Source organism: Mobula birostris, chromosome 6, assembly GCF_030028105.1.
Source record: "Mobula birostris isolate sMobBir1 chromosome 6, sMobBir1.hap1, whole genome shotgun sequence".
Taxonomy (NCBI): Eukaryota; Metazoa; Chordata; class Chondrichthyes; order Myliobatiformes; family Myliobatidae; genus Mobula; species Mobula birostris.
In genome coordinates this window covers 158382123-158523952 of record NC_092375.1, presented here as the reverse complement: position 1 = coordinate 158523952, position 141830 = coordinate 158382123, and the positions used below count along the sequence as shown (strand labels likewise).

The 141830-nt window shown below is 41.1% G+C and overlaps 1 protein-coding gene across 3 annotated transcripts; it reads right to left on the bottom strand.

Annotated features, from left to right (window-relative positions):
- Positions 1–39953: 39953 nt before the first annotated feature.
- Positions 39954–86783, bottom strand: LOC140199508 (carboxypeptidase inhibitor SmCI-like). 3 transcript variants are annotated; one of them, XM_072261715.1, is made up of 7 exons: positions 86410–86783; positions 83278–83382; positions 74834–75034; positions 56011–56190; positions 46285–46470; positions 42857–42940; positions 39954–40993 (listed from the first exon to the last, which is right to left on the bottom strand). In XM_072261715.1, exons 1-6 carry the CDS (start codon positions 86471–86473, stop codon positions 42903–42905), a joined length of 774 nt encoding a protein of 257 aa, XP_072117816.1. In that variant the 5' UTR covers positions 86474–86783; the 3' UTR covers positions 39954–40993; positions 42857–42902. The 3 variants fall into 3 exon arrangements, with proteins under 3 accessions (XP_072117816.1, XP_072117817.1, XP_072117818.1); XM_072261716.1 differs by lacking the exon at positions 42857–42940 and having other exon boundaries at positions 86410–86760; XM_072261717.1 differs by lacking the exon at positions 83278–83382 and having other exon boundaries at positions 86410–86751.
- Between the last annotated feature and the right edge of the window lie 55047 nt (positions 86784–141830).

The window sequence follows — 141830 nt, the reverse complement described above, 5'->3', positions numbered from 1 at the left end:
TACCATTAACATTATATTCTGTCTTCAAATTTGACCAACAGAAATGAACTACTTCACACTTATTTGGGTTGATCTCCATCCGTCACTTCTCAGCCCAGTTCTGCACCTTATCGATGTCACACTATAACCTCTGACAACCTTTCAAACTATCCACAGCTTCCCCAACTTTTATATCCTCAGCAGACTTACTAACCCACCCTTCTACTTCCTCATCCAGGTCACTTATAAACATCACAAAGAGGAGGGGTCCCATAACAGATCCCAGTGGAACAGGTCACCGTTCTCTATGCAAAATAAGAACCATGCTCAACCACCCTTTGACCTTCTGTGGACAAGTCAATTCTGGATCCACAAAGCAAGGTCTCCTTAGATCCCATGCCTCATTACTCACATGGGGACCTTCTCAAATGCCTTACTGAAATCCATATACGTTATGTTCACTGCCATTCAATCAGATTTTCAATCTCGCTCCTATATGCTGATTCATCACTACTCTTGTTTCAGCCAAGAACAGTGGTGTTGTCAGCAAACTTAAATATAGCATTGGCGCTGTATTTACGCACACAATCATAGGTATAAAGCAGGGGTCTAAGGACACAGCCCTGTAGTGTACCTATGTTGAAGGCAGGTATGGAAGAGATGTTGCACCGATCTATACTGACTGGGCCTACATGTGAGGAAATTCAGGATCCAGTTGCACTGGGTTGAGTCATGTAAATTTCTTACAGAAATGATAGTATCACAAATAGAACATTAGCCATTCTTATGGTGCACCATACTAGCCTTCAGTGACTTTTATATATGCATAAAATTTGTGGGTATCTTTGATTACCAAGCCAACAAACAGGGATTATGTAGAGCACATCAGGCTATAATGAGACTTACTAAACTGAGTATTTGCATGAAATGTTCCCCTCTACCAGGTGTCATGTTGAAATTCACCCAAATTGGAATGGCATAAATCTATAAATCTGTATCTGAATAATTCTCATTCTGAATCTATACCAGCATTTTGCAGTTGATTGTTTTGCATTATATAAAAGGTAGAAACTGATCCATCATTGCCTTACCATAATTTGTTTAATGAACACTTCTTATTCAGTGTGAATTTGTTAAAGTGGGAAAACTTATTAGAGAGTGCCCTCTGGTGTACAATTACACACAGAACACCAGCAGCTAATGCAGTGGATCACCATATTATGCTAATCCCAGTTTTCATAATGTGCATGCATATAGATGTTAACTAACTTTAAAAGCCCTCAAATGTAAAATGCATTTCACTAATAATAGGTGTCCTATTTCATAAACACTAATACTTCTTCTTCGGCTGCCTATCGACTTCGATGTTGGCTGTGCTGCGAGTTTAGTCTCTGCAGGCATGTTTATGGGCCACAAGACCAGCATTGGACTGGCACTGTCTCCCACATTGGTTGCATTTGTGATTTGACTGGTCTAGCACCGAATGTCTGCGTTCATGACCTGCTTCATATTTCTTCTGCCTTTTCTTCTCGATAGCTGGGATTGACTACTTGACAATGCAGTGCCAACTTCTTCTGTCCAAAGCATCTTTCTCCCAGGTGTTGACATTCATGTCAGTGTTCTTCATCTGGTGTTTGAGCACATCTTTGTAGGGCAGCTTCTGTCCACCGTTCTTCCTCGTTCCTTCATGTAGCTCGCCAGAGAAAACAGCTTTGGGTAAACGATCATCGCTCATTCTTGTGACATGACCAGTCTAACGCAGCTGAGAAGCTGCAATGAGCGATTCTACGCTGACTGTCACAGCACGTTTGAGCACCTCCACATCTGATACCCTCTCTTGCCACTTGATGGGTAATATTTGGCGTAAATTCCTGTGTTGCGTTTTGGTCAATTTCTTGATGTGCTTCCGATACAATGTCATCGTTTCAGTTGAATAAAGCAGAGATGGTAAAATAGCTGTGTTATACACTTTGACCTTGGTTGCCATTTTAATGTCGTGGCAAGACCAAAGTCGCTTCTGCAAAGCACCAAAGACTTTTGTAGCTGATTGAATTCCCCTTTCAATTTCCAGATCTGATGAGTTGGTGTTGGTCATAGCGCTTCCTAAGTATCTAAAAGAGTCAGAACATTTCAGCACTACCCCATTGATCGATATAACTGGTGGTTGGGTCTCACTGGGACTACACAGAAGAGGAGGCTGGTACAGAAGTTCGGATTTGGAGACATTGATTCTTAGGCCAAAAAGAGTGGCAGCAAACGAGAAGCGGTCTACAATTTCTTGCATCATATTAACATCAGTAGCAACCAGGGCTGAGTCGTCTGCATACAGAAGCTCTCTGACACATATCTCTCTTGATTTGAGTCTTGACAAGTTGAACAATTTTCCATCTGAGCCAGTCCTGATGCACACACCTTTGCCCAAATTATGGTTCATTATTTCCAAAACTGCAGCAAGATATAGTGTGAACAAAGTTGGAGCAAGAACGTATCCCTGTTTCACCCCAGGGTTGATGGTGAAGGCTTTGTTGACGTCTCCTCCGATAGATACTTTGCCAGATATGTTCTCATGAAGCAACTTGATCATCATAGCCAGACTATCTGGACAGCCATAAGTTTTGAGCACTTCCCAAAGTGTTTCTCTGTCCGCCATATTAAATGCTTGTGAGAAATCAACAAAGACAATGTACAATGGTTGCTGCTGTTCTACTGCCTTCTCCTGGAGTTGCCTCAAAGCAAAGATCATGTCAGTGGTTGCTCTCCCAGCCCTAAAGCCACATTGGCTTTCAGGAAGCACATCTTCTGATACGATCTTGAGCCAGTTGAGCAGTATCTTTGCCATAATCTTGCCAGCTGTGGACAGAAGGGAGATTCCTCGGTGGTTTCCACAAACACTATGGTCACCTTTCTTCTTGTAGATGGTGACTATCAGCGCATCTTTGAAGCCCTGAGGGAGACATTGACTCTGTCAACAAGCAATATATAAGTTCAACAGTTCAGTCTTCAGAGCAGGACCTTGCTTCAGTACATCTGATGGAATGCTGTTTTGCCCGGGTGCTTTACCACTTCTGGTATCTTTTAAAGCCTTATTAAGTTCTGTCACAGTGATGAGCACACATAGCTCTTCTCTTACCAGTCTAGTTGTGAGCCTTTCACATGCATTGTGGTCAGCCGCACCTTGCTGGTTTAGAAGGTTACAGAAGTGTTCCCTCCATCGCTCAGTGATGTCTTTCCCATCAGTGTATAGCTTGCTCCCATCTGCAGTTTTTACTGGGGCCACTGTACTGCTTCTTGGGCCATAGATAGCTTTCAGTCCTGAGAAGAGCCCATGGTAATCATTCCTTTCTGACATTGCTTGCAGTTCTTCTGTTTTCTTATTCCACCAGTTGTTCTTCATAGCCCTGATCTCCCTTTGAACTTTGACTTTCATGGCCTTAAATGCTCCTTTGCTTCTTTCAGAGTTCTCTTTCAAGTGACGCATATAAAGCCTTTGTTTCATCTCCAACAGTTCTTGAATTGAATCATTTTGTTCTTGAAACCATTCAGGAGTTTTTCTCTTAGGGTGACCAAGTACCACACTTGCAGTTGAATGGATAGTTTTCTTGAGCTGCTTCCAACATTCTTCAATATTGGATGGGTCATTGAGAGGGTCTTTGTCTTCTTGGAGAGATAATGTCAATGCTGTGACAAGTCTCCTCTGATGTTCCTCACTGGCCAACTTGTTGACATCCAATTTCCTGGGTGTGGGTGTTTTTTGCCTTGGCAACAGCAGTTTTAAGTCTAAGTTATGATCGTACCATGTAATGATCAGATGAGCACTCTGTTCCACGCATTGCTTTTGTCGATAGAACCTCCAGCATGTCTGCTCTGCGAGTCACAACGTAGTCAAGCAAATGGAGATACTTTGACCTTGGGTGCATCCAGGTGAAGTAGTTCTTCTCGGGTTGACAAAAGAAAGTGTTCGTAACACACAATTCCCTCTGAGCGCAAAAGTTTAGCATAAGGTCACCATTGGTGTTCTTTTTGCCTTTACCAAATTTGCCAATGACACCTTCATAGGTACTGTCATCCTTGCTTACCCTGACATTGAAATCACCCGAGATGAGCAACTTGTCTGCCCTAGGGACATTATCAGTTACTTCAGCCAGTTCCTGAGAGAAGGACTCCTTGTCTTCATCGGAATATGCCATGGTTGGTGCAGACACATTGATCAAACTCAGGAAACGATCCTTTCGGATGGGAACACGTAGTCGCATGATCCTTTTAGATACCCCTATCAGAAGTGTTGGCAATTTTCTAGCATTCTTGTTGGAAATAGCAAAGGCCACACCTGTACCTCTTCTTTCGTTGGTTTTCCCAATCCAAAAGAAAGTATGAATATTTTCTTGGATCTGGCCTTGTCCTTCAATCCTTGTCTCTTGGAGCGCAGAAATATCAATGTTGTATCTTGCCAATTCCTTAGCTAGCAAAGCAGCTCTCCTTCCGGTCTTGAGTCGTTATCCATCATTGTTCGCACATTCCATGTGGCAACAATCAGTTTCATCATCTTACCGCAGTGGTGAAGACCCGCTGGCCGCGGTGAGCCAGCCAGGTGAAATCTGAGCAAGCTTTATTTACCCCACCTTTTCGAGGGTCTTCCCCTTCCAGGGCAGGCAGTGCTATCCCTAAAAAGGGCTGCCCCGGACACTCACATAGCTGCCTCAACCCAGTTGTTGCTCAGAAAACTCAACGACCATCTTATGTGTGCCACCTACGTGCAGAGTTCATGCTAGCAGCTTCCAGCTCCTCAAGCCTGTTGCCGTCACATGACCTCATCGCCACAGGGCTTCCCACACCATCCAGAAACTCTACTCCAACACGCCTTGCACAGTAATAAGACAGACGGTGCCGTGCCCCCACCATACAGTCTCTCTGGGCTTCCAAATCTGATGCTGAGTGGTACACAGGAGTGTAACACACTTAGCGGATAAGGAAGCTACCCCGTAGTGACAACTAACTAGTCCAGTGATGGCATCCGTTGACCAGCACTCTGGTTCCTCCGCATGCCACCAAGGTGGCTGTACCATTGACCCTTTTGGATTCACCTGCCACAGACACCATCGGACGCCCTGCTGCCGGCGTCTTCGTTGGGCGCAGCCTTTGCCTGAAGAGGCATAACCTACAAAGTAGCAAAGGCAAGCTTACCTCCTTGACTTAGCCAGCCACGATCCTACTGCTAGATCTAGTCTCGTGGTATACCAATGGAACATCACCCTCACGGCTAGGTTAGACCTACCAGAGACCGAATCTCCGCCACACTTCACTGATGTTCAGCCAGTGTAACTCCTATGCCAAGGTAGGATTTTGTAGGAGACACTAATACTTATAATCTATAGAAACATAGTATTGGAAAAGACACAGATCAGACACAGAACAGACTGTTCAGATGAAAAGCCTTTGACCTGCAATATTAATGCCGTCTAACATTCCATAGATCTGCCTGGCCTGCTGTGTGTTTTCAGCAGTTTCTGTTTTAAATTTATTCAGTTTTAAGTCAAAGCATCTTGTCCAATGCACAAGTATGTGTATGCACAGGTGCAACAAAAAATGTATTTGCAGCAGTTTCACAGACATTGCATCATATAAGCAGCATTCTCATGAAAGGCAATATAATCATAAGTTATACATAATTTTGACAAAAAAAGAGCACAATGAGAACAAAACAGCCATTTAATTGCAAAGTGATAAAAGTGGGCATAGTGTTGGTAAACTATAGTGATTATGGTTTTACCAGTTGGATCAAGAACTGAATATCTGAAGGAAAGTAGCTATTTTTGAAACTGATGGTGACTTCAAGCTTCTGTACCTCTTGCATAATGGTAGCTGCAAAATAAAGTGGCATAGCCTGGATGGTGAGGATCTTTGATGATGGATGTTGCCTTCTTAAGGCAGTGCCTCCTGTAGATAATACCACTGGTGTGGAGGGAGGTGCCCATGATGCATTGGGCAGAGTTCGCTGATCTCTGCAGCTTCTTGATTTATTGTGCATTCAAATTTTTGCACCAAGCTATGATTCTACAAGTCAGGGTACTTTCTAAAGTATATCTGTAGAAGTTTATTAGAGTGGTTGGTGACAAGCCAATCCTCTTTAACCTCCTAAGAAGTAAAGACACTGGAGCAGTTTCCTTATGTTTACATCTATATGTTGGGCCCATGATATGTCACCTCATAGGTCAACACCCAGGAAATTAAACCACTGCTGATCCCCCATTGTAGACAGGTACATGTCGGTCCTCATTCCCTTCCTGAAGTTAACAATCTTTAGTTTTGCTAATATTAAGCAGGAGGTTATAGTTGCAGAACCACTCAACCGGGTGGCCTGCCTTGCTCTGCTAAGCTGATTCATGACCAGCCCTGAATCATCCAACGGTGGTGTCATTGGTGAATTTGAAGATGGCATTGGAGCTGTGCTTAGCAACATAGTGATGTGTGTACAGAGAGTAGAACAGGGAGATAAGCACACAGAAAATGAGGTGTGCCTGTGTTGATAATCAGCAAGGAGAAGATGTTGTTACCAAAGCTCAAAGACTGAGATCTACTGATGAATAATTTAAATATCCAATTGCAGAGGGAGGCACAGTGGGAAGTTTAATAATAAATTTGGAATCGATGATTGTGTTGTAAGTCAAGCTGTACTCAATGAACAGCAGCCTGACATATCAGTACTAGTTGTCTAGATGGTCCAGAACGGAGTGAAGAGCCTGAATAATCACACCTGCTGTTGATCTGCTGTGGTGGTAGGCAAATTGGAGCAGATCCAGGTCATCTCTGAGGCAGGTGTTGATTCGCACCATAACCAACCTCTCAAAGAGCTTCATTATAGTTGATGTACAGTATGTGTCACCAGTTTGTCATCATTGAGGCAGGTCACCGCTGGGAAATGGTAAAATAGATGTTTTTTTGAAGTACCAGTGTGAAACTGAATGTGATTGTAAACACTCCAGCCATTGTTCCATACGGATCTTTAGTACTTGGCAAGGTTCGCCAATAACATTATTTCTTTCTAACCATTTGACTAGATTTGAATAATTAGTGTGCAAGCAAATGAGCACATTTTAAAGCTTGACAGAAAGATAAAAGAATTTGGTGTTAGCCTTATCCAAAACAACTCAATAAATTGATACGCAATTAAAAGGCATCATTGTTCAACTACTAAAACCCTTCAATTCGTCTGACCTTTTTGATTTACAGGAGGGTCAATCGGGCTGGTGAATATTCTTTCTTTAAAACTTGCTTGATCCAGAGTCTAACTTCAGATGTGATGTGGAACCTAACCAGTTGAATCATTACTGAAGGAATTAGCCAATCATACTTAATAAATGATAGCTCCCCTTAAAATCAAGGCACTATTACTGAAAAAAGGAAAAGTATAGCTAATATAGGAATTGAAATAACTTCAGCGCAATATCTTGTTCCTGCAACATTTTCGAATAGAACCGGTTACCTATTCTGTTACTAACAAGGCTACTAGCAACACGCATATTAGAAGATAATATACACAAAGGCAGTACAGCGTAGCTGTGGCCATGCTATTGCTTTGCAGAAGTAGGACCAACTTAAATAAGTTTCATCTTTTCACATGACTGAAAAGAAAGACAGCTTTCCTCTCAGAATAGGGATTTGTGGTTAAGAGAGTGGCCTTCAATGTGGTTATTCATACAGGGCTGATTTCTGTGAGGCATAACTAAATTTGGAACTCTCATCAGTCATTATATTGGCAAATGCCTACAAAGCTTAAACAATGCTAAGGGAAAATATGCAGTTAGTGGTAGGACCCTTAACAGTATTAATGAACAGAGAAATCCTGGGGTCCATATCCGTAGCTCCCTGAAAGTGGCCGCACAAATCCAAAGGGTGGTAAAGAAGACATATAGCATGCATCCAATTATAAGTCAAGGCATTGGGTTCAAGAGTCAGCAAGATATGTTGCAGATTTTAAAAATTCTGGTTAGACCACATCTGGAGTATTTCATTCAATTCTGGTTGGCCCATTAAAGACCATAAGACCATAAGATATAGGGGCAGAATTAGGCCATTTGACACATCAAGTCTGCTCCACCATTTTATCATGGCTGATACATTTCCCTCTCTGTCCGAGTCTCCTTCCTTCTCTCCGTATTTCTTCATGCCCTGACTAATCAAGAGTCTATGAGCTGCTGCCTAAAATATACCCAACGACTTCACCTCCTCAGCTGCCTGCAGCAATGAATTCCACAGATTCACCACTTCTCCACATCCACTCTAAAGGTTCAAAAGTTCATTTATTATCAGAGTATATATGCAGTATACAACTCTGAGATTGTTCTTCTCCAGACAGAGGCCTTTCAACATTCGATAGGTTTCAATGACATTCCCCCCTCATTTTTCTAAATTTCAGTGAGTACAGACCCAGTGCCATCAAGTGTTCCTCACATGATAAGCCTTTCAATCCCAGTATCATTTTCGTGAACTCCTTTGAACCCTCTACAGGGTCAGCATATCCTTTTTTAGGAATTGCTCACAATAATCCAAGTGAGGCTTCACCAGTCCCTTATAAAGCCTCGACATTACATCTTTGCATTTATATTCTAGTCCTCTCGAAATGAATGCTAACATCACATTTGCCTTCCTCACCACTGACTCAACTTGCAAATTAACCTTTAGGGAATCCTGCATGAGGACTCCCAAGTCCCTTTGTACCTCAGATTTTTGAATTTTCTCTCCATTTAGAAAATTGTCTACCCTTTTATTTCTTCTACCAAAGTGCATGACCATACAGTTCTCGACACTGTATTCCATCTGCCACTTCTTTGTCCATTCTCCTAATCTATTTAAGTCCTCCTATAGCCTCTCTGCTTCCACAACACGACCTGCCCCTTCACCTATTATGGGAAAGATGTGGAAGCGTTGGAGAGAGACTACAGAAAATGTTTACAAGGGTGCTGCCAGGATCGGAGGGCATGTGTTATAAGGACAGGTTGAACAATCTAGGGTAACTTTCTCTGGATTGTCTGAGGCTGAGGGGAGATCTGATGGCATTATCAAATTATGAGGGGCATAGATAAGGTAGACAGTTAGAATCTGATTCAGGATAGAAACGTCAAATATTACAGGACAAGCGTTTAAAGAGAAAGGGGAGGATGTTCAAAGGATTAATATTTTAAGCAGAGATTGGTGGGTGATGGTGGAGGACAATACGATAGAGGCACTTAAGTTCTTAGATAGGCACTTGAATTTGCAGAGAATGGCGGAACATGGACCAAAGGCAAGTAAAATGGATTAGTGCAATTAAGCATCATTAGCTTAATTGCTTCAGTGTAATGTCATGGACAAAAGGGCCAGTTCCTGTGCTGTACTGTTCTATGTGTGTTGTTCTACGGCAAACAAACAGAAATGTCCTGTGTAGCTAAAGCTGACTGGAATTGTAAAAGTACTAACAACTTCAATAAGTATTTTTAAAAGTTTAAGCAATATAAGCATTGGTTCAATAGAAAGTTAGCCCGGGGAATTAATAATGAAAAGCAAGAAGCATTATTCTTCATGGTCGATGATATGAGCAATATTCCAGAAACAGCTGTTAACCAAGAATTGGCAGGAAGAGAAGAATTCAGAAAAACTACAATATCCAGGGAACTGATACTCAACAAATTCTTGGAGAGTTTCAGGCTGATAAATTACTGTGTCCTGAGGGATTTCATCCTAGAGTATTAACAGATATTGATACATTGATTTTAGTTTTCTTAAATTCCCTAAAATTCATAGAGGTTTCATTAGATGTTAAAAAAAAGCAAAAGTAAGCTTTTCATTCATATAGGGAGGGAGGCAAAAAACAAAAACTACATGCTGTTAACTAAACATTTGTCATGGAAGAATATCAGAAGCTATTATTAGCAGGGCAATAAAAGAAATAGCTAATCGGGCAATCAAAATTATTCTATGAAAGGGAAATTATTCTATGAAAGTGAAATTATGTTTAACCAATTTATTGCCATTCAGAAGCAAAACTTTCTGAATATACTAAATTTAGATATCCAGAAGATAAGGTGCTGCATCAGAAAATAAAAATTTCACGATGTTGAAGATTACTTGGCTCACTGGAAGCAAAGAGAAGACAAAAAGATCTTTTTTATGGGTGGCAAGATGAACAAGTCAGATATATCAGTATTACAATGCAGCAAAGGGAATTAGCGAGGCATGAGAGAGGACCTGGCGAAAATTGATTGGAAAAGAACACTGGCAGGGATGACGGCTGAGCAGCAATGGCTGCAATTTCTGGAAACAATTCAGAAGGCACAGGATATATACAATCCAAAGAGGAATTAGTACTGTAAAGATGGGATGACATAACTGTGACTGATAAGAGAAGTCAATCAAATCCAACATAAAAGCCAAAGAGAGAGCATATAATAAAGCAAAAAAAAGGAAATGTTAGAGGATTGGGAAGATTTTAAAAACCACAGAATGCAACTAAAAAAGTAATTAAGAATGAAAAGATGGAAAGTGAAGGTAAGTTAGACAATAATATTAAAGAGGATACCAAAAGTTTCTTCAGATACATAAAGTGTGAAAGAGAGGCAAGAGTGGGTACAGACCACTGGAAAACAATGGTGGAGAGGTAGTAATGGGGAACAAGGAAATGGTGGATGAACTGTATAGGTATTTTGCATCAGTCTTCACTGTGAAAGACATTAGCAGTATGCAAGAAGTTCAGGAGTGTCAGGGAGCAGAAGTATGTGAAGTTGCCATTACTAGGGAGAAAGTTCTTGGGAAACTGAATGGTCAGAAGTCACCTGCACCAGGGTTCTGAAAGGGGCGACTGAAGAGATTTTGGAGGCATTAGTAATGAACTTTCAAGAATCAACTTATTCTGGCATGGTTCCAGAGGAAAAGAAAATTGCAAGTGTCACTCTACTCTTAGAGAAGGGAGAGAAACAAAAGAAAGAAAATTATAGGCCTGTTAGTCTGACCTCAGTGGTTGGGAAGATGTTGGAGTACATTAGATTTCATGAGATGTAGAGTGGCCTGTTTGTTGTAATGCATGATTCACAAAAGCTAATATGCTATAATTAATTATCAATAGAATATTTGTTCACTACTAAAAGGATTCAAATGCAAAAGTAGAGAAAACTATTTTATTTTTAATAAAGGTATGATGAGAAATAATCTGAAAATGTGTCTTTTGATTTAAAGAAGGATGTAAATGTACTGATAACAGTTGAGAGGTTTACTAGTCCTGGAATCGGCCGGTTGTCTCATGAGGATAAGTTGGACAGGCTAGGTTTCTATATTCTGGAGTTCAGAAGAGTGAGAGATTACTTGAAAGAACATAAATGATCTTGAGGGCCTTATCAAGGTGGTTGTGGAAAGGAGGTTTCCTCATGTAAAATTATATAAAACTGTGAGTCATTGTTAAAAAGGTAGGTAGATCGACATGGTAACCTACCTCAATTGCTATCATCCAGTTGCACTTACATCCACAGTGATTAAGTGTTTTGAGAGGTTGGTGATGAAATACACCAACTCCTGCCTGAGAAGTGACTTGGATCTGCTCCAATTTGCCTACTGGAGCAACACAGCTGATGCCACCTCATTGGCTCTTCACCAACCCTGGAACATCTGGACAGCAAAGAGGCAAACATCAGGATGCTCTTTATTGACCACAGCTCAGTATTCAATACTATAAATCCAAAACTAATCAATAAGCTTCACGACCTTGGCCTCAATACCTCCTTGTGCAATTAGATCCTCGATTTTCTCGCTTGCAGACCACAATCAGCAGATTGGCAACATCTCCTCCATTAGTACAAGTCCACCACAAGGCTGTATACTTAGTCCTCTGCTCTACTCCCTTTACACTTATGATTCTGTGCCTAAGCATAGCTCCAGTGTAATATTCAAGTTTGCTGATGACATCACTGTCATAGGCCGAATCAAAGGTAGAGTTGAATCAACATATAGGAGACAGATTGAAATTTGGCTGAGTGGTGCCATAACGACAATCTCTCACCAATGGCAGCAAGAACAAGGAGCTGATCATTGACTTCAACAGGAGGAAACGAGAGGTCCAGGAGCCTGTCCTTGTTGGAGGATCAGAGATGGAGAGGGTCAGCAAATATAAATTCCTCGCTGTTAGTATTTCAGAGGACCTGTCCTGGGTTCAGCATGCAACTACAATTACAAAGAAAGCATGGCAGTGTCTCTATTTCCTCAAGTGTTTGTGATAATTTGGCATGAGATCTGAAACTTTGCTTTCTTTTCTTTTCAAATCTTTTTATTATTCAAAAAAATAACATGAGTACGTCGAATTAACAGCACTTACAATGTCTCAAGGAAAAAAAACATTATCTTAAAGATTGAAAAATTTTGTGGTAATAAAAAAACCCTACTAAGCAGAAAAATTGTGGGGGGGGGGGACTCCATTAGGTGTACAACCCTGGAGCCATGCATCATGCAAAAAGCTTCTAAAAATAAACATCAAATCGCCAGCAAGAAAGAAAAATATACCAAAAAATTTACAATTAGATCATGGAGAAAATCAATCCATTAGCTCAAATGATAATAACGAGCAAATGAGCCCCATCTTTCTCAAAATCAAAATAAGGTTCAAAGGTTCGACTTCTAATTTTCTCCAAACTAAGACATAGCATCACTTGAGAGAACCATTGTGACAAAGTGGGAGCTGATGTATCCTTCCACCTCAACAAAATGGCCCTCCTAGCTATCAATGTAACAAATGCAATAACATGTTAGTCAGACACAGAAATACCATGGATATGTTGAGGAATTATTCCAAGAAGCACAGTTAATTTGTTAGGTTGTAGATTAATTTTAAGTGCTTTAGAAATTGTCAAAAAAAACTGACTTCCAGAACTGTTCCAGTATAGAACAAGACCAAAACATATGTGTCAGTATAGCTGTCTCAGTTTTACATCTATCACAATAGCTATCAACATTAGGAAATATTTTAGACAGTCTCTCCTTCGTCAAATGGTAACGATGTACAATTTTAAATTGAAACAGTGAATGACTAGCACAGATCGAAGAAGAGTTAACCAGCTTCAGAATCCGCGTCCAATCCTCCATCATAAAAGTCAAATTGAGTTCCTGTTCCCAATCCTGTTTAATCTTAAATAAAGGATGCTTATCCCATTGTAATAATAAATTATACATTATAAATTCTTCCAATAGAACCCTTCGTCGAAGAGTTCATACTCAAAATAGTATCTAACAGGTCAGCATCCAATAAGTAAGGAAAATTACTTAAATATTTTTGTAAGAAATGTCTAACTTGAAGATATTGTAAAAATTGTGAGTATGAAAGAGAATATTTATCAACTAATTGTTCAAAAGACATCAATCTATCTTCTTTAAATAAATCCAAAAAAGAATTAATACCTTTATTTTTCCAAAGTAAAAAAAATTGGATCACTCAATGAAGGCTTAAAATAGTAATTTCGATAAATTAAACTACAAAGTTTAAATTTTTTAAGATTAAATAATTGCGGAACTGGAGCCAAATTTGTAAAGAATGCTTAATCACATGGTATGGGTTTAAATTAGCAACTTTAGCTAATTGTATAGGTAAAGCAACTCCCAATAACGAGGTTAAATAAAACTGTTTCACAGCTTTCAGTTCCAGGTCTAGCCAAATTGGCTGATTGTTCTTATCAACCCAATATAATCAAAAGGACATGTATCACACATTAACAGCCCAGTAATACATTCTTAGATTAAGCAAAGCAAGACCGCCATCCTTTTTCAACTTTTGTAAGTGACATTTACTAATCCTTGGTCTTTTATTATTCTAAATAAAAGATAAAATAATGGACTCAATCCAATCAAAAGTCTTATTAGTCCAAAAAAACAGGGATATTCTGAAAAAAATATTTAAAGCTTTGGTAAAGTCATCATTTTAACTATATGAATACGACCAACAAGTGAAAATGTAAGTGGACTCCATCTACTAAGTAAATACTTTATAGAGTCTACTAAGGGAAAAAAATTGACTTTATAAAGATCCTTATATTTTTAGTAATTATAACACCTAAATATCTAAAAGAATCCGTGACTTTAAAAAGAGTACTATCATATATAGAGACAGATTCATTTAAAGGAAACAATTCATTTTTACTAAAATTTATTTTATATCCTGAAAAATCTCCAAATTCGTTGAATAACCTTAGCAAGACAGGAATAGATTCGTCAGGATTAGATATATAAACCAATAGATCGTCAGCATAAAGAGAGATCTTATGCATGGTCTCATTTGCAAAAATTCCATGAATATTTTTAGCTTCATGAAAAGCAATAGCAAGGGGTTCTAATATTAATAACAAAGGACTTAATGGACAGCCTTGTCTTGTCCCCCGTGAAAGCTGAAAAAAAGGAGACCTACAGTTGTTAGTGACAACAGTAGCAATAGGAGCTTAATATATCATTTTAATCCAATTATTAAAATTAACACCAAAGCCAAATTTCTCTAAAACATTAAATAAATATTTCCATTCGACTCGATCGAACACTTTTTCAGCATCCAAAGATATGACGCCTTGTGGAGTTTCAAAAGAGGACAAATATATAATGTTAAATAGTCTCCAAACATTTGAAAAAGAATAATGACCTTTTATAAAGCCTGTTTGATCTTTAAAAAATAATTTTACCCAAAATATTCTCCAACCGATTGGCCATTATCTTTGACAAGAATCTTAGCATCGACATTCAGTAATGAAATAGGTCTGTATGAGGCACAGTCAGTAGGATCTTTATCCTTTTTAAGAACTAAAGAAATAGAAGCCTCATAAAAAGTGGAGGGTAAATCACCTTTCACAAAAGAATCCTTAAACATTTCCAACATATACGGAGAAAGCAATTTTCCAAATTTTTTATAAAATTCTACAGGATAACCATCAAGTCCAGGGGCCTTACCAGACTGCATTGAAAAATAGCTTTATGAATTTCGGCTTCAGTAATTTGGGCATCAAAAGTTTTTTGATCCTCAACAGAAATTTTAGGAAAAGCAATCTTTCATAAAAAAGCATTCATTTCAGAAGAATCTGCTGGACATTGAGATTTATAAAGTTCAGTATAAAAATCTAATTAATTTCTTCATATTCCCGAGCCAAGGTACCATCTTTCCTACAAATTTTCAAAATTTGCCTTTTGGCTCCAGCCGTTTTTAATTGAGATGCGAGCAGTTTATTGTTTTTATCTCCAAACATATAAAATTGGCTTTTTAACTTAAGCAAATAGCCTTCAATGGGATGAGTTAATAATAGGTTTTATTGTGATTGAAGTTCCACCCTTTGTTTGAATAAATCAATATTAGGGGAAATTGCATAGATATTATCTAAATCTTTAATTTGTTTTGAAATTTTATCTAATTCTACTTTAGTCTGTTTTTTAAGTTTAGCTGAATAAGAAATAATCTGACTACGTAAAAATGCTTTAAATGTATCCCATATAATTAATTTGGATGTACCCCCTATATCATTAAAAAGAAAAAAATCTTTTATCTGGTTTTCAATAAAACTGACAAAGTCAGAGTTTTGCAATAATGTCTGAGACATGCGCCATGGAGGATGGGCAAGAATGACATCATCAAATTCAAAGGACAAACTCAGAGACGCACGATCAGATATAGCAATAACGTCATATTCACAATTTTTAACATTAGGCAAAAAGCAGGGATCAATTATAATATAATCAATCCATGAATATTTTTATAGACATGTGAAAGAAGGAATATTCTCTGTTATTGGGCTGCAGATGCCTCCACAATTTGATCAACCCAAAATCGATCAAAAAGGAGTTAATAAGTGACACTGAACGATTTGGAAGTCACTGATTGGTTGAGCTCTTGTCAATCATAGGATTTAAACAACAGTTAAAATCCCTGCCCATTATCAACATATATTCATTTAAATCAGACAGTAAAGCAAATACCTTTTTTAAAAAATAAGGATCATCTAAGTTAGGACCATACAGATTAACCAAAACGACTTTTCTGTTACAGATCACTCCTTTAACAATTAAAAATCTACCATTAGAATCTGATTCAATATCCTCTTGAATAAATATATTGGATTTAATAAGGATAGACATGCCTTTAGTCTTACTCTGAGAGGTGGAGTGGAATTGCAAGCCTCTCCACCATCCAAAAAATCTATTTTGATCTCCCGCCCTGATACGTGTCTCCTGAGCAAAAATTATATCAGGCTGGAATCGATTAATAATTTTAAAAGTCTTTTTCCATTTGATAGGATGATTCCAACCACGTACATCCCAACTTGCTATATTAATCTGTTTAAGTACCATACTATAATTTTATTCTACTTTATACATGTGCAGAGCACATACCAATACGGGATGATCAAAAATGGCAGCGATGAAGAATACAACCACACAAAAAACACGCATGCTCCAGAACCACCCAATGGGAAAAAACTCCTAGCTCTAAGCCCCCCCACCCCCCGGAAGCCCAAAAAAAAGGCAAGCAATCTATGATAGAATACAAAGCCAAGGACCGCTCTGTCTGTATTTTCTTTCCCTCCCCCAGTTAATAAAAAAGTAGAGTGACCTTGTAAGAAAGACGATAAAGTCTCAGCAAAGGAAAGTGTTTACATTCCATCATCTATTAAACAAGATAGAACCAAAATAATGTTAAAACTAGTGCCATCTTTAAGTTTAGTATTGAATCCCTAAAAAAAACTTTAAATTCAGCTATAAGACATTATAATAAAGCAGAAAAAAAGTTAATAGTATATTTAACCCAGCTAAATTTTCAAAAATACTAATTAATAATATCATAAGTAATTAAACCCTCCTATATATATACATATATATAGAAGCCCTATTAGTAGGAAAAAAACTACCAATTAGTTAATTAAGAAATAAACAAAAAAAACATCAAATCAGGTATTAGGTTAAAGGAACAAATCCCTTTATCTTCTTTTCTCAGAAAAATGTCCGAATAACCATTTAAACAGTCATACTTGAACCATAAATCTTCTTTCCCAAAGAAAACCAATAATATGCAATAATGAACAAATCCTCTTATCTTCTTTTATTAGTCTCTCAATGGAATATCCAAGTAACCTTCATAAATCTTCTTTCCAAAATGGGAATAATACACAGATAACCAAACAACCTTTCAGATAGTTCATTCGGTAGCGGTGTCAGTAGCGGCAGCAGGTATGGACTGAACGAAGTCCAGTGCAGCTTTTGGATCAAAAAATGTACGAGGAGGAGGACGAGTTAGGAGGAAAAACTTTAATTCTTGTCTGGTAACGCAATGAAGGAAACAATTTCTTATCATGTGCCTGTTTCATTACCAGAGCAAATCCTGATCTTTGTTCCATTACCTCCTTCGGATAATCTTCATAAAAATGGTGCTCAGACTGTTTAAATCTTAAAAACTCTCTGTTTTCTTGCCTGTCGCATTATTTGATCTTTAAATTTAAAGTGATGAAAACATACCAGAACAGATCTTGGTTTACTTGAATCCTCAAATTTAGAATAAACGCTCTGTGTGCTCTTTCAAAAGCAGGCGGCTGTGATAAAATGGTATGAAATAAAGTATGAAAAAGCTTACCAAAGTAAGCAGTTAAGTCTCCATCTTCAGCTCCTTCTTGCAGCCCAACAATTCATATATTCTTTCAGAGACACCTAGTTTCCAGATCTATAATCTTATTTTGATATCTTTCCAAACCGGTTGTAACTTCAAACAATTTTTGCTTAGTTATCTTCAATTCCTCTTCATGTGTAATAACTTGAGTTTCCAAGTCTTTAAGTTTTCCCAGAAATTACTTCATTTCATTATTATTCTTTTCCAGTTGGTCTTTAATTGACCCATTCTGATCTTTAGTTGAATTCAGTGTCCGAACGATATCTTCAGCCCATGGTGGCATTTCATCAGATCTTTCCTTTGACATCTTTCCTTTTCCATTACCTTTGTCACTAGGTTCAAACAGGTTCTTCCCACTCCTCGTAGACATAGACATATTATTCCCCCTCAAGAATCAGCAAATAAAAATTTTAAAATTGAAGTTTAAACTAGGGGGAGAGAAAGAAAACTAAGAGCAGCACAAAACTGCTGCTACTCCATTTGCAGACAGGGTCTCAGGACTTTGACAGACTTCTATAGATGTGTAGAGGAGTGTATTGTGGTGAGCATTTAGTCCATAATGACCAACGAGGAAGCTCTTTCAGTCAACAATGGTTTTATTGTGATAGACACAAAACAGACAGGGCACCATGATCCGGAAAATGAATCCAATCAGTCTCTCACAGACGGGGAGGTGACCATCACACACACCAGTTACAGTCAGGGTGACCCGCAAATGACTGTATAACCCAAGCTAAAATGTAACAATAAATAAACTGGAACTTCCCATCATAATTCCACAAAAGCATTTTAAAACACAACAGTAAACAGTGTTAGTCATTCGAAATGCAAGGGCAGGCTGTTGACCATGCCCCTCTCTCTCCCCCCCCCCGCCCCCCCCCCCCCAGAACGTCACAGTATCTTGATTGGCTGCATCACAGCCTGGTATGGAAATGCCAATACTCTTAAATAGAAAATCCTACAAAAAGTAATTGATACAGCCCAGTCCACCACAGGCAAAGCTCTCCCCATCATTGAGCACACCCACATGAACCATTGTTGCAGGAAAGCAGCATCCATCATCAAGATCCCAGGACACGCTGTCTTCTCATGGCTGCCAGCAGGAAGAAGGTACAGGAGCCTCAGGACTCACACCGCCAGCTTCAGGAACAGCTATTACCCATCAAACATCAGGCTTTTGAATCAAAGCGGATAACTTCACTCAACTTCACTTGCCCCTTCATAAGTCCACAACCTATGGATGCATTATCAAGTACTCTTCATCTCATGTTGTCGGTATTTATTGTTTATTTATTTATAATTATCATTTTCTTTGTATTTGCTCACTGGTTAAACACCCACGTTGGTGCAGTCTTCTATTGAGTATGCCCACAAGAAAATGAACTACCAGGGTTGTATATGGCAACATATAAGTATATAGAAAATAAATTTACTTCGAAGTTTGAAGACAGAAATGAGATGATTTTTTTTTATCTTGGGGTTTGTTGCAAATTATCTTCTTTAAATGGGGGAGGTGAGTTGGTGAATGCCGCACTTTTGAACTGGTTTAATGAAGATCAACAAAGAGTGAAAGGGTTACTGGGATAGGAACAAAAATGGAGTTGAGATTCTTAATTTGTGTGCTCATTATATTAATTTCTCTGGACTTTTAAATAGAGACTCACTATCATCACGTGCCTGATACACTCCAGCACACTCTATGGAGAACTTGTATTGTTTGTGAGGAAGATTCTTCAGCTTTCAGATTAAAGAGTCCCCACAGAAATATGCAGAATCTTAAAATGGTAGGAAAATCACGAATTTTAACTTTGAGCTGTCAGAGAAGATATTAGGGATGAAAAATGGGGAAGTTTAGATGAACAATGATTCTTTTTAAAGATCTCATATCAGTTTTGCAGTTATTATTTATAGCATCCAAAGATAATTACAATGGGTCCGTGGTATGTGGAAGGAAATTGTGGCGCACCAGACCCTGGTAAGCAGATGGGGAACATGGCAAAAATTATCTGGTGAGCCAGATGCTCAACCATTGAGATTTGCAAATAGTTGGTTATTGGAGTTTTAGTGTATTTGCACCTGAAAACACTAATGCTTACCATCCCAGCTGTACTTAGTTATTGAGTACTTCTACATCCGGTAAAGTACAGTTCCATGCTAAATATATTATGATAAGGCTCTTGGAAAATTAAAACAATGCTAGAAATACTTAACTAATGTCAAAAAAGAAGTAAACTTAACTTTTCAGCTCAAAGACCCCTCTTCAAACTAGCATTTTCAACCAGTGTTTTCAGCTTGTTGTTGGGCAAATCATAGATGGTGATGAGTCAGTGTACTGAAGCAAGATGGGATACCTGGTTGAAGTAGTGCCATAACAACAACCTCTCACTCACTGTCGATAAAACTAAAGAGCTGATTGGTCACTTCAGAAAGGAAGCGAACATGCAGCAGTCAACATTGGGATTCGGCAGCAGAGAGCATGAGAAGTTTTAAATTCCTGGGTGTTAACATATCAGATGACTTTCCTGGGCCAAGCTCATAGATGCAATCAAAAGGAAAATGCACCAGCGTTTCTTAGGATTCAGGCAGTTCAGATTGGCAACAACATCTCTTCCACAATCTCCATCAGCACAGGTGTACCACAAGTCTGTGTGCCTAGCCCCCTGCTCTATTCACTTTATATTTAAGGCTGTGAGGCTCAGCATAGTTCCAATGCTGTATTTAAGTTTGCTGACAGCACCACTGTCGTAGGCCAAAACAAAGGTGGTGACGAATCAGCATTTTAGAGGGAAATTGAAAATCTGGCTGAATGGTGTCACAGTAACAACCTCACACTCAATGTCAGCAAGACCCATGAACTGATTATTGACTTCAGGAGGAGGAAACCAGAAATCCATGAACCCATCCTCACTGGGGGAATCAAAGGTGGAGAGGGTCAATGACTTCAAATTCCTCGGTGTTATCATTTCATCAGAGGAGTGCTCCTGGGCCTAGCATCTAAATGCAATTATGAAGAAAGCACGGCAGTGCCTCTACTTCCTTATAAGTTTCTGATGATTTGGCATGACATCTAAAACTTTGACAAACTTCAGTAGATGTGTGATGGAGAGTAAATTATTTGGTTGCATCATGGCTTGGTATCAAAATACAATTGCCCTTAAATGGAAAATCCCATAAAATGTAGTGAATCCAGCCAGTCCATCATGGATTAAAACCTTCCCCACCATTGAGCACATCTACACAAAATGTTGTTGCAGGAAAGCAGCATCTATCATCAGGGACTCCCCACCACCCAGGTCATGTTCTCTTCTCGCTGCTGCCATCATGAAGAAGGTACAGGAGCCTCATGCCTCACATCACCAGATTCAGGAACGGTTATTATCCCTCAACCATCAAGGCTCTTGAACCAGAGGAGATAACTTTGCTTGCCCCATTGCTGAAATGTTCCCACAATTTAAGACTCACTCTCAAGGATTCTCCATCTCACCTTCTCGATTTGTTCTTATTTATTTATTATTACATTTTTATCTTTTACATTTGCACGTTTTGTTGTCACTTGCACCTTAGTTGTTTGTCCTATTGGGTACGGTCTTTCATTGATCTTGTTTGTGTTTCTTGGATTTACAGTGTATGCCCACAAGAAAAGGTATTTCAGGGTTGTATATGATGACACATATATACTTCAGTAATAAATTTACTTTGTACTTTGAGATTAAGGAAGTTCAGCTTATCAGCACACACCAATGAATTTCTACAAAGTGAATGTTGAAGGTACCCTGAGTGGTTGTACCTGTGTCTGGTACAGCAATTTGAATGTGCAGGAACGTACGAAGTTCAAGAAGTAGTGGACTCTGCCCGAAACATCACAGACACTTCCCTCCCCATCAGTGGCAGTATCTACCGGAGATGCTGCCTCAAGAATGAAACATCTATCATCAAGGACCCACCATTCAGGCCAGGTCATCTTCTCACAGCTACCATCAGGCTGGAGTTACAGCTGGAAGTGTCACGCCACCAAGTTCAAGAGCAGCTACTTCCCTCCAATTTGTTCTCGAAAGAACCTGCACAATCTTAATTGCTACAATTAACCAACTCAATCACCAGTTGGATAACCACAAGATATTCTGCAGAAATTCAGAGCAACCAATAAAAAATGCTAGATGAACTCAATAAATCAGACAGAATCTATGGAAGGGAATAAGCAGCTGTTAGTTCATTCCAACACCCTTCATCAGGACTGGAAAGGAAGGGGCAGAAGCCAGGATTAAAAGGTTCCAAATCTCCAATGGGCTCCTACCACTGAGCACATCTTTTCCTTCCCCCCTTCACTGCAAACATGACAAGTGTTTTGTCTGGCCCTCCTACACTACCTACCTGACCACCAATCATGGCCACTCAAAGGCCTTCCAGATGAGATGACTCATCACCTGAGAGTCTTTCGGGGTTATCTTTTGTATCCGGTACGCACTGTGTGTCCTCCTCAACATTGATGAGACCTGACACAGATTGTGAGACTGCTTTGTTGAACATCTTCACTCTGCCTCCTGGTGGTTACCCATTTCAGCTTCACATTCCTATTCTCACATGTCTGTCCTTGGCCTCCTGTAATGCCATGATGAGGCCAAACTCAGGTTGGAGGAGTAACACCTTGTATTCTATCTGGGTCACCTCCAAACTGATAGCATAGAACATTGATTTTTTCAACTTCTGGTAACTTATCACCTCTCCTCCTTCTCTCTTTATCCATTTCACAGTCTGGCTACACTCTCACCCCTTCTCATCTCTTCACCTCCCTCTGGTTCCCTTCCTCCTTCCTTGTCTTCCATGGTCCACTATTAGACTTCTTATTCTTCAGTACTTTACTTTTCCACCTATCACCTCCCAGCTTAGTATCCTGCCCACCTTCATCTTCACCTATCACCTGTTCGTACTCCTTACTCTCTATCCTCCTTATTCTTAGGCCTCAGTCCAAAACATTCACTCATTATTTTCCTCCATAGATATTACCTTATCATTTTGTGGGCCATGAACCACTCTAATCTCTTTGTCCTAAGATGGCTATTTTTTGTTTCTAATTATGTTCTTTCTTGTAAAAGTTGCATCTAATTTATTTATGAATGTGTGCCTTCAAGAACATACAGGACATATCCAAACCAAAAGCCATGGATGAACCAGGAGATCTGGTGTTCACTGGTGTCTGTGGCATTCAAGACCGGTGATCCAGAACTACACAAGAAATCCAGATATGAACTTCAGAAGGCTGTTTAAGAGTGTAAGAACAATCTTGTTTGAGGTTAGAGACAGAATTGGATGCATGTCAGCTCTGGCAGGGTTCACCAGCTATTACGTCCTACAAAATGAAACCTAACATCATGAATGGCTTTGATGCTTCACAACCAGATGAGCTCAATGCCTTTAATGCTCACTTTTAAAGGGAGAGTAAAACTATACTGGTACAAATCCCGGGGATCTCTGTCTCGGAAGGTAACTTCAGAACACATTTCAAGAGGGTGAACCTTCTCAAGGCATCAGGAGCTAGTGGTATACTTGGTAGGGCTCAAGGAAATGTTTGTGGCCCACTATTCTACTCTCTGTACATCCACGACTATGTGGCTAAGCACAGCTCCAATGCAATCTAAAAATCTACTGATGTCACAACTATTGTTGGCAGAATTTCAGATGGTAACAAGCAGATGTACAGGAATAAGCCAGATCAGTTGGTGGAGTGGTGTCACAACAACAACTTTATACTCAATGTCAGTAGGACCAAGGAATTGATTGTTGACTTCGGTGTGGGGAAGTTGAGGGAACACACACCAGTCATCATTAAGGGATCAGAATTGGAAAGGCTGAGCAGCTTCAAGTTGCTGGCTCAACATCTCTGGAGGTCCATCCTGGGCCCAACATATTGAGGCAGGAAGCCAAGGAGCAGGACCTCAAGGGTAGTGATCTCAGAATTGTTGCCTGGACCATGCAACAGTGAGGATAGGAATAGAATGAGGTGACAGAAGAATTGGAGCAGGGAGCAGGGATTCAGATTTCTGGATAATTGGGATCTCTTCCAGGGCAGGTATGACGGGTATAAAAAGGGACGTGTCGCATTGCACTTGAATCCAAGGGAGACCAGTATTCTTCTGGGCAGGTTTACTAGAGCTGTTGGGAGTGGTTTAAATTAATGTGGCTGGGGGATGGGAACAAGTATGATTGAGCTAAGGGTAAGCTAGCAGGTTTACAAGTAGATAATGGGTGTAACATGAATGTAAGGAAGGACAAGCCAATGACTGGGTACAAATGCAGTTAAATTGTACCACAGAGGCAAAATTCAAAAGAGTGAAGAATGCAAAAGGGTGAAGAATGCAGGACTGAAGATGCTGCTTTTAAATGCATGTAGCGTTTGGAATAAAGAGGAACTTGTGGTGCAATTAGAGATTGGTTGGTATGACATTGTGGACATCTCTGAGTCATGGCTGAAAGAAGGCCATACTTGCGAGCTTAACATCAAAGGATATACTTCATATCAAAAGAACATACAGGAAGGCATAGGCAGTGGTGTGGCTTTGTTGGTAAGAGACAGAATTAAATCTTTAGAAAGAGGTGACATAGGGTCAGAGAATGTTGAATCTTTGTAGGTGGTGTTAAGAACTTGCAAGGGTAAAAAAAATTATAGGAATCATATAGGCCTCCAATAGTAGCTAGGATCTGGGCTTGAAATTGCAAACAGAGCTGGAAAAGGCATGTAATAAGGTTAATGACACAATTGTAATGGAAGACTTCAATATGCAAGGGTATTGGAAAAATCAGGTTGGTGTCAGATTGCAAGAGAGGGATTTTGTTGAATGCCTATGAGATGGCTTTTTAGAGCAGCTTGTGCTTGAGCCTACTCGGGGGAAGGTTATCTTAGATTGGGTGTTATGTAATAACCCAGATCTTATTAGCGAGCTCAATGTAAAGGGACCCTTAGGAGGCAGTGATCATAATATGATTGAATTCATACTGCAATTTGAGAGGGAGAAGCATAAGCCAGATGTATGAGTTTCACAATGAAATAAAGGAAATTACAGAGGCATGAGAGAGGAGCTTGCCCAGATGGATTGGAGGAGGATTCTGGCGAGGATGGTAGCAGAAAAGAGGTGGCTGAAGTTTCTGGGAATAGTTCACAAGGTGTAGGATAGACATGTCCCAAAGAAGAGGTTGTTCTCAAATGGCAGGGGTAGGCAATTGTGGCTGACAAGGGAAGTAAAGGACTGCATAAAAACCAAGGAAGAGGAGGAGGAGAGTCAATGGCCCCTAACAGCGACTGCTTTGCTTGCATCTTCATTTCTATCTTTAATATCTCTATTTTTCCCTTTCAGGGTTCTTTTGAAGACCCTGACCTGGAGTTACATACTGACTACGGTTCTTTGTGGGAATGGGACCCACTCTCGGGGTTTCATGACTGGCTGTTATTTGACATGCCAAGGGCGCAGCCTAAGAGCCTAAGGTGTCCTGGCAGGAGATTGGTGTGTAGTGGGAGTTGGAAAATCTAAGGCTGTGTGCCCGGAGATCTGAGATCTTTGGGCACAGAGCTCAGAAAAAGCGATACAACCAGCGAGTTGTTTGTTATGTCTCCCCTCTCGCTGTGAAACAGAGACATCTCTTTCTCCTTTATTAGGGAGAGAGAGAGAGAGAGAGAGAGCCTGTGGTATATCGAATACCGGATAAACAAGTAGTCCTTGGGTATTGCAAGCCTGTGTCTTTGCTGAACACTTGAGTGCTCGGTGGTGGGTGCTGGTGCTTTTTGTTTGCTGGTGGGGGGAGGGGGGATCGTTGCTTGCTGCTGCTTATGAGCAGGAGGGAGGGGAGCTGTGGGGGACTTTGGGGTTCTAACATTTAACTGTATTTCATTCTTTGGGGGCACTCCTTTTTTTGTGGGTGGTTGCAAAGAAAAAACATTTCTGGATGTATATTGCATACATTTCTCTGACATTAAATGTACCCTTGAAACTCCTTGAAAGGGCATATAAGGCAGCAAAAGTGAGTGAGAAGTTGGATGATTGGGAAGCTTTTAAAATCCAACAGAAGGTGACTTAAAAAGCAATAAGAAGGGAAAAGATGAAACGTGAAGGCAAACTAGCCAATAATATAAAGCACGATACTAAAAGAATTCTCAGTTATATAAAGAGTAAAAAGGAGGTGAGAGTTGATAATGGACCACTGGAAAATTATGCTGGTGAGGTAGTAATAGGGGACAAAGAATTGTCAGATGAACTTAATGAGTACTTTGTATCAATATTCACTGTGGAAGTCACAAGCAGTGTGCCAGAGGTCCATGACTGTCAGGGAGCAGGAGTGAGTGCCATTGCTATTTACAAAGGAAAAAGTGCTAGGGAAGCTGAAAGCTCTTAAGGTGCATTAAGTCACCTGGACCCAAATGGGCTACATCCCAGAGTCCTGAGAGAGGTTGCTGAAGAGATAATGGATGCATTGGTCATGATCTTTCAAGAATTACTTGATTCTGGCATGGTCCAGGAGTACTGGAAAATTGCAAATATCATTCCACTCTTTAAAAGGGGGAAGGCAAAAGAAAGGAAAATACAGGCCATTTAGCCTAATCTCAGTGGTTGGTAAATTGTTGGAGTTTTGGGGCGCTTGGAGACTAATGATCAAATAAGTCAAAGTCAGCATGGTTTTCTTAAAGGTAAATCTTACCTGACAAATCTGCTAGAGATCATCGAAGAAGTAACAAGCAGGGTGGACAAAGGAGAGGAATAAAAGAGGCCTTTTCTGGTTGTCTGCCAGCGACTAGTGATGTTCCTCGAGGGTCAGTATTGGCACAGCTACTTTTCACATTGTTAATGATTTGGATGATGGAATTGATGGCTTTGTGGCAAAGTTTGCTGATGATACAAAGATATGTGGAGGGGTAGGGAGTTTTGAGGAAGCAGTGCAATTACAGCATGACTTGGACAAATTGGAATAACGGCCAAAAATATGGCAGATGGAATACAGAGTTAGGAATTGTATGGTAATGCATCTTAGTAGATCAGAATCATATTTAAAAGGAACAATAGTGTAGACTATTACCTAAATGGGGAGAAAGTTCAAATATCAGGTCAGAGGGACTTGGGAGTCCTCGTGCAAGACTCCCAGAAGTTTAATTTGTAGGTTGAGTCTGAGATAAAGAAGGCAAATGCAATGTTGGCATTTATTTCAAGGAAAATAGAATATAAAAGCAAGGAAATGATGCTGATTCTTTATAAGACACTAGTCAGGCTGCTCTTAGAGTATTGTCAAACAGTTTGGGGCCCCATATCGTAGAAAGAACGTGTTGCGTTGGAGAGAGTCCAGAGAAGGTTCACAAGGATGGTTCCAGGAATGAAGGGGTTAACATGAGATGCGTTTGGCAGATTTGGGCCCGTACTCACTACTGGAACTTAGAAGGATGCCGGCGGGGGGGGTGGGGGTGGGGGTCACTACTGGAACTTAGAAGGATACCGGTGGGGGGGAGGAGGCAGTAGATCTCATTGAAAACTACCAAATGTTGAAAGGACTAGATAGGGGTGGACGTGGAGAAGATAGAAGATATTTCCTGTGGTGGGAGTATCCAGAGGGCACAGCTTCAAAACTGAGGGGTGACTTTTTAGAACAGAGTAAGGAGGAGATTGTTTAGCCAGAGAGTAGTGAATCGGTGGAATGCTCTGCACAGACTGTGGTGGAGGCCAAGTCCATTGGGTATATTTAAAGTGGAAGTTGAGTTTCCTGATTGGTCAGGGCATGAAAGGATATGGTGAGAAGGCAGGTTATGGGGTTGAGTGGGATCCGGGATCAGTCATGATCAAATGGCGGAGCAGCCTCGATAGGTTGAATGGCCTAATTCTGCTCCTTTGTCTTATGGTCTCATGGTCTTTTTGAAGCTGTAGGTTTGAAAGAGAAGCCAAGATTTTCACACTTGTAAAATATGTAAGCCCCTGCACAGACTGATTATAGAATATATTGTGCATTTTCAAGATACCCTTCTCAAACCCAATTAGGTCACTTTTGAATAAATAGGAAGAAATACAAACTGATCCAAACAATGTAGAAAGGTTTGTGATGATAGTTATAATTTCCTTATTCCATGCCTTCTAGATGTTATGATTTTTGTGGGGCATATGCTGAATAGGTGGATGACTGAGATGAAAAGGTTTGGCATATGTAATGAATCAATTGACATATTACCATAGAGTTATTAATAGCTAACAGTTGTTCCTACCCAAATATTCATCATTAGTTGTCGTCACATCTTCACATGTTAAATGGCATTTCAGTCGTATCCTCAGTGTGTTTGAAGTTTGCATTTTGGCATCAGCCTGAGCTGATACAAAAAGGCAAGTTCTGTCAAGAGCAGATGTATAGTGTCATTCAGGTTCAAGGAATAATTCACTGTTAAAATTTAGTTACAGGATTAAAGTTTAGTTAAAGGATTAAAACTACCCCTGAGATTATTTTCAGTATTGATGCTGCAGTACAAGTGATCACCCAACATTGACGCTCAAGGATCAGGACAGAGTCAGGGTGCTGCCAGCTGATTGGCATCTTGCCTCAATAGCAGTGGCTGCAAGGTGCAGTTTTGAACAGAGCCCAGCATTACTAGGAAGGTGATTTTGATGCCCATGGAATGGAGTGATGAGTGATCTGGCTCCTACCTACAGGAAGAGCTTCTGTGCACACAAAACATTTACATATTACATTGCCAGATGAGTTGGTGAGACTAAAAGAATGTGTTTCATTTATTTTTGACTAATTTTACTGAGGGATCTTATAAATAATCCTTCAGTTCACTTAAATAAGTTCCTTCGTCCCCTCATTAATATTTCCAAGGTACCTTAAAGCCTGAATTCAGAGTCCAATTGGAATGCCTGCAGTGGGGCCCACAAGCTTAGGAGTGGGGATAAGGCCTGACTCTTTGGCATTGAAACAGACTTTATAAAGGGAGCAATGCTGGAAAATAAACTTTGCTTCAGTCCCTTACGTTGCTTTCTCTCCTTGTTTTAGTGACGCGTTAAATTGTTGATTTGGTTTACTTTCAACTGTCTCTGACGATAGTTTTGTTTCCAAATTCTGTTTCATTTAAGTGCAGAAAAGTGAATAGGTTTATATATTTATTTGGTATTTGGGGATGGGGGGAATGTGGTTAATGGTATTATGTCTGTAAAAGAGGGAAGAACAGTAATTGAAAGGACAAGATATGCATCACTTACTTACCCATCCCAAAATTTCCACGTATTTGTTCGAGCAATCCTGCCTGAGTTTACCCGTAAAATCGAATTACCTCACACATTCTCCAGAACCCAGCCTGAACTTTTCACATTGGGTAGGTTTCCAGTGTATTTCCATGATGCATGCATCCAAACCACCACTGATGATGCATGCTTCCCAGACAAAGGCAAAAGCATTGCTTCCAGAATGAAAGTCTTCATCACTTCTACCACTGCAGTAAGAGAGTGTCTCAGAGGAGTCTGCTTTCCGTGAGAAAGCAAGAGAGCAGAACACTATAAATAGCAGTAAAGTACCATGCAAACAGTTCAACTTGACCACCATTTCCCAACAAGTATGGTACTTTTAAGAGGTTTAACCAATGCAACGATATTTCGTGCTTCCAGTTTCAATTTACTTTCATTTTTATTTTTGCCATTTCAGTTTTGGCAAATATGTAAAAGTAACATCTGTGTTTGTAGAATGTGCTTTTAAAGGTGACATACAAGTACTCCTATAAAATGACCTTCTGTTGAAGTACTGTACGTTATCTGTTAGACGATCAGAAAATGAAAAACCAGAGTGTATTTGGGGTTTGCTAACTATTCAGGATAGCTGACTACCAGAACATTTGTGCTTATCTGCATAGTGGAGTTTCAACAATCTGGTCAGTAGCTATGTGCAAGCTCCACACAGATAACATTGGAGATTAGGGCTGTGAGATCGTAGTGACTCAGTGCCGATATTTTCATCCTCCACTAGAAGTTGTGTTTTAGGCTTAAAATGTTACAGGTCCAGTATTGACTGTGATGTGCCATGTGATTCAAAGATATCATTTACAATTCATGACAGGTTGTGTGTTATTTAAAGCAAAATTACTGCTGATTTGTAGATCCATTGATTCATACAACAAGGAAACCGGCCCTTTGCCTGACTCATTCATGCTGACCGAAATGTGTATTTAATCTAATTCCATTTGACTGCTTTCGGCCCATATTCCCCTATAGTTTCAGATCTGTTTCATTCACAAAGCATTGGACATAAATTTCATAGGATGAATAGTCACAGAAGGAAACCAATCAGCACCCCCCCCATGTCAAAGCATCTCTCTAGTTCCACCATCCAGCCTTTTCTCCATAGCCTTTACTGTTTTACCACATTTTATGTATTTATCTCACCACTTTTTGAAGGAAACAGTGAAACTTGGTTCTATACAACTCATTAACATGAGGAATTCCAGATTTCAACGACACCCTGCTAGCTACCCTTAGTTCTCTTCCCCTATAAGATTAACTTAATTTGTCGCACACATATACACCAAAACATATATTGAAATGTCTTGCTTGCGTTAAATCACCAGCGAGGATTGTGCAAGTGGCGGCACATAGCTGGCACCAACGTTGCATGACTACAATTTGGTGGTGGGGAAACTGCTGGAGTCAGTTATCACAGATGTGGTAACAGCACATTTGGAAAGCAGTGAAATCATCGGACAAAGTCAGCATGGATTTGTGAAAGGAAAATCATGTCTGACGAAACTCATAGAATTTTTTGAGGATGTAACTAGTAGAGTGGATCGGAGAGGACCAGTGGATGTGGTATATTTGGATTTTCAAAAGGCTTTTGACAAGGTCCCACACAGGAGATTAGTGTGCAAACTTAAAGCACACGGTATTGGGGGTAAGGTATTGATGTGGATAGAGAATTGGTTGGCAGACAGGAAGCAAAGAGGGGAATAAACGGGACCTTTTCAGAATGGCAGGCAGCAACTAGTGGGGTACCACAAGGCTCAGTGCTGGGACCCCAGTTGTTTACAGTATATATTAATGACTTAGACCAGGGAATTAAATGCAGCATCTCCAAGTTTGCAGATGACACGAAGCTGGGTGGCAGTGCTAGCTGTGAGGAGGATGCTAAGAGGATGCAGGGTGACTTGGATAGGTTAGGTGAGTGGGCAAATTCATGGCAGATGCAATTTAATGTGGATAAATGTGAGGTTATCCAATTTGGTGACAAGAACAGGAAAACAGATTATTATCTGAATGGTGGCCGATTAGGAAAAGGGGAGGTGCAATGAGACCTGGGTGTCATTATACACCAGTCATTGAAAGTGGGCATGCAGGTACAGCAGGTGGTGAAAAAGGCGAATGGTATGCTGGCATTCATAGCAAGAGGATTCCAGTACAGGAGCAGGGAGGTACTACTGCAGTTGTACAAAGCCTTGGTGAGACCACACCTGGAGCATTGTGTGCAGTTTTGGTCCCCTAATCTGAGGAAAGACATTCTTGCCTTACAGGGAGTACAAAGAAGGTTCACCAGATTGATTCCTGGGTTTGGCAGGACTTTCATATGATGGAAGACTGGATTGACTAGGCCTATGCTCGCTGGAATTTAGAAGATTGAGGGGGGATCTGGTTGAAACGTATAAAATCCTAAAGGGATTGGACAGGCTAGATGCAGGAAGATTGTTCCCGATGTTGGGAAAGTCCAGAACGAGGGATCACAGTTTAAGGATAAAGGGGAAGCCTTTTAGGACCGAGATGAGGAAAAACTTCTTCACACAGAGAGTGGTGAATCTGTGGAATTCTCTGTAACAGGAAACAGTTGAGGCTAGTTCATTGGCTACATTTAAGAGGGAGTTAGATATGGCCCTTGTGGCTAAAGGGATCAGGGGGGTATAGAGAGAAGGCAGGTACAGGGTTCTGAGTTGGATGATCAGCCATGATCATACTGAATGGCAGTGCAGGCTCGAAGGGCTGAATGGCCTACTCCTGCACCTATTTTCTATGTTTCTATGACTACAATTTACTAACCCTAACTATACATCTTTGGAGTTTAGGAGGAAAGTGGAGTTCCCAGAGGAAACCCATGTGGTCACGGGGAGAATGTACAAACTCCTTACAGACAGCACTAGGAATTGAACCTATAATCACTGGCACCTGTAATACTGTTATGCTACTGTGCCCCCCATATTTGCTCCAATTAGCCTTAAAAACCTTCCGCCAACTGTGAGGTCAATGCTTACATATTTCTATTGATTCTTTCCTTAGCCTTTTCTTTACTAAAGAAAACTCTAATTTATCCTTCTAATGCTGACCCCCATTCCAGAAACCATACTTTCTGGACCCTTTTTGATTCCACCACAGATTGAACATAATAATCCAATTGAGGCTGGACTAGTGTTTTATAAAGGGTCAGCATAACATTTTTGCTTATCTCCTCTATGCCTTGCAGGTGTGTGCCTCATTTTAGAACCATGTCATTTAGTCTATTTCTCCTCTCATTCTTAACATAAGCCGGGAAGATGCGGAATCGATATGGGTAGAGCTGCATAACACTAAGGGGCAGAAAACGCTGGTGGGAGTTGTGTACAGGCCACCTAACAGTAGTAGTGAGGTCGGAGATGGTATTAAACAGGAAATTAGATATGTGTGCAATAAAGGAACAGCAGTTATAATGGGTGACTTCAATCTACATGTAGATTAGGTGAACCAAATTGGTAAAGGTGCTGAGGAAGAGGATTTCTTGGAATGTATGCGGGATGGTTTTTTGAACCAACATGTCGAGGAACCAAATAGAGAGAAGGCTATTCTAGACTGGGTTTTGAGCAATGAGGAAGGATTAATTAACAATCTTGTCGTGAGAGGCCCCTTGGGTAAGAGTGACCATAATATGGTGGATTTCTTCATTAAGATGGAGAGTGACATAGTTAATTCAGAAACAAAGGTTCTGAACTTAAAGAGGGGTAACTTTGAAGGTATGAGACGTGAATTAGCTAAGATAGACTGGCAAATGACACTTAAAGGATTGACGGTGGATATGCAATAGCAAGCATTTAAGGATTGCATGGATGAACTACAACAATTGTTCATCCCAGTTTGGCAAAAGAATAAATCAAGGAAGGTAGTGCACCCGTGACTGACAAGAGAAATTAGGGATAGTATCAATTCCAAAGAAGAAACATACAAATTAGCCAGAAAAAGTGGCTCACCTGAGGACTGGGAGAAATTCAGAGTTCAGCAGAGGAGGGCAAAGGGCTTAATTAGGAAGGGGAAAAAAGATTATGAGAGAAAACTGGCAGGGAACATAAAAACTGACTGTAAAAGCTTTTATAGATATGTAAAAAGGAAAAGACTGATAAAGACAAATGTAGGTCCCCTACAGACAGAAACAGGTGAATTGATTATGGGGAGCAAGAACATGGCAGACCAATTGAATAATTACTTTGGTTCTGTCTTCACTAAGGAGGACATAAATAATCTTCCAGAAATAGTAGGGGACAGAGGGTCCAGTGAGATGGAGGAACTGAGCGAAATAAATGTTAGTAGGGAAGTAGTGTTGGGTAAATTGAAGGGATTAAAGGCAGATAAATCCCCAGGGCCAGATGGTCTGCATCCCAGAGTGCTTAAGGAAGTAGCCCAAGAAATAGTGGATGCATTAGTGATAATTTTTCAAAACTCTTTAGATTCTGGACTAGTTCCTGAGGATTGGAGGGTGACTAATGTAACCCCACTTTTTAAAAAAGGAGGGAGAGAGAAACCAGGGAATTATAGACCGGTTAGCCTAACGTCGGTGGTGGGGGAAACTGCTGGAGTCAGTTATCAAAGATGTGATAACAGCACATTTGGAAAGCGGTGAAATCATCGGACAAAGTCAGCATGGATTTGTGAAAGGAAAATCATGTCTGACGAATCTCATAGAATTTTTTGAGGATGTAACTAGTAGAGTGGATAGGGGAGAACCAGTGGATGTGGTATATTTGGATTTTCAAAAGGCTTTTGACAAGGTCCCACACAGGAGATTAGTGTGCAAACTTAAAGCACACGGTATTGGGGGTAAGGTATTGATGTGGATAGAGAATTGGTTAGCAGACAGGAAGCAAAGAGTGGGAATAAACGGGACCTTTTCAGAATGGCAGGCGGTGACTAGTGGGGTACCGCAAGGCTCAGTGCTGGGACCCCAGTTGTTTACAATATATATTAATGACTTGGATGAGGGAATTAAATGCAGCATCTCCAAGTTTGCGGATGACACGAAGCTGGGCCGCAGTGTTAGCTGTGAGGAGGATGCTAAGAGGATGCAGGGTGACTTGGATAGGTTAGGTGAGTGGGCAAATTCATGGCAGATGCAATTTAATGTGGATAAATGTGAAGTTATCCACTTTGGTGGCAAAAAATAGGAAAACAGATTATTATCTGAATGGTGGCCGATTAGGAAAAGGGGAGGTGCAACGTGACCTGGGTGTCATTATACACCAGTCATTGAAAGTGGGCATGCAGGTACAGCAGGCGGTGAAAAAGGCGAATGGTATGCTGGCATTTATAGCGAGAGGATTCGAGTACACGAGCAGGGAGGTACTACTGCAGTTGTACAAGGCCTTGGTGAGACCACACCTGGAGTATTGTGTGCAGTTTTGGTCCCCTAATCTGAGGAAAGACATCCTTGCCATAGAGGGAGTACAAAGAAGGTTCACCAGATTGATTCCTGGGATGGCAGGACTTTCATATGAAGAAAGACTGGATGAACTAGGCTTGTACTCGTTGGAATTTAGAAGATTGAGGGGAGATCTGATTGAAACGTATAAAATCCTAAAGGGATTGGACAGGCTAGATGCAGGAAGATCGTTCCCGATGTTGGGGAAGTCCAGAACGAGGGGTCACAGTTTGAGGATAGAGGGGAAGCCTTTTAGGACCGAGATTAGGAAAAACTTCTTCACACAGAGAGTGGTGAATCTGTGGAATTCTCTGTAACAGGAAACAGTTGAGGCCAGTTCATTGGCTATATTTAAGAGGGAGTTAGATATGGCCCTTGTGGCTACGGGAATCAGGGGGTATGGAGGGAAGGCTGGTGCGGGGTTCTGAGTTGGATGATCAGCCATGATCATAATAAATGGCGGTGCAGACTCGAAGGGCTGAATGGCCTACTCCTGCACCTATTTTCTATGTTTCTATGTTTCTATCTCACATTTCCCCATATTAAAAAGTGTGGAATTTTGGCTGGCATTTAACCATAAAGTTCAATTTAGATTTTGTTGATCACTGTTTTAAGGGTTCTTTCATTGATGCCATAAATGGGATATTCAGGTTCTGAGGGACTGATCCTTTATTCCCAACAAACAGATTTTCATCTCCAACAGTAGTCTTAATGTTTGTTATAAGTTTAAGATGTGTGGACGTAAACATTGTCTCTGATGACCAAATGCTATAGTTACACTTTGAGAGAAACTGCACAAGGAAACACCTGGTGATAGAATTCTTTAGGTTCCTCCAGTACAGCACAAAGACTACTATGCTAAAAGTGAAATGTATGAGAGGCTGAAGGTTGGTTGAAGTGTTAAAAGTTGTAATTGACAGGAAGTTGCCTGTCAAATAAAAATTTGAGTATGTTGAACGGCTTAGACTGTGGACCCGATGAATTGGGCCTTACTATTGGAACGATAGAGTCACAGAGAGGGACATGGGTAACATTCTTGAGCTCACGGAGCCTGTTCCAGCCTTCCCAGCATTCTCATCAACTTCCCTTCCAAATTCTACCACCCATATGCACACTCGGGATCAATTCACCCACCAACCGAAACATCATTGGGAGGTGAGAGAAAACTGGAGCACCCAGGAAACCCCTATGTAGTCACAGGGAGGATGCAAACTCAGTGCTGGACTGCATTATCATGACTTGCTTTAGGTGCCAGAAGTGGATCAGTGCTGTATATTTGATCCTGCTTGAGAAGGTTGTGCTTTTGATCTTATAATTCTACAGCTTTAGGTGCTAGTAATCTGCCTTTGTCCCTTCTCCTACCATAGAAATGGTTCGGTCGAACTTAGCAGCCAAGTCACATGTAAAGGCCAGGAGCTGGACTTTGGTGTCGGAGGCTTTTTGAGACACACACCATAGGGAGCATTTCATACGTAGTTGAAGCTTATCCCCATTACTTCTCTCGGCGATGACAACTTTAAAAACTATTGGGACAATGGTGGTAATGAAGGAATGTTATGTGAGATCTTGCCTCTTTTAAAAAAGAGATTAAACTGAGGCTTTCCTTCCATGCCCTCGTAGTTTCTGTCAGTTTAGTTGCTATGTTTGATAATTGAATGTTGTATTTGTGTGAAGGTAGCCTGATGCAGTTTATTCAGGTATAAGCACCTACTCGTCTGATAAGTGCGAAGAGGATGTGAATAGCGACTAAATCCGCAAAACTTTAAGCGTAGTTATAAAAAAAACTGTAAACTGTAAAATTGTAAGTTTTCATTACAATTAACCAAATTAATTTCATGAACATTTATGTTTTGCAGTAGTGTAGCAGTTGATTTAAAATAAATTAACTGCTGAGATACTAATTCAGGAGATCAACACTGTATTAAATGCTTTGAAATAACAAATTCCAAAGCCAAAAGGTGCTTTCGATACTTTATTAGGAAATCAGTAAAGATAAATGAACTTGTAATGTTGGAAAAAGTAACAAAACTAAATTAGTGATATAATGGAGTAACAAAGTTAGCGGTCGAATTAACATATTTGAGTGAAGTTAGCGATTTACAAGACCACAAGACATAGGAGCAAAATTAGGCTATTTGGCCCATCAAGGCTGCTCCTCAATTCAATCATGGCTGATCCATTTTTCCCCTCCCCAGCATTTTCCCAGTGTCCAATCTAGAACTTATCAATCTCTGCCTTAAATACACCTAACGACCTGGCCTCCACAGCTGCCTGTGGCAACAAATTCTGCAATTTCACCACCTTCTGGGCTAAAGAAATTCCTCTGCATCTGTTTTAAATGGGTGCCCCTCTATTCGGAGGCTGTGCTCTCTTGTCCAAGATTTAATCCCTCCATGGAAAACATCCTTTCCACATCTACTCTGTCTAGGCCTTTGAACATTTGAAAGGTTTCAATACACACATCCCCCACACACCCCTCCTCCTGCCCGCCCCACCAATCCTTCTAAATTCCAGCGAGTATGGACCCAGAGCCACCAAACATTCATTGTATGAAGACCCTTTCTTTCATTCCTGGAATCATCCTTGTGAACCTCCTCTGAACCCTCTCTGATGCCAGCACACCTTTTCTTAGATGAGGAGCCCACACTGTTCACAATACTCAAGGTGAGGCCTCACCAGCCTTATAAAGCCTTAGCATCCATCCCTGCTCTTATATTCTAGACCTCCTGAAATGAATGCTAACATTGCATATGCCATCCTCACCACCAAAATCAACCTGCAAGTTAACCTTAATGACATTCTGCACAAGGACTCCCAAATCCCTTTGCATCACAAATTTTAGATTTTCTCCCAATGTAGAAAATATTCAGCACATTTATTTCTACTACCAAAATGCATGACCATGTATTTTCTAACATTGTATTTCATTTTCCACTTTCTTGCCCATTCTCCTAATCTGTCTGTCCTTCTGCAACCTACTTGTTTCCTCAACACTACCTGGTCCTCTACCAATCTTGGTATCATCTGCAAACTTGGCAACAAAGCCATCTATTCCATCATCTAAATCATTGATATACAGCATAAAAAGCAATCCCACTACTGACTGCAGTGGGACACTACTAGTCACTGGCAACCAATCAGAAAAGGTTCCTTTTATTCTCACTCACTGTTACCTACCAATCAGCAAATGCTCTAACTATGTGAGTACCTTTCCTGTAATACCATGGCACCATGGATTCTTAACTTGGTAAGCAACCTCACTTGTGGCACCTTGTCAAAGGCCTTCTTGAAAGTCCAAATATACATCTACTGCATCCCCTTTATCTATCCTACTTGTAATCTCCTCAAAGAATTCCAACAGGTTCGTCAGGCAAGATTTTCCTTCAAGGAAACCATGCTGACTTGGTCCTACCTTGTCTTGTGTCACCAAGCACTCCATAACCTCATCCTTAACAATTGACTCCAACATCTTCCCCACCACTGAGGTCAGGTTAACTGGTTGTTGGTAACAAACAAAACTACCAGCAACTTTATTAATCACAATTTTTCTGGTGAACAATCCCTGCAACTTCTCTTTCAGAGTACGTAGAACCTTGGAAATGCCTGTCTATACCACCTGGCATTTTTTCAGTGTGATCTTAAGCCTCGAGGATGCAGGACAGTTGAGGTGGGGTGTGTCCAATTCAATCAAGGTGGCAGGACCCAGGCCCGAGAGCAGATAATGTGCCAGTGTTTAGCCATTTGATGTGGCAGAACCGAGCGAGATTGATTGAAGTGGTGGGGCCCATGCCCGAGAGCGAGGAAAGACCCGAGATCTGACTGATTTAACCACTGGGCTAAATTGGAAAGGTTGGGTATGGACCCAACTTAGGTGTTGGGGGCCTGGGCTCGAGAGCATAGCAAAGTAGCAGGGCCTGTTCATCTCACTGCTTCGCAAGGTTTACTCATCTCTGTACTGAACTGAGTGAGTCAGTGGCCTGCAACTAACAGGCTACTGGATCAGCTGCAGTGATGAATGGCTTTGTGGCTGTGCACTCACTTTCATGAACTCCAGTTGTTTGCTTGCTTGCTTTTGCCATTTGCCTGATTTGTTTTATTTTCTGGGCATTGTGTGTTTGACAGTTTTTTTTAAATGGGTTCTACTGGGTTTCTTTGTTTTGCAGCTGCCTGTAAGGAAATGAACCTCAAAGTTGCATACAGACATCCCACCTCTCCTGGAAGTTCCGGGAGTCTCCCGCAAATTGATGGTGCTACCTCCCTGAAATGAGTTTTTGCAGGGTGGGATGGCTGTGCATATAACATAATACTTGGATAATAAATATACTTTGAACTTATATACACACACATTTATTGTTTTTAAATTATGCATCGCAAAACAACTAATTTCATGACATATGCTAGTGATATTATACCCAATTCTGATTCTTGTGAATGCAGCTTATATACTATATGCCTGTGATGCTGTTTCAAGTTAGTTTTCCCTTTGCATCTATATACATGTAATTGAGCACAAGACAATCATTTAAAATTGGCCTTTGAGATTTGTTTTTCGTTCAATAGTTGCAGTTTGCGTATTTGCATTTACTGTTGGGGTGAAGCACGCCAATGAAACAAGAAACCAGTTTAACAACTTCAAGTTTCTACATATTTGCATACGTCAGTCTTCTCTGATCTATCCCATAAAAATGAACTCTGTTATTCTCAAAGCAAAGTCCCAGACATTCATCCATTCCAATGAGTTCCCATTTTAACTCTGTATAGATAGAAATTGAGCTAGGTCTGTCACGGTAAACATAACCATTGGCAAAAGATGAAATGTTCAAAATGGTTTTAAACCTAATTGCCTTAGGAAGTTTCTTCAATAACCATGGAACTAGAGATTCCTCTTCAAGTAATAAAAATATTGTATCATAAACACTATCTCTCTCCAAAGTACTATGACGTTCACTTGCACCAAGTGGATCAGAATAAAAAACACCAATGCAGAAACCATCTGTGGTCAGATTGATGAGGTATATCTATTAAGGGACAATGTTTCTGTTTTTATGGGTTGGAAAAAAATGTGCAAAGGAACTTAGAACTTCTTTTGCTTTAAAATACTTACTTTACTTTCCTGATATCAGGGCGACAACAAGGAACATGTAGTATAATCCACCTTTGAAAACTGAGTGTTGCTAAATTCAATTTGTCAGCACTTGTTGATCAAGACACAATTCCACCAGGTAGTGGGTAGCTCTTGTGATTATGCAAATTCATGGACAATGGTTACACAATACTAGCAGAATCCACTATCTAGGCTGACAAATGAAGGTCGGCTTAGGGAACAATCAACACCATGTGGCTATGCTATTGCAGTTTGGGCAAATTCAGGTCATCTTGAGTTTTTCTCCAGTAAATCAGGTGAAGTGCTCAGAACACTTCATAAAGCTAAACACACTGATGGATTTTGAAGTACCCCATGTTATAAAATATAGTGGATCTTTGCTTAATAATTATATTCTTTATTAATGCACAATAGAATATCTTTCACCTTCAGTTTAACATGGCAACTTTTACCTCAATCTGTAAATATGTACATACATTGAAAGAAAGTTTGTTTACTTCAAAATGTGATAAAAGCTACATATTTTAGATAAGATTATGGTTACCATGCAACACGTTCTTAAACAGCAGGCTGTATCCAACCAAGCAGCATTTTCAACATTACCTTTGGTAAATGGTGATATTTTTATTTTAAGAATAGCAAGCTCAAAGACAACACATTATGATTTAGAAAGGCTAATGTACTTCAGGTCCTGTTCTCAGAGCAATCTATACTCATATAGTCTTACTCCTTTGGGAGGATTATTTCTACAGTAAAATGTAGTCACCTATGGGCAACAGCAGATCCAAATAGGTCTCAAATATTTAATCAGGTTATTAAGAATATACTGAACCAAGAGAATTGGAAACCACTCTTTTTAAAACTTAATGCAAACATAAAGACCATGGCATGCGTGTTTTCCAGTAAGTTGTGTTACAACAAATGAGGCTGACCATATAACCAAATTATTCATAAGCCTTCAAAATGATATGGTCATTGTCATCTTTAAGCAATAATTAGATATAACTTTTATTGGATTATAGACATGGAAATGTATAACTTAGTTATACAAATAGTATTATGCCACCTTAACTCTTGTATGTCTTGATGTACATGTGACAAATAAAGCTAATTTCTATCTCTCCGCTGACTTTATAAAACACGTAGAAGAGATGATTTCAGATGAATAAGACACTGGATGGCTTCCACCGCACCTCACCCCCCGCCCCCGCCTGTCCTTGTATCTAAATATGATTTGTGGCTTTATACGATGTCTGATGCAAGTTGCCCAGTAATGTGCCATATTCAGTTCCTTAAAGATATCTATGCTGCCCTGGGGAAATCTCAGACCCAACAGCTACTCCATCATCCTGTCATTGCATATACGGTTTGGAGTTTTGTTCTTTCTAATTACTTTTTGATAAATATTGTTAACTTATCAGATCATGCTATCAGGTTAACTTAAAATGCCTTAACAAATATCAACAGATAAGCAGAGTCATGAAAACAAAGATATTAATAGTGCAAAACTATCGCATCTTTAATGCCAAATGATTCCAAGGCCTCCTGCAGTCATCTGATTTTCTTCAGAGTTTCTTTGAATGTTGTCTGTATTTACAGCCAGTCTTAGGAGCTTCAATGATTGATTTCTGAAAATAAAAGTAATGAAATTTATTTAAACTTGATTGTAGAAACACTCTAAATGTGATCACCTTTGCACTGTGAGGTGTATAAAGGCGTACACAAGAATATATCCAGCAAAACTGAGAAGGCAGGCTAGGGAGCTCTCTGCAGCCCTTACGCAGAACATTCCTCACATTCAGACTTTCACATCATGCAATTCGAAAACATTGAGTAATTAAAATGCAATAATTCAAGGAGGAGATGAACAAGCAAGACGTAATTACTCAGCTGGGTTTGTAATCTGCATTTACAGATTAAGCTCAAATTCGGCCCATAAAGTTTGTGGGGAGTATGTAAATGCAATTAATTCATAAAGAATAGAAAGAAGCATCTTTTACTCAATTTTTTTGAGATAACAATATAGAAAACTATTCTTCCATAAATCGGATAGCGTATAATTATATTGTTGAGTTAATGGTGATGCAGTCACACGGTGTGTTAGTCAGGGAGGGCAGGGGAGGAAGACAGAAGACAGAGGAAACAGACCGACCAAAAGGTGATTATTAAATAATATGACTGCTATACTTGTTCTTGCTTAATTATGTTTGGGCAGGATATTTAAGTTGCAATTTAAATCAGTTTTGTGAACACCCATCATCACAACTGCTCCCACTCATCATAACCATGTCTTTATTTTCCTTTTAGTCTCTCCACCACCCTGTTCTAAAGTTACAGTACATGAGCCTAATCCTTTCCAGTGGAGTCTCCACTCCTTGTTATGACACTCAAGGGTGTAAAGTTTCCATGTGCCCAGGGGCAAGTCCAAGGGCAATGCCTCCAGACTGGACCTCCTGGCTGTACCCAAACCAACTGACCCTCTAAAGTTTAAAGGGACAATTGGTTTGTCATTGGTTTAGAGAAGGGGATCTAAACCTTTTTTATGCCATGAGCCGATACCATTGAGCAAAGTGTCGGTGGACCCAGGTTACAGGCTGCAAGGAGACCGTTCAGCTCAACAAGCCTGTGCTAGGCCAATCGAACGAGCCCCACTCACCCAGACTCTTGCCGCAGCCCTGCAATATTTATCCTTTCAAGTACTTATCCAAATGATAAACACACTGGAATTGTGCTGTGCCAGTGATGGAGTGTGATAATGCTCAGGGGATGCTGGATTATTAATTAAGCACACTACCTTGTTGAGCTTCCTATAAAGCTGCACTCATCCAGGAAAATTGAGATATTTCATCATCTCCTGAACTTATCGGTCAAGTAAAAGCTTTTGAGTGTCGCTGTGGGATACCCAGGCTATGACAGTTTATAGCTAGTTTCTGGTCAACAATGGGGCATTCAGCAAGGGAAAGTCAATGACCAACATAGGAGGTGATTAAACTCTCTCGTTACTGCCTTGCACTTGGGTGATGGGAATAAGATTTGCCACATCACAGGACAGCGACTACTTCATTCCCTGAGCTGCTGTAACTCAGCTGAGGCTTCGCTCTACTGAAGACATGATTTTGTGTTATGTTGTAGACTCAGCCAGCTCCATTATGGGCACAATTTCCTCACCATCGAGAACTTCTTTAAGAGATGGCACCACAAGAATGCAGCATCCCTCATTAAAGGACGTCCTTTCCTAATTACTACAATTGGGGAGGAGGTACAGGAACCTCCTGTTTTAAGAACAGATTCTTCCCACCCGTGATTTCTGAATGGTCCATGAACATCACCTTGCTATTCCTCTTTTGCATTATTTACTTTTTGTATCTTATATTAAATTTTATATTGTACTGTACTGCTGTCTCTAAACAACAAGCTTCATGCTACATGTCAATGATAATAAATCAATTCTGATAACTTTGTCCCCAACTACATGACTAATGGGGACTTACAGCAATGCTGCTTCTGTTCATCATCGCCTTCTTCTCAAAGATGCTTTTACCCTGATGCTCCTGAGGACTGTGCCCACATTATTGCTAGCAGATGGATAAAGCAAAGGACAGTAAAGGACGTTGTATTATACTTTACAGAGAGGGAAAAAAAAGTACTGTGCTCTTCTATTGCTCCTTACAAAGCTTTGAGACAATTTAACCATTGTTTAGGACCTCAATTTTCTTCTATTCAGGTGAAGGTGAAAATTTAGTTAAGTGACTTTTCTAGACAATAGAAAACCCACTGAGGACCCAGCATTCTGATCAGAACCCCTCTCCAACTACCTCCACTACCTTACACTTCTAGCTCTTACCCTTCCTAGTCTTTTATCCCCACTATGCTGGAAGACCAACATATATCACCACCAAAGCAACAAGGTCGTATTTTAATTGGTCTAATAAAATACAACTATTATTTCAAAAATCATTGGACTCTGGCATGGTGCCAGAGGACTGGAAAATTGCAAATGTTACTCCACTCTTTAAGAAAGAAGAGAGGCAGCAGAAAGGGAATTATAGACCAGCTAGCCTGACCTCAGTGGTTGGGAAGATGTTGGAGTCCATTGTTAAGGATGAGGACTTGGCGACACAAGAAAAGATAATACAAAGTCAGCATAGTTTCCTTCAGGGAAAATCCTGCCTGACGAGTCTGTTGAAATTCTTTGAAGAGAATACAAGTAGGATAAATGAAGGGGATGCAGTATACTTGGACTCAGAAGGCCTTTGACAAGGTGTCACACATGAGGCTGCTTACCAAGTTCCCATGGTCCCATGGTATCACAGGGAAGTTACTGGCATAATTATAGAGCATTGGCTGATTGGTAGGAGGCAGCGAGTGGGAATAAAAGCATCCTTTTCTGGTTGGCTTCCAGTGACTAGTAGTGTTCCGCAGGGATCGGTGTTGGGACCACTTTTTATGCTGTGTATAAATGGTTTGGATGATGGAATAGATAGCTTTGTTGCTAAGCCTGCAGATGATACAAGGATTGGTAGAGGCACAGGTAGTGTTGAGGAAACAGGTAGAATACAGAAGGACTTAGATAGATTAGGAGAACGGGCAAGAAAAAGTGACAGATGCAATACTATGTTGGAAAATGCATGGTCACGCACTTTGGTAGTAGAAATAAATGTGCGGACTATTTTCTAAATGGGGAAAAAATCCAGGAATCTGAGATGCAAAGGGACTTGGGAGTCCTTGTGCAGAATATCCTGAAGGTTAACTTGTAGGTTGAGTTGGTGGTGAGGAAGGTAAATGCCATGTTAGCATTCATTTCAAGAGGTCTAAAATACAAGAGCAAGGATGTATTACTGAGGTTTTATAAGGAACTGGTGAGGTCTCACCTTGAGTATTGTGAACAGTTTTGGCCCCCTCATGTTAGAAAAGATGTGCTGGCATTGGAGGAGGTTCACAAGGATGATTCCAGGAATGAAAGGGTTATCATATGAGGAATGTTTGATGGTTCTAGGTCTGTACTCGCTGAAATTCAGAAAGATGTGGGGGAGGATCTCATTGAAACCTTTCAAATGTTGAAAGGCCTAGACAGAGCAGATGTGGAATTGATCTTTCCCATGGTGGAATAGTCTAGGGCAAGAGGGCGTAGCCTCAGGATAGAGGGGCGCCCTTTCAAAACAGAGATGCGGAGAAATTTCTGTAGCCAAAGGGTGGTGAGTTTGTGGAATTTGTTGCCACGTGTAGCTGTGGAAGCCAGGTCATTAGATATATTTAAGGCAGAGATTGATAGGTTCTTAATTGGACATGGCATCAAAGGTTATGGGGAGAAGGCCGGGAACTGGAGATAGAGGAGGAGATAGAAAAAAGGATCAGTCTTGATTAAATGGCGAGAAGACTCGATGGGTCAGATGGCCTAGTTCTGCTCCTATGTCTTATGGTCTATTAATTGCACTTGAAACTCTGAACCCCCCTCCTAGGGTAAAAAGAATGTAACTCTAGCATATGGTGCACTATCAATCCTCCTTCCAGCTATCGTCACAGGAGATCTCTTTATTTTGTACTAACTAAACAACTGGAGTAACTCATCAGATCAGGCAGCATCTGTGGAGAGAAATAGACAGCCAATGCATCACCCATTTCCCACCCTCAAAGGCTTCCTGACCCAATGAGGCCTCCAGCAGTTGGCTTTTTAACTCCAGATGCCAGCATCCCGTCTCTGATTGGTACGGTTGCGTTGTTTTTTGTGTGTGTGTGTGTGTGTGTGTGTGTGTGTGTGTGTGTGTGTGTGTGTGTGTGTGTGTGTGAGAGAGAGAGAGAGAGAGAGCGAGAGAGAGAGAGAAGGAAGGGGCAAAGCTCATGCTAGTGACTAAATTCAGGTAGTTAATACATGTTTAACACTTGGAAGTAACTGGATCACTGCTGTCTAATTTGACTTTGATATAATAGAACTATTGTCAGTTTGCACACATTGTACAACTTCACCACACCTGATTATTTTGAATACAAATATACATTTCACATTCTAAATTTGCTTTTAGAGTCTTGGAAGGACTTGGAAGCAGATCAACCCTCCTAGCAACAAAAAAAAATGGGCACAAATACAAACTATTGACAAAAACTTTTGAGGTATTTTTCTGCTCCCTCAGTAGGGGGAGCTGTCTGCTTTTGATTCACCAAAAACACGTCTGGAGCATTTAGCTCTCAGTAGAGAAACATCATGAAGAAATATACATTTAAGGTGCATTTAGTGAGATGTAGCCAAACTATCATTGAAAACAGATGATGGTTGGTTTGGACCTACTATCATTTGGCAGAATTTGTGCTCAGCTTTATGTCAGTCATTTGCACTAACTGCTGATATTCTAAATAAATTCAAATGTTACTGCAGTAACCTTCCCTGCTGGAATAGACACAAACTGTCAGCCAGACAGCACTGAAGCACTGACAGCATCTTTGCAGTTTGTGTATTTGCAAGTGCATACAGAGGAATCCTAAGCATGATGGCAATTGTGAGCAACTGTCATTAGCATGAAGTCTAAGTCAGTTCAGTTCATTCACTACTAACTGGAACATCCATTCAGTACATGACCTGGTCTATTACTGTCCATTTGTGTAACACAGTGGTTAGCATAATGCCATTGTAGTGCCAGCGAACCAGGTTCAATTCCACCACAGTCAGTGAGTTCTCCCTGTGAATGTGTGGGTTTCCTCCAGGTGCTCCTGTTTCCTCCCACATTTGCAGTAGGTTAATTGGTTGCATGGGTGTAAGTGGGCGGCGCAGGCACGGTGGGCCGGAAGAGTCTGTAGCCACGCTGCAAGTAGTTTTCATTGTATTCGAAGTAATTCAGGCTCTTGTGTTATAGTTATCTTTACCCACCAGTTTCTACTTCAGAATCAGGCAGCACAAGAATAGATATTATAAATTTACACTACCTACCTTTTCTGCAGGTCTTATTACATCGCCGTTTTCTTTTAAAATTGTTTTGATTTCCACCACACCCACTGTAGGTAAAGGTCTCACAGAGGCCAGTGAGATGATTATAGAAGAATCTGGTCATAGTTTTGTTGCAGTTGCCTCTGTCTGCTGGGGGCCTGCAGATGACTGGGATATCCGAAGGCATTCCTAGATCATGAAAAGATACAGAACAATTAAGCTTAATGCATTTGAAAGCCAGATATTTACATTAAAATAATTGTCCATTCAAAGATTGTCATTCTGTAAAATTGCATGGGCCCCAATGATCACCTAATGCTAGTGTTTCCTAGCACAAGTTAAATCAGCCATTTTAATTAGCACACATTTTGAGAGGGAATATCACAGCTTCAGGCAGCACACCTTCCATCACCATTTCAATTTAAATATTCTTTTCTCTCTGCATTGAACAATCTACTAGTTTCATTTTGTTCAAGTGAACTTCCAGTCAAAATGGCGCCAGTGAATGATTCCTCAGGCGATATCTTCCAGATAGCAAATCTCTCCACTAACTTCACTTTCTCTACACTTGCACTTGTTTCTTCATCTGATTTGTGTTACAGGAACTGCTGGAGCCTGTGATGTACAGTTTGAAACGCGATCAAAGAGCCCAGCACTCTGCTCTGTCCAGAGAGCTGCCTTGTGGAGGTCAGAGATAGGGGCCGAAAAGGATGGAGAATACAAACTGACCCGTGAGAAAGGTGAGGTGCAGTGTTATGACTGGCTCCATCTCAAAGCGGTGAGGAAGAATGAAGCATCAAGGTGAATGAAGAGGGGGCCACTAGGGCCACAAAGGTCAGCAGTTAGATAGGCGCATTTGGACCGGGCCGGCAGCGTTCTGACACAGGTGGCGGTCACTCTTCACAGAAGGGCTGTTGTGCGGCCGCTTTCCTCATATGTAGATGAATGTATGTTTACAATATTCTGAGCTTTGATTATTGAACTGTACTTTATATATTGGTTTCCTTCAGTTTTTTGCTGTTTTCCTTCTTGTGCCGATTGACGGGTGGGTGATTAGTCATTTTTTGTGTGTAAGAGGGAAGTTAGGGGGGTTTCATGCTACTGTCACAGTCACAGCTCTTTTCTGCAAGTGTGGGGATCGGGGATTGTTACTGTTGATTTTTGTTTCCTCTACGAGTGAGGGTGCAAGGTTGGGGATTGTTATTATCGCTGTTTTTTTCTGCGAGTGAGGGGATCAGGTATTGTTATTGTTGCTGTTTCTCTGTGGGGGAGGGGTGGGAATTTGATGCTATTATTACTTTTTTTCCTGGGGGGGCGAATTTTGGGGTCTGCGAGTTTTGTTTCGTTTCTTTCTCATGCTGGGGGGTGGTGGAATTAATGTCTTTTCTTTCATCAACTTCCATGGTCTTTCTGTATTACATGGCTTTCTGGAGAAGACAAATGTCAGACTTGTACTGATCCTTTAAATGTTTAATTTCACCTACTGCAGAACAGAGCAACACCAGTTTAAGAGTGCCTGTGAAGGAGCAACCCAAAGAGAGCAGAAAACCATCCTAACATCAGTACCAGATCTGAATTACCAGAACTAGTGCGAACCAGAAATACAAATTAATAAAAGTAAAGAGAAAGCAAGCAGCTATTTCAGTATGTGTAATTATTAAGAGGATACGTGGAATGCACAACTACCCCAGTTCTGCATTCCACATATCCTCTTATTACACATACTGAAATAGCTGCTGGTTTTCGCTTTACTTTTAATAATTTGTATTTCTCATCATGTGAGTTGAATTCATCAAGTGCTCAGTCTTTCTAACTTCTTCCCTTTCGCATTACCTGATTGAAAGACTATGAAATATTTAAATTGAGAAAGGCAGGCAAAACACACCTATTCTTTCAAAACACCCCAAAATTAAAGGCCCAAATCCCATTGTACTCCAGTTTCTGGAAACACAGCATTCAGGTAACAATTATTCTTAGTCTAAGCTATTATTGTATTCTGGCAATAATATAGCTTTCAGCTTCTGCTGCCTTATTCATCCATCTGCAGATAAGGGTCAATGTTACAATTTTGTGCTACGAATACAAAGTTTCCTGCAGTCGCTGGACAGGTGAATGCAGCTCAGAAACAGGCAGGCCATCTATCTGAGAAACTCCAGGGACTAAGTGGCATTGGTTTGTACTCATGAGCATCTGAGTATGGAAGAAAATTCTGTAGTTGTATTAGAATAAGCTTGATGCAATCTTAAAGGAGAAGCAGCACACCAGACTTCTTCTGATAAAACTAGGGTTTTAAAAAAAGGCTAACAAATTTGTCACTTTGTATTTAGGAAGTCTGGAGCCTGTACTGGGGCTTGCTGGCTCCTACACTACCTCCTGGTCGGTGAGACGGAAAAGAGCGAAATCCCCAACATCTGGTCATTACCAAGTATGTGTAGCAGGCAATGTTATGAAGCCACATTTGGTCCCAGTGAGATTATAAATATCGACCCAGTGGTAAGGTCACATTATCCCAATTTGCCAAAACCCATGGCTCCAAGTGCACTCTGTATCAAGGAGGAAGGTTGAGGAGGGCGGTGTCTTCTCAATTTACTGATAACATTCCAGCATGGGCTACATCATGAGGGATGAAGCAGCATCAGCAATGAAACCCAAAACAGACCATCACTGAAACAACACACATCAAAGTTGCTGGTGAACGCAGCAGGCCAGGCAGCATCTCTAGGAAGAGGTACAGTCTACATTTCGGGCATCACTGAAACAACTGAGTTGTTAACATTTGACAATGTACACAATACAGTCCAAATAACTAAGGATCTTATATAGTGAATGTATTAATCTTTCAAAAAAATTGAGGAATAATTTTGAATGTTTTTACAGTTCATGTGATATATTGTGGCCATTTGCTCATTAAAGCAAATATTTAATTAGTCAATCACTTGGCAGCAACTCAAGGCACAAAAGCATGCGGATATTGTCAAGAGGTTCAGTCGCTGTTCAGACCAAACACAGGAACGGACAAGAAATGTGATTAAGGGACTTTGACTGTGAAATAATTGTTGGTGCCACTTAGGGTGGTTTGAGTATCTCAGAAACTGGTGCCCTTCTGGGATTTTCCAGAGAAAGGGGCGAAAGACAAAACAACATCCAGTGAGTGGCAGTTCAGTGGGTAAAAATGCCTTGTTAATGGAAAAGGTCAGAAGAATGTCCAAGCTAGTTCAAAGTGATGGAAAGGCGAGAATAACTCAAATAACCACGTGTCACCATAGTGGTGTGCAGAAGGTCCTCTCTGAATGCACAACACGTCGAAACTTGAAGTGGCTGGGCTCCAGCAGCACAAGAACACAAACATACACAATGCCCACTTTATCAGGTAAAGAGGTACCTAACAAAGGCGACACCAAGTGCATTTATAAATGCTATCGCTCAATAGCTGCTACAATGTTCTATTAAATCTTATCTATCCAATTCCCATGATTCCCTTCAAATGTGTAACGAGCGAAAAAAAACATTGAGGTTGGAGAGAGAGGCAGTCTTTTGCTGCTGAAGCAATTTTATGTTGATGTTTGCAGGTTGACAGCAAGGTCATGCCATCTAGATTCCCAAGCTGTGATAATTGCTGAAAAATTACCAGCATGACAAGAAGATTACGTTCAGATAGTTATCTCTTAATATTACAAGATAACGCTGGAGTTTTATGATGATTGCATTTGGGAAAGGCTCTTATTGATATGTAAATGAATTCACAATCAATTCTTAAATAAGTGTGCAACAATTGACTACAAAGTCAATTTCATTCACTAAGTAAAGACTGAATTGATCATGAAAATGGCCATTTTAAATAATAAGCCAAAATTTTTCCCTCACCATCTGGCAAAGTCTAAGATTACAAAGGGAACAACTCCTGGATGTCTGGGCTCCAAATGAGAATCGAAAGTCAAAACTGGGCCTTGGGCTTCACTGATATCTTATCTGGTGTGGTATATTTGTAGTTGAATAGTTTCAGACATTTGAATATGACTGAATGGTATAATGGTCAAGTAAGTCATTTGCCTCATTTAGATAATTCCTAGAAATGGTAGGTTGGATTTCAAATAAACAATGAAGTCAAGGGTGGGCAGGAGGGAGAAGCGATAAATTGACGTGAATCAAATGAATAATCCTTCTCTGCCCGACTCCATTAGAAGATCTTCACTAAAAATCAATAAATCTACATTTAGTCAGTGGCTGCAGCACCTTCAGAGGACCCCTGGGTTAAGGCTGCTCAACCTTTGCACCAATTATTGCTTCTTTGTTTCACAGAAGGTTCCTAAAGCAAATACTCAGTCCTCATTTGCAAGGGAACAAGACCTACAACCTATTTTGGAATACATAAATGGCCAGATCAATTTCCACCTGGAACCCTTCAGGAGTTGTTAACTGAGATCCCGGAAATTTTTCTTTTAAGTACAGCATGGGACAGTCTATTTGGCTCAGAATATTGTGCCCGTCTTGATGCCAATTTATAAAAAATGTTTTCTTCTTGTTAAATATCCATATCCCTCCACTCCCTTCAGGTATCTATCCATTGTAACTCATTTAGTATTTTAGAAATATCCTTTGCTTTGTAACTTCAACATTTTGACATCAATATTATGACTTTTTAATTTGTAAAATGGGTGCATTTTAAGACGAATTTTCTACTGCACTCCAGTTTTCCATTAGCAAATAGCAAGTGCATATTCTCAAAACTCAGTCTGCAATTTTCTATGTTATTTTTAATCATTATTGCCCAGTAAACAGTGTATAAAAAGAAAACTTCTGAATTGGATTAAGGGGTGTATGCTTTATAAACAGTGAAAAGGCTTGGCTGAAAACTTCTGGAATCTGAGATAATACATACAAATGTCATTTAAATTAAGAGTATTAAATTTTGCATAAGAAATTAACGAAGCTCCAATTTCAAAAGAACTCAATTAATTTCTTATACATGAAGTCAAATTGCATTTATGTTGTGGTTGCGAATGGAATTGATTAAACTGTACTAGGGATTTATTTCATAATTTATCACAAATCCACAGCTCTCTTGTAAACCCAGATGAAAGCAAAGAGCGCTGTGTAATGTACTGCAACAGGAGATACAAATGCAGATTCCTTGTACTATCACTCCTGGGTCTGGCAGCGAATCATTTCACTGCAGTTGCCACCAGCAACATTTCCCATCACCAACTTTCCACCATCTCAGTTACCAGTATAAATCTTACTGCAATGGGAACAATACAAACCAAATTTGGTAATGGTTTTGAAATGCTATATAAAAGATTTTGGAAGTGGAAAAGACAGATCAATGGACAAGATGGTGAGTAGGAGGCATACAGGAATGCCGTAGAATGGCTGGTTGAGTGGAGTCACACAAAGTCTGCAGGACCAAGGAACTGATTATGGACTTCAGAAAGTGGAAGTTGGGAGAACACGCAAACTAGTCCTCATTGAGAGTTCAGTGGTAGAACGGGTGAACATCTTCAAATTGCAGGGTGTCGACATTTCAGAGGATCTGTCCTGGGCCCAACACACTGACGCAATCACAAATAGGTCACATCAGCCCCTTCACTTTGCTAGGTGATTTGGTACGTCTCCAATGACTCTTGACATCAGAATCGGGTACATTATCACTGACATTTGTTGGGAACTTCGTTGTTTTGTGGCAGTTATAGAACCAGCCAGCTCCATCACAAGCACATCCCTCCCCACCACTGAGGATACCGTCAAGAAGTGGTACCTCAAGGCAGTTTAAGAAACCTCACCATCCAGACATGCCCTCTTCACATTAGTACTTTTGGGGAAGGTGTACAGAAGCTTGAAGACGCACACTCAACGACTCAAAAACAGCTTCTTCCCCTCCACTATCAGACTTCTGAATGATCCATGAACCCAACCACCTTATTCCTGTTCTTGCACTACTTATTTTGTAATTGTTCATAGTTTTATGTCTTAGCATTGTTTTGCTACTGCAAAACAAATTTCATAAGATAGCAATGATAAATCTGATTCTGAATCAATGGAAAGCAACCAGAGAATTAAGGAGCACCAGAGTCCTATTTCACTGCAAGCATGGCAATCCATTGCAGTGGGAGTTGCAAATGTATTAATAAAACATCAGAGCCAGCCAGATCTTCCTGCCAGAGGTCTAACCACACATCACAACTGACCACCACATCAATCAGCAATGAAACTGGTGACATGTTAGAGCCTTTACTTAATACCACTTCAGCTGAGTCTTGCTGCCTATTTCACATGGTTGTCCATCACAAGGAAGGAATGTGCAGATTCACGAAGATCAACAGGAAGTGCAAACCATTGCTTGAATTGTCCACACGTTTTTCTTGAATGCAAGAATGGGTGGGATAAAGCCAACAGGATTACGTATTTCTGATCAAATATCGAGAGTAACCATAGAAACCTCAATATCTGGAGAGAAAACATGCCATCATTTGAATTGTTGTTTATTCCCCCTGCTTACCTCATCCAACCACTAGATGAGTAAAACCTAATCATTCAGTTCCAATGAATTGGGATACTTTAAAATTTTTGTCACCAGAAGAAAAACAGTATTACCAACTCAGTGTTCACTTTGTCTGAGCCTTTTCCTCTTTATGAACTATACTGACAACTTCACTTGGTATGCCATGCTTTGACTAGATGTTGGGAAGCTTCAGACCTAGCAATTCAGAATACAAAAAGTAGGAACAGGAGTACACCACCTGGCAAGTGGAGCCTTCTCCGCCACTCAACATGCTCCGCTTGTGGACCGTTTGTCCCACGTGAACACAAAAGAAGCTTTGAAGCATCCATGCCAGGAACCAGCATACCTCCACCCATCACCCCACCCCACCACTCCTCCATACACATCAACTATTCCTCTCCATAGTCCCTCAGCACCCTTCACTGCCCCCCCGGCCCCCGAGTACTGCCACTTTACCTTGACACACCACACCTCATACTACACTGGCATAATCACTGTCCTCCTGTTTTCATATGTCCTGCTGCTAAGAGTCACTTTATAATTTCCTGTCAGAGTCACCTTATGTTCATATACTCTGGCAACTAACATCACTTCATGTATATACAATCAGTCAACGTAAATAGAGCCACACCCACCAGTTACTTGTACATTTTTTTATACTGGAAAAACAATGTACAGCAAGTACTATGAAAAACTCTTAGTTATAATATAAAATATTTTTGCACAGCACTATTTATTGTGCTTTTAGGCTTAATGTGTTTTATTTTTAAATGCTGCAACAGATCTGGAGTAACAATCATTTTGTTTTCCTTTACATGTGTGTCCTGACAAATGATAATCAACCGTCTTGAAGAAGATCAGAGCTGATCTGGTCATGGTCTCAGCTCCACCTACCTTCCTGTTCTTCATAACCCTTAATTACCCTGCTATACAAAAATCTATCTAACCTTGCCTTAAGCAACACACACACAATGCTGGAGGAACTCAATAGATCAGGAGCATCTATGGAAAAGAGTAAACAGCTGACATTTCAAGCAGAGATCTTTCATCAGGACCTGAAGTTGGTCCTAAAAAAGGGTCTCAGCCTCCAAATGACGATTGTCTACTCTTTTCCATGGATGCTGTCTGTCCTGTTGAGTTCATCCAGCTTCACGCGTGTTGCTTTGGATTTCCAGCATCTGCAGATTTTTCTCGTGTTTGTAACCTTGACTTTCATGAGATAAAATTAAATGAGTGATCCAAATTAAATAAATTTTACTTAAGAATTCAATTAGAATCACCTCAGTGTATAAACCATGCATCTTTTATTCAGTTTTCTATGAAAATAACATCAGTTCATCTTCATTAGTTTTGTATAGTTTGATACTCATCCCAAGATAGCGCCAAATATATTATTGGCTATTTTAAGCAAGGAATTTAAAATAGGTATTGATTTTGGCTTCTTCTAGTGCCTGTGGCCAAGTTTTCAAGATGGTTTTTGAGAGTATCTGATGAACAAGATCCCCAGGTTAGACCATAAGGCATAGGAGCAGAATTAGGCCATTTGGCCCACCAAGTCTGCTCTGCCATTCAATCATAGTTGATCCTTTTTTTCCTCTCTCAACCCCATTTCTCGGCCTTCTCCCTATAACCTTTCATACCATGTCCAATCAAAAACCTATCAATCTCTGCCTTAAATACACCCAACGACCTCCATAGCTGCATGTAGCAACAAATGACACAAATTCACCACCTATTGGCCACAGAATCCGCATCTCCGTTTTGAAAGGGCGCCCCTCTACCCTGAGGCTGTGCCTCTTGCCCTGGACTCTCCCACTATGGGAAACATCCTTTCCACGTCTACTCTGCCTAGGCCTTTTAACATTTGAAAGATTTCAATGAGATCCCACCTCATCCTTCTAAATTCCAACAAGTACAGACTGAGAGACATCAAATATTCCTCGTATGATAACCCTTTCACTCCTGGAATCATCCTTGAGAACCTCCTCTGGACCCTCTCCAATGCCAACACATCTTTTCTAAGAGGAGGTGCCCAAAACTGTTCAGAATACTCAAGGTGAGGCCTCACCAGTGCCTTATAAAGCCTCAGCATCACATCTTTGCTCTTGTATTCTAGACCTCTTGAAATGAATCCTAACATTGCATTTGCCTTCCTCACCACTGACTCAACCTGCAAATTAACCTTTAGGGTGTTCTGTACAAGGACTTCCAAGTCACTTTCCGTCTCAGATTGTACAGAATGAAATTTGGTGTCACCTCTGAAGGCAAGGTGAAACTCGGGATGACACCGAGAGGAGTCTTGAGACCCTGCTGGTTGAGGAAGTCTGAATGTGGTCTCTAAATCAAAGTCACCTCTACACATTTCATTGGATCTGACAGTAATCATTCTTGCAAAGCCTGCTTCAGTTGCTGCAATTAACGTATTTTAATTGCTGCCTATGAAAGATACAATTTGCCCAATATAGACAGGACCAGGGTGGGTGACAAAGACTGTTCTGCAATTGAAGATTGATGATGAACTTCAATAAAAAATAAATTACAAAAAAAAGTTTTATGGTTCACTTTTTTAAAAAAGTATATTTCACCAACACTAATTGTAAAATAACTATATTTCCAATTGTCAGATAATGATGCAAAATATTAGCACAAATTTAGCTAAAATTGAGATTGCTGCATCAAATAAAAATGTTGCTAAGACAGATTACTCACTGAAATGTAGCATCTGAAGCAAGTCCAGCTTAGACAATTGCAGCCCTCCACAAATCTGTCACTATCAACAGCATCCTATGAACTATGCTCTCAATAAGCCTTACTTCTCAGAGAGAGCACAAAATCATGGAACTGTTCCAAACAAGAACATCTTTTACTAAGATTGAGACAAGCTTATAGTTTTGTTAAACTTATTTGGTTAATTAGCTACTTATGACAGGTTATTTAATCATTTATCTCACTGATATCTTGATGCATACCCCTTTAATTGCTATCCTGCTTATAGTACAACTGTGCTTGACACTCAATAATCACTTAAATGACTACAAGGTGCTTTGGAACATTCTGAAAATTTAGAACAATCCATATAAATGCAAGTGTATTCCTTCCTAAAACCTAATTTTAAAAAAAAAAGCACCACAAGATTATAACTTTGATGCATTGTTCTAACCTTAAACACTTTTCTCAAATATGATAGAGGGCAAGTTTGGCATATAATGTTTTGGGACAAATTTGCTTACCATTTGCTTTTTGGCATACATCCTCACAATGCTGCTGTGTTTGGAAGTTATTTCTGTTTCCAAAGCAACCCCCATATATAAACTGCTCACACTTTTTCGTATGTCGATTATAGAAGTACCGACGAAAATACGCTCGGCATGGTCCTCCATCAGCTTCCAAATAACAGGGGTTTCTCCGATCTGTTAAAGAAACACATATTCATATTACTAATATCACACAAACACAGTTCCAACAGTTTCTGATATCGTCCTTGTACTCAATATTGAAATTTCAACCACCAATCTGAAGTAATCCAATTTGTGCTATCTGCAATCAGTTGTGCATTTCTTCATATCATTTAAGTCTAGATTTTCTTCATTGGTTCCGTGAATACAGGCCCATCACAATTACAATGGAGACCATTCTTTATAGCTAGCAATTAGAAAAGTGTAAAGCAACAATTATGGAGAATTTTGCACACCAAAGACAACTGACAGTGACATGCACTGACACCAAGAACAATGAAGAAACTGGAGGAGGCCATCTGGTCCATCAAACCTTCTCTCCTGTTAATATAATATTGGCTTCTCTGCCGTTGTGTCACTTTCACAAAGTACTCATTTCCCTGGCATTTACCTCTTCTGATATCACCTCCTTTAAGGCCACAGAGCAGATTAAAAGCAGAACTAATCAAAAGCCTTTTCTAAGAAGTTGGATAATTTTTTTGAAAGGTCTTAAAGGAGGAAAGGGACGTGGAGCAAAAGGGAGATGTGACTTAGAAAGGATTTGCAAAGCGCAGTGCACAGGTGGCAGAATGGCCAGCAGAGACAGAACCTTCTATATTTCATTCCTTTATTTTCATACAAATCAGTAACAAATAGTATTCAATCCATATCTTCTGAAGCTCTGAGTGACATTTGCCATAAAATCTTATAAACAGAATGATTTTAATTTGGCCCAATAAATCCATGTTGGGTCCCACCAAAGAATCCATAAAACCTATACCCCTCTTATTGCCCTGCAGTCTGCAGCTTATTCTCTTTCGCAAGTGCATCAATTCCTGTTAGTGTCTGTCACTGAAAGGTCATTTACCGTAGTCAATTAACTAGGAAGCAGGCAGAAAATGGAGCACCATGAATTCACCTATGCATTTTTGGGGAGAACATCCAAACTCCTCCCAGACAACACCTTGAATGTTGCGAGCAGCAGGCCAAAGTCTGTCTCACTTGCTGCCCTCCTTCCTTACTTGTTCATCTGTCTTTTATGAAGAGCATGAATTACAACAAAGCTAAACCACAAACTTATTTTGACCTACAGCTGAGGTTGACCATTCATTCCTTGGATCTTAATAGTTGTTTTGGTGTGTATTGTTATGTTGTTAACTATTATTCAAGATCCAAATGAAGCCTCTATCAGGAAAGAAAATAGAAATTAAACCACGGTGGTACAAATATTTTACTGAAACTAACCCACAGTAAATCAGAACTAATATCTTAGCCATTAAACCAGAGAATTAAGACAAACAGTGAGTTCACGTCTGATGAGTAGGTTACGTCACTCTTGACTCAGTCTGACTATTAGCAATACTTCTGCAACTAGACCACATGTGCAAGCTTAAGACTACTTGTGGAAGGAAATTGAAAGGCTAAATGAAAACAGATTCAAAGTAATGAATCTAAGTTTACTTGAGAAATAATGTTCCTGGTAGTGGTTATGATTAACAAGGAATCTTTGTGATCTTAACTACAGTAATTCATTTTCGTTGGTCACTATTAGTATGCTTAAATGCGTACAGAACACTAATTTATTTCAACTGGCTTAGTTACACTAATTGGGGCGTAATCAGAATGCTAACTAGATATAGGACCGCTAGAAAGTGAGGATGGAGAAATTATGATGGGGACAAGGAGATGGCAGATGAACTAAATGAGTATTTTGCATCAGTCTTCACTGTGGAAGACACTACAGTCGACCCTCACTAATCCAACTACCTGTAATCCGGTTCCTTCGATAATCTGGCACTGATTTCAAATTTTCCGCGCAACTGTGATTTCAAATTTCCCAGGCCAACATATCAATCTGCTGCGCATTGTTTTGGTTACGCTAGATCTGTTCACGTATTGGGGCGCTCTTGTAAGCACAGACAGGCGATTCCTGCTTGTTTTCCTCCATTTATTAATATCATTGGCTCTTTTTTTTACCCCAATTATGGCCCCAGTGAGTAAAGGAAATACACTTCGTGCTGCAAACAAAAACACCGCACATTATCCATTAAAGATAAGGTTGAACTCATGAAAAAAAACTGGACAGTGGTGTATCGGTGAAAAGCTTGTGCGAGTGTTACAACATTGGCTCTCCACAGTGTACGATATAAAGAAACAGAAAGAAAAACTGCTACATTTTTTTGCTGACAGTGGCCTCAAAGAAACAGATGTGCGTAAGAAAATGAAAGATGGAAGAAGTTCGGAACTAGATAAAGTGCTGATAACGTGTTTTAATCTTCATAAAAGTGAAGGTGTTGAACTATCTGGAGATATGGTGAAGGAACAAGCAGAAGTGTTTCATGAAGAACTAGGACTAGATTATGAGTGTGACTATAGTGAAGGCTGGCTTCATGGGTTCAAGCAGAGCCATGGCTTAGTTTCGTGCAGTGTGTGGTGAAAAACGTTCAGCAGACAAGGAAGCAGCAGAGCTTGTTGACGAGTTTGCCAAGTTAGTCTCTGATGAATATGTTGATGATCCTGACAACCCCACACTTGCAGACATGTAACTTTGCCTGAAGGTATATTAAGCGTCTCACTTTAGAAGCGGAAGTGCTCAACCTTTCTGTACAAGTTAATTCTTGTACATATACCTGTACCCTTTATTTTATTTGTGCCTGTACAGTATATTACTTTATTGCAATTCCACTTGCTACTCATTTAATATTTCTGTTTCATCATTAACTAACTTGTACTGATTTAGATGATACTTTAAAGGTATGATGAGGCGGTTAGCTATTGCTTAATGTGATCCTTCTATAATTCAACATTTCCACTATCCGGCACTCCCCAGGTTCCAACAGTGCCGGATTAGTGAGGGTCAACCTGTAGCAGTGTGCCAGATGTGGAAGGGTGTGAGGGAAGAGAAATGAGTGCAGTTACAATTACAAGGCAGAAGGTGCTCAAAAAGCTGAAAGGCCCATGGATACATAAGACACCCAGACCAGATGAATTGACCCTAGGGTCCTGAAAGAAATAGCAGTAAAGATTGTGGAGGCATCAGTAATGATCTTTCAAAACTCATTGGACTCTGGCATGGTGCCAGAGGACTGGAAAATTACAAATGTCACACCACTCTTTAAAGAAAGGAAGAAGGCAGCAGAAAGGAAATTATAGACCAGTTAGCCCGACCTCAGTGGTTGGGAAGATCTTGGAGTCAATTGGTAAGGATGAGGTTATGGACAAAGAACAAGATAGAACAAAGTCAGGATGGTTTCCTTAAGGGAAAATCTTGCCTGACGAACCTGTTGGAACTCTTTGAGGAGATTACAAGTAGGATGGATAAAGGAGATGCAGTGGATGTTGTATATTTGGACTTTCAGAAGGCCTTTGACAAGGTGCCACACATGACGCTGCTTACCAAGTTAAAAATCCATGGTATTATAGTGAAGTTACCAGCATAATTAGAGCATTGGTTGACTGGCAGGAGACAGTGAGTGGGAATAAAAGGAACAGTTTCTGATTGGCTGCCAGTGACTAGTGTCACGCTGGGGTCAGTGTTAGGACTGCTTTTTATGCTGTATATCAATGATTTAGATGATGGAGGCTATTCTAGACTGGGTATTGAGCAATGAGGAAGGGTTAATTAGCAATCTTGTCATGAGAGCCCCCTTGGGTAAGAGTGACCATAATATGGTGGAATTCTTCATTAAGATGGAGAGTGACATAGTTAATTCAGAAACAAAGGTTCTGAACTTAAAGAATGGTAACTTTGAAGGTATGAGATGTGAATTAGCTAAGATAGACTGGCAAATGACACTTAAAGGGTTGACGGTGGATATGCAATGGCAAGCATTTAAAGATCGCATGGATGAATTACAACAATTGTTCATCCCAATTTGGGAAAAGAATAAATCAAGGAAGGTAGTGCACTCGTGGCTGACAAGGGAAATTAGGGATAGTATCAATTCCAAAGAAGAAGCATACAAATTAGCCAGAAAAAGTGGCTCACCTGAGGACTGGGAGAAATTCAGAGTTCAGCAGAGGAGGGCAAAGGGCTTAATGAGGAAGGGGAAAAAAGATTATGAGAGAAAACTGGCAGGAAACATAAAAACGGACTGTAAAAGCTTTTATAGATATGTGAAAAGAAAAAGATTGGTTAAGACAAATGTAGGTCCCCTACAGACAGAAAAAGGTGAATTGATTATGGGGAACAAGGACATGACAGACCAATTGAATAATTACTTTGGTTCTGTCTTCACTAAGGAAGACATAAATAATCTTCCAGAAATAGTAGGGGACAGAGGGTCCAGTGAGATGGAGGAACTGAGGGAAATACATGTTAGTAAGGAAGTGGTGTTAAGTAAATTGAAGGGATTAAAGGCGGATAAATCCCCAGGTCCAGATGGTCTGCATCCCAGAGTGCTTAAGAAAGTAGCCCAAGAAATAGTGGATGCATTAGCGATAATTTTTCAAAACTCTTTAGATTCTGGACTAGTTCCTGAGGATTGGAGGGTGGCTAATGTAACCCCACTTTTTAAAAAAGGAGGGAGAGAGAAACCAGGGAATTATAGACCGGTTAGTCTAATATCGGTGGTGGGGAAACTGCTAGAGTCAGTTATCAAAGATGTGGTAACAGCACATTTGGAAAGCAGTGAAATCATCGGACAAAGTCAGCATGGATTTGTGAAAGGAAAATCACGTCTGACGAATCTCATAGAATTTTTTGAGGACGTAACTAGTAGAGTGGATAGGGGAGAACTAGTGGATGTGGTATATTTGGATTTTCAACAGGCTTTTGACAAGGTCCCACACAGGAGATTAGTGTGCAATCTTAAAGCACATGGTATTGGGGGTAAGGTATTGATGTGGATAGAGAATTGGTTGGCAGACAGGAAACAAAGAGTGGGAATAAACGGGACCTTTTCAGAATGGCAGGCAGTGACTAGTGGGGTACCACAAGGCTCAGTGCTGGGACCGCAGTTGTTTACAATATATATTAATGACTTGGATGAGGGAATTAAATGCAGTATCTCCAAGTTTGCGGATGACACGAAGCTGGGCCGCAGTGTTAGCTGTGAGGAGGATGCTAAGAGGATGCAGGGTGACTTGGATAGGTTAGGTGAGTGGGCAAATTCATGGCAGATGCAATTTAATGTGGATAAATGTGAAGTTATCCACTTTGGTGGCAAAAATAGGAAAACAGATTATTATCTGAATGGTGGCCGATTAGGAAAAGGGGAAGTGCAACAAGACCTGGGTGTCATTATACACTAGTCATTGAAAGTGGGCATGCAGGTACAGCAGGCGGTGAAAAAGGCGAATGGTATGCTGGCATTTATATCAAGAGGATTCCAGTACAGGAGCAGGGAGGTACTACTGCAGTTGTACAAGGCCTTGCTGAGACCACACCTGGAGTATTGTGTGCAGTTTTGGTCCCCTAATCTGAGGAAAGACATCCTTGCCATAGAGGGAGTACAAAGAAGGTTTACCAGATTGATTCCTGGGATGGCAGGACTTTCATATGATGAAAGACTGGATGAACTAGGCTTATACTCATTGGAATTTAGAAGATTGAGGGGGGATCTGATTGAAACGTACAAAATCCTAAAGAGATTGGACAGGCTAGATGCAGGAAGATTGTTCCCGATGTTGGGGAAGTCCAGAACGAGGGGTCAGAGTTTGAGGATAAAGGGGAAGCCTTTTAGGACCGAGATTAGGAAAAACTTCTTTACACAGAGAGTGGTGAATCTGTGGAATTCTCTGCCACAGGAAACAGTTGAGGCCAGTTCATTGGCTATATTTAAGAGGGAGTTAGATATAGCCCTTGTGGCTAAAGGGATCAGGGGGTATGGAGGGAAGGCTGGTACAGGGTTCTGAGTTGGATGATCATACTGAATGGCGGTGCAGGCTCGAACAGCCGAATGGCCTACTCCTGCACCTATTTTCCATGTTTCTATGTTTCTAGAAGGCTTGGTTGCAAAGTTCGCAGATGATACAAAGACTGGTTAAGGGGCAGGTAGTGTTGAGGAAACAGGTAAGAAGCAGAAGGACGGACAGATTAGAAGAATGGGCAAGAAAGTTGCAAATGGAATACAATGGTCATGTACTTTGGTAGTAGAAATAAATGTGCAAACTATTTTCTAAATGGGGAGAAAATCCAAAATCTGAGATGCAAAGGGACTTGCGAGTCCTTCTGCAGAATATCATTAAGGTTAACTTGCAGGTAGATTCAGTGGTGAGGAAGGCAAATGCATTGTTAGCATTCATTTTAAGAGGCCTAGAATACGAGAGCAGGGATGTGATGCTGAGGTTTTATAAGGCACTGGTGAGGCCTCACCTTGAGTATTGTGAACAGTTTGGGCTCCTCATCTAAGAAAAGATGTGCTGGCATTGGAGAGGGTTCAGAGGAAGTTCACAAGGATGATTCCAGGAATGAAAGAAAGGGTCTTCATACAATGAATGTTTGATGGCTCTGGGTCCATACTCGCTGGAATTTAGAAGGATTGGTGGGGGGGGGGGGGGCGGGGGAAGAGATCTTATTGAAACTTTTTGAATGTTGAAAGGTCTCGACAGAATAGATGTGGAAAGGATGTTTCCCATGGAGGGTTTAGGTCTTGGACAAGAGGGCACTGCATCTGAATAGCAGAATGCCAATTTAACACAGATGCGGAGAAATGTCTTTAAGGTAGTGAAATTGTGGAAATTGTTACCACATGCGGCTGTAGAGGCCAAGTCATTGGGTCTATTTAAGGCAGAGATTGATAAATTCTTGATTGGACACAGGGAAAATGTTGGGGAGGAGGCTGACAAGGGGGAAAAAAAAAGGATCAGCCATGATTGAATTGAAGAGCAGGCATGATGGGCCAAATGGCCTAATTTGCTCCTATGCCTTATGGTCTTGTAGGTCGCTAACTTCACTTAAATATGTTAATTCAAACGCTAACTTTGTTACTCCATTATATCACTAATTTAGTTTTGTTACTTTTTGGCTGTGGAATTTGTTATTTCAGAGCACGTCATACAATGTCGATCTCCTGACTTAGTCTGTCAGCAGTTGGTTTATTTTAAGGTAACTGCTACACCACCGCAAAAAATGAATGTTCATGAAATTAATTTTGTTAATCATAATGAAAACTTAATTTTACAATTTTTTTTATAACCATGCTTAAAGTTTTGTGGTCTTAGTCACTATACACACCCTCTTCGCACTTATCAGACAAGTGGGTGCTTATACCTGAATAAACTGCATCAGGCTACTTTCACACAAGTAAAACACCAATGATTAAACATAGCAACTAAACTGACAGAAGCTATGAGGGCATAGAAGGCCAGCCTCAGTTTAATCTCTTTTTTAAAATTGGCAAGATCTCACCTGCATAACCGCACAGGTCCCAATAGTACCCCAATGGTTTTTAAAGTTGTCATCGCTGAGGGGATAAGCTCCAACTCCAACCACTAAATGCTCCCTATGGTGTGTGTCTCAAATAGCCTCTGACAACCAAGTCCAGCTCCTGGCGTGGCTTGGCCAAGTTCAACAGAACCATTTCTATGGTAGGCGACGGGGCAAAGGCAGATTACTAGGGTAGGAGAAGGGGCAAAGGCAGATTACTAGCACTTTAAAACCAGCCGTTTTGGGCAGGTGAGGGTCACCTCGGAGAATGAAAAATCTGATCTCAAACCTCCGCTGCCTTGTGGCAATTCCCACTCATAGGGAGAGGCTTCGGGGTTAAACCCGAGGAGAAACCCGCAGCTGGAGTCGCTAAGGTGTTCCTACGTCATTCAATGCTGACTGGCAATATCTGCAACGCCACTGAGGCCAAACCGTAGCACACCCTGCCATTCCTTTGGATTCATCAGTTGTGTGAAGAGGGGAGGCCTACTTTCATGGGGAGCAGCTCATTCTCCATATTGTACTGCCTGGGCTTGTGTGAAACATAGACAGCTAGGATGAAATCTCCATGCTCAACTCCAACCGAGGGCCTCATTGTATGTCCCAACCTAAAGCTGTAGAATTATAAGACCAAAAGCACAACCTTCTCATGCAGAATCAAATATACAGCACTGATCCACTTCTGGCACCTGAAGCAAGTCATAATAATACAGCCCTGCACTGAGTTTGCATCCTCCCTGTGACTACATAGGGCTTTCCTGGGTGCTGCAGTTTCTCCCACCTCCTAATGATGTTTCGGTTGGTGGGTGAATTGATCCCGAGTGTGCATATGGGTGGTAGAATTTGGAAGGGAAGTTGATGAGAATGCTGGGAAGGCTGGAACAGGCTCCGTGAGCTCAAGGATATTTCCCATGTCCCTCTCTATGACTATCATTCCAACAGTAAGGCCCAATTCATTGGGTCCACAGTCTAAGCCGTTCAACGTATTCACTCAAATTTTTATTACTTCATTTCAGCAACTGCTTGTCAATTACAACTTTTAACAGTTCTTCAACCCACCTTCAGCCGCTCATACATTTCACTTTTAGCATTGTAGTCTTTGTGCCGTACTGGATGAATCCAAAGAATTTTATCACCAGGTGTTTCCTTACGCATTTTCTCTCAAAGTGTAACTACAGCATTTGATCATCAGAGACAATGTTTACGTCCACACATCTTAAACTTATAACAAACATTAAGACTACTGTTGGAGCTGAAAATCTATTTGCTGGGAATAAAGGAACAGTCCCTCAGAACCTGACAAAAAATCCCATTTATGGCATCAATGAAAGAACCCTTAAAACAGTGATCAACAAAAACTAGATTGAACTTTCTGGTTGAGTGCCAGCCAAAATTCCACACTTTTTAAAATGGAGAAATGTGAGATGATACAGTTTGGTAGGAAGAATGAGAGGAGAAATAGACTAAAGGACATGGTTCTAAAATGAAGCACACACCTGCAAGGCATAGAGGAGATAAGCAAAAATGTTATGCTGACCCTTTATAAAACACTAGTCCAGCCTCAATTGGATTATTATGTTCAATCTGTGGTGGAATCAAAAAGGGTCCAGAAAGTATGGTTTCAGGAATGAGGGTCAGCATCAGAAGGATAAATTAGAGTTTTCTTTGGTAAAGAGAAGGCTAAGGAAAGAATCAATAGAAATATAAAAACGTTGACCTCATAGATGGAGGAGGGAATTTAGGGCTAGTTGGGGCAAATATGGGGGGCACAGTAGCATAACAGTATTACAGGTGCCAGTGATTATAGATTCAATTCCTAGGGCTGTCTGTAAGGAGTTTGTACATTCTCCCCGTGACCACATGGGTTTCCTCCTAAACTCCAAAGATGTATAGTTAGGGTTAGTAAATTGTAGTCATGCAACGTTGGTGCCAGCAATGTGCCACCACTTGCACAATCCTCGCTGGTGATTTAACTCAAGCAACACATTTCAATATGTGCTTTGGTGTATATGTGTGTGACAAATTAAGTTAATCTTAGAGGGGAAGAGAACTAAGGGTAGCTAGCGAAATCTGGAATTCCTCAGCCTACAGCTGTGATAGTTGTATCTGCCGAATTTCTCATGTTTACAAGTTGTATAGAACCAGGTTTCATTGTTTCCTTCAAAAGAAGATGAGATAAATACATAAAATGCGGTAAAACAGTAAAGGCTATGGAGGAGAGGCTGAATGGTGGAACTAGAGAGATGCCTTGACACGGGGGGGGCGGGGGGGTTGATTGGTTTCCTTCTGTGACTATTCATCCTATGAAATTTATGTCCAATGCTTTGTGAATGAAACTGATCTGAAACTATAGGGGTATATGGGCCAAAAGCAGTCAAATGGAATTAGATTAAATACACATTTCAGTCAGCGTGAATGAGTTGGGCCAAAAGGCCGGTTTCCTTGTTGTATAAATCGATGAATCTACAAATCAGCAGCAATTTTGCTTTAAATAACACACAACCTGTCATGAATTGTAAATGATATCTTTGAATCACATGGCACATCACAGTCAATACTGGACCTGTAACATTTTAAGCCTAAAACACAACTTCTAGTGGAGGATGAAAATATCGGCACTGAGTCACTACGATCTCACAGCCCTAATCTCCAATGTTATCTGTGTGGAGCTTGCACATAGCTACTGACCAGATTGTTGAAAGTCCACTATGCAGATAAGCACAAATGTTCTGGTAGTCAGCTATCCTGAATAGTTAGCAAACCCCAAATACACTCTGGTTTTTCATTTTCTGATCGTCTAACAGATAATGTACAGTACTTCAACAGAAAGTCATTTTAAAGGAGTGCTTGTATGTCACCTTTAAAAGCACATTCTACAAACACAGATGTTACTTTTACATATTTGCCAAAACTGAAATGGCAAAAATAAAAATGAAAGTAAACAGAAACTGGAAGCACGAAATATCTTGTTGCATTGGTTAAACCTCTTAAAAGTACCATACTTGTTGGGAAATGGTGGTCAAGTTGAACTGTTTGCATGGTACTTTGCTGCTATTTATAGTGTCTTGCTCTCTTGCTTTCTCACAGAAAGCAGACTCCTCTGAGACACTCTCTTACTGCAGTGGTAGAAGTGATGAAGACTTTCATTCTGGAAGCAATGCTTTTGCCTTTGTCTGGGAAGCATGCATCATCAGTGGTGGTTTGGAAGCATGCATCATGGCAATACACTGGAAACCTACCCAATGTGAAAAGTTCAGGCTGGGTTCTGGAGAATGTGTGAGGTAATTCAATCTTACGGGTTGATTTCTGGAGAATGTGTGAGGTAATTCGATTTTATAGGTAAGCTCAGGCAGGATTGCTTGAACAAATACGTGGAAATTTTGGGATGAGTAAGTAAGTGATGCATATCTTGTCCTTTCAATTACTGTTCTTCCCTCTTTTACAGACATAATACCATTAACCACATTCCCCCCATCCCCAAATACCAAATTAATATATAAACCTATTCACTTTTCTGCACTTGAATGAAACAGAATTTGGAAAGAATACTATCGTCAGAGACAGCTGAAAGTAAACCAAATCAACAATTTAACGCGTCACTAAAACAAGGAGAGAAAGCAATGTAAGGGACTGAAGCAAAGTTTATTTTCCAGCATTGCTCCCTTTATAAAGTCTGTTTCAATGCCGAAGAGTCAGGCCTTATCCCCACTCCTAAGCTTGTGGGCCCCACTGCAGGCATTCCAATAGGACTCCGAATTCAGGCTTTGAAGTATCTTGGAAACATTAGCTTGGGGACGAAGGAACTTATTTAAATGAACTGAAGGATTATTTATAAGATCCCTCAGTAAAATTAGTCAAAGATAAATCACACATTCTTTTAGTCTTACCAACTCATCTGGCAATGTAATATGTAAATATTTTGTGTGCACAGAAGCTCTTCCTGTAGGCAGGAGCCAGATCACTCATCACTCCATTCCATGGGCATCAAAATCACCTTCCTAGTAATGCTGGGCTCTGTACAAAACTGCACCTTGCAGCCACTGCTATTGAGGCAAGATGCCAATCAGCTGGCAGCACCCTGACTCTGTCCTGATCCTTGAGCGTCAATGTTGGGTGATCACTTGTACTGCAGCATCAATACTGAAAATAATCTCAGGAGGTAGTTTTAATCCTGTAACTAAATTTTAACAGTGAATTATTCCTTGAACCTGAATGACACTATACATCTGCTCTTGACAGAACTTGCCTTTTTGTATCAGCTCAGGCTGATGCCAAAATGCAAACTTCAAACACACTGAGGATACAACTGAAATGCCATTTAACATGTTAAGATGTGACAGCAACTAATGATGAATATTTGGGTGGGAACAACTGTTAGCTATTAATGACTCTATGTATTACGTCAATAGATCCATCACATATGCTAAGCCTTTTCATCTCAGTCATCCACTTATTCAACATATACCCCATAAAAATTATAAATTCTAGAAGGCATGGAATAAGGAAATTATAACTAACATCACAAACCTTTGTTTTGATCAGTTTGTATTTCTTCCTATTTATTCAAAAGTGACTTAATTGGGTTTGAGAAGGATATCTTGAAAATACACAATATATTCTGTTTAATCAGTCTGCGCAGGTGCTTACATAGTTTACAAAAGTGAAAATCTTGACTTCTCTTTTAAACTTAGTTTCAAAAAGACCATGAGACCATAAGACAAAGGAGCAGAATTAGGCTATTCAGCCTATCGAGTCTGCTCCGCCATTCCATCATGACTGATCCCGGATCCCACTCAACCACACATCCCTTGATGCCCTGACCAATCAGGAAACTATCAACTTCCACCTTAAATATACTCAACGGACTTGGCCTCCACCACAGTCTGTGCAGAACATTCCACCGATTCACTTCTGGCTAAAAAAATTCCTCCTTACTTCTGTTCTAAAAAGTCATCCCTCAATTTTGAGGCTGTGCCTTCTGGATACTCCCACCACAGGAAACATCTTCTCCACATCCACCCCTATCTAGTCCTTTCACCATTCGGTAGTTTTCAATGAAATCCACCGCCTCCCCCACCCCCACCACTGGCATTCTTCTAATTTCCAGAAATTCCACTGAGTACAGGCCCAACGCTGCCAAACGCCCCTCATGTTAACCCCTTCGTTCCCAGAATCAACCTTATGAACCTCCTCCACATCCTCTCCAATGACAAAACATCCTTTCTGCGATATGGGGCCCAATACTCTAAAGGCTGATTTATACTCGTGCATACAAGCTCACACCGTAGCCTACGCAAATGGGCTACACCGTTGTGAGCACTTATACTTGTGCGTTGGTGTGTCTGCGTCACTTTGCAATTCACCGCCAAAACGCTAGTTGGCGGTGGGATTTCTATGCCACTGTGTTGAGTTTCTTCGTGTTGAAACTCAACACGAAGAAACTCAAACTTCAAACAGTGGCAACTGAAACCGATGGAGGGTGAATTTTCTGCAGCCACTGAGAGACATGGACGAGGAAATGCATTTCAAATATTTTCGGATGTCGGCAGGTAGATTTGACGATTTGGTTCATCGTCGCCAACCTTTCATTTCACATCAGTGTATGCACAGTGTACTCAGAGACTGCCAATCACCATTCCAGTTTTAGCTGCAGGTGGAAGTCAACAGGCTGTAGCAGCTAGCTACAAACTGGTGTCAAGCACAGGGTCCTCCAGAATTTTGGAGGTCTGTAAAGCTTTATGGAAAGCATTGCAGCCAGAGTTCCTTCCCTGCCCTTCAGTCGCCCAATGGGAAGCTATTGCAGCGTAGGAGGAAATGCGATGCTACCAAGTGGACCAATCACAGTGGTTGCAGTCTGCATCGCCGCGACATGTAGTTACATTTTTGGGGAGGTGCGTGTCAGGCTAAGGCGTAGCGTACGGTGTAGGGTACAGTGTAGGGTACACAGCTACACCGTACCTACGGCATTGATTTGACGCACAAGTATAAATCAGCCTTAAGAGTTGCCTGACTAGTGTCTTATAAAGCAGGGGTCCCCAACCTTTTTTGCACTGCAGACCAGTTTAATATTGACAATATTCTTGCAGACCGGCCGGGGTTGCCAACGGACAAGAGTAGCAGTCAAATACGTTGTGTTTACCCCGAGAAAGACTACCATGAAGCCTTGCGCGGGTACCTGTGTGCGCGTGCGTGACTTGCGCATGCGTGTATGTGCCGATTTTTTTCTACAAATTGTTTTTGGCGATTCTGTTCGGGGAGGGGGTGTTAATCACAACCAGAATATAGGTGATAAGTGGCTAATACACTCAATTTCGTTTCTAAAAGGGTTTATCTAACGAATTTAATATTAAACACACAGCGCATATTTTCCACGCATGAATATAGTGATGTCAATTATCGGAGAGGACAGGGGAGCTTGAAGTAAGTGATGAACGAACTTCCAGTAGAAGTGGTAGAGGCAGGTTCGATATTATCACTTGGAGAGAAAAATTGGATAGCTATATGGACAGGAAAGGAATGGCGGGTTGTGGGCTGAGTGCAGGTCGGTGGGACTAGGTGAGAGTAGCATTCGGCACGGACTAGAAGGGCTGAGATCACCTATTTCCATGCTGCAATTGTTATATGGTTATATAAGTCACTTACAAGTCAATAGCATCATAACAATTTAAGTAACGTTTGGATGTTAAACACAGAGCACATATTTTCCCTGTATGAACAAATAAAATCATTGCAACACACCAATATCGCTGAATCAGTGGGAGCCCTGGGCTTGTTTCCCTGCAACAACATCGAAGGATGATGGGAGACAGCGATACTCGAAGGGGGTTCCTTATGTCCAGTCTATTCTGCAATTTAGTTTTCGTTGCGTTCATTGCAGAGATATGTTGGAAATGGAAGCAACGTTTTCAGTGCTTTCGTGGCTATCTCAGGATATTTAGCCTTGACTTTGATCCAGAATGCCGGCAGAGATGTTATGTCAAACATACTTTTCAGCCTGTTGTCATTTTCAAGCTCGAGGAGTTGATCTCCTTCCCACACTGACATGGATGACGCGTGCGTAATGACCTTGCGTGTGTCCAAGCTCAACAGTGCATGACAGGGAATGAGGAAAGGTGCAGCTGACTCGTATCGCCAAATCATATTGTTTCCTCGTGGCCCGGTAGCACATGCTTTGCGGCCCTGTGGTTGGGGACCGCTGTTATAAAGACTCAACATTATTTCCTTGCTTTTATATTCTATTCCCCTTGAAATAAATGCTAAAATTGCATTTGCCTTCTTCATCTCAGACTCAACCTACAAATTAAACTTCTGGGAGTCTTGCATGAGGACTCCCAAGTCCCTCTGCACCTCTGATGTTTGAACCTTCTCCCTATTTAGATAATAGTCTGCACAATTGTCCTGTTAAACATGGTAATAAACATGATTCTAATTTAATAAAATGCATTATCATACAATTCCTAACACTGTAATCCATCTGCCACATTTTTGCCCATTCTTCCAATTTGTCCAAGTCCTGCTATAATTGCACTGCTTCCTCAGAACTACCTACCCCTCCACCTATCTTTATATCATCAGCAAACTTTGTCACAAAGCCATCAATACCATTATCTGAATCATTAACAATGTGAAAAGTAGCTGTCCCAATACCGGCTCCCGAGGAATACCACTGGTCACTGGCAGCCAACCAGAAAAGCCCTCATTTATTCCCACTTGCTGCCTGCTTCCTGTTAGCCATTGCAGTACCTTTCCTGTAACGCCATCGGATTTTATCTTGTTAAGCAGCCTCATGTGTGACACCTCCTCAAATGTCTTCTGGAAATCCAAGTAAATGACATCCACTGCACCTTTGTCCATGCTCCCTGCTTGTTACTTCCTCAAAGAACTCTTAACAGATTTGTCAGACAAAATTTCTCTTTACAGAAATCATGCTGACTTTGACTTATTTTATCATTGGTCTCTAAGTACTCTCATACCTCATCCTTAATAATAGACTCCATCACTTTCCCAACTACTGAGGTTAGACTAACTGGCTTATGATTTCCTTTCTTTTGCTTTTCTCCTTTCTTAAAGACTGGAGTGACATTTACAATCTTCTAGTCCTCTGGGACCATGCCAGAATTAAATGATTCTTGAAAGATCATGACCAATGCATCCATTATCTCTTCAGCAACCTCTCTCAGACTCTGAGATGTCGTCTATTTGGTCCAGGTGACTTATCCACCTTAAGACCTTCCAGCTTGCCTAGCACTTTTTCCTTTTAATAGTACTCACTCCTGCTCCCTGACCCTCAAGAACCCATGACACACTGTTAGTGTCCTCCACAGTGAAGACTGATGTAAAGTACTAAGTTCATCTGCCATTTCTTTGTCCCCCATTACTACCTCACCAGCATCATTTTCCTGTGGTCCAATATCAACTCTCACCTCCCTTTTACTCTTTATATAACTGAAAAAGCTTTTAGTATCCTGCTTTATATTATTGGCTAGTTTGCCCTCATATTTCACCTTTTCCCCTTCTTATAGCTTTTTTTTTTAAGTTGCCTTTTGTTGGATTTTACAAGCTTTCCAATCATCCAACCTCCCACTTACTTTTGCTACCTTACATGCCCTTTCCTTGGCTTTTATGCAGTCCTTAACATTCCTTGTCAGCCAAGGTTGCCGACCCCTGGCATTTGAAAACAACTTCTTCTCTGGGACTTACCTATCCTAGGCGTTGTGAACTATTCGCATAAACTTCAGCCATCTCTGCTCTGTTGTGATCTCTACCAGTATTCTCCTCCAATACACGTGGGTAAGCTCCTCTCTCTCATGGCTCCTTAATTCCCTTCATTCTATTGTGATACTGATACATGTAACCTGTGCCTCTCCCTCTTATATTGCAGTATGAATTTAATCACATTATGATCACTGTCTTCTATGGGTTCCTTTACATTAAGCTCCCTACTAATGTCTGGGTTATTATGTAATGTCTAATCTAAGATAACGTTTCCCTGAGTAGGCTCAAGCACAAGCTGCTCTAAGAAGCCTTCTCACAGACATTAAACAAATTTACTCTTTTGTGATCTCACATCAATTAGATTTTCCCAATTCCCTTGCATATTTTAAGTCCCCCATTATATTTGTGTCATTACCCTTATTATATGCCTTTTCCAGCTCCCTTTGCAACCTCAACCTCACATCTTGACTACTATTTGGAGGCCTACATACGATTCCCATAATGATTTTTTTTAATCCTTGCAAGTTCTTAACTCCACCTTCAGAGACTCAATGTTCCCTGACCCTCTGTAACCTCTTTCTGAAGATGTAATTTCATTTCTTGCCAACAGAGCCACACCACCACCTATGCCTTCCTGCCTGTCCTTTTGATACAAAGCATATCCTTTGGTGTTACGCTCCGAACTATTGCCTCCTTTCAGCTTCAACTCAGTGATGCTCAATGAATCATGCCAACCAATCTCTTAATGCACCACGAGTTTGTCCACCTTATTCTGAATGCTACATGCATTTAATACAGCACCTTCAGTCCTGCATTTTTTGCCCTTTTGAGTGGAATACTTATTGTTGAGGGGGATGGCCACAGGGGTGCTCTCCACTATCTGACTTTAGGTGCCAAATTTTAAGTTGTGCAATTGAAAAGGTTAGTGTCAATGCCATTAATCAAATTGTTTTGCTCAATCAATTTCATGGAATGCAGAAGTTTTGGGTCTAAAGCATATTTTCATAGGTTTCAGATTCTGTATTGATCCATCTACTCACATGCTTCTCACTGCAAGCTCCAGCATTATTATCCTGTTTCAATATGTTGGTCAGCAGAGCGAAATCGAACTATCAGCAGAAAACAAGTCTGTAGTTGTTGCTTTTCAGGGAGTCGGGAAGCAAGGTAACTGGAATTATCTGCAATATTTATAAATCACTGTATACACCTCAGTTTTTACAAAATCACTAGAAAATGAGCTCAAGATTTCAAACATTATATGATGAGTGGCAGAGATATCTGTGGGAGATCATTTCTGAAGGTTAATAAACTAAGTGGTCCCATAATTTAAAATGAAATTTCAATCAAACATCAGTATTCTAAATGACTTACTACCAAGAGGTTTGTGGCTAGAAGAGGCCAACATCACTCAATCTAATGAATTAAAAATGAATGTTTTTCAATTTCAGCCATGTTCTGAATTGGTGGACCGCTGTGGTGCAACTCTTTACTGGACATATTGATGGGTTCGTCACACAAGGGAACAAACATCAGGTAATGGTGTTTTATTTAGCAGTGAGCCATTGACATTGTTCTTCTTACTGGAAGAAGGATGAGTTTGGCCTGCACCTGGCTGAAAAGAAATGCAAACATCCATTTCCATGTGCCATCAATAACTTTGATTGGGCATTTCCAGTTTTAGTGGTTTGGTTGCTAATGCAAATCTTTTATATATTGGTTCCGTTATTTTCTGCTCAGGTCACAGGTATGTATTTTTTGTAAGCATCCCAATGAATATATTAAAGACTTCCTGATGATGATTATATTGAGAAAATATTTGGCTTTTGTTAATTACTGTCTATAAAATATTTTTTCCTGTAATCCATAAAATCTATACATTTTGCTTTTTAGCTGGATCATCTATCGTACAGTTGGGAGTGCATAACAAACTCATTGGTTTCAACTTTTCCACTCTACATGTTCATTCCTAAGCCCTGAAAAATTGAAAGAATTAACCACTAATTTCCATTTAAAAAACATTCATGTAACATCTTATGAAATAGAAACTCTAGGGCAGGAAAAACTGATTTTAGGTTTTAGGACGAGAGAAACTGAAAGGCACACTTCATCTTTTGCACAGCTTCTGATCCAAATCAGCCAGTAAAGAATGTCATACAGCTCCAACGTTTAGAGATCAAATGCCACTGGGTCATAATGATGTTATGCTTAAATTTATAAAGTCTCCAGCTTTACATGTTTTTCATATCTATCTGCAAGTTAATACAGGCCATCTCCAGATTGTGTACACCTGACATGGAAAGTTGGCTTATGAACAAACTCTCATATCATTACACTGAAAAGTATGGCATACTTAGGTACACCTAAAGACAGGACCAATCTTTTCGCTCTTCCCAACTTTAGAAATTATTCTTTCTTTCCTCTTTAGCAATCTAACATGCTATTGGTGGCAATCATTAAAATACCGTGGAGGTATGGTTACCAGAATCAAGGTTTTACTTTACAATTGGAATCTCTCATTGAGAGAAGTGAACCTACCCTTCACTTTACACTTGGCCAGACATTCAATCTTGGTTTTAAAGTTGTTTTCATTTCCGTCACATCCACCATAGTTAAACTCTTCACATTTTTGTGTTAAGATGTTGTAGAAATATCTTTTGTTCAAAGCATTACAGCGTCCAGGCTGGGCCTTTAGCAGGCATATTTCATGGCCATATGGTAGTTCATGGAGCGAATAATCTACATAAGAAAAAGGTTGATAGTGTTAAGCAAATCACTTATTCATTTAAAGCAGGGCTTCCCAACCTTTTTTATGCCACGGTCCCCTACCATTAACCGAGGGGTCTGTGGAACCCAGGTTGGGGACTCTGATTTAAAGTAAATTTAAAGGTTACATTTTGTTTTGATTTTTTCTATTTCTTGTGCCTGCTTACAAATGTGTAAGTTTTGAAGATAAAACTCATGTTACTAAAAATCCACCTTAAATCATTAAGAGCAGTGTAAATTTGATGTGACCTGATATCACATGAGTCAGGGGACATACTGTTATTTGAGTAATTTGTTTTAATTCTATTGTTTACTTTGTTGACCGAAGTTGCAGAATTTTATTTCCATTTCAAGAACAAAGACAGTTTCCCTTGTTTTCAGTTTAGCCCTTAACCTGTTGGGGTCTAACGAACAGCAAGATGAGCAGCTTTACTGGAATACAGAAAATCAACAAGCACAAAAGGTATATAGAGGGAAATCTGCATCTTAAATTACTGAAAGCAATTCTGACCAGCTTCAACTCAGTTTCAATTTTCAAAAAAAAGTTTAAAAAACAATCCTTCCTGCATGTTTATACACTAATAAATATCTACTTAAAATCTGAAGTGGAAATAATTTGGTCTTTCAACATAAGCAAATGGCTGCAGTTTTTCTATTTTTTTATTACAAGGATAGCAGTATTGATGATCATGAGACAAAGGGAGCCACTTGGACTGTCTACCAAGGATAGTTAGCTCTATGAAATTATTCCTGAGTCTTTCTCATATCCATGTACAATTTTACTTCCTGTGTATTTATTCAATTCCATTTTGAATATTATTATTAATCTGATTCTATTTTCTGATTCCAGATTCCACATTGTATCTAAATCTCATATTCCTTCTTTTGAGGCCTTTTTGTTTACAGTTCTATCAATTCTCACCATAATGGTAGGTAACGAAGAATCGTTTTGCTATAGAAGGGGAAGGAAAATGCTGAGAAAACTAGCCTAACTATTCAGCATTATCGAAACAACCAAAGTACAAGATGCAAAGAAAGTTGCTCAGGAGCAACTTATCTCAGTCAATTTTTTTTTAAGATGCATTCCTTGAGAGGGGCGTATTGCTGGCAAATCCTATATTTATTTACCATACCAAACTTGGCTTCCACTTACTAAGTTGACCTTGCTGGACTCATCTCGTTTTCCAGTCTCTGGTTTCAACATGAGTTCTTTCCTCAACTGCTGCCAACCACACAAGGCCAGGAATCTTGAGGTACTCTCCACGGCACTCAAAATGAGGAAAACAGTTTTTTAAAGGAGTGTGGGCCTTTCAGGAAGGATTTGGGAAACCACTTAACCACCCCACTGCATCTAATTGATGACAGGGATGGGTGAATAAAAACTTCCCTTTGCTGTACTGCCAGAAAAGTTTAATATCAAACTGGGCTTTACACGCAAGTGGATCAAAAACAAGGTAGAAAACATTGTGCTCCAAAGCAATGGGTAGAACACCACAGGAATTCAAAGTTAATTTCTGGCTGACGCATTTAATGAAGAAAATATTGGTTGAAAGAGAGACCATTCTGATCTTATAAACACAGAAAAAAAAACAGGGATGCAATCCCCTTAGTCCCATTCCTACCCCACAACTCTGTAACTTATTCCCTATTAATTCCCTTGTAATTCTTTTTTTAAAACTATTAAACTTCACTAGTCAGCTATCAAGCTAAACTACTCCAGTTTCCTCCCCCATTCCAAAGACGTGCAGGTTTGCATTATTGAGTTGTGGATATGCCACTCAGTGGCCACTTTATTAGGTACATCTGTGCGTTAATGTAAATATCAAATCAGCCAATCACTTAGGAGCAACGCAATGCACAAAAGCATGCAAACATGGTCAAGAGGTTCAGTTGTTCAGACCAAACAGCAGAATGGGGAAGAAATATGATGATCCAAGCATTTTTTGGAATGATTGTTGGTGCCAGATGGAGTGGTTTGAGTCTCTTAGAAAGTACTGATCTCTTGCGATTCTCCAGAGTTCACTGAGAATAATGCGAAGAACAAAAATCTTCCAGTGAGTGGCAGCTCTGTGGGCAGAAGTGTCTTGTAAATGAGAGAGTTCAGAGGAGAATGGGCAGAATTGTTCAAGATGGCAGGAAGGGGATAGTAACTCTAATAACCTCGTGTTACAACAGCAGTGCGCAGAAATGCATCTCTAAATTAACGACATGTCGAACGAACATCGAAGTGGATAGGCTACAGCAGAAAAGCACAAACGTACTCAGTGACCATTTTATTAGGTACAGGAGGTAGCTAAAAAGAAACCATTGAGTGTACGTTCAAGCATGAAGCATGGAGACACTTGCGGGCTTGCCCAGCACAATCCTCGCTGATTTGATTTTATGCAAATAGTGCATTTCACTGTATGATTCAATGTAAATATTACTAATAAAGCTAATCTCAGCTCTTTTAAGGGCAATGTACAAGAGTTGATTAAGTCTTTAACATAGCTTTGGGATGTGGAGGAAAAACAGAAGACCCAACAGGAGGCACACTCGGCCAGGAAGAAAATATGGAAACTGCTCAGGCAGCCCCCAATTTTACCCAGGTCATTACAGCTGTGAGACAGCAGTGTTAACCCATGTCACCATGCTGCTGATATTCAGCCTTTAATCACACATGATGCTTTTCATTCATTGCTATTTGCCTTTGTGAATACAGTAGAGAGCTTCCTTCTGGGCTACTGTCGTCAACATAAACATGTTTGTCCAAATGCTGCATTTACCAGAAATATTCTGATCTAAAGTTTAAATGGCTGGAGTGATCACACAAATCACCTTGTACTTGCTGGATTGAGAATGTTATAAAGTAATCTGATTGAAATTTTCTAGGCATTAAGGAGAACGGAGATTCACAAAATGTTTCCACTGGATCGGGAATCTGGTTTATCTCCGGAAATCTAAAAATTGTAGCAACCAAATAGAAAAGCACAGGAAGCTGATTACGACGGAATTGCCTGTATTCCTAAGGAATGCAAACCTTCAGTTCCACAAGTCACTCAGGCTGTAACCGCTGATCCTTCTAACTCCATAATGTGCTATCAGGAAGGAGGCAAACCACGACAAATTCATCCACCATAAACCTATCAACTTAAGTTGGGGAATGAGGAATGTTCAGGAAATCCTATGTCCTGTGGTATAACAAGTATATTGATTCAGCCTTCTGGATTCCTGTAAAATGCTGGTCTAGGTGTTAATAACATGTGTGCACAAGTTCCACTAAGAGCTTTTCTCAATACCATACACACGAGCACACCAATTATCTCAGGAAATCTCAAGGGAAATGGCATCTGTCACAATCTACTGCATTTTGCACAGATCCCAAAGTAGTTAAACTATTTGAGGATAACTTTGAGCATAGATATTTGTTGTAAGGTTGAGAATCACTTACTCTCAGAATGGAGATAAACTAACTGCATTTTGAGGGAAAGAAGAGATTAGGGATAATGAATCACTTAGCTTTCAGTTAGAGAGGGGTGTCAGGAGGTCAGACAGTCCATTAAGTGGGACTCCCACTTCTATCCAAGTAGTAACATCCAACCTACAGTTAATTTTAGTGCTGAAAATTAGATAATTTCCTAACTTCAAAAATGGCTAAAGTGCAAGGTCCAGCAACACACATCAAAGTTGCTGGTGAACGCAGCAGGCCAAGCAGCATCTGTAGGAAGAGGTGCAGTCGACGTTTCAGGCCGAGACCCTTTGTCAGGACTAACTGAAGGAAGAGTGAGTAAGGGATTTGAAAGTTAGAGGGGGAGGGGGAGATCCAAAATGATAGGAGAAGACAGGAGGGGGAGGGATAGAGCCAAGAGCTGGACAGGTGATAGGCAAAAGGGGATATGAGAGGATCATGGGACAGGAGGTCCAGGAAGAAAGACAGGGGGGGGGGACCCAGAGGATGGGCAAGAGGTATATTCAGAGGGACAGAGGGAGAAAAAGGAGAGTGAGAGAAAGAATGTGTGCATAAAAATGAGTAACAGATGGGGTACGAGGGGGAGATGGGGCCTTAGCGGAAGTTAAAGAAGTCGATGTTCATGCCATCAGGTTGGAGGCTACTCAGACGGAATATAAGGTGTTGTTCCTCCAACCTGAGTGTGGCTTCATCTTTACAGTAGAGGAGGCCGTGGATAGACATGTCAGAATGGGAATGGGATGTGGAATTAAAATGTGTGGCCACTGGGAGATCCTGCTTTCTCTGGCGGACAGAGCGTAGATGTTCAGCAAAGCGGTCTCCCAGTCTGCGTCGGGTCTCGCCAATATATGAAAGGCCACATCGGGAGCACCGGACGCAGTATATCACCCCAGTCCACTCACAGGTGAAGTGTTGCCTCACCTGGAAGGACTGTTTGGGGCCCTGAATGGTGGTAAGGGAGGAAGTGTAAGGGCATGTGTAGCACTTGTTCCGCTTACATGGATAAGTGCCAGGAGGGAGATCAGTGGGGAGGGATGGGGGGGACGAATGGACAAGGGAGTTGTGTAGGGAGCGATCCCTGCGGAATGCGGGGGGGGGGTGGGAAAGATGTGCTTAGTGGTGGGATCCCGTTGGAGGTGGCGGAAGTTACAGAGAATAATATGTTGGACTCGGAGGCTGGTGGGGTGGTAGGTGAGGACCAGGGGAACCCTATTCCTAGTGGGGTGGCAGGAGGATGGAGTGAGAGCAGATGTACGTGAAATGGGGAGATGCGTTTAAGAGCAGAGTTGATAGTGGAGGAAGGGAAGCCCCTTTCTTTAAAAAAGGAAGACATCTCCCTCGTCCTAGAATGAAAAGCCTCATCCTGAGAGCAGATGCGGCGGAGACGGAGGAATTGCGAGAAGGGGATGGCGTTTTTGCAAGAGACAGGGTGAGAAGAGGAATAGTCCAGATAGCTGTGAGAGTCAGTAGGTTTATAGTAGACATCAGTGGATAAGCTGTCTCCAGAGACAGAGACAGAAAGATCTAGAAAGGGGAGGGAGGTGTCGGAAATGGACCAGGTAAACTTGAGGGCAGGGTGAAAGTTGGAGGCAAAGTTAATAAAGTCAACAAGTTCTGCATGCATTTAAAGTGCAAGGTGCAAGATGCAAGATGCAATATTCAGAAATCCTAACTATCAAATTTTAGGTAGTGGCTTTACATTCCAATCAATGTGCTATCCCTTAATACGATATTGTTCAAAAATATCTTCATAACATAGAGGAGTCAATGGAATAATTAACGAAGATTCTTGTACTTGCATTACTTAACAGCAGCTCCAGGTACACAAAATCTAATGAAAGCAGTGAGAAGTGCGTGCATTCATATCACATTTGTAGAATCTCAGATCGCACGAAAGCAATTCACTGACAATTAAATATTACCGATATTCAATAAAAGGGCATCTACCTGAAATAATCTCCCTGTGAGATACTGCCTGATCTTCAGAATATTTCTATCACATTTGTTTCAGATTTATTTGCACCTGCAGTATTTTATTTTTGAAAAATTTTTGATGTGTCGTCAGTGATATAATGTGCATTTGTCTTTTAGATTAAAATTATTACAGTGAAGTACATAATTTTCCTATACATATTCTTAGGTGGTAAATTTGGTATAGTAATTTAACCTAGACAAAATTAGCTAGCTGACAGAGTTAATTGTGATGATGCATTTATGATAGAGCTGCATTAAAAGGCAGGGAGAACCCTCATTTTATGAACACTTACACTACGTCACTAGATGGAAAGAATGCACACTACAATCTGGGAAGCAGCTCCTCAGCACCAAAAGGAGATGTTAAAGAGAACAATGGCAGTTTTTTTCATTGTGACAAACACCAGGGACACCTCTCAATTGATACTACAATTAGACTTGTCTACCTTCTTAAAGATGATTATAGCTTCTCCAATGTCCCTGTTACATCCTTCTCTGAACAGATGGTGAAACTGTGGATTGTGATTCAAGCTAAGTTTTAGAACCTGAGTAAGAATACAGCCTACTCCAAATACCTTGTCATTTCTTTAGCTAGATTTTGTAGATCAGGACTGGTAGTGAAGTTGAACCGAATGGACTACCATGGGAAGGAGCCAAGTGTGCTCAAGGCCAGACATAGCTGTAGATGTTAAAAACAGTCCTTACAGAGAGCATTGGCTGCATCTTTGTCCTTGAAAAGTCCATGTCTGTTCCTGGCTCTCAGCGGTGTAAGGCCTTGAATATTTGGACCGAAGATGCCCTTGACAGCACTGGAGAACCCAAACGTGTTGTGACTCTCAACAAGATGCTGAACCCACTACATTCTCTCCATCCACCAGCTGCTCCTTAGGTCATATATTCTCAGTCTTCAGGTGCGTGTACAGATGTTTCTTTTCCCTTCAGAAGTGATGGAGCTTCTAATTCAAGGATGCTGTACAAAAGCTGCATCGATTCCCCAATTCTTTTCTTCCAATCCTTCTTTATACAATGCTGAACCTCACCACCACTGACACCACAGGAGTGAACCATGGGAGATTGGTTGAATGTACGGTGACCACACTCCAGAAAAAAGGTCACCCAAGTCTCCGTAGACAAGCTGAAGTATGCAGTGTGGCATTTGTTCTCAGTGAGCTTGTAGTCAGCTTATTCTCTGAAGCAGATGAAAGAAGGAGCCTCTATTCAATCTCTGCATGACGATGGACCTCTACCAGCCTGCCTAACAATGCCCACCAATCATAAACGATAACTACTCGCAATTTCCCAGCAGCCACCTCTCAGTAAGTTCTCTGTCACTTTCAATTCACCAGCAAACTTTAGTCTGAATGAGGAGAAGGTATTTGCAGATTAAGAGCTCAGAGCAGACACAAAAGGCAGTTTGGAGGGCACCACTGAACCCTACCTACAGATACACTTCAGAGGTGTGGGCCACCTACAACAAGCACCTTAACGCATTGGCAAAATATCACCAATGCTGAGTCTCCAAAATCACTCTCAGAACAAGCAATAATGTCCTGTCCTCACCCACAGAATTCCAGCATTAAGGCTCCAGTTACACTCAATGAGCTCCATTGCACAGGTCAGATCTCTGCACATCTGACAAAATCTCCAAAACATCTGCTTTGTTCAGAGCTCTGTTACAGGAAGAGACCATCAGTCTGACCAAAAGTAAAGATCTGACAAAAGTGCTCAAGTCTCTAAGAAAAACAAATGCAACATGCCTTTAAGTGAAAGCATTAGGAGCACATGAAAGCCTGCAGCAAATGGCTAAGTAGCATACTACTTCTCACCCCAGCCCTCGATGTGAGTTCTGTAGACACATCGGTCTCACCAATCTCCCCAGACCCACTGGTGGGACACAGTGACACGTTATTGGCAGCTAACAAATAGACCAACTACTCTATTAATCACACTTTTTCTGGACAACAATCACTGTAATCAACAGCCTGTAATTTAAACACAAAATAATCTGCAGATGCTGTGGTCAAAGCAACACTCACAACACGCTGGAGGAACTCAGCAGGTCGGGCAGCCTGTAACTTCCCTTTCAAAGTTGTGCTTTTGAACCGCCTGTATGATGGCATTTTTGCAGCGTTCTGTGGGATTTGGTGAACTGGTGTCACCATGCAGTACAGTTGCAGTGACACGGTAGGTACAGTCTGAATCAGGACGACAGGGCCCAGGGCTGAGAGTGAGGAATGAGCTGATGTCTGGTCGATTTAGTGCCAGGCCAGGTTGGAAAGGTCAGGCACAAGCCAAATTGAGGCTGTGGGGCCCGGGCCCGAGACTGAGAGTGAGGAATGAACCGAAGATTGGCCTTTGCTGGAACAGACCTGGGGCCAAATCAAAGCAGCAGGGCCCTGGCCCGAGAGCAAGGAACAAGCTGATGCTTGGCCGATTTAAGTGCAGGGCCAGACTGAGAAGGTCGGGGTTTCAGGGCCAGAGGTGAGACACACACCAGTGTTCAACTTAGTGCTCTTTACTTATCTCTGCTCTGAACTGAGACTGTGGCCTGCTAATAATGGGCTCCTGGACCTGCCACAGTGATGAAATGGCTTCAGAGCTGTGACCTACTTTCGTGAATTAACGCTCTGAGCGTTTTTTTGATTACTTTTAAATTGTTTGCCCGATTTGTTCTTTTTTGCCCCACACATCGGGTGTTTGACTGTCTTTTTTCTTCTAGGTTCTATTGGCGCTCTTTGTTTTTTGTGGCTGCTTGTAAGAAGGCAAGTTTCAACGATTTATATAGTGTACACACTTTGAGAACGAATGTTCTTTGAACTTTGATTCAAGATTGTTCTGTCATTCCAGTACACAAGTATAAAGGAGAACCAAATAATTGTTACTCTGGATCCAATGCAGCCTATACAAAAAAAAACACAATAAGATAAAGGACACAATAATTAAAAACCACAATCTATATACATACGATAGCTTATATACAACAATTGATTGTATGTCTATAATGTGACACTAGGCACAGGAGTGTTTGTACATCAGGTAACTGACAGGAAATGATTGTTTGGGGAGTGTTAAGGGGCGAGTAGAGTTGCTGATCAGACTTATTGCTTTGGGAAAGTAATTGATTTTGAGTCTGCTGGCCCTGACATGGATGCTATGAAGCTTCCTCTCTGATGGGAGTGAGACAAACAGTCCACAAGCAGGATGGGCATGATACTTCCTGATGTTACTAGACCTTTTCTGGCACCTTTCTGTATACATGTATTTGATGGCAGGTAGGCTGGTGCCAGTGATGTATTATGTAATTTTGACCATCCATTGTAAAGCCTTCCTGTCCGTCACAGTGCAGTTTCCTTCCGTGCAGAGATGCAGCAAGTTAGGATGCTCTCAATCACTCATCTGTAAAAGGATGTGAGTATGGATGTGCATAGTCCAACTTTCTTGAACCATCTCAGTAAATAGAGACATTGGTGAGGTTTCCTGACTGTGTAGGATATGTTCTGGGACGAGAGGTTGAGTGAGATGTGCATTCCCAGGAGTTGAAACTGCTCGCAGTTTCCGCTGCTGTGCCACTGATGTAAAGAGGGGTGTGAGTATTACATGTCAAAGAAAACTTCCATAGGATTTAACAATATTCCACAAATTTGTTCTGAAATCAGCAAATTAGTGGGCAAATTCCCCAGTATTACAAAAAGGTGTCACTCTGTTTCTATGCAGGCCTGACCTCTTAAAGAATTTGACACCCCAGAGAAATGAATGGGAATTCCATGGCTACAGATAGGAGACTTGGAGAAATCAGGTGATTTGTTAACAATTATTTAGCTTTAGATTAAGGTTTCATTCTACTTCTATAACATTTCATTTAAAATTGTTAAGATTGAAAAAATATTTTATTTACAAGTTCTACTGACACACCATTCACTCTTTTTTGAGACTATATTTTTTATTACTAAGTAATTTCCCCTCTAGTACACCTTTCTTCAGGCAAAGGATGCATTTACCATTCTGTCCTTAATCTACAATAACGGCAAATTACAATTTTCAATTTACCAAATTTATAGAACGTGGAACATTACAGCACAGTAGAGGTCCCTTTAAAGGTCAAGTTATGTGCTAACCTTCTAACCTACTCTAAGATCAATCTAACCATTCCCTCTTACATAGCCCACCACTTTTCTACCACCCATATGCCTAAGAGTTTCTTAAACACCCATGAAGTATCTACCTCTACCACCACCCTCGGAAGGCATTCCATGTACCTACCACTCTGTGTTTAAAAAAAAATTACCTCTGACATCCCCCCCCCCCCATACAATCTCCATCACCTTAAAGTTTTGCCCCCTTATATCAGCCGTTTCAGCCTTGGGAAAAAGTCTCTGACTATTCACTTGATCAATGCCCTTTATTTGGATGAACAGTCTGCCAGACAAGCTTTGCATTCTATCTTAGTACATGAGACAATAATAAATCAATTCCAATCAATCAATAAATAAAAACAAAATGTTCTCCAGGAACACATTCTCCTGCTTACTGAGAAGTCCACTTTTGCATTTTCCAAACATTACACTTATCTACATAGAATTAAGTTTTTCCAGACAAAAATAGGCTTCATGGTTTTTATCTTATAGTATACAGTATGTTACATTTATGTATTTTGGTCTCTTGTTGTTAACTATATCCTGTCCAAACCTTAGCTGTTTTGGATAATTTAATGGGCGGATTCAATAACTGTTGGAAAAGAAGTTTTAGATTGAAATATAAAGGCAAACGAAAAATGCACAGGGCAAATTTATTCGTCCTATTAGTAGATTGCCAACAGCACTGCTCAGTTCCTTTTTAGATTAAAGAAAGTTTTACCTTCCATTTTCTAAAATGGAAAAGTAACTCCAACTCAGAAATATCTCCTCAGCTGTAAAATGTTTTACACAGTTTTAACGTTATTAAACTACTTTGAATTGGAGGTCCTTCACTTTCTTTAAACGCCTGCTAAATATGACAGTCGAATTTAAAGTCCAAACCATACAGCTCTAACTATGTAATTTAGTTCTAAGTATAAAGTCTGACACTGATGCTTGTATTAATACAATCGTGACTCAGTAGGAAGCACTCTCACCGCTGACTCAGGAGGTTACAGGTTTGTCCCATTCCAGGGAACTAACCACAAGTTGAGGCCGATTCTCCAGTGCAGCTCCAAGGAAATGCCTCAGAACAAAAACGCGGATGCTGTTCAATTAATGCTTTGTCAACTCTTTCAAAAGGGTTTTAAAGATTCTACGATGCAAGTTATCATCAATGTCTCGGGCGATGTGTAATTCTCAATAGGCATCACTACATTATCTGAGCTTCGCCTTATTCCTGTCAGTTGAAACTTGCTATGAGCAAACTACCGGTGTCAATATTTACATCACCAGTTGCTATTTTTCAAAATAACACTTCACTAGCTCCGAAGCCCTTTCAGTTACCTTGAATGGTAATAAGAAAACATGAGTTTTCTTGTTACCACCTGCCAAGGAAACTCAATGATACACTGCACTGTGTTGTGGTGACTGCTCTTTCATGTGGTGACTGCTTTTTCCTTGCAGGCCTATATCATGCATACATTACTGGTCAGGCCATCAGAAAGCCAGGTCTCGTTATCTTTAATTGGAGTTTTGTTTTCAAGCTGCACAGAACGTGCACCAGTGCTTGTAACAATTCTGCCATTGACTTGTAAGCATTTGCCACACTTAGAGATTGCCTTAGGGAGTTGCACAGTCAAAACAATTTCAGCAGCTTCACATCCAGAGAAGCAAGAACCCCCTCCTGGGAAGGTACTCGCACATATCACTGAGTACGTTTAAGAGGTGAGCAATCCTCTCTTACTGATCGGCTACGAGAATTTAAGCACAGCAAATCGTTCTACCCAGAGCAGTGGCCGCTAAATCTTTACCTGTTAACGCGCCGCAGCCTGCAACGAACAGGAACAGCGTGGCTCTCAGCACGGTGAGCAACATTGTCGTTCTCGGGACGGTCGCTGTCTTGGGCTGCCTCTGACCGCTCAACGTCGCCGCTACTTCTCTCTCTCGCTCTGTCTCGGCTCTCCAAAGTTTTCTTAAATACGATCCCACCTACTTCCGGCTGCGGGATGATTGCTCCGATCTGAGCTCGCACTTGCACGGCCAAACTGAAGTTATCGCATCCTGTGAGGCAGATACTGAAGGTGACACCAAACCATGTCATACTTCGGTGCTGGCTTGTACTTGGATCAAAAGTTATTCAGAATTTGCTCAGGGGTATACATCATCACAGTTATATTTTTTTTGGAGGGGGGAATCATCACAAACATGTAATTTATTTGTGATTCACTAAGTAGACGCAGCTTCATTCGGGGAAATTTTCTGATATTACGTTACACCCAGAAGAGTGCAAATTTTCCACCCAGTGAGTTTTGTGGTTTTTTTAACTTTGACGTTAACACTAGCCTGGCCAGTAAAAATATCACGGGAAGGTTGTGGGTAGTGACCGTTTTGTTCTCATTTTTAAGCAGCAGTGCTGCAAAAAATAAAACTGTGATCCTTTTACCTCAACAATGCCACCTTACACCATTATATTCGGTGAGGATAGAATTTGCACTTTGTTTCACCTAGACGGTAGAGTAATATAGCAGTTAGCGCAACGCTATTACAGTTCCAACGACCTGGGATCATTTCCGCCGCTGCCTGTACTGTAATGAGTTTTTACACTCTACCCATGAAAGAGTGAGTTCTCGCCTGGTGCTCAGGTTTTTCCCATATTCCACAGTCACACGAGTTAATTGGTCACATGGGTATAGTTGAAATGACTTGAGCTCATTGAGCTGGAAGGGTCTCTTACCATGCTGTATCTCTAAATAACTTTTTAAAAAGAATTAGGGGCAGAAGAAGTCAGCTATCAGATCAATTTTCTTGAACTACCCTCATATCCCTTTATTCCTGTAATATCCAGACACTATTGCTCAGTTATCAATGAATTCAAGGATGAGGCTCCCAGAGGTCAGCAGGGTAGAAATTTACAATGACTCAACAGCCTCCATATCAAATAAAATTTTCCATGTCTCACTCCTAATTGATTTGCCTTATACGAACACTGTGAGTTGGCGATGCTGGACAGTTGGAGTGTTTGTGATTATTCTGCAGTTATTACATTCTGGAAAGCGTAATCACAGATTAACTAAACTGAGGACCAGTCTTCAAGAAATAAAAAAGAACAACTATATATAATTTAACTTTCAACTGATTCTTTGTGGCTAGTGAAACCAACAATAAGGTGTGGGACATTCCCAGTCCCATTGAAAATTCATAGCAGAAGACACCATGAGTTATTACATTCTGGATAACATAATTATAGATTAACTAAAATGAGAACCAATCATCAGGAAATAAAAGAAAATGGTATATTATTTAACTTTCAACTAATACTTTGTGACTAGTGAAGACAACAATAAGGTGTGGGGCATTCCCAGTCCCATTGAAACTACATGGTGGAAGACAATAGAGGAATGCTCTGAAGAAGGGTCTCGGCCTGAAACGTCAACTGCTTATCCTTTTCCATAGATGCTGCCTGGCCTGCTAAGTTCCTCTAGCAGTTTGTGTGCATTGCTGCAGATGACTGTTTCTGCATTTTGCACATTGTTAAAGCTGTAACCCTGCTGCTTAAGGCACAGTTCATGATAGCTCTGTTTAATCACTTAATCATCTGGTTAGTTGTATACTGTGTTGGCACGTGGCCAAGTGGTTAAGGCGTTCGTCTAGTGATCTGAAGGTCGCTAGTTCAAGCCTTGGCTGAGGCAGCGTGCTGTGTCCTTGAGCAAGGCACTTAATCACGCATTGCTCTGTGACGACACTGGTGCCAAGCTGTATGGGTCCTAATGCCCTTCCTTTGGACAACATTGGTGGCGTGGAGAGGGGAGGCTTGCAGCATGGGCAACTGCCGGTCTTCCATACAACCTTGCCCAGGCCTATGCCCTGGAAACCTTCCAAGGTGCAAATCCACAGTCTCACGAGATTAACGGATGCCTATATAAAATAGTTGTATACTGATAGAGCCATCCTTCAACATTGTAACAAAAGGAGTAAATTTTGGGTGCCAGGAGTTTGTATTCAGAAGCTTTAAGAAATAGACACCAGTATTGAAAATTCAAAATAGTGCTGCTAGTGTGCTACAGTTGCAATTATGTAGATTTAGATTGCAAGTATGTAAAATTACATGACTGTATTCTAAATTTTAAAGTTAAGTAAGTGATTACAGCAGTTGAACTAGTTAATAGTTTGCTGTTATCTTTGTGATGACGTATAAAGCAGTAAGTCCGGAGAGTGAGATTCCCTAGGATTTTCTTGGACTCTCTCTAACATAAACACAAGAGATTCTGCGGATTCTGCAGATGCTGGAATTCCAGAGCAACACACACAATGTGCTTAAGGAACTGAGCAGGTCAGGTAGCTTCGGGCCAAATATCAACTGTTTATTCTAAGGTTCAAAGGTTCATTTATTATCAAAGTATGTATGCTGTATACAACTCTGAGATTGTTTTTCTCCAGATTGCTACGAAACGAAGTAAACTATGCAGGTCATTAAAAGAAAAACATCAAACCACCCCCCCCCCCCACATATACACGCATACAAACAGAAATCATGTGAATGGCAATATCAAACCCCAAAGCCCCACTACACAAAAAAACTAACAAATCGTGCCAAACTGCAACAAGAAAGAACAGCAACATGATCATCAAATCCCCCGTGAGAAAAAAAAGTCACACAAATGGCAACAAGAACATCAACACACCCCCCCCCCCCCACCTAAGCAGAAAAATAAATTGTGCAAACAGCAAGAACACCAAATCCCTGGACCTCTCCCCATTGCATAAAGAAACAAGCAAATCGTGCCAAATGGCAGCAAGAAAGAACAGGCAAAAACACAGACTATATTCAGATGCTTCCTGACTTTTTCTTTCTCTCTCTCTCTCTCTCTTTCTATCTATCTCTTTATCTCTCTATCTCTAGCGCGCTCTCTCTCTCTCTCTCTATCTCTATTTCTATCTTTATCCCTATATCTCTCTATCTCTCTCATTTTCTGTGTGAATAATGACTTATATTTTCCAGTTAGAGCTCCGTGTGACTCACTTTTAGTCAGTAAAAATTTGGAGTCAAAACATGGAGTCCCAGTGAAGCCACTCAGTTGCAACGTCTTCTCCATAGATGCTGCCTGACCTGCTGAGTTCCTCCAGCATTTTATGTGTGTTTCTCTGCATTTTCAGCTTTTACAGAATCTCCTGTGCTTATCAAGTATTGTAAGACCATAAGACATAGGCACAGAATTGGGCCGTTCAGCTCATCGAATTTGTTCCGCCATTCCATCATGATTGAATTGCTATTTCTCTTAAACCTATTCCTCTGCCTTCTTCCCGTAATCTTTGACGGCTTACTAATCAAGAATCTATCAACCCCTACTTTAAATATACCCAATGAATTAGCCTCCACAACCATCTGTGGCAGTGAATTTCACAGATTCACCACCCTCTAGCTTACGGAATTTCTCCTCGTATCTATTCTAAAGGGACATCCTAGTATTCTGAGGCTGCGCTCTGGTCCTGGAGTCCCCCATTATAGGAAACTTCCTCTCCATGCTGACTCTATCTAGGCCTTTCATTATTTGGTAGGTTTAATTGAGATCCACACCATCCCCGCACCCCACCCCTCCATCCCACAAATTGTAATTTTGGGCCCCATATCTAAAAAATATGCTGGCATTGGAGAGGATCCAGAGGATGTTTTTGAGAATGGCCCCAGGAATTAAAGCAGTTGGTGGCTCTAGGTCTGTACTTGCTTGAATTTAGAAGAGTGAGGAGGGATCTCCTTGAAACCTACTGAATCCTAAAAGGCCTAGAGAAAATGGATGTGGAGATGATATTTCATTCATGGAAGAGTCAAGGCCAGAGGGCACAGCCTCGGATTAGAAAGACACCTCTTTACAGCAGAGATGAAGAGGAATGTCTTTAGCCACAGAGTAGTGAATCTGTGGAATTCATTGTCACGAACAAAATCATTGGGTATATTTAAGGCAGAGATTGATAGATTCCTGATTAGTATAGGAATCAGAGGTTACAGGGAGAGGGCGGGAGAGTGGGATTCAGGGGAAAAATAAATCAGCCATGATTGAATGGTGCAGCAGACTTGATGGACTGAATGGTTTAATTCTGTTCCTATGCTTTATGGTCTTAAGGATTCCTCTTCAAGGGGAAGCTTCATTGCTGCAATCAAAATATATGCCAAGGTTTGTGAGAAATTTGTAAGTTTCATTGAGGTCTCCTTTAAATTTTCTAAACCTTGGATTGTACAGGACCAGTTTGGTCCGACTATTCTCAAATGACAAACTCACCATCCTTGAAACAAGTCTAATGAATCTTTTCTGCCTTCCCTTTATTGGAAGTGCATCCTTTCTTGGGTAAGGAGACCAAGACCTATATGCAATACAGTACTTACTTTGCAATCTGACCAATACTATTCATAATATGACATCTTTTGTCTATGGGAACTGAAGGAGCAAAATTGTTCTTTGGAGATCTTTTTTTTCAAATTGTATAGGTGAGCATCAGGGTTGAAAGCAAGCCCAAGCAGACATTTTGCATACTACTCTTCTTCGTTATAGACTGTCACTTGTTTCCAGTCTGGTTCTTTGGCTACTGAGGTGAGTGAGGATAATCTGTAGACTCTTCCACTGATTTGGCAGGAGATGTCCGGTAGGGGAAAGAGTGGCAGTCTGTGAAGTGGTTCGCTCTTTCTGCTCTTTATGCTGAGCTTTTGTGTGCTCCCAACACATGGATTTGGTATCCTCAGTGCGGTTCCAAATGCTCCTTCTCCATCTTTGGTGGTCATCAGCTGGAAATTCCCAGGATAAGTTGGGATGTTGTAATTTCTTCCAGGAAAGCTTTGAGAACATCCTTGAATCTCTTCCTCTGTCCTCAGTGTAACTCAGTGTTGGACTGAGTCACTCAGCAATGTGTAATCGAACAGGTATATTCTTCTGTTTTGATTCCAAGCAGTGCATGTGGACGATATAGGCACATTGCACACTTGCTGACAGAAATTGCTACATTGCAATAATGACAAGAATAGTGACACAGATACTCAGTGGCCACTTTACTAGGTACATGTGTACACCTGCTCGTTGATACAAATATCTAATCAGCCAATTATGTGCCAGTAACTCAATGGATAAAAGCATGCAGTCATGATCAAGAGGTTCAGTTATTGAAACCAAACATCAGAAAGGGGAAGAAATTTAATCTAAGTAACTTTGACTGTGGAATGAGTGTTAGTGCCAGATGGGGTGGTTTGAGTATCTCAGAAAATACTGATCTCCTGGGATTTCCACACACAACAATCTCTAGAGTATGAGATCCCCACCTGGATTCCATGGATTCCCCATTTAATGGTATTGGTTGATGGCATAAAAAAGTTTGGGAAACCCTGCTCTAGAATTTACAGAGAATGGTGCGAAAAGAAAAAAAAAACATTCAGCGAGGGGCAGTTCTGTGGGTGAAAATGCCTTGCTAATTAGGGAGGCTGGAGGAGAATAGCCTATTTCAAACTGACAGGAAGGTGACAGTAACTCAGATAGCTACACTTTACAACAATGGCGAGCAGAAGAGCACCTCTGAATGCACAACACATCAAACCTTGAAGTGGATGGGCGGGTACCTGATAAAGTGGTTAATAAGTGTATTTTTCCATTTCTTTATGTCCTGAGATATCTTATGTTGACCCAAAAGACTTTAGTATTTCATCTAAAATCTGCGGCACCACTGATAATGAAGCACTAGCTCAATACAGTAATGTCAAAACACAGAAGATTCTGCTGATGCTGGAAATATTATGCAACACACACAAAATGCTGGGGCAACGCAGCAAGTCAGGCAGCATCTATGGAGAAGAATAAACAGTTAACCTGTGCTGATCAACTGGTTTCCAAAGAGGCTCTTTATCTGGTTGGTAAAGTGTCAGTGTGCTGTATGAAAAGGGAGATGGTTCTGGCCGTAGCTTTGTCAGAATATACCTCCTTGGTATCACAGAAGCTTGGAAGAAAGTTACATATTAGATAATTAAGTGTACATTTCATATGAAATAAATTATGGATGAACCCACAAAATCATTCAGAATCTTCCCCAATCAGAAGCCCTGGATGAACCATGAGATCTGCAATCTGCTGAGAGCCAGATCAAAGGCATTCAAGTCTGGCAACCAAGAAAGTTACGGGAGGTCCAGGTACAATCTCCAGAAAGCCATTTCAAGCACAAAGTGACAATTCCAAACTAAACTTGAAAAATGAAAGGTGCTTGACAGCTGTGGCAGGGTTTGAATGCTATCACACCTTACAAAGTGAAATCAAGTGACATAGGTGACAACAAGGCTTCACTTCCAGATGAGCTCAATGCCTTCTGTGTTTGTTTTGGCCGGCAAAGAATGGAGGAACCATTATGAACACCCACAGCTCCCAATGACCCCGCGATTTCAATCTCTGTGGCTGACGTAAGAGCATCTTTCAGGAGATTGAACCCATGGAAAGCATCTGGCCCAGATGGGGTACCTGGCCGAGTACTGAAGGCCCGTGCTGATCAACTGGCTGCAGTGTTCAATGAGAACCTGAATCTCTCAGTTCAGCAGTCTGAGGTACCAACCTGCTTCAATTATACTGGTGCCTAAGAAAATCATGGTGACCTATCTTAATGACTATTGTCCAGTAGCACTTATGCCCACAGTGATGGAGTGTTTGAGAGGTTGGTGATGAAACATATCAACTCCTGCCTCCTCCACTCCAATTTGCCTACTGGCACAACAGATCCACAACAAATGCCATTTCATTGGCTCCTTACTCAACCCTGGAACACCTGGACAGCAAAAATGCATACATCAGGAAGCTCTTTCTTGACTACAGCTCAGAATTAAATAATACGATCCCTTCAAAACTAAGCAGTAATCTTCAAGGCCTTGGCCTCAGTACCTCCTTGTGTAATTGGATCCTCGATTTCCTCTTCAGACCCCAGTCAGTTCGGATTGGCAACAACATCCCCTCCACAACCTCCATCAGCAAAGGTGCACCACAAGGCTGTGTGCTTAACCCCCTTGCTCTACTCACTTTACACTTACTACTGAGTGGCTAAGCACATCACCAATGCCAGATTCAAGCTTGCTGATGACACCACTGTCATAGGCCGAATCAATGGTGGTGAAGAATCAGCATATAGGTGGCAGATTGAAAATCTGACTGAGTAGTACCACAACAACAATCCTTTCCCAAATATCAGCAAGACCAAGGAGCTGATTATTGACTTCACAAAGAGGAAACTGGAGGACCATGAGCCAATCCTCATCAGAGGATCAGAGATGGAAAGGGTCAGCAACTTTAAATTCATCCGTGTTATCATCTCGGAAGACATGTCCTGGACCCAGTACGCAAGTGCAATTATGAAGAAAACACGGCAGTGCTTCTGGTTCCTTAGAAGCTTGCAATGATTCGGCATGACATCAAAAACCTTGATAAACTTCTATAGGTATTTGGTGAAAAGCAGGTGGAACATATATTGACTGCCTGCCTGCCTATATTGACCGGAAAAATATGGTGGATGCGGCCCAGTCCATCATGGGTAAAACCCTCCCAACCATTGAGCACATCTAAACAGAGTGTTGTCGCAGGAAAGTAGCATTCCCCACAACCCAGGTCATGCTCTCTTCTCACTGCTGCCATCAGGACGAAGGTACAGTGGCCTCAGGACACAGACCAGCAGGTTCAGAAACAGTTATTACCCCTGACCCATCAGGCTGTTGAAGCAGAAAGGGTAACCTCATTCAACTTCACTTGCCCCATTCTGAACTGTTCCCATAACCTATGGACTCAGTTTCAAGGACTCTTCATCTCATGTTCTTGATATTTATTGCTTATTTACTTATTTATTATTATTATTATTTATTTTCTTTTGTATTTGCACAGGTTGTTGTCTTTTGCACACTAATTGTCCACTCTGTTGTGGCATAACTGTGAATGAAGTTACCGGTGAGACACTGAACCTGGTGGATATGGAAATCTTTAATCAGCCAAACATGCAGGATTCATACTGGAGACATTGTTGAAAGAGGAGATCTCCTAAACTCATCACATTTTTATAACCTTAAGATCAATACAACTTCAATGCTTACAATGATATCATTCATTCAATGACAATGCTTCGTTTAAGTTATATATAATTTTCAAACACTAAAATCTTCACACCAACACTCCAGGTGCCCTAGTTTGAATATTAATCACCATTGCATCTCTGGTGAACAGATGTTTCCTAGTCTGCAATCAGAATAATTTGCAATCAGCAGTCTGCAGGTTCAGAGAGAGCATTGTTCTGAGTTATGTTTTAAATGCAATCTGCAATCCACATTCAAATCGGAAGACTGGTTGCTGTTGAAATTAATATTTGCTATATATCCTAACTCTAGAATATGCCCTCACATGTTGGGTGAAGTCTTTTATTATGGTTATTGGATTTACTGTGTATGCCCCCCAAGTAAATGAATCTCAGGGTTGTATATGATGTACTTTGATAATAAACTTACTTTGAATCTAAGCCATGTTTTTATTTGCAGACAGTATGGCATATTGAGTGGAATATTGATGAGGCTAATAGCTTATAGTGCGATTTTGAATAGGAAGAAAGAAAATGGATGAATACTGGAAAGTACAAGGTGTGATGTCCGTGTTTTTTGACTTTCTTATTCTCCGTTCAGCTTCACTGGTGCCAGCAGAAAGGTGAGCCAACATCATTTTATGTGATTTATGGGCATTAAGTTCCTGGCGAACAATCCTGGCCCTGTACCACTGTTTTATATATAGCAGATGAAACGTGAAATAAATTGAAGAATTAAAGTAAGGAGCATGTGAGAGTGATGAAAGCCAGTGTTGGATAAAGCAGTCATGGCAATCTACTTATTCACCAAGTTTATTGAAAAGACAAACAAAAAAAACACAATCAGTGATAATCTTTGTTTTTGCTAGATGCAGTTAATAAAATCCCAATGATCCTCCTTTCAGATAATACAGAGCCATTGCCCACATGAAGTGCGTGCTGACATTAAACAGCTCTTCCAGAAAATCTTAAACCAGGTGAAAAATGAGCTTTGCAGCTTGTCGACTCAACATGTACCAGCAACCAGTCTTGGTTCTTCATTGCATTCAGTTGCATGAACAGAGGATGTATAAAAGCAACACACACAAAATGCAGGAGGAACTCAACAGGTCAGGCAACATCTATGGAAATGAATGAACTGTTGGTGTTTCGGTCCAAGGCCCTTGTTCAGGACTGAAAAGGAAAGGGGAAGATGCCAGACTGAAAAGGTTGGGGGAGAAGAAGGAGGATAGCTAGAAGGTCATAGGTATAGCCAAGTGGGTTGGAAAGATAAAGGACTGGAGAAGAAGGAATCTGATAGGAGAGGCGAGTGGTCCATAGGAGAAGGGGAAGGAGGAGGAATAAAAGACAGTTTTTGTGATATTCTGCAAACAACTGTCAAGTTACACTAGGATCTAAGGGGAAATAACTGGGGGTGAGAACGGCTCTCTTTCAGGAAGAGAGAATAGAAATAGACAAACAGAAACACGAGGAAATCTGCAGATGCTGGAATTTCAAGCAACACACATAGAAGTTGCTGGTGAACGCAGCAGGCCAGGCAGCATCTCGAGGAAGAGGTACAGTCGACATTTCGGGCCGAGACCCTTCGTCAGGACTAACTGAAAGAGGAGCTAGTAAGAGATCTGAAAGTGGGAGGGTGAGGGGGAGATCTGAAATGATAGGAGAAGACAGGAGTGGGAGGGATGGAGCCAAGAGCTGGACAGGTGATTGGCAAAAGGGATATGAGAGGATCATGGGACAGGAGGCCTAGGGAGAAAGTAAAGGGGGAGGGGGGAAACCCCAGAGGATGGGCAAGGGGTATAGTGAGAGGGACAGAGGGAGCAAAAGGAGAGAGAGAAAAAGAATATATATAAGTAACGGATGGAGTACACCGTCTGTTACTTATATACATACATTCTTTTTCTCTCTCTCCTTTTCCTCCCTCTGTCTCTCTCACTATACCCCTTGCCCATCCTCGAGAAAAACAGCTTGAGTGTTTGCACAGCTGCCTCTTAAGTCAGCGAAACTGAAAAGGATTTGTTTATTAACTCAGAAAATACCTCATGTGCTGGTGACCTATTGTATCCTGTATTGCAAAATGCTTGTGGCCAAAATACTGCTGGAATATTTTTCCTCAATATTCTGTGCAGAAATAGGAATCATGAACTTAATGATTTACATAAATTTTTATTGTAATGTGAGGATGTGAGATATTGGTGTTGCTTTTAATGACAAGGAAGAGCACTGGTTCTGTATTTAAGATCAGTACAAGCACTTTGTACCTATGTTGAGAGATGGTGAAGCTTGTGAATAGAATTTAAAATTAAGAGCCAATTCTATGTAATTCTCGCATACTGTATACAACAGGGTAAGCACTGTCCATCAGCATTCATACTTGCTTCTCATTTTAATCCTTCAGTTTTTTTTACATGGTGGCATAATTTGAGATTTCATTACACACACATATGTGGAAGGATGGAGTTGTGGGAGGTGAGTATCAAAAATCTTTATCTATGAGGTACTTTTTGAGGTAACAGTTTTGGCATGGCACCATTCAGTGAATCCAGTCCATGCATGATAACACTCAAAGTAATTAATTCTCAATGTTATGAAATTACCCTGAAACAACATTTGAGCATGTTTTTCTTCTTTTGAGCCATTGATTCCTATTCCATTTACATGTTGTCCTTACTAAAAGTAGAAGGGGCATGTTGTCGGTGGGGGGAGGGGGGGAAGCTATTCTCATATGATTGAGCTGGTTTGGGTACCATAAGGTTGTTTCAGTTTAGTTTCACTCAGATGAAGCTTCAACTCCCAAGGACTCTTCATCTTATGTTCTCAATATCTATTGCTTATTTATTAATTATTACTATTTCTTTCTTTTTGTATTTGCACACTTTGCATGCATTCTGTGACCCTTTATTACTCTGTCTTTTCCATCTTTTAACGTACATTAACAGGTCTTCACTGTGAGCATCTAATTACAAGGTATTTGCAGGCTCCTTGCCATGGAAGTTTATACTTGAATCTTTGCGGTAATCTCGTTAGCTCGAAGATCAGGATCCCTTTGTTGGTATTTTCCAAGAGCTGTTCCATTTGCTCCACCTTGCGTGGGGACTGACTACTTGTGTAAGGAAATTCATTGCCCAATGGAAGTGCTGTATAAACTGTCTAGTATTTTCTTCCTGTTGTATGTGAAATGCCAGGCATCGTGTTTCATCTGTTAGGATAGAAGCTATATTTTTGGCTGTTTATACACTTTACTCAATATGGAATAAATTATTCATTGATTTAAAGTACACTTATTATCAAAGGACACATTCAGTTTACAACCTGAGATTCATCTTCCCACAGACAGCCACGGAACAAAGAAACACCATGGAATCCAGTCAAAGAAAACATCAAACACCCAACAAGCAATAAAAAAGAACAAATAGTGCAAACAGCAAAAAGCATGATGAATAAAAGTAAAACAATATTTTGTGAGAAAGGTTGTAGAATTCACTGTTGAATTTGCTCCAAATTACTAATGATAAAAGATGATAATTAGAGAAATAGAAAATTCATGTGAGCTCAGGGTAAGATAGAAGTAGCAGGAGGATTAGACCACTTAGTGTATCAAGTCTGTTCCACCATTCAACACAGTCATATTCAATCATTTGTCATAGGACCCTGTTCCAACTTGCTCTCCTTGTCACTTGACCCCTTTCCCATTAGGAAATATATCTATCTCAAGTTCAAGCTCAAATCTAATTGTCATTCAACCGTACATAATTACCCATGAGTACAGCCAAACGAAGCAGCGTTACTGTGGGGTCACGGTGCAAAACACAGTACCAGCAGTCAGACACAGCACAACACACACATAGCACATACATAAGACAGAAGTAAAATACGATCACACAAAAAAATATAGTCCAATTCCCTAAGTCCATGAATGTTGCAGCAGTCTACAATCAAACACCGGAGAGCAGCACTGATTCCAACATGTAAACCATGCCACACTGCTCCCAACACTTCGGTGGAGTGCATCAAATCTAATACCTCCCGCTTCGGCAGCCACAAACAGGCAACACCACAAATTGAGGCCTGGTCTTTGCCACAATCAAGGTCACACAGCTCCCTTGCCATCCACCCCTGCCATTTGCCAACAAATCAGTGAATCAGACTTGCAACATTTCACGGTAACGATGGCCAACAGGGTCCTATAATCACAAGAAAAGCGAGCAAAATGATCACTCACTGTTGGACTGTACACCTCCTTTGTGCACTGACTCCAACTTTCCGACATAGGCCGCAGCACGATCTGCACCAAGCTCAGATCCTTCAGTTTCTCCCCCAACATGCAACTTGCTGACGGGGTAGTCCTGCAGTCCTTTCAGTTCTTAATGCTGAGCAAGGACTTTCAATCATTAAAAAATACATTTAAAAAAGACAATAAAGCTTTTGGTTGGCCTAGTAGAAGCCATTGTGCCCAACCGCACTGCCATCTTAATGGAAGAATACCCCTTACTGAATGTTTAATATATTTAAAAACTCCACATTCATCATGCATAAACTCCTCGCAGGCTTTCAGCCGGGTCCAGGTGTCAATTTTAACTGACATTTCAATGACAAACTCCACCATCTGCATCTGGGATGATGTTTCGAATGTCCATTCTGGTGGTATGAATGTCCATCCTGATTGGTTAGTCTTCAACCAATCAGGTTTCTGCTGTCTCACCTTGTTTATAATTATACAATCGTTCTTACTTCGAGCGAAACCTTCATCTTTGTTGAAATTCTTATTTCCTAGTCTTAGTGGTAGTTGTAGTCTTTCAGAAATGGCTTTTAAGTCCACCTAAAAAAGGAAGCCATTGAAATGAGACTAGAGAACACGAATTTCCACAAAGACGAAGTAAGAACTGGAATCCGATTTTAAGCAAGGTGGGACAGCAAAAACCTGATTGGTTGAGGACTAACCAATCAGGAGGGATGGATGACGGGAGTTGCGTGTATATACCACTGAACTAGATATGTCTTGGCATCATCCCTGAGGAAGATGGCAGAGTTTGTCATTGAAACATCCTTTGAAATCAACATCTAGACCTTGCTGGAAGCCCGAGAGTTTATGCAGCATATACACCAGGAAAGCACTACAGTCTTTCAAAGTGAAGAAAGTTCTCCTAGTCTCTGTCATAAATGGCATACTCCATATCCTGAGGATATGATTCCTGGTTCTGGACAATTCAGCCACTGGGAATATTCACCCTGTATATAGTTTCTCCGGTACTTTTAGAATTTTGTAGGTTTCTATGAGTGTTCCCCTCATTCTTCTATGCTAAAGGCCTAACTGTTTCAAGTTCTCCGCACATGGCATGGTAACATAGTAGTTAGCTGATACTAGTACAGTGCCAGTGACCCAGGTTCAATTCCACCGCTGGCTGTAAGGAATTTGTATATTCTCCCTATGAACACATAGGTTTCCTCCAGCAGCTCGGGTTTCCAAAGGTGTACAGGTCAGTAGGTTAATTGGTCTCATGGGTATAAGTAGATATTGCAGACCTGTGGAGTGAAAGAGCCTGTTATCTTACTGTGTTTCTAAATAAATAAATAATTCCTGCCATCGCAGGTGTAAACAAGGTGGGACAATGGAAACCTGATTGGTTGAGGACTAACCAATCGGAAGGATGGGATGATGGGATGGACATTCATACCACCAGAATGGACATGCAAAAGCATCATCCCAGATGAAGATGGTGGAGTTTGTCATCGAAATGTCAGTTAAAAGCTTTGTCACAGTCTGTCCATGGCAAGAATATTCTTCTTCAGAAAAGACAACTAAATGTTCACATAATATTCCATATGGGGTTTCACTTATCCCTGTATAACTGAACAAATCATGCTTGCTATTGTAATGAAGACTGTCATTAGCAGTTGCCTTTCAACAGTCTGATGCACGTGAAAGCATCACAGCCTGGTATGGAAACACCAAAGCCCTTGAATGGAGAATCCTACTAAAAGTAGCAGATATGACCCAGTCCATCACGGTTAAAGACGCCCCCCCCCCCCTCCCCACCACCACTGAGCACATCTATGCGAAACGCTGTTGCGGGAAAGAGGAGTCCATCATTAGGGTGCCCCACCACCCAGATCATGCTCTCTTCTCACTGCTGCCATCAAGATATTGACTCCCTATTTATTTTTACCATTATTTCTTTCTTTGTGTATTTGCACAATTTGTTGTCTTTTGCACACCGGTTGAACGCCCAAGTTGAAGCAATCTTTCACTGATTCTGTTATGGTTATGGTTCTACAGATTTATTGTGTCTGCCTGCAAGACAATGAATCTCAGGGTTGTATATCTTCTGACAAGTACGTATAATACTTCAACAATAAGTTAACATTGAACTTTGAACTTTGAAAGCTTGCTTTCAGTGACTAGTGCATGAGAACTTCAGGTCTCATTGTGTGATAGATGGTATTGGGTTTGATGACTGTGAAGTTCTGAACTGAAACAAAGACATTAAACTCTATCGGATATAAATACCTACAGGTACTCCAACTAATAGGAAATTATATTGTAACAACCCAATTGTCAAAAACTCTATCACTCCCCTGTTTACCCTCCATTGTGCATTTACCTACAAATGCCCACTATTCGACCAGTGTGTCCTCCCTCCCTACCAAGGAGAAGGTACTTCCAGCTAACAAAATAGTTTAAACAGTTCATTGATCTTCAGAGATACACATTTAAATCCAAACAACATTCTCAAAGCACATTTAAAACTCAGAGGATTTCTATTCTATCTTAAACACTTTGAAATTACAAACAATTTCTAAAACATAAAGCATTTCTAAAACACAAAGGATTTCTAAAACACAGGTACAAGTTCTCTAAACTAAAAAAAACATTCAATCAATGCAGACGAATGAATCATCCATCGCAGAAATCAAAGGCAGAGGAATGGATTCTAGTTCATCTTGTGTTTCTTTCATGCCTCTTGATGTTTCTTACCCCATTCCTAATAAGCCTGAACTGCTCTCTACATATATATGCTTCTATGCCATTCAGGTGACTTCACTCACGTATGGCATTTCTTCAGATACCCTTTTACACAAAAGGTCTAAATCATTTTGGAGACATAGGTCCCAGATTTGCATAATCAATGCTGGCAAGCTAATTTATCTGAGTACATAAACTTTCCAGCATTAATAGATCAGTTATTGGTGAGCAATATGACCTGGTCTTTGAACCACTCAATTTAGTCAGCTTATCTGCTTTGAAACGTGCCAGCTTAAATTACCCATTGTCTTGAGCAGCTGGCCTTGTGGTATAACCCAACAGGTCCGAGGCTCTACACAGAGCGGGTTTGCAAAGCTGCTCTATTGACAATACTTGTTTTAACTTCAAACTGATTTCTGCTTGCCATTTACATTTTAATACACTGAAGACTGACTCCCATTTATGACCAGAAGATTACTTACTCTAATTTATCTCTTTTTATACCTACCTCAGAAATTGTTTGTGACCAACACAAACACACAAGAAACTGCAGGGGATTATGGACACAGCTCAGCACATCACTGAAACCAGCCTCCCCTCCACGGCCTCTGTCTGTGCTTCTTACTGAATTGGTACAGCAGCCAGCATAACAAAGACCCCAACCACCCAGACATTCCCTCTTCTTTCCCTTCCCATCGGGCAGAAGATACAACGGCTGAAAGTACATACTGTAACACAAGCATCAAAGACAGTTTTTACCCTGCTGTTATAAGACTCTTGAATGGTCCCCAAGCAGATAGCATGGATTCTTAACATCACAATCCATCAGAAGAGAATCCCATATAACATGTGCCCCCTTGCCCAAAATGCTCCTGCACATCTTCACTTCCTTGCCTTCCTCTATACAGCACCCCCGATATGGGGTACAAATTGCAACGGCGATAGTCATGGGGGATTTCAACTTACAGGTAGATTGGAAAAATCAGGTTTTTGCTGGAATCCAGGAGATGGAATTTGTAGAATGCTTACGAGATGGCTTTTTAAAGTGCCTTGTGGCTGAGAGGAAAAGCAGTTCCGGATTGGGTGCTATGTAATGAACCAAATTTAATTAGGGAGCTCTCTGACTCTCTGACAGTGGTGCCTGAAAAGAGGATGCTGTGCAAGCTGCACGCCATCTTGGACAAGTCTCCCATCCACTACATAATGTACTGGGTGGGCACAGGAGTACATTCAGCCAGAGACTCATTCCACCGAGATGCAGCACTGAGCATCATAGGAAGTCATTCCTGCCTGTGGCCATCAAACTTTACAACTCCTCCCTTGAAGGGTCAGACACACTGAGCCAATAGGCTGGTCCTGGACTTATTTCCTGGCATTTACACATTACTATCTAATTATTTATGGATTTATATTGCTTTATTTATACTCCATTCTTGGTTGGTACAACTGTAACGAAAACCAATTTCCCTCGGGATCAATGAAGTATGACTATGACTATGGCTACTATGACTAAAGGTAAAGGAACCATTCAGAGGCAGTGATCATAATATGATAGAATTATAATAGAATTTATAGTGCAGTTTGAGAGAGAGAAGCTAAAGACAGATGTATCTGTATTACAGTGGAGTAAAAGGAGTTGCAGAGGCAAGAGCGAGGAGCTGGCCAAAGTTGATTGGAAAGGGACACTAAAAGGAATGACAGCAGAACAACAATAGCTGGAATTTCTGGGAGCAGTTCCGAAGACACAGGATACGTACATCCTAAAGGTGAAGAAGTATTCTAAAGGGAGGATGACACAATGGTGGCTGACAAGGGAAGTCAAAGATAGCATAAAAGCAAAAGATAGCGCATATAATGTAGCAAAAAGTAATGGAAAGTTAGAGGATTGGGAAGCTTTTAAAAACCAATTAAAGACAACTAAAAAGTCATAAAGTGGGAAGAGATGAAGCATTAAGGTAAGCAAGCCAATAATATAAAAGGATACCAGAAGTTTATTTTTGGATAACATAAAAAAGAGGCATGACTGCTGGAAAATAATGCTGCAGAGGTAGTAATTTTTTTTATTGACGTACCACACAGAATAGGCCTTTCCTGTCCTTTGCGTTGCACTGCCCAGCAATGCCCGATTTAATCCTCCTAGCCTAATTACTGGATGGCTTAGAATGACCAATTAACTTACCAGCCGGTACATATTTGGACTGTGGGAGGAAACTGGAGCACCCGGAGGAGATCCACATGGTCACGGAGAGAACAAAAAAAAAATTCCTCACAGGCAGTGGCAGGAATTGAACCCCAGTCACCTGTACTGTAAAGCATTGTGCTAACCACTATGCTACTGTACTGCTGGAGTTTAGGAGAACGAGAAGGATCTTATTGAAACCTGTCGAATAATGAAAGGCTTAGATAGAGTGGATGTGGAGAGGATATTTCCTATAGCGGGGGAGTCTTGAACCAGACGGCACAGCTTCGGTATAGAGGGAAGTCCATTTGAAATAGCGATCAGGAGGAATTTCTTTAGCCAGCAGTTGGTGAATCTGGGGAATTCATGGCTCCTGTGTCTCCTGACTTTGTGATGTTATGGACGTTAATTCTGAGAAATGGCAGGTAATGTCTTTTGGGAAATTCAGTAAAGTAGGACATATACAGTAAATGGTAGTGCACTAAGCAATGTTGCTCAACGGAGAGAACTAGGAATCAAAGTTCATAGTTGAATAGGTTGGTGAAGAAGACATATGGCAGACTTACCTTCCAAATTTGGGACATAATATCGCAACTTTACAAAACACTGGATAGGCCGCACTTGGATTATTACGTGCAGTTCTGGTAACCACATCATAGGAAGGATAAGATTGTACTGGGAAGAGTGCACAGAAGATTCACCAGGATTTTATCTTGATTGAAGGTCTTTAGTCATGGGGAGAGATTGGATTGACTGGCCTTGTACCCTGCAGCAAAGAGGTGAGGGTTTGTCTGACAGAGCAAAGTAAAATTATGAGAGCTAGAGATAGTGTAGATAGTAAGAATTTTTTTCTTGAGGTAGGTGTTTCAAAAACATGAGGGAATGGTTTTAAGGTGAAAGTTGGGAATTTTAAAGGGGTTTGGAAGGATTTTTTTTAACAAAGAGCATAGTTGATTTGCAGAAATGGTAGAGGAGATGGTAGAATCAGGCACAATTGCTACATTTAAGAGTCATAGTCATAGGACATTTAAGAGTGAATATGCAAGGATTGGAGGGACATGAACCTAATGCAGGAAAAATAGGATTAATATACTCAAATTGACAAAAAGCTGGCATTATCATTTTATTTTATTTAGCAATACTGCATGGAGTAGGCCCTTCCGGCCCTTTGAGCCAGGTTGCCGCAGCAACCCCTGACAAACCTGATTAAACCTAACCCAATCACAGGACAAGTTACAATGACGCAATGACCAACTAACCTGTAAGAGGAAGCCTGAGGACCTGGCGTGATAGCCGAAGGGCTATTTCCATGCCATATGACTTCTTGTGCTGATGTTAGGGTTATTGGATTTTATACACTCACAGATGACACCATCAAACACCACCACCCTGCCTCTTCCCCATCCCCTCAACCCTTTTCCCATCTAGCTAGAATACAGTTCCCAGCCCTGCCCTGGTGTGACTTCTCCAGTTTGTACTGGTTATGCTTCCCCAAGTCAGATTCTAACATCCCAGTGATCCTCCTACGCCTGTTCTGACACCTCCTGGTTCCATCGACACACTGCAGCTGCAGGTTACCACCATGCCCATCTGGTTCCAACAGTCTTTCACCCCTCTCCTCTTCTCTTATAGTTCTCATTCTCAACTCCTTTAATTGAGTCAATTTGAAAGCTTTTTTTTGTGTTTTCTAGTATTTATTTTTTCCAAATGTTTTCTTAAGTAGTTTTAAAAGCAAGAACAGATGAATGGTTTTCAAATATTGATGAGTGAGACAATGTTAAAACAATTTATGATGCAGGACTTGCTTTTAAGTAAGTGGAGAGGCTGTGCCATTTGCTGGGCTTTGTCAGTCAGTGAACAGCTGTCTTACTAAGAAAGTTCACATGGGGTAGGCATCAGAAGATTGGTTGTGATTGCGAGAAGACTCACTGCCTTGTAGCAATATTTAGATGACATTTGATAGAGGTCTAAAAGAACAAATAAAATGTGTGATGAGAAAAGGCAATGTATTTATTTTAAGAGGCGAATAAAAATGATACAATATTTAGTAAATCATTCACTATATGGTTGGTAACAGCGAAAGCTGACTGTGAAAGTAGCTGTATTGCTCATTGTGACTGCATTGGTTTTCCTATTTACTGGTTATCATAAAGCACAAACATCTTCTATTCTACCTGCACCTCAAGAATTCAGCTAATTGGAAAATTGTCAGATTCATTAATTTTTGGAGAAGGTAGAGTTTTTGGTAAGTTTTGGGAGTTCAACCCAGCTAAGTGTGAGGTGGTTCACTTTGGTAGGTCAAATATGACGGCAGGCTATAGTATTAATGGTAAGACTCTTGGCAGTGTGGAAGATTAGAGGGATCTTGGGGTCCAAGTCCATAGGACACTCAAAGCTGCTACGCAGGTTGACTCTGTGATTAAGAAGGCACACGGTGCATTGGCCTTCATCAATCATGGGATTGAGTTTAAGAGCAGAGAGGTAATATTGCAGCTATATAGGACCCTAGTCAGACCCCACTTAGAGTACTGTGCTCAATTCTGGTCACCTCACTACAGGAAGGACGTGGAAACCATAGGAAAGGTGAAGAGGAGATTTACAAGGATATTGCCTGGATTGGGGAGCATGCCTTATGAGAATAGGTTGAATGAACTCAGCCGTTTCTTCTTGGAATGACAGAGGATGAGAGGTGACCTGATAGAGATGTACAAGACGATGAGAGACAATGATCATGTGGATAGTCAGAGGCTTTTTCCCCGGGCTGAAATGGCTAGCATGAGAGGGCATAGTTTTAAGGTGCTTGGAAGTAGGTACAGTGGAGATGTCAGGGGTAAGTTTTTTACGCAGAGAGTGGTGAGTGTGTGGAATGGACTGCTGGCAGTGGTGGTGGAGGCGGAAACGATAGGGTCTTTTAAGAGACTCCTGGGTGGATACATGGAGCTTAGAAAAATAGAGGGCCATGGGTAAGCCTAGGTAGTTCTAAGGTAAGGACATGTTCAGCACAGCTTTGTGGGTCGAAGGGACTGTATTATGCTGTAGGTTTTCTATGTTTTTATGTGAACAAAGAAGAAACTAAACACAAAATATTCAGTTACTAATTGGTAGATTTCAGTTCATGTTTTTGAAGCACAGGGATAGGTTTTCCTGTTAAAACCATGTTCCAGTGCTTTTATATTCACATAGCATGAAATGCATTTTCTTCATCTCTCCCTGCTTCAGGCTATGATACCCTGATGCTTTAAGAAGACCACTATTAGCCTAGTACCCAAGAAAGACAAAATAACTACTTAATAACTACTGCCCAGATGCTCATAACATCTACCGCAATGAAGTGTTTTGAGAAGCTGACTTTGACACTCATCAACTCCAGCTTTCCATACAACCTCAACCTATTGCAATTTGTCTCCATCTGAAACAGGCTTACAGTAGACGCCATCTCCCTGATGCTACACTCATCTCTGGAGCATCTAGACAGTAAAGGCACTGATATCAGACTATTGTTCATTGACTACAGTTCAGCCTTCAATACTATTATTCAAAGCAAACTCTTTTCCAAACTCCAGACACTGAGAGTTGATGCCTGCCTCTGCAGCTGGATCTTTGACTTGCTGACCATCAGTCCACAATCAGTAATGACGGGCAGCAGCAGCTCCACAATATTTATCCTAAATACTGGTGCCTCACAAGGCTGTGTCCTCAGCCCCCGGCTCCAGCCTCTGTAAATCATGAGTGCATGGCCATATTCTGCTCTAACGCCATCTACAGGTTTGCAGATGATACCCCTATAATGGGTCACATCTCAAATAATGAAGAGTCAGAGTACAGGAATGAGATAGAGAGTTTAGTGACATGGTGTCATGACAATAGTTTTTCTCTCAATGTCAACAAAACAAAAGAACTGGTCATTGACCAGAGATGGGAGCAATGCACATGCTCTTATCTATATCAGCAGTGTTGAGGTTGGTAGAGTGGACAGCTTCATGTTCCTAGGTGTGAAGACCAACCATGATGATGCCATCACCAACACCTCATCGTTCTCAGGAGACTACAGAAATTTGGCACGTGCCTGTTGATTCGTACCAGTTTTTATTGATGCACCATAGAAAGCCTTCTATCTGGATGTTTTACAGCTTAGTATGGCAGCTACTCTACACATGACCGCAAGAAACTGCAGAGAGTTGTGGACGCAGCTCAGCACTTCAAAGGAATCAGCCTCCCCTCTATGGACTCTGCCAATACAGTATATCTTGCTGCCTCAGTAAAGCAGCCAGCATAATCAAAGACCCCAGCCATCCTGGGCATTCTCTCTTCTGCCCTCTCCAATTGGGCAGAAGATACAAAAACATGAAAGCACATATCACCCGGCTCAAGGATAGCTTCTGTCCCACAGCTATCAAACTCTTGAACAGACCTCTTATACAATAAGATGTACTCTTGGCCTCATAATATTTCTTGTTATGATCTTGCACTTTATCATTTCCCTGCACTGCACTTTATTGGTAGTCTTTATAGTTTATTCTGCATTGCTGTTTTACCTTATTCTAGCTCAATGCACTTTGTAATGATCTGATCTGTATAAGCAGTATGCAAGACATGCTTTTGAATGTATCTTGCTATATGTGATAATAATATACAAATACCAATACTAGTACATATGAAACATTGATTTAATTCTACACGTCATAATTGTGTTGCCTTCCTACCAATGAAAGCAGAAAACTCCAAAAGTTAATGACAGTACATATTAACCTGACATTTTCCACCCATTCTCTTTTCCAGTATAGTTCAAGTGACAGAACCTTATATAGCAATATAATGTAAGTAACACAAGCTGGTAGGTCTGTCGTAAATAATTGGCATTTGTTTTAAATGTGTGAATGATGACATTGGTAGCTCAGGCTGCAATTCAAATAACTAATTCATTTAAATTCTTATGATTGTATATACTTCATGTTGACTTTTTTACAAATACTTCTGGTTGCACATATAATTCAAGCTGCTTGTTTAGACCCACATTGGAAGTACTGAATGATGTTGAAATGAAGGCTGAATTGTGTTTTTTTGCTGTCGTCCAGTTAGTCTCTAATTAAAAAAATGTACAAAATTCTCTTGACTTTTCAAGAGTCCTCTGACAGGAAATCAATGTGGATTTTAATAGCAGTGGTGAAGGAATTCAAATAAAGCCCGGAACTGAAAATGAATGTTCAAAGAAAATTTATTATCAGAGTACATATATGTCATTTTCTTGCAGACATTCAAAGTAAATACAATAGAATCAATGAAAAACCACACACAACAAAGATGGACAAAAACCAGTGTGCAAAAGACAGCAAACTCTCAAATACAAAAAGAAAATTGCAATAATAATAATAAATAAGCAACAAAAATTGAGACTGTCAGTTGAAGAGTGTTTAAAAGCAACTTCATAGATTGTGTGATCAGCGTTGGGCTGTGAGAAGTTGAATGAAGTTATCCCCTCTATTGTTGTTCAAGAGCCTGATGGATGAGGGGTAAAAACTCTTCCTGAACTTGGCGGTATGGGTCCTGAATATCCTGTTCCTCCTTCCTGATGGCAGCAGTGAGAAAAGAGCATGGCCTTAGATGGTAGGAGTCCTTGATAATGGACGCTGCTTTACTGCAAACTCTCTTCCTCCTTTCAGACCTAAATGCAAATTAAATGTCCACCACAAGAGATCTGTGAGCTCCAGGAAGCTGAATTCTTTTCTGAATTCGCTAGGTTTTCCTGTGACAGAATGGGTTTCCTTGGGTGCTACACAAATTAAAAATATGCTGCTTGGGACATTAATTTTTAGATTATGAAGACACGTAGTCCTCTTTTATTGTCATTTAGTAATGCATGCATTAAGAAATGATACAATATTTCCTCCGGTGTGATATCACAAAACACAAAACAGACCAAGACTGAAAAAACCGACAAAACCACATAATTATAACATATAGTTACAACAGTGCAACAATATCATAACTTGCTGAAGAAGTCCAAGAGCACAGTAAAGGTTCAAATTCTCTCAAATGTTCCACATCTCACGCAGACGGGAGAAGGAAGAAAAACTCTCCCTGCCATGCCGACCACAGTCCGACTCTGAGTTATCCGAAAACTTCGATCTCTGATCAGCTCTCCGACACCGAGTACTGAGCGCCATCTCTGTCCGAACGATTCGACCTCAACCTCGGTCACCAACAGCAGGCAAAGCCAGGGACTTTGAGGCCTACCCTCCGAAAGATTCCCAACCACATAGTAACAGCAGCAGTGAACTGGCATTTCAGAAATTTCTCTAGATGTTCCTCTGTGCTTTCTGGTTTAAGATAGAGATGCTGAAGTCGGGCGGCAGCTTTCTGGTGGTTAATAAGGGAAGAAATACAACTAAGTACTTTATGAATAACACTTCTTCTGTGGTAAATTCTGGTAAACTATCACCACAAACATTGAAAAGGTGAATGAAGGTGAGGCTGGCTCAAGGGTTGAGCAGTGCTGGAGTGATGCAAGGTCGAAGCTTGGCTTATTCGAGGAGAAGGGAGGTCGACGCATGGTCGAGGTGGTGTCAGAGTCAGAGATGGAGTTGGAGTGAGCGAATCGGTGAGGAGTCAATGCTGAGGAGTTTCGGGGCCCGAACACCTAAACTGGGAGCGAGGTTGGATCAATCTAAGCACTGAGCCGATTTGGAAAAGTCGAGAACAGCCTCGGGCTGAGCAGTAGGGTACAGACCCAGATCAAGGCCTGGGTCCTAATGAGGGGGAGGACCCAGGTTTGGACAATTTTTAGCGCTGCTCCAGATAGACTGAAAAGGCAGGATATAGGACCGGAGGCAAGGGACAGGTCGATTCCATAAGACCATAAGACATAGGAGCAGAATTAGGCCATCTGACCCATCGAGTCTGCTCCGACATTTAATCATGGTTGATCCTTTTTTTTCTATCTCCTCCTCAACCCCAGTTTCCGGTCTTCTCCCTGTAACCTTTGATGCCGTGTCCTATCAAGAACCTATCAATCTTGCCTTAAATACATCCAATGACCTGCCTCCACAGCTGCATGTGGCAACAAATTCCACAAATTCACCACCCTTTGGTTTAAGAAATTTCTCCGCATCTCTGTTTTGAAAGGGTGCTTCTCCATCCTGAGGCTGTGCCCTCTTGTCCTAGACTCCCCCACCATGGGAAAGATCCTTTCCACATCTACTCCATCTAGGCCTTTCAACCTTTGAAAGGTTTCAATGAGAGTCCCCCTCATCCTTCTGAATTCCAGCAAGTACTGACCCAGAGCCATCAAACATTCCTCGTATGATAACCTTTTTATTCCCGGAATCATCCTTGTGAGCCTCCTCTGGCCCCTCTCCAATGCCAACATATCTTTTCTAAGATGAGGGGCCCAATACTGTTCACAATACTCAAGGTGAGGCCTCACCAGTGCCTTATAAAGCCTCAGGATCACATCCTTGCTCTTGTATTCTAGACCTCTTGAAATGAATGTTAACATGGCATTTGCCTTCCTCACAACTGACTCAACTTCTAAGTTAACTTTTAGCGTGTTCTGCACAAGGACTCCCAATTCCCTTTGCATCTCAGATTTTTGGATTTTCTCCCCGGTTAGAAAATAGTCTATACATTTATTTCTACTACCAAAGTGTATGACCACGCATTTTCCTGTATTGCATTTCATTTATCACTTTCTTGCCCATTCTCCTAATCTGTCTAAGTCCTGCTACATCGTACCTGTTTCCTCAACACTACCTGCCCCTCCACCAATCTTCGTATCATCTGCAAAACTGGCAACAAAGCCATCTATTCCATCATCTAAGTCATTTATATACAGCATAGAAAGAAGTTGTCCCAACACCGACCCCCTGCGGAACACCACTAGTCACTAGCAGCCAACGGAAAAGGATCCTTTTATTCCCACTCACTGCCTCCTACCAATGAGCCAATGCTCTAACCATGTTAGTAACTCTCCTGTAATACCAGGGGCTCTTAACTTGATAAGCAAACCTCATGTATGGCACCTTGACAAAGGTCTTCTGAAAGTCCAAATATACAACATCCACTACTTCCCCTTTATCTATCCTACTTGTAATCTCCTCAAAGAATTCCAACAGGTTCGTCAGGCAGGATTTTCCCTGAAGGAAACCATGCTTCCTTTGTATGATCTTGTCCTGTGTTACCAAGTACTCCATCACCTCATCCCTAACAATTGACTCTAACATCTTCCCAACCACTGAGGTCTGGCTAACTGGTCTATAATTTTCTTTCTGCTGCCTTCCTCCTTTCTTAAAGAGTGGAGTGACATTTGCAATTTTCCAGTCCTCTGGCATCGTGCCAGAGTCCAAAGATTTTTTTTAAAAGATCTTTTCTAATGCCACCACAATCTCTAACGCTACCCCTTTCAGAACCCTAGAATGCAGTTCATCTGGTCCGGGTGACTCATGTACTTTTAGGTCTTTCAGCTTTTTGAGCACCTTCTCTCTTGTAATTGTAACTGCATCCACTTCTCTTCATTCCCTCGCTGCAACATCAGGCATACTGCTAGTGTTTTCCATAGTGAAGGCTGATGCAAAATACTCATTTAGTTCATCAGCTTTTACTATCCACTTTGATATTATTTGTTAGCTTCCTTTCATATTTCATCTTTTACTTTCTAATGATTTTTAGTTGCTGTCTTTGTAGGTTTTTAAAAACTTCCCAATTCTCTACCTTTCCACTAATTTTTGCTTTGTTGAATGCCCTTTCTTTTGCTTTTACAATAGCTTTGATTTCCCTTGTCAGCCACAGTTGTACTATTTTACTATTTGAGTACTTCTTCATTTTTGGAGTACACATATCCTGCACATTCCTCATTTTCTCCAGAAATGCACACCCTTGCTGCTCTACTGACATTCCTGCCAGCAGCTCCTTCCAATGTACTTTGGTCAACTCCTCTCTCATACCGCTATAATTTCCCGTACTCCACTGAAATACTGCTACATTATACTTTACTTTCTCCCTATCAAATTTCAAGTTGAACTCGATCATATTGTGATAACTGGTTCCTAAGAGTTCTTTCGCCTTAAGCTCCCTAATTGCCTCCGGTTCATTACATAACACCCAATTCATTTTTGCCAATCCCCTAATAGGCTCAACGACAAACTGCTCTAAAAAGCTGTCTCTTTGGCATTCAACAAACGCACTCTCTTGAGATCCATTACCAACCTGATTTTCCCAATCAACCTGCATGTTAAAATCTCCCATGACTATCATAACATTGCCCTTTTGACTCACCTTTTCTATTTCCTGTTGTAATCTGTGGTCCACCCTCCAGTCACTGTTGGGAGACCTGTATATAACTGTCATCAATGTCTTTTTACCCTTGCAATTTCTTAACTCAACCCACAAGGATTCAACATCTTCCAATCCTATGTCTCATCTTTCTACTGACTTGATGCCATTTTTTACCAGTAGCGCCACACCACCCCCTCTGCCTACCTTCCTATCCCTCTAATATAATGTGTAATCTTGGACATTCAGCCCCCAACTATGACCATCTGTCAGTCACAATTCAGTGATGGCCACGACATCATACCTGGCAATCTGATGCAACAAGATCATCCACCTTACTTCTCATACTATGCACATTTAGATATAACATCTTGAGTACTGTGTTTGCTATCCTTTCTGATTCTGCATCGCCAATGTTTTGATACTCAGCCTGTTGGCTACAACTAAGTCCCATCACCTGCCTGTCCTTCCTGACAATCTGACTGCATGCTATCTTTACTTTTTACCATCCGTCCTATCCTGAGTCCCTTCACTCCAGTTCCCACCCTCCTGCCAAATTAGTTTAAATCCTCTCCAACAGCTTTAACAAATCTGCCCACAAGAATATTGGTCCCCCTCGGGTTCAAGTGCAACCTGTCACTTTTGAACAGGTCATACCTCCCCCAGAAGAGATTCCAATGATCCAAGAACTTGAAGCCCTGCCCCCTGCACCCACATTTATCTGCCACATCATCCTGTTTCTACTCTCACTGGAGCATGGCACAGGCAGCAATGCAGAAATTACTACCAGGGAGTTCCTCCTTCTCAGCTTTCTACCTAGCTCTCTAAATTCTCTTTTCAGGACCTCATTGCTTTTCCTTCCTATGTCATTCCGCAACGTTTACTCCTCTCTCCACAGCGCTCAGGCTACGAGACTGTTCCAGCTGCTACGCGCTTCTTGTCTGCGAGTTTGACGGCGACTTGTCCTGCTGAGTGATGAATTGAGACTGATGCTATAGGTTTACCCAGGCTGCTCCATTCTCTGGCTCTACGGACTCAATTTGGTTTGGAATGTTGTTGCTTGCTTTTATTGTTTGCATGACTTGTGTTTTTTTCCTCTCTTATCTCTGTGCATTGGGCGTTGGCCTTTTTTTAAATTGGGTTCTTTTGGGTTTCTTGCTCTGTGGTTGCCTGGAAGCAGATGAATCTCAAGGTTGTGTAATTTATACATTCTTTGATAACACTTGTACTTTGAAACCTCTAAATTGTCCATAGTGCAGGTAGGAAAATTGGTGGGTGAGGAGGAAATATAGTATTACTGTAGAGAGTGCTTAATGGTCAGTGCAGAGGGGATGGCCTGAAGAGTTAGTTTCAATGCAGTAGTATGATTTCTATAGTTACTGTATTAAGGGAAATCTAGATATACAGATAAATCAATACATGGAACAGATTGATACAATCACGAAGAAGTCACACCAGCAGCTATACTTCATTAAGATTTTGAGGAGACTTGGCACAGTATGTCATCAAAGACTTCCGCAAATTTCTACTGATGTCCCATAGAGAGCATTCTGACTGGCTACATACAATATAAATGTATTGATGCACAGGATTTAAAAAAGCTGTAAAGGTCTATCACATTATCAGCTCCATCACGGCTACTTGCCTCCCCACCTCAAAGACATTTTCTAAAGGCAGTGCCTCAAAAAGGCTAAATCCATCGTTAAGGATCCTCACCATCCAAGACATGCCCTCATTACTCTCACTGGGGAGAAAGTGCAGCACGCATACGTAACATTTTTAGGAGAGCTTCTTCCTGTCCGCCATCAGATTTCTGCACAGTCAATGGACACTACCATTTTGTCGCTCTTCTTTTGCACTGATTTTTTTTAATATATTTATTGTTGTTGTGACTGGGATCAAAGTCACTGGAGAGACACTAAAGCTGGTGATATAGATGTCTTTATTCATCACAACAACCACCAAGCATTCTTCTGGAGATCCTCATGGTAGAGTCTTCGAAACTCAAAGCATATCACAATTTTATACCTTAAGATCAATGGTCACAGCAGGTGATTCAATACAGTTTCAATAGTTACAATGACATTGTTTACTTCAATACTTTAGGTTGAGAATGCTTCCTTTGAATTGCATATCTACTGTGGGAGACACCTCTGAATTTTCAAATACACTTGCTGAGACAAATTAATTGTAAACCTCCCTAATCTTACAAAATGTTCACAATGTTTCAATGGTGCAAATTCCTTAAACTCATAACTGATGCAGGGCATTAACACAATCCCATTGTTTTAACATTGCCTGATGCATATGCAATCTCCAGTCTGTGCTCTTAACTTCAATTAACTGCTTGTAATTTACAATAAGAACTGAAGACTGGAACATTCTAGAACATAAACATAGACCATTACAGCATAACAGCCAGCTGTTCAATCCATTGTGCAAAACCAATAGCATTAGTAATCAAATGCCCAGCTAACCAATTCTGCCTTCACAATGTCCATACCCTTCTATTTCCTGCACATTCATGTGCCTACCTAAGAGGCTCTTGAATGCCTCTGTTATATTTGCCTCCACTGCCACCCCTGGTGGGACATTCCAGGCACCAACCACTCTCTGTGTAAATGACTTGCCATTCACATATCCTTTGAAATCACATCTCCTTTCACCTTAAATGCCCTCTTGTATTAATCATTTCACCCGTAGGAATAAGGTATTGCTTGTCTATTTATGACTCATAATACTTATAAACCTCTATCAAATCTCCCTTCAGCTTCTGTTGCTCCAGAGAAAACAGTCCAAATTTGTCTAACGTCTCCTTAAAGCACACTCCCTCTCATTCAGGCAGAGTCCTGGTAAACCCCTTCTGCATCCTCTCCAAAGCTTCAACATCCTTCTGATAATGGGGCAAACAGAACTGGATTCAACACTCCAAATGTGGTGTAACCAGAGCATTTGAAGCTGCAACATAACTTCTTGACTCTTGAACTTTATTCCTCAACTAATAAAGGCAAGTGTGCCATATGCCTTCCTTACCACCTTGACAACCTGTGCAGACATTCTCAGTACTATGAATTTGGATCCCAAAACCCCTCTGCTCAAGAACGCTGTTAAAGGTCTTTGTATTGCCTCTTGATATTTGATCTCCCAAAGTGCAATACTTCACAGCAACACTTCACACTTAGGTAAGTTAAACTCCATCTGCCATTCCTCTGTCCATAGCTGCAACTGATCAATATTGCAGTCCTTTGCCAGTCCCCTATGTGATTTACAATAAAATCAATCTTCATATCATCTGCAAACTTCCTAATCCACAGATCAATATTTTCATCCATGTTATTTATATGTATCATAAGCAGCAAAGGTCCTAGTATGGATTCTTGCAGAACACCACTCGTCACGGACCTCCAGCCAGAATAAGTCCCATCGACCACTACCCTCTTTCTCTATAGGCAAGCCGGTTCTGAACGCTAACATCCAGTTCACTATGAATCTACACATCTTACTCCTCTTGATGAGCCTCCCATGAGGGAACTTGTCAAATGCCTTACTATGGTTCATGTAGATAACATGCACAGCTCAATCCTTTCATCTGTACCTTTATCACCTCCTTGACAAACTCAGTGAGGCACAATGCCATGTGGTCTGCCTCTAACTGGGTCATGGTTTTATAACTGCTCATGATTTCTAAGTCTGTCTAGGAACTTCTCTACCATTGACGTGAGACTCACTGTTCTATAGTTCACAGGGTTATCCCTGTTTCCCTTCTTGAATAATTAACTACTTGCCAGTCCCCTGGGACCTCTGTGGCTGGAGAGGACACACAAGTATTGGTCAAGGTTCCAGCAATCCCATTTCTTACCTTCTTCAATAACCTGAGATATATCCAATCAGGCCCTGGAGAGATTATCCATCTAAATGTTCTTCAGAGGCCCAGCATCACACCTTCCCTGTCACAAAGTGCACAAGCAAATTTGTACACTCTGCACTAATATCACCATCCTCCAAGCTCTTCTTCATAAATATTAATACAAAGTGCTCATTCAAGACCTCACTCACATCTTTTGCCTCCAAGCACATGTTCCTTCTTTTATTCTTGAGTGGTACTGCCCCTGCTTCCAAGTTATTCTACTGCTCTTGATGCATGTGTAAAAATCCTTGGGATTCTCTTTAATTCTATTTGCCAATGACTTTTTATGGCCCTCCTGATTTTTCTAAAAGCTTGCTTGAGTTCTTTTCTGGCTTCTTTATAATCCTCAAGGGCTCTGTTTGATCTTAGCTTTCTAAACATTACATGCTGTATGTTTCCTTTTTCTTCTTGACTAAATTCAACACCTCTCTTAACATCCAAGGTTCCTTGACCTTGTCGTCCTCCCTTCCAACTGGAACATATCTGTCCAGTACTCCATGCAGTTGGTCTTTAAACAGCCTCCGTTCGGGGGAGGAACTGGGTATCCTTGAAAACACAGTATCTTGATTTCCATGTTTGGCTCTGCATTCAGGCAACAGATGTTGCTGTTAATCTTACTCATTAACAACAGTCTTTTTATTATCAATCAAGCAATAATAATGAATGCAAAGAGTAAGTATCACTAAAATGTGGATCTCCTTCTGCCAAAATGCATTAATTTGAGCTGATATTGTTTCTTTTTTTGGCAAATACCATGTTGATCTGAATCTGAACTCATGCCAAATCAGTCAACTTTACATAGATGTCCTTGCTGCAAGCAATGTGTCAGTCATAGAGTAATTTGGAATGATCCATTAAACAGCAAACTTTCACATTATAATCAGAAAAGGAAACACAAATTAAACTTTATTGCTGTGGCAGCCAGTCGCCTTTGAATTAGGACACACTCTTAGAATACACAATAATAGTAAATTTTGCATATAATTCAGTGGATTCTGGTTAGTTTGGACACATTGGGACCAGTATATTTTGGCCCAATTAAGCAGCTGCCCTAATTAGTCAAAGTTTCATGGAAATAGTTTAAAAGGTATTAAAAAAAGACAAACTATCACCTAACTCAGTAACAAATTTCATATCACATGCTTGTGAATAAACCTGATTCTGATTCAAATTATGCATTTAACTAAAATACTAAACAAATTAGAACACTGTCAATACAGTACTATAAAACTGTGTATTAGTTCCTAATAGCTATCAATGGAGGAGTTCATATAAAGTATGCTGCTGTGTTATTTTAATTGACTTTAAATGAACGTAATTAGTGCAGTCACCTAGTACAAATAATGGACTGCCTTCATACAATGCTTTCAATGATTGCATCCTCCAAATCTTCACTTTCATTGTAATCTTCAAGATGATTTTTAATACCTCCAAATTCTTCATTATTATGACTATGATTATGATTACGAGGACACGCAGTCCCCTTTTATTGTCATTTAGTAATGCATGCTTTAAGAAATGATAAAAATGTTTTTCCAGAATGATATCACGAAAACACATGACAAACCGACTTAAAAACTAACAAAAACCACATAATTATAACATATAGTTACAACAGTGCAAAGCAATACCGTAATTTGATAAGAACAGACCATGGCACAGTAAAAGTTTCAAAGTCTCTCGAAAGTCCCATCATCTCACGCAGACGGTAAACCTCCAGCGCCGCCAACTTGCCAATGCAGCATCCTGGAAGCATCCGATCACGGTCCGACTCCGAGTCCGTCCGAAAAACTCCGAGCCTCTGACCACCCATTCAACATCGAGCACCGAGCACCATCTCTGCCGAGTGTTTCAACCCTGGCCCTGGCAACAGGCGATACGCAAAGCCGAGGATTTGTTGCCTTCATCTCCGGAGATTCTCAATCGCACAGTTATTCCTAACTAGTTGAAGTAGCAAAATCATTTCATATTCACTCCCAGCTGTTTCTGGCATCCCCAAGCCTGAACGTTTGAAACTGCAGTGAGCAAAACTTCTTAATTCTCACCAGCTATCAGTGACAAAAAAGATCACAGATTTTTGAGCACAAGCACACACAATTGGCGCTATTTAAAAACTGCTCACTCTAAGCACGGTGTAGTGTCTAATGGCCACACAAGTACATGCGACTGACGCTAGATAGAAACTGTTTGGCGAAAATCTCCTCTCCCAGTTAAGTAGCATAGTGTTCCAAATAGATGAAGGGAATCCTTCCCTTGATTCTTGACTTTGGTCTTTTTGGTAAGGAAAGTGATAATTAATGTGAAGCACAATTCATTCATTAACTATACTTAACAATGTCAGAATCAACCAGGTTTCATATGTCATGAAATTTGTTAACTCTACAGCAGCTGTACAATGACATACATGATAAATAAATATAGAGAAAAATACTGAGTTACATCAAGTTAAAAAGTGTAATGTAGAAAAACAGAAATGAAAAGTAGTGAGGTAATGTTCATGGGTTCAATGTCAATTTAGAAATCAAGTGGCAGAGGGGAAGAAGCTGTTCCTAAATTGCTGAGTATTGTATGTGCCTTCAGGCTTCTGTATCTGCTTCCTGATGGTAAAAGTGTGAAGAGGGCATGACCTGGGTGGCGGGGATTTTTAATGGTGGATGCCACCTTCCCTAAGCTACCACACCTTCAAGGTGTCTTGGATAGTGCTGAGGTTAGTACTCAAATTGAAAGGATTAAGACAAATTTCCAAATGCTACAGGAGGTTGGTAGGTAGATAATTAATTTAATATATTTACCATCTAAAATATCACAGAAATGTGCTTTTTTAAAATGTTTGGCCTTTATGTTCAAAGCATTTGCAACTTATGACTTTCTGTTTACTGTATTCCATTTGCACTTTAGCTCGTTGCTGATTTTTATTGATTTTTATTTGTTGCGGTTCTTGCAAGGTGAAGACTGTTATGTGTAAGGTATTATTAATTCAAATATACAGAATCAAAGTAGTTGTTTTATGCAGAATGCCTTGGTCTGTTTATGGAACTTACTTGTTTGATATGAATACAAGTACTAGGCCAGGACATCTCAGCATAATTCTATTCGGAATGTTAAAGCTGACCAAGGGATGAAAATTGACAAACATTAAGAATGTTACATAAAGAGATGTGCTATGTGTGGTAACTTCTACCTTGAAAAAGGCACACTCGACAACTTCATGCCCAAGAAACAACTTTATCTCGAACTTCAAAACCGTTATGTATATATAGAGGCTTTCCAACCCGTACGACATGGCAGGCACACTATGCACAAAGCCCACTGGAAGTAAAAAGAACAGAAGTAGAAACCCCTCATTATCCTAATTAGTATTAACTTACTTTTAATAATGCTCACATTACAACATTATGCACCACCACATAAGTGCTTAGTTACATAGAATTTCCAGCACTAAAGCAGACCATTCAATCCAATTGCCAGTGAATGCAACATTATATGCTGCATTCGTCTTTACAAATGAAATATTTATTCCACAGAACTTTTCTTGAAGTTCTTGCGAGATTATGTAATCTTTTGCAATCAATACATTCCTTGTTGTATACAGTACAATCTCAAGATACACCACATCGACAAATACTGTGTCATGGTAGCATTACAAAATAGCCTATATCAATAGATTCCTGATGTCATTCAACTTTTCTTCCTCTGCAGGTGCTCCCTAAACTAAAGTAAAAACAGAAAGTGAAGGATCTTTGACCTAAAATGGTTACTCTGTTTCTCTTTGCATGGATGCAGCCTGACCTGCTGAGCATTTTCTGTCACAACCATGGGCTCTGCTGCCGGGTCTATGCACCCCCGAAGGTGGGCTGCACAGCAGATTCAGCCATTGCGCTGGTGAATATGCACATTACAACTAATTACCGTTTCATTATGGCAGTATTTTACTCCCTTCTTTTCATTGTAGCGCTGGTCAAAATTTGAGCAAAGCACCACAACGTTACGCTGCCTGCTTGCATACAGTCTTGCTTCAGAAGGTGGACTATCGAGTTGACTGATGCTGGAGACGAGCGGTATTCGTTTTATATTTAGACCAAAATCAGGTTTATTACCACTGGCATGTGATGTGAAATTTGTTAACTTAGCAGCAGCAGTTCAATGCAATACATAATCTAGCAGAGAGAAAAAATAATGATGATGATAAATAAATAAAACATAATAATAATAAATTAACAAGTAAATCAATTACGTATACTGAATAGATTTTAAAAAATGCAAAAATAGAAATACTGTATATTTTTTAAAAAGTGAGGTAGTGTCCAAAGCTTCAATGTCCATTTAGGAATCAGATGGCAGAGGGGAAGATATTCTTTTTAGTCATGGTGTTGGCATTTAGTTTTCCATTTGAAAGATTTAGTTAACAGCCCTGTTTGACCTAAAATTTATTGTTTCCCTTTCCCTTAAAATCATTTACAAATTAAAGACTTTGAACTATTGACCTGCTTCAGTGTCTCTCTCTCCGCACGTGGGCCATATCCATGACAGCAAGGCTCAACCACACAAAGGTGGAACCTGCTGAGAGAGAACAGCCCTGAGATTAATTGGTCAGGTAGGGGACAAGCTACAGGCAATTAAATCTGTTCTGGGTGAAGTTACTGGAGCGATGAGGCAGATGATCTCATGCCGACTAGCCCAGTCTCATCAAAAGGGCCAGGTATCATCCCTTGCCGCAAATGTTCAACAGCTCACCGCAGACAATCGGAGTCAGGTGTCTACAATTTCCGCTCTCACAGCCGCCATCCACAAACTTACCGTGGAGAGCCAGCATCAGCTGATCACCATGAGCTTTCTCACCAACGTAACTCAGCCGCTTCTGGCCATGTCAGTCCCACTCCCGGCATCTCGCATATCCTTTTTTTTCTGCTGCCCCAACAATCTTTGCCACTAATGCTCCCACTCCCATGCTCGGACCAGAACTGATACTCGTATTTGTACCACCGCAGATTCCTGCATCCATACAAGAACCAAGTATTCCATCATTGGGCTGATACTCTGGTGATCCTGATGGCTGCAGAAATTTTATTACCAATGCAAACTGGCATTCCAAGCCCAACCTGGTCATTTTGATGATGGTGCATGAAAACTGGCCTACACAATAAATTTCTTAGATTTCCACTCAGCCTGTTCAATGCTTTACAGGTTCAAGGTACCCTGCAGCCCAGTCGTTCTGATGTTTCATTGCAGAGTTAAGGAGTGTTTTTGACCTTTTGGTAGGGGGTCAAGGGGCTGCCTGCCGACTCCTGGACCTGTACCAAGGCAGAGGGCTAGTGAGGGCATATGCAGTCAAATTCCGCATGGTTGTAGTAGAGACGGGATGGAATGAGAGGTCTCTCAGCACTGCTTTCTGGGACTGAACGCAGGGGTCTGGCATGAGATCACTGTCTGTGACAAGCAGGAGAATCTGGATAACCTGATTAATCTATTCAATTTGACAACCAGGTAACTGAGTGGTGCAGAGAATGAATGTCTCAAGCTTCCTATGTGGCGTCTGATCACCATCTTCCCTCACCCTCTCCTTCATTACTCAGCGCCCAGTCCACGGGGGAGCCTTTGCAAGTGGGGCGCATATGCCTATTTCTGGAGGAATGAGATTGGCACAGGAGAACAGGTTTCTGTTTCTATTGTGGTGAACCAGGACATTTCGGCGTGGTGTGCCCCAAGTGTCTGGTAAAAGCGGATACCCTTCAGCAGGGAGGGGAGTCCTGATGGTTCGGTTCTCTCTGCATCTCAGCTTCCCCCAGTTGTGTTATGCTCACAGCTTCCTTGTCGTGGGGGTCTCGGACCCATAAACCTAAGGCATTTATTGACTCCAGTGCAGCTGGGAATCTCATGGACATCTCTTTAGCTCAAAGAGGGCGAGTTCCAACTCAGGAATTTAGAGAAAAGATCAGCCTCAAGGCCCTGACCAGTTGAATTCTGGGCACTGGCCAGGTCCACCTTTCCACCAAACCCCTCCAACTTGTGCTTGAAGGCAAACATAGTGAAAAACTCTCCTTTTATCTGGTTGACTCACCAGAACTGCCACTAGTACTTGATCTCCCCTGGTTATCCCAATAGAACCCACGGATTGATCGGTCTCTTAATGCACCTCAAGAGTGGGGACTGGCATGCCTGTCTGTGTCCAGTTCAAACTCTCCATTCCACAAATCCCCTCCTGTGTCAGCTAAGGATATGGCCCTATCTGGGATTCCAGTTAATTATGCTGATCTTCTTGAGGATTTCAGTGAAAAGAAGGCCACCTCCCTGCCTCCACACTGGTCATACACGAGCGCCATAGCCCTCCTACCTGGCACTAATTCTCCCCAGGGCTGGCTCTTTTCCCTCTCTCATCCTGAAACGGCAACCATGGAAGAATCCATCGAGGAGGCATTGGCCATGGGGTTTACCTGTCTGTCAACCTCACCGGCAGGAGCGGGTTTCTTCTTTGCGAGCAAGAAAGATGGTAAGCTCCACCCTGTATTGATTATCGGCCACTGAACAATATCACTGTGAAGAACCTCTTCCCCTGCTGGTGTCTGCATTCAAACATCTCCAAGGAGCAGCCATACTATCCAAAACTGATCTGTGCAATGCTTATAATCTGGTTCGTATGAGAGAAAGGGATGAGTGGAAGACAGCTTTCAACACCTCTAATGGCCACTATGAGTACCTTGTGATGCCCCTTGGTCTGGCCGATGCCTCCGCCATTTTCCAGGCCTTAGTTAATGATGCGCTTAGGGACATGTTGAACCAGTTTGTTTTTGTGTATTTAGATGACATCCTTATCTATTCCTGCTCTCATCAGGAACACATCCAACATGTTCAGAGGGTTCTTAGATGGCTCCTCGAAAATAGCGTGCCTGCCAAACCCGAGAAGTGTGAGGTCCATAAAGACCAGGTGTCATTTTTGGGCTATACACATAGCCCATCCAGTGTTCAAATGGACCCGAGTAATGTCCAGGCAGTTATGGAGTGGCCCAAGCCATCTACAGCAAATAGGTATTGCGCTTCATGGGGTCTGCGAACTTTTATCGCCACTTCATCTGGAATTTCGGCTCTATGTGGCTCCCATCAATGCACTCACCAGGAAGACCTCTGCAGGATTCCATTGGACAAATGATGCCAACCAAACATTTTTGGAATTAGAACAACGTTTCACCACTGCCCCAGTGCTGTACCACCCAGACCCATCACAGCCATTCAAGGTGGATGCATCTGATGTTGACATTGAAACTGTCCTCTCCCATTGCTCTTCTACAGATAGCTGGCTGCATCCATGTGCCTTTCTTTCCCATCGTTTGACTCTCCTATCTGCCTAACCATCCAGGAAGTCAACAGACCCAGGAGTTTATCAAGAGACAATTTTAGGGGCCATCTATGTCCCAGGGTGTCCATGACTTCTTATCTGCCTACCCCACCTGCGCTCAGAACAAGACATTACATCAGCATCCTGTGGGTGTGTTATGTCCACTGCCAGTGCCTCACTGTCTCTGGTCCCACCTCTCGGTGGATTTTATAACTGGGCTTCCCCCGTGTAAGAGAAATACTACCATTCTGGTCGTTGTAAATCAATTCTCCAAGGCTGCCAACTTCATCGCCCTCCCTAAGCTCCCATCAGCTCGTGAGACTGCCACACTCATGGTTCAACTTGTGTTCAGGCTCTACAGCTTCTCTCAAGACAGTGTCTGATCGTGGACAACAGTTCACTTCCCGCTTTTGGAAGGCTTTCTGCTCTCTTGTAGGAGCCACAGCCAGCCTCTCTTCTAGTTTCCACCTCGAATCCAATGGCCAGACTGAGAGATTAAATCAGGAGTTAGAGACAACTCTGCCTTTTCCAACCCCACGTCCTGGAGCTCCCAATTGGTCTGGACAGAGAATACCCACAATATCCTCCACGGATATGTCCCTTTTTGAATGCCAGAACAAGTTCCAGCCACTACTCTTTCCTGACCAGGAGACTGATGTAGCAGTTCTTGCTGCTGAACAGCTGATCCCGCACTACAAGCACACCTGGAGATAAGCCAGGACTTCTCTGCCATGCCTGGCTCTGCCAACAGGTGAGGCCTTTTGACTCAGGAGAGGAAAGAGAGGAGGTCTGGTTGGCATCAAGGGATCTTCCCCGGAAAGTTGAGAGCTACAAATTAGCCCCGTGCTACATGGGACCATTTGTAGTTGAAAAGCCTGTCAACAAGGTCTCATATAGATTGCTTCTACCAGCATCAATGGAGATCTACCCAGTGACCCAAGTTTACCAGCTCAAGCCATTTCCTACCTCTTTCCAGTCACCCCACAATCCACCCCCACCCCCCGACTTGGTGAATGTCTCCCTGGTCTATACTATGCAACATCTCTGAGCATCTTACAGAGTAAAGTCCGGTACCTTCTGGATTGGGGAGGGTATGGTCCTGAAGAACAGTCCTGGATCCCAGCAGAGGACACCTTGGACAAGTCTCTCATCTGGGACATCCAGCAGGCACAGGTCTGTGGGGCCTCAGGAGCTGCAACTAGGGTGGGGGGGCCCCATGGACTCTGCTGCAGGGTTACACGCCCCCGCAGGTGGGCTGCACAGCAGATTCGGTGATTGCGTTGGTGAATATACATGTTTCAACTAATTACCATTTCATCATGGCAGTACTTAACTCCCTTCTTTTCATTGTAGCGCTTGTCGAGACTTGAGCAATGCACTGCAACGTGCTTGCGTTCGGCCTTGCATAGGAACATGGACTATCAAGTTGACTGACGGCTGGAGACGAGCAGTATACATTTTATATTTGGATATTCTTTTCAGCCACAGTTTTGGTATCTGGTTTTCTATTTGAAAGTTGTAGTTAATGGCCCTGTTTGGCACTGCATTTATTGGTTTCCTTGCCCTTAAGTCTGTGAACCATCGACACACTTCAGTCTTTCTCTCTCTGCGCATAGGTCATATCCGAACACTGTGACATTTTCAGTTTTTGTTATTTCCGATTTCCAGCATCTAAGTATTTTCTTTCATTGTCACTGCTCCCTGATCTACTGGCCTTTTCCAGCAATTCCCTTTATTTCAGATTTCTAGCAGCTGTTGTGTTCTGTATCTCACGGATCCAACCAGATTCTGTTTGTTCTTCTCTCTCCTCCCTCTCCCTCTCTTTGTATCTCATCCAAACAAATTACACTGGACTACAAATATTTTTCTTCCTGAATACTTTTGGGTGTATGATATGGATTTTAGGCTGCTGATCATGAAAATCACCATAAAATTTCCCTGTCATGCACTATTGTTTTTAAAATCACCTATATTTGTTATTTCAATTCATAAATCAAGTCAATAAAAATGTTGCCCACAATGTAAATTGAAAAGTTTCCTATCTTGTCCAGGCATGCCCGAGCATGCTTAGGTAAGGTAGATGCTGCATGGCAGGCAGGTTTTAGAAAGGCTATAGATTTCCGTGAAGGATATTTGATACAGATGGTTCCCAGGATAACTGATGCCCAGATTAAGAAAGGCATTTTTGCTGGTCCACAAATCAAACAGATCATCAATGACAGGTAATTCGAAGAACTTCTAGTGAGAAAATCACATGGAAGGCATTCAAGGATGATTTTGAAAATTTTCTTGGCAACTACAGAGCACCAAACTACATGCAACTGGTTGACACCATGCTTCAAACAAACAAAAACATGAAGTGCAACATGTCACTGAAGATTAATTTTCTGCATTCCCATTTAAACTTCTTCCCTGCAGATCTTGGAGCTGTCACTTAATGACTCTTAAAGGGTTGACGGTGGATATGCAATGGCAAGCATTTAAAGATCGCATGGATGAACTACAACAATTGTTCATCCCAGTTTGGCAAAAGAATAAATCAAGGAAGGTAGTGCACTCGTGGCTGACAAGGGAAATTAGGGATAGTATCAATTCCAAAGAAGTAACATACAAATTAGCCAGAAAAAGTGGCTTACCTGAGGACTGGGAGAAATTCAGAGTCCAGCAGAGGAGGACAAAGGGCTGAACTAGGAAGGGGAAAAAAGATTGTGAGAGAAAACTGGCAGGGAACATAAAAACTGACTGTAAAAGCTTTTATAGATATGTGAAAAGAAAAAGATTGATTAAGACAAATGTAGGTCCCCGACAGACAGAAACAGGTGAATTGATTATGGGGAGCAAGGACATGGCAGACCAATTGAATAACTACTTTGGTTCTGTCTTCACTAAGGAGGACATAAATAATCTTCCGGAAATCGTGGGGAACAGAGGGTATACTGAGATGGAGGAACTGAAGGAAATACATGTTAGTAGGGAGGTGGTGTTAGATAATTTGAAGGGATTAAAGGCAAATAAATCCCCAGGGCCAGATGGTCTGCATCACAGAGTGCTTAAGGAAGTAGCCCAAGAAATAGTGGATGCATTAGTGATAATTTTTCAAAACTCTTTAGATTCTGGACTAGTTCCTGAGTATTGGAGAGTGGCTAATGTAACCCCACTTTTTAAAAAAGGAGGGAGAGAGAAACCAGGGAATTATAGACTGGTTAGCCCAAAATCTGTGGTGGGGAAAATGCTCGAGTCAGTTATCAAAGATGTGATAATAGCACATTTGGAAAGCGGTGAAATGATCGGACAAAGTCAGCATGGATTTGTGAAAGGAAAATCATGTCTGACAAATCTCATAGAATTTTTTGAGGATGTAACTATTAGAGTGGATAAGGGAGAACCAGTGGATGTGGTATATTTGGATTTTCAAAAGGCTTTTGACAAGGTCCCACACAGGAGATTAGTGTGCAAGCTTAAAGCACACGGTATTGGGGGTAAGGTATTGGTGTGGGTGGAGAGTTGGTTAGCAGACAGGAAACAAAGAGTGGGAATAAACGGGACCTTTTCAGAATGGCAGGCAGTGACTAGTGGGGTACCGCAAGGCTCAGTGCTGGGACCCCAGTTGTTTACAATATATATTAATGACTTGGATGAGGGAATTAAATGCAGCATCTCCAAGCTTGCGGATGACACGAAGCTGGGCGGCAGTGTTAACTGTGAGGAGGATGCTAAGAGAATGCAGGGTGACTTGAATAGGTTAGGTGAGTGGGCAAATTCATGGCAGATGCAATTTAATGTGGATAAATGTGAGGTTATCCACTTTGGTGGCAAAAACAGGAAAACAGATTATTATCTGAATGGTGGCCAATTAGGAAAAGGGGAGGTGCAACGAGACCTGGGTGTCATTATACACCAGTCATTGAAAGTGGGCATGCAGGTACATCAGCCGGTGAAAAAGGTGAATGGTATGCTGGCATTTATAGCAAGAGGATTCGAGTACAGGAGCAGAGAGGTACTACTGCAGTTGTACAAGGCCTTGGTGAGACCACACCTGGAGCATTGTGTGCAGTTTTGGTCCCCTAATCTGAGGAAAGACATCCTTGCCATAGAGGGAGTACAAAGAAGGTTCACCAGATTGATTCCTGGGATGGCAGGACTTTCATATGAAGAAAGACTGGATGAACTAGGCTTCTACTAGTTGGAATTTAGAAGATTGAGGGGGGATCTTATTGAAACGTATAAAATCCTAAAGGGATTGGACAGACTAGATGCAGGAAGATTGTTCCCGATGTTGGGGAACTCCAGAACGAGGGGTCACAGTTTGAGGATAAAGGGGAAGCCTTTTAGGACCGAGATTAGGAAAAACATCTTCACACAGAGAGTGGTGAATCTGTGGAATTCTCTGCCACAGGAAACAGTTGAGGCCAGTTCATTGGCTATATTTAAGAGGGAGTTAGATATGGCCCTTGTGGCTAAAGGGATCAGGGGGTATGGAGGGAAGTCTGGTACAGGGTTCTGAGTTGGATGATCAGCCATGATCATACTGATTGGCGGTGCAGGCTCGAAGGGCCAAATGGCCTACTCCTGCATCTATTTTCTATGTTTTCTATGTTTTTTCTATGTCAATGACAAGCATAGTGAAAGGTTTCACCAGTACAATGCGGTCATGGAGAAATGATATCAGGGCAATTGGAATCCATCAATGCTGGCTGATTATTGTTGGGCACTGAAGCAAGAAGGCTCGGACACTGCATACAAATGAAAATCATTAATAAAGCATTTTTAGCTTAGTTGAACTATTGCAAAGCATTTATTACTAGATGATACAAGAAGTCTGAAATTGTATTTGTGTTCAGTTTCAAGCAGTCTATCATAAGCAAACAAAAAAACAGGGGAAACAGCACTTTTGAAAAAAATTGTTGTCCAGTGTTACCAGCCCTTAGCAGCCTTCACTGCCCTCATTTGCTAATACAAATCTGTTCCTTGCAGCTTTTTTTTCCACCTGCACCCTATCCAGGGCATCTCATTTGTTCTCTCCCTCTTTCCCCCCTTCTCTGCCTGTCTCTAAGTTTTTCAACTCCCTAAGAAGGTCATCATCTTGAAATATTATACATGTCTCTGTACATCCCTGCTGCCTAGACTGCTGTGTTTTTTTCGGCATTTTCTGATTTTTAAAAAATTTAATTCTGCCAACTATGTTCAGGTATAAACTGCAACAATTTTTTCCAGATAATTGTGTCCATAAATTTTACAGTAAGGCTACAAAATAGAGTAGGGGAACGTAACAGAAACAGGGTCACACAACATGTGCATTCTTAAATCATTAGGTTTCACTGTTTGCTTTGTTGTCTGCCAAGAGAGCAGATTTGCTGAACTTGGTAAGATTTGGTACAGTGTAGCCTGGTAGAAATCCGTACTCCACATGAGAGTGTAAATTAAACTGGATAATTATATTGTAAAAAAAACCATTAAAAATCTCATCACTTGTTCTTATTTATGTCATGTTAAAACAACGTTTTCACCAGCTTGTTGGCTTGCTTTACCCAGAATGTAACAGCTGTGATTTTCCACAACTAAAATTCATTATGTTGTTTTCAGCAAAGCTGTTTTTCATTTTAAAAGAATGTTGTTGCTTCCCAAAGAGATTTATGGATTTGTAGGGTGGGTGAAAAATTCCTTAACAAACTCGACTTTTTAGCAATATGATATCTGACCAAAATTCTTTTTGGAAAATGTCTTTTTTTTTTACAAAAAAAGGATAAAAAGGCTTGAATGATGAGTTGTCAGGGAAAAAGTAGTTAGTTTTATGAGAGAAGATAACATTTTCCCATCAACTCTCATTAGCTGAGGTCAGAAATTTCCACTCCTAGCCCTGGACAGCATGTAGAATTGGAATTTCAAGCAAGCAAATGGATTGAGATGTGCCATATATAATAGGCTTGCAATAGGAATTCTCCGCTGGCATGGATATTCTACAGAAATGTCAGTATTTCCAAACAGATCTGCTGTCATTCCCTCTGTAATGTCCAAAAGCTCAGGACTCATACATAGTGTGCAAATCTCAAACTTCCTGAGGGTGATTTCACAAATACGCCATACAATTCGGTGGTAGCAACCCAATCTTCTACAGTTGCCTAATAGTGGGAAATCTGTTTACTCATTCTGAGGCAGGCTGGCAGCTTACAGCAGGCAAGTATTCAATAGTTCCATTCATTTCAAGCAGGAGGAATGCTTGTGGGAAAGAGACACACACAGGTTTATGTAATTTACAGTTTTTATTTAACTAAAACACCTGAATAAGATTAATTTTGGGGGGATATTTTGCTAACATTTTTATGTTTTTGTATGTCTGTTTGATGTTTGTGAATGCCATTCCACAGCCCATGAGATTGCAGTCTCTACACTTGCGACACAGAGAAATGTTCCGATAGAGGGTGGGTGACAGTCTGCATCCTGCCATTTGTGACAAATGACACTGAAATTCTAGACCTGCTGGCACATCCGTAAAATTTCTTTAGTGTCATCCATACTATATCTTGATACTATATTGTACAATTTTTATTTTATCAAATTATTTTGATGCCTGGCTTTTCTCCTGCCCATTCGGAACTGTGATTGTGCTTCACGCCGGCCATTGGAGTCAAGAGCTTCATCTTCTGGTTATCTCTACCAGTGACAAGAGAAGGGGTGTGATCTAGTTGTACGCAGCATAGAAATAGTCCCTTCGGCCCAACATGCCTATGATGCCTCTACACCTCACTGTATTAATCCTGTTTACCAGCATCAATTTGTCCATAACCCTGTCATAGCCATTTGTTTTTATGTTGCCCTGTCGAATCGCAATCACTCCACTTCACGGCACAGCTGATTGCTGCTGCTCCTTCCTTATTTAGTTGCCCTCTCACCCCGCCCACTCCTACTCGTGACTACCCCTGCATGGTGCACCAGACTGCTAGCCTTTCAGGTCTGCCTGAGCTCCACCCTTCTGGCTCAGCACTCAGTTTGCCATCTCCACTCCAGTTCACCCTGCTGCCTCTGTGACCTTGGTTCACTCTCACTTCTCAGACTGCTCTTGTTTCACTCTGCCTAGTGCCATAAGACCATAAAACGTAGGAACAGATTTAGGAAATTTGGCAAACTGAGTCTGCTCCATAATTTCAAAATGGCTGATCTATTGTCCCTGCCTTCTCCCTGTAACATTGACACCCTTTCTAACCAAGAACCTATCAATATCCACTTTAAATATACCCAGTGACTTGTCCTCCACAGCTGTCTATGGCAACGAATTCCACACAATAGATGCCCTGGGGTTAAAATTTCCTCCTGATCTCTGATCTAAAGGGACGACCTTCTATTTTGAGGCTGTGCCCTCAGGTTCTAGATTTCCCCACTACAGGAAACATCCTCTCCACATCCACTCTATCTAGGCCTTTCAATATTCAATAGGCTTCAAAGAGATACCCCTCATTCTTCTAAACTCCAGTAAGTACAATCCCAGAACCATCAAAGCTCCTCGTATGTTAACCCTTTAATTCCAAGGATCATTCTCATGCCCGCTCCTCTGGACCGTCTTCAATGCCAGCACAACTGTTCTCAGATAAGGGGCCCGAACTGCTCATCATATTCCAAACGTGCATGTCATTACCCTTGCACAAGTCCATTTCCAAACACCCTGCAGCCCAGCATTGTTACACATTCCGTTGTTTAGTTGCACTTTTACTCCGTCCATCCCTGTCCCTGGTTCAGTCTACACACCCTCCTCAGCTGTCAAAGTTCTACAGTGGGTGTAATCTCACTGGCTATCCACCTCGGCCTTGGATCACAGATAATGGAAATACCTCAAAGGTTTGAATACTATCACCTCTTATAAAGTAAAATCAGGCGACAACAGGGCTTCACTTCCAGATGAGCTCATTACCTTCTATCGTCACTTGACCATCAAAATATGGAGGAACCGTCAAGAATTCCCACAGCCACCGATAATTCTGTGATTTCAGTCTCTGAGGCCAAAGTGTGAGCAGACATCTAGAGGGTGAACCAAGAAAGGCATCCGGCCCAGACAGGTACTGGCCAAGTACTAAAAACCTGTGTTGATCAACTGGCTGCAGTGTTCACTGGGATCTTTAACCTCTCACTTCTGGAGTCTGAGGTACCCACCTGCTTCAAGCAGGCTTTAAGAAGAAAATGGTAACCTGCCTGAATAACTACCATCCAGTAGCACTTACATCCGTGAAGTGCTTTGATAGGTTGGTGATAAAACATATCAACTGCTGCCTGCAAAGTGACAGGGATCTGATCCAATTGCCTACTGGAACAGCAGGTCCACAGTAGGTGCCATCTCATTGGCTCTTCCATTCAATCCTGGAACATCTGGACAGCAAAGATGTATACATCAGGATGCTTCTTATCGACTGCAGTACAGCATTCAATGAAAGCTCAAAGGTTCAAAATTGATTATCAAAGTATATACATGTCACCACCCACAACTCTGAGTATCTTTTCCCTGCGGGCAGACTTAGCATATCCTTAGAACAGTAACTGTAAACAGGATCAATGAACAACAAACTGTGCAAATGCAAATTTAAATAAATAATAATAAATACGAGTATGAGATAACAATATTACAGTCCTTAAATGAGTAAATTTATCCCCTTTTGTTCAAGAGCCTGATGGTTGAGACATAACAACTGTTCTTGAACCTCATGGTGTGAGTCCTGAGGCACCTGTACCTTCTGATGGCTGCAGCAGGGAAAGAGCATGGCCTGGGTGGTGAGGATCTTTGATGATAGATGCTGCTTTTCTACGGCAACACTTCATGTAGATGTGCTCAATGGTTAGGAGGGCTTTATGCATGATGTACTGGGCCGAATCCACTACTTTTTGTAGGATTTTCTGCTCAAGGATATTGGTGTTTCCATACCAGGCCATAATGTAGCCAGTCAGCACACTTTCCACCTCATATGTGTAGAAGTTTGCCGAAGTTTTTGATGACATGCCCAAATCTCCGCAGACTCCTGAGGAAATAGAGGCATTGTTGTGCTTTCTTTGCATTTATATTTATATGCTGGGTCCAGGACAGATCCCCTGAGATAGTGACACCCTGGAATTTAAAGTTATTGACCCTCTCCACCTCTGATCCTCTGATGAGTTCTGGTTCATGGACCTCTTGCTTCTCTCTCCTGAAGTCTGCAATCAGTCCCTTGATCTTACTGACGTTGAGTGAGAGGTTGTTGTTATGACACCACTCAGCCAAATTTTCATTCTCCTCCTGTATGCTGATTCATCACCATCTTTGGTATGGCCTACAACAGTGGTGTCAACAGCAAACTTGTAAATGGTGTTGGAGCTGTACTTAGCTGCACAGTCATAGGTGTAAAGCGAATAGAGCAGGAGGCTATGTACACATCATTGTGGTGCTCCTGTGCTGATGGAGATGGTGGAGGGGATGTTTCAGCCAATCCAAACTGACTAGGGTCTGCAAGTGAGGAAATCCAGGATCCAGTTGCACAAGAGGGTACTGAGGCCCAGGTGGTAGAGTTTTCTAATTAGTTTAAAGGGGATAATGGTATTAAATGCTGAACTGTAATTGATAAGGAGCATCCTGATGTAAGCATCCTTGCTGTTCCATGGTTTCAGGGTTGTGTGAAGAGCCAATGAGATGGTATTCACCGTAGACCTGTTGCTTTGGTAGGCAAATTGGAGTGGATGCAAGTTGCCACTCAGAGAGGAGCTGATATCCTTCAACACCAACCTTTCAAAACACCTCATCGCTGTGGATGTAAGTGCCACTGGGTGATAGTCATTGAGGCAGGTTACAGTTCTCTTCTCAGGTACTGGTATGATTGAAGCCTGCTTGAAGCAGATGGGTACCATACACTGCTGGAGTGAGAGGCTGAAGATGTCCATGAACACACCAGCCAGTTCGTCAGCACAGGTCTTCAGTACTCGCCCAGATGCTCCATCCAGACCCAATGCTTTCCTTGGATTCAGTCTCTGGATGGCAGCCCACACATCTTCTTCTGCCGTTGAAACTCTGCCGTCCCCTATGTCATAACATTTTACTTTGTAGAAGTTTTCCAACATCCCCTCAAATCTAATCGATAAACTCCAAGACCTTGGCTTCAATAACACCTTGAGCAATCGGATAATCAATTTCCTGACTTGTACAGCCCAGTCAGTTTGGCTTGGCAACAACAACTCCTCCATGATCTTCATCAGCAGAGATGCACCTCACGGCCACATGCGTAGCCCCCTGCTCTACTTGCTTTACACTTATGACTGTATGGTTAAGCACAGCTCCAATGACATATTGAAGTTTGCTGATGACAACACTATTGTAGGCCTGTTCAAAGGTGGTGACGATCAGAATATAGGAGGTAGATTGAAAATCTGGCTGGGTGGTGCCATAACAACAACCTCTTACTCAATGTCAGCAAGACCAAGGAGCTGATTATTGACTTTGGGAGGAGGAAACCAGAGGACCATGAGTCAGTCTTCATCAGAGGATTAGAGTTGGAGAGAGTCAGCAACCTTAAATTCCCTGGTGTTATTATTTCACAGCACCAGTCCTTGGGCACCAACATATAAGTATAATTACTAAGAAAGCAAGGCAGCACCTCTGCTTCCTCAGGACTCTGAGAATCTAAAATGTCATGGCATGACACCTAAAACTTTGACAAACTTCTATAGATGTGTAATGCAGATGTATATTGACTGTCTGCATCACAGCCTGGTATGAAAACACCAATGCCCTTCAATGAAAAATTCTACAGAAAGTACTTCATTTGGCCCAGCCTATCGTGGGTAAAGCCCTCCCCACCATTGAGCACATCTACACAAAATATTGTTGCAGGAAAGCAGCATCTATCATCAGCCACTCCCCACCACCCAGGACATGTTCCCTTCTTGCTGCTGCTATCAGGAAGAAGGTACAGAAGCCTCAGGACTCACACCTCCATGTTCAAGAACAGTTATTACTCCTCAACCATCAGGCTCTTGAACCAAAGGGAATAACTTTCAGAAGAGAAGATGGTGGCACAACGTAATGCGCAGTGGCCACTCCAGAATGGATATCGGTTATCTGTCAAGTAGGATGTCATGCACAATCCTGATTTGATGGAGATGGACGTGAGAAGCACAGAGGAACATCTGTTGAAACTTCTGAAATACCTGTTTCGCTGCTGCTGCTACTGTGTGGTCCAGAATCTCCGGAGGGGAAGGCCCCGAGTCCTCGGCTTTGCCTGTTGTTTGGTGGCCGGGGCCGGGTCGAGGTGCTCGGCAGAGATGGTGCTCGGTGCTCGGTGTCAGAGGTCTGGTCAGAGGCTCGAAGTTTTCGGACGGACTCAGAGTTGGCTGTGGTCGGGTGATTCCAGGATGCTGCGTCGGCAAGTTTGCAGCGCTGGAGGTTCATGGCAGGGAGAGTTTTTCATCCTTCTACCATCTGCATGAGATGATGGGGCTATCAGGACTTGGAGACTTTTTATTACCGTGCCCATGGTCTGTTCTTTATCAAATTATGGTATTGCTTTGCACTGTTGTAACTATATGTTATAATTAAGTGGTTTTTGTCAGTTTTAGTTTTGGTCTGTCCTGTGTTTCTGTGATATCATACTGGAGGAACATTGTATCATTTCTTAATGCATGCATTACTAAATGACAATAAACGAGGACTGAGTGTCCTCATAATCTAAAAAAACACTTCACTCAACTTCACTTGCCCCATCATTGAAATTTCCCATAACCTACGGATTCACTTTCAAGGACTCATCATCAAATGTTCTCGATATTTATTGATTTTTATTTATTATTATTATTTCTTTCTGTTGTGTTTTGCACACCGGTAGAATGCCCAAGTTGGTGCAGGCTTAAACAAGAGAAAAATCTACAGGTGCTGGAAATCTGAGCAACATACACAAAATGCTGGAGGGACTCAGCAGGCCAGGCAGCATCTAAGTAGAGTACAGTTGACATTTCGGGCTAAGATGCTTCGGCAGGACTGAATGTGTCCTCCTGGCATTCATACTGAGAATTTAAGACTGAGAGACAGTTTATTCCCAAGTTAAAATTAATCCTCTTTCCAAAGCTTTGACAGCTAATTCCTGATTTAAGGAAGGGAATGTGGCATCACTATGTTAAGCATGTTTTTTTCCTGAAAACATCATGTGCTGAAACCTTCATTAATGTCACGTCCAACTTCAATATCTCAGTTATCTCCAGACTGAGCATCATCATCAGCTGAAGGTTTGGTCTGAAATGTCAGCCGTACTTCTTTTCTAGATGCTGCTTGCTCCTCCAGCATTTTGTGTGTTTTGCTTGTTGCAGTCTTTCTTTGAGTCTATTATGCTTCTTATTCTATTATAGATTTATTACGTATGCCCATGAGAAAAATGAATCAAGAAGTTGTATATGGTGACATATATGTACTTTGGTAATAAATTGACTTTGAACATTGAAAGTTTGAACTTTGAATTTGTGTCTAGGTCCCTTGGCTGAACCTAAGCTGTCGTTTATTGATTACTGCTTGGCTTTCAACACAATCATACGCTCAGTTCTACTCAATGAGCACCAAAACCTGGACCTCTTTACCTCCCTCTGCTTCCTCATCAGGAGGCTGCAGTCAGTGCAAATCTGAAATGTCATCTCCTCCTTGCTGACGGTCAACAATGGCACATGTCAAGGGTGTGTGCTTAGCCTACTGCTCTACTCCCTCTACAGCTCAAATGCCATCCCTAAATTTACCGATGACACGACTATTGTTGGTGGAACTTCAGATAGTGACGAGGATACAGGAGTGAGCTACATAGATCAGCTGGTTGAGTAGCGTCACAAGCCAACTTTGCACTCAGTGTTAGTAGACCAATGAATTGATTGTGGACCAGGAAAGGGAAGTCAAGGGAACACACCAATTAGCAGTGGAAAGGGGGAGAAGATTCAAGTCCCTGGAGATCCCTGAAGATCTAGCCTGGCCCCAATATATTGATGTAATTACAAAGAAGACATGACAGCAGCTATATTTCATCTAGAGTTTGAGGAGATTAGGTATGTCACCAATGACTCTTGCAAATTTCTACAGATGTACTGTAGAGAGCATTCCAACCAGTTGTATTACCGTCTGGTATGGAGGAACTGCTGCACAGGTTTGTAAGTAAGCTCAGTCAGCTCCATCATGGGCACTAACTTCCCCAGCATCGAGGACACTTTCAAAGGGCAATGCCTCAGAAAGGCAGCGACCGTCATTAAGGATTCCCATCACCCAGGATATGCCCTCTCTCATTGCTATCATGAAGGAGGAGATACAGTAGCCTGAAGACACACACTCAGCATTTGAGGGACAGCTTCTTCCCCTTTGACATCACATTTTAGAATGGACAATGAACCCATGTTCATTAGCTCATTATTTTTTGCTCTCTTTTTGCACTACCCATTGAATTTAATATTTATATACATTATGCCAGAGGTATTAAACCTGAAGCTGATTTTGAAAACAATAACAGAAAGGAAGCAATTACTCTATTGGAACTATTCTTTCACCACCACCCCCCCACCCCCCATCCAGGTCATCAGGACACTAAGGAGCAGATAAATCAGCAGATTTTGAAAAGGCACAAAAATAACAGGGTTGTTGAATTCTTTTGGCTTAAAATGCTGGCATCGTAGCCTCAGGACAGGTTGAATGACCCCTGGTCCACTGCTTTGCAGATCCAATGCTTTTCATGTTTATGGATGGAATTTGTGACTGGGGCTTTTCTGTTACCTCTGATAGGTAGGTGGAACAGCATGTAAAAAATAGCCATTAGCAGTGCCTGAAGCACAAAAATAGCCATTAGCAGTGCCTGACTGTTACACAATCCGTCAGATCTTCCGTTGTTATGCAACTGAAAGTCAATTTGGGACTGCCAAACTTTGGGTGAATCTGGAGCCAGTTTTCTTTAAACTAAATAGCATTTAGCTGTGTATTTAAAATGATTTGAGATTTGTCTTGCTAATATCCTTGATTTATTTGACGGTTATAATTAAAACAGCTTTTATTTTCTCTTGGTTATTCTGCATTTCTCTATAAAACCACTTTCTACAAATTCATAAGTAAACTAAGTTCAGGATTGTTTTACTGCTTTCTTCTGATGATAGGTTAGTGTTGATACTGGTTCTTCAAGCATGCCTTCTTATTGCTACCATCATGGAGAATATACAGGAGCCTGCACAAACTCAACATTTTAGAAACAGCTTCTTTCCCACCCCCAACAGACTTCTGAATTGACAGTGAGACAATGAACTCATTTGCATTGCCTCACTATTTTTTAAATTTATTTTTGCTCTCTTTTGCATGACTTATATATACATTTCTTATTGTAATTGATAGCTTTTTCTTTATGTATTGCATTACTGTATACTGCTGCAAAACAACATATTTCACGATGTATGCTGGTGATGTTAAACCTGACTCTGATTAAATTTCCATAAATAAGGGTAAAATGAAGACCTAATCACAGGAATGAACAAAATAATCACTGTATTGAGGATATGCCCTATAAATACTAATTTCTCTGGTTAAAATATCTACTAACCTGCTTGATTATTTATATTATAGAATCACTCCCTTATTTGCTTTTCAGTCCCTATTGTTGTTGGGAAACACAGACTATCCACACAAAAAAAATCCCATTAGCCACAGTTTGGGATTATTCATTTTCTTCCAACCCAGTATTTGATTAAGTTCCAAAACCTTTAAATCCTCAAATCATCTGAGATGTGTAATTCTGAATCCAGCATTACCTAATTTGTTCCTTTTTTGATCATACATGTTGCATTTTGGCCTGCTATGCCCATGCACTGTCCTTTAGATGCAGATTGATAACTTGAAATAGATTTTCATTACAAAAATACTTCACAAAAGAAAAAATCTAATTCTTCCTTCTCCATTTATCTCTTAAAGAATGGCATTGTGGAAGATAATGTAATTTGATCAATGAAGTGGTTATTTCCTCTGGCTTTGCCTGTAAATCGACTTTAGCTCAATTTGTTAATGGAGTTTAATCTACCAGAACACCTCACTAATAAGGCAGATATCCTTTTGAGCTTCTCAATACAGCTACATTGGTTTTTATCAAGCTGATACCCATAAACTAGAAGGCTGTGATGTTAATTAATAAACAGATACAGAACAGAGGTAAATTCTAAAAACTTCCTCCCGACTCTTTGCTCCCTTTACTTTCCTTTTACCACCACCTCCTCCTCCCCATCCCACCTTTTGCCTTCTCTTCAACATACCACTTCAACTTTCAATCTTTGATTCCAAATGAACATTTCCATGAAGACTCTTCGGTTTCAAACACTGCATCTCCAGTATAACGAATTCCAAGTTTGACAAAATGTACAAACTAGAAGAACAGCACCTTATGTTCTACTGGGTAGTCTGCAGCCCAATGGAAGTAACATTGAATTGTTTATTCTCAGGTAGCCTGCTCCTCCGCTGCCCATTTCTCTCTGCTTCTGATCTATCCAGATCCTCTCACATCCCCTCTCCATTGCCCTATCACCCAGTTTCTCCACCTCCCGTCCCCCATCACCCATCACCTATACACTTCTGCCAATGGGTTCCCTATCCAACTCCCCCCATCTGCTCTCCCTACCTTTCTTATTTGGTTTTATTCTTTACCTTCCTTTCTTATCAGATTCTATGATCTGCAGTACATTGTTGCCTCCACAGACCATCCCCCATCCTCTATAGCTATCTCCGCCTTACTCCATCTGCTAATCAATCCCTCCTCACCTGGATCCACATATCATTTGCTAGCTCTTACCCCACCCCTCCCCCTCACCTCTTTATACTGACCGTCTCCACTTACTCTTTCTGTCTGTTTCATGGGTTCCAACCTGAAATGCTGACTGTCCATTTCCCTCCAAAGATCCTGTCTAATCCAGTGAGTTCCCCATTAGCTCATTTTTGCTCCAGAATGCAGCATCCTAATTCTTGTATGTCTCAATCTCTCTCTGTTAAACACTGCTATTTGCTTCACTTCCGTGTCCATATCTTTGGCCAGGAGTCATAACTCTAGACTCTTCATCCTCGCCAGAGTTACTTATCTGATGAAGCCATTTTTTTCCAGCCTTTACCCTTTCTGAATCTATTCAGTGCTAATTACCGTCACAACACTGTGAATCTCAACTTGTTAAATGTCTCTACTCATGCTGACCTAGCTCCTTAGACGCATGTTGACCAAACTCCTAATCCTCACAGTATCTGGAGACCCCGTGATCTCTGTCTCAGAAGCCGATGGCAGAACATCCTTCAAAAGGGTGAACACTCGCAAGGCAAGGGACTGGAAACCCGTGCCGACCAACTGGCCAGAGTGTTCAAGGGCCTCTGCAACCTCTCACTGTCACAATCAGAGGTTCCCATCTATTTCAAAAGACCATCAATCACTCTGGTGCCCAAGAATACCAGGGTGAGCTGCCTCAATGACTATTGCTTGACAGCACTCAGATCTACTGTGAGGAAGTGCTTTGACCACAAAGCATCAATTCTTCCATCCAAAACATTAAGATATTACCTGAAACAGAGTGTTCCCTACACCAACCACTGTGGAACACCACTAGTCACCGGTAACCGACCAGAAAAAGCCCCTTTTATCCCCACTATTTGCTTCTGCCAGTTAAATAATCTTTTATCCAGGCTAGTACCTTTCCTGTAAAACTATGGGCTCTAATTTTGTAAAGCAGCATTATGTGTGGCATCTTGTCAAATCATCATCATCCTCAGGTGCCATGCCCAGTTTGAGCTTTGACTGCAATGGCCCACACACTCCTGTTTCGGGTCAAGTGGATCAATTCATTGGTATTCATTTCCAGCTCTCTGGCTGCTCTTTCCATCATCATTTGTCTTTGTCTTCCTCTTGCTTTCTTCCCTTCAATCTTTCCCATAATTACCGTGCATTCTAACTCCTCTTTCCTAATCACATGTCCAATGAAGTTACGTTGCCTTTTCATGATCTCATACATTATTTCTCTTTTTGTGTTTGCTCTGTTCATGACATCCTCGTTAGATATTCGTTTCATCCATGATATTCTTTGCATCCTCCTCAAAAACCACATCTCTGCTGCTTCAATTCGTTTCCTCATGTTACTAGATATTGTCCAACATCCTGAACCATATAACATAACTGGATAAACGTAACATTTCAGTACTCTGAGGCGGGTTGTCATGCCTAGTTTAGTATTGGTCAGTATACTCTTCATTCTCGTGAAGGTGTCTTTTGCCATCCCTATTCTTCTTTTGATGTCCATGTCGCACCTGCCATCTGATGTCACCCAGCTTCCTAAGTAGCAAAAGTTCTGTACTTATTTAATGTCTTCCCCATTTATTCTCAGCCTACAGATAGGATTCTCCTTCTTTTTGGATATCACCATACATTCTGTCTTTTTGCAATTGATAGATAGACCCATTTTTGCACTTTCTTCAACAACTATATCAATTAAGTTTTGTAGTTCTTCCTCCGTACTTGTAATTAACACAGTGTCATCTGCATATCTGAA

Coding starts and splice junctions, on each gene's coding strand:
- LOC140199508 (XM_072261715.1), bottom strand. CDS start 86,473: ATGTTGCTCACCGTGCTGAGAGCCACGCTGTTCCTGTTCGTTGCAGGC. Junction 83,383..86,409: donor AGGCTGCGGCGCGTTAACAG/GTAAAGATTTAG, acceptor TTTTTTGTATAG/GCTGCATTGGATCCAGAGTA. Junction 42,941..46,284: donor TAATAAGACCTGCAGAAAAG/GTAGGTAGTGTA, acceptor TCCATCTGCTAG/CAATAATGTGGGCACAGTCC.